We start from the raw sequence: 144,179 nt of genomic DNA on the forward strand, positions 1-144,179 counted from the left end.
TATCAGAGGAACTATTCTGACAGCTCATTTGTGGCACTGGAGAGCTGTGGCCAGTGTGGATTGTGGGGGCAAGTGCTTGAGGGTTCTGCATCTGAGTAAATACCTATTGTAATTTTCACCAAACCCAAGTATAGGAAATATTGTCCAGAGTAGGGGTTGGGTAAGACATTCATGGGGGAAGCCTTTTCATTCCCTTATAAGCCAGCCGGGCTCTCTCTGCTGCCCGTATTCTCTCTGTACCTATAAAATTCAGTTTGGATGGTTTAGTTTTAAGGGATGACGTAAACTTACAATTGTGAAATTGGAAAGATAAATGATTTTACTAACCATCTAGATTTGCTTGAGCTTCCATTTTATCCAGGGAGTTATAAAGAAGAAACAGAGATTAACTCAAGTGAGCAGACCTACCAATAATCCTTTCAGCACTGACAAAACCCCCAGCCCCAGCATGAGGAGAAGAAATGTAACAGTCGAGCTGACACCAGCAAGGCCTGCTGATCTTCACCAGAGAGCCTCGACCTTAATTCAGCATCCTGATGACTGATTATCAAACTGGGCCCCAAGGACACCCTGTTCAAAGAGCCCCATAGCCTTGTAATGGATGGAAAGCATGGAAGGCATGCACAGCACATAGTAAGAGTAAATCGTGTCCCCTTATCTCTCCCCATTCCCCCACACCTTCCCTTTTTCTTGAGCAGCCATGTAAGCTGCTCCCACAACTCAAACTTTTGAGTAGAGAGTTTAATGCTTTTCCGCATTAATACAACTTTAGCTCAGTAACTAACTCTGCACTCCCTGTATAAATCTGTTTCATTTTTAGCACAACATAATCAAGCAAGCTTATATATCATGTCTTATATTGGGCATCAAATAAATTTCTTAAGGGATAATCCCACAAACTGCCTAAAAGTCATGGTCTTTTTTCATGAAGTTACTGCTGAATGAGATGGAACATTGCAATAATGGTTGTGAAAATGGAATGGTAAATGATTTTACTAACTATCTTGATTTGCTGGAGCTTTCATTTTATCCCAGGACATATAAAGAAGAAATGGAGGCTAACTGAGGTAAACTGACATACCAACAATCCTTTGCAGGGGTGATAAAGCCCCTTGGCACAGCCTGAGAGGAGAAACCATGACAAAGGATTCAAGCTGACACCTGAAAGGCCGACTTCACCAGATGGCTACAATCCTACATCCTGCTTCCTGATGAACAAACTGGCCTCAAGGACACCCTGCCCAAACAGCCCCCGTGTCCACGTATCTTACAGAACACAGGTACTAACCACAAATAGTGTCCCCTTTATCTCTTACCGTTCCCCTACAACTCTCCTTTGTCTCAGGCAGCCATATAAACTGCTCCCCCTGCTCAATCCTTTGAGCAGAAACCTCTTTTTTGGTGCTGCCCCTGCATTAATGCAACTTTAGCTCAGTAAACTTCCCCTGCACTCCCTTTTTAAGTCTCTGTGTTTCATTTTACCATAACATGGGAAAAAGATACTCTTGGGAGGAACAACCAAGAGAGAAACATCTTTTCACAAAAATTGGTACATTGTAAGACATTTGTGGCTATTCTGGGCCCCCTCCCCTACACTTCCAAATAAATTTGATTATGGATTTTTTTATTTCTGCAAAAAATGCTGTTGGGATTTTTATTGGGATTGTGTTGAATCTGTAAATCAGTTTGGGTAGAATTGATATCTTAATGATAGTCTTCCAATCCATGAACATGGAATGCCCTGTCATTTATTTACGTCCTCTTCGGTTTCTTTTAGTAATGTTTTGTAGTTTTCTGAGTACATGTCCTTTATATACTTGGTTAAATTTTTTCCTAAATATTTGGATGTTTTAGTTGCTTTTATATATGAAATTTTTTTCCTGATTTTCTCCTCAGATTGCACATTGGTAGTGTATAGAAATGCTCTTGACTCTTGCTTATTAATATTGTATCCCACCACTTTGCTGAACTCATCCAATAATTCTAGTAGTTTTGTTGTGGATTTTTATCCCTCTCTTTGTGCATACAAGGCACACAAAAATATGTGAATATTTATTTATATACAATACAAACACCTATATACATACACCCATAATATAAATATATATGTAATTTCCCTACATAGTTGTTCAGTGCCAGTTCCACTGTAAAATGGGTTTTAAAGTGTAGTTTTCAAGAACAGTCCTGAGCCTTCATACTTTGAGGAGGACCACAGAGTTGGTCACTGGGTCAACCTCACAAGTGGCTCAACTCTGAGAGGAGCAGGGGCATTTTAATGTTAATTCATGTACATTCACAGTATCCTGTACATTATGGTGTAGGCAGCTGCTCCTGTTGTGGAAAACACAAGTATTTTTGGAGTAACATGCCCCCCTTCATCGTTGTCCCATTCTAAGCACTCCTGACATTGGTGGGTCTAGAATCCTAGCTGGCATCCGACTCTCCCTTTCCTCTGACCTAGGGACCTGCAGACACCATGGTTTTCCACCATCTCTCTGGCTTCTTTCTGGGGCCTGCAGGCTCCCAGGGATCAGAATACATTCTCCACACCTCTCAAATCCCCACCTCCTTCCTCAGCCTCATATCTCAAAGTCAGAGTGGAAAGATACAGAGTAAAAGAATACACATGCAGAAAATGCATTTGCAGTAGTACACAGAGTAAAGTGGAGACAAGAGAGAAAAGCAGACACAAAGAAATATAGCGGTAGGACTTCTGGGAATATGGTGGACCAGAAAGACATGGGACTCTCTTCTCTCCCAGAAGGATAGCTAGAGGACTGGCTGAAATAGCCTAGAATAAATCTTCTAGAGTTTAGGACACCAGGCAAAGGCTAGACATCACCCAGAGGAGACAGGGACAAGGAAAAGAATTGGGATGGCAAAACTGAGAGTTAAAACCAGCAGCTGCTCCTGTGGGCACCCTGCCCTCACTAAAGACACTTCAGAATTCTCAGGCCTCAGGGCTGCTCCAGACAAAGGAGGCTCCAGGGGTCCACCTCCCCAGGAAAGGGGAGAGAGAGGGACACAGCCTAAGGCTGACTCAGCTTTTGACCCGCAAATTTGGACTGTTGGGCCCAAAAAACCTTCCAGGCTGAGTGGGGCTGCACCATCCTTTGCCTTGGGAGCCAACTAGGGACTAAAGAGATGTGACACTCTCAGTCTCCCTCTCTGCTAAACGGGTCTGACTGTGGAGGACTCACCACCCCTTAAAGGGCAGAGAGAGGGACACAGCCTAAGATGAACAACCTTTGACCCACAAATCTGGTCTGCTCTGTCCCACAAGCCCTTGCAGGCCAGGTGTGGCTGTGCCATTGTTTGCCTTGAGAGCAAGCTCGGGACAAAAGAGATCCTGGCCTAAGGAGCCCACCCTCCCAATCTCCTCTACTAACTGGGAATGGTTGTTGAGGACACAGAGGGGAGTGGAACTATTTCCTACCCTGGAAAAGTAAGGGAGCTTCCAGCAAAGGCTGGAGAGCTGTCTCTGAGAAAGTTTGAATTACAAGGCTCTTAGCCATCAGGCAGGAACCTCTAAACACAGTGGTCCAAGTGAACAGCAAACACTCTTTGACCTGGCTTTGAACTGCCAGGACTGCAAAGATTGCCATCTCCTGGTAGATAAAGTAAGTGCATGTGAAAATCATTGCCAAAGTCAATATTCCCTCAAATAAAGAGCAGGGCTCCTGAGGGCTCTGGAGACATCCAGACACTGTAGGCAGGGCAGACAGCTCAGGAGTTTGGTGTCCTGCCACTGGGCACTACTTTGGAATTTATGCTCCCCAGTGTGACAGTTGGAATCCATTGTGGTTTCCTATACATGGCTCTTCTGCCCCTTCTATTTGAACCTATAATTAGTACTAGAATTGATAGGTGTGTGTCCAGGTGTTACTGGATTTTATCTAGGTTCTTGGCTATGCTGCAGAAATAAATTTCAAGAGCACGCCAGATGAGTTAGGTCAGTAATTTATTCAGGTAGGGAGGGAAGAAAAATGGAGAAAATAACAGAGCTGTGGTCCCAGGTAGAGCAGAAAGGCGTGAAAAGGGACAAAGGGGGCCGATTTACAAGCTACAATTACCCATTACAGATTATAACCCCCAGGTTTACTTGCATGGCCACATGGCAGAGGAAAAATGGCGAGATCAGCTTGCAGAGGGCAGGAACGTGCCCAGAGGCAAGAGAGCAGGGCACGGAGCTCTCAGGCCTCCTGGTCTGCTTTACGAACTATTAACTAACCCACCCCTTTGCTAATGGCAGGGGAGGGGTTTCAGCTGTTTGCTGTTTGATTGATCACCCCACCCATCAACCCCTTAGTGAGGACCCAATGATAAAGTCCCTAGGGAACATCGAGGGCTTTTCCTTGCATCCAGAAGAAGTCTTTGTTCTGGAGAGCAGAATCCTGGGGGTGGGGGCCTTCCAGCAGCCATGGTGGGGGATATTATGTCCATGTGGACTCTCTGCAAGATTCCAGATCTGTCTATTAATTCCCTATCTTACTAGCCTGCTTCACAAGAAACTTAAAACTCTGGGCTCTCCATTTTCCAGTTGTGCCCTGAAACTCAACAGCATTACAACGCCTACACTCCAGTTCATTGGACTCAACCAGGACAACTAACAAGATGATGACTGACAACAACCATCTCAAGGAACAGAGAAAGTCTGCAACTGCAAGCAAGATAGCCCCATGGGATCTAAGCCCCCTCTCGACTAGAGGCAGAGTGGGCATTACCTTCCCAGAATCGTCGGGATTTTGAAATGAAAGATGGACTAGAGTAGACTTTACTTTTATTCTACTGTAGTCTTATTTTCATCCTAATAATGAAAGAATTCTTGTCATTGACGTGGAGGCAGTGATCACTGGAGGTTCTGAGGGGAGAGAAAGGGAAAAATAGGTGTAATATGGGGGCATTATCAGGCCTGGGGAATTGTCCTGAATGACATTGCAATGACAGTTACAGGCCATGGTATGGCCATTTGGAACAACTTCCAAAACTGTGTGGGAGAGAGGGTGAACTACAATGTAAACTATAATCCATGCTTAACGGCAGTGCTCCAAGATGTGTTCATCAATTGTGGCAAATGTACCATACTAATGAAAAATGTTGATGTGGAAAAATATGGGAGGGCTAGGGAGTGGGGCATATGAGAATCCCCTGTATTTTTTATGTAAAATTTATGTAATCTAAGTTTCTTTTAAAAAAGTAAAAAAGTACAATTTTTAAAAAGTAAATAAATAAGAAAGGCTTTTTCTGACTTTTATATCCTTTCTCACCAAGTCCCTAGGAAGGGAGTCTGCAACCCATTACTGGGTCCAGCGACCAGTTTTGAGCAGTTAACATTAGGGACAATCCTAATGATCCAGGTTGAACTGAGAATCAGAGAGCAGCAGTAACACACAACCTCTCGCCACTAAATCTCTATGAAAGACAAAGAAATTAAGCATCTGTGTAAACTACCATCAAAACCTGAAGTTGTATTAGTCAGGATTCTCTATGAAAATAGAATAAATAAGAGGTATCTGTCAATAGTAAGAGATTTTATCAGTCTCTCACACAACTGTGGGGATGCACAAGTCCAGGTTCCACAGGCAGGCTGCAACCAGGGGCCCCAACAAAAGTCCAATGAAGGTCCTTGATGAGTTCTGGGAGATGCTGTCTGCCCAAAGATGAGCTGGGAAATTCTCTCTCAATGTTGGAATCACTTCACCTTTAGAGGCATTCAACTGATTGGATAAAGCGTCACTCATTGCTGATGGCAGTCTCCCTGATTGATGTAATTGTAATCAGCTATCTATGATTTACCACTGTAGTAAAGTCAGTGGTAACTAAAGTCCATAAGTGCCCTTGTATTACAGTTAGCCCAGTGCTTGCTTGACCAAACAACTGGGCACAATTACCTGGCCCAGTTAACACATTAGTCTAACCATCACAAATGTCTAGACATCAGCAATAAATTATGAGCAATACTAAGAAAATGGAACTCTCATGAAAGAATGAACTTGTATGTCCAAGAAGCACACTGTGCCTCAATCAAAATAAACCTGCATAGACCTGCTCCAAGAAACATACTACTCAGAATGTAAAACATTAAACATAAAAAGAAAATTCTGAGAGCAGCAAGGGAGAAGCAAACCTTCACAGACAAGGGATGCCCAATAAAACTTAACTGTGGATATCTCAGCAGAAACCATGGAGGTGAGAAGACAGTGGTATGATACAATTAGGATATTGAAAGAGAATACCTGCCAGCTGGCAATGCTTTATCCAGCAAAATTGTCTCTAGCAGTTTGATACCGTTTTGAATTCGAAAAACAGATATTGGATTATGTTTGTAAACTGGTCTGTACCTGGGCATGATTACATTATGATTAGGGCTTTGATTGGGCCATATCAGTAGGGTTTTGAGTCCCTGCCCTTGGTAGGTGTAGACCTACAGATAAAAGGCATGGCAAAGGACAGAGTTGGAGCTTTTTGATGCTGGAAGTTTTTGACGTTGAAGTTCTGATGTTGGAGTTTGCTGCTGAAGTCTTAAGCTGGAGCCCAGGGAAGTAAGCACACAGAGGAAAGAGAAGCAAGCCTTAGGAAGAGAGGAACCCTGAGCCCGGAGAGAAGCAAGCTATGAGAAGAGAAGAACCCTATGCCTGGAAAGAAGCAAGACCCAGGAAGAGAGGAACCCAGAAAGCCTGAACCCTCACAGACATCACCAGTCATCTTGCACCAACACGTGAAAATAGACTTTGGTGAGGGAATTAACTTACGCTTTATGACCTGACATCTGTAAGTTCCTACCCCAAATATATACCCCTTAGGAGAGCCAAAAGATTTCTGATATTTTACATCAGCACCCCTTTTGCTGACTAATACATTGTCCTTCAAATATTGACGTGAATATAAAATATTCACAAACAAACAGAAACTAAGAGTGTTGGTATAAAAGAATCCACTTTGCAGCAAATATTTAAGGAAGCCCTAGAGACTGAAAGAAAAAGACAGGAGAGAGGGGCATGGAGGAGACTATAGAAGAAAGAATAGTAGAAAGGATATCCAAAAGATTAAAAAGTTAGATGAAAATATAATGTGACATATGAAAACCAAAGAATAAAATGGTGGAAATAAATAATGCATTTACAGTAATATCATTGAATGTGAATGAATTAAATTCCCCAATCAAAATATACAGGCTGACTGAATAAATAAAAATGCATGAGCCATCCATATTCTGCTTACAAGAGACTCACCTTAGACCCAGGGATACAAACTGGCTGAAAGTAAAAGGTTGGGAGAAGATAGGCCATGCAAACTGTAACCAAAAAAGAGCAGGTGCAGGTACACTAATGTCAGATAAAACAGACTTTAAATGCAAAAATGTTATGAGATACAGAAGTCCAGTATATATTACTAAAAGGGACAATCCATCAGGAAGATAGAGTAGTCACAAATATCTATGCATCAAACCAGGGTGACCAAAAATACATGAGAATCTGGAAAAGAGAAATAGAAATCTTTATAGTAATCTTTGGAGACTTCAACACACCACTCACATCATTAGATAGAAAAACTAGACAGAAGATGAGTAAGGAAACAGAGACCTTGAACAATAAGATAAACATGTTAGACCTAACAGACATATACAGAATGTTGCATCCAAACTCTGTGGGTTTTGCATTCTTCTCAAGGGTCCATGGATCATTTTCCAGGATAGACCACATGTTAGGGCCAATGCAGCTCTCAGTAAGTGTAAAAAGATTGAATTTATACAAAGCAACTTCTCCTATCATAATGGAATGAAACTAGAAATCAGTGATAGGCAGGAAATAGATAAATTCAGAAATGTGTGGAGGTTAAACACCACACCACCAAATAATCAGTGGGTCAAAGAAGAAATGGCAAGTGAAATCAGCAAATATTTTGAGACAAATGAAAACAAGAACACAGATACAAAACTCATGGAATGCAGCAAAGGGAATCTTGAGAGGGAAATTTATAGCACTGACATCTATGGTAAAAAAGAAGAAAGAACTAAACTCAAAGATTTAACTGAATGACCAGATGTGGCTCAAGTGGTTGAGCTCCAGGCTCCCATATGGGAAGTCTTGGATTCAGTTCTCAGTGCCTCCTGAAAAAACAAACAAAACAAAACAACAAGCAAAACCAATAAAAAGCCAACTATAGGAAACTGATATGGCTCAGTGATTGTGCATCAGCTTCCCACATACAAGGTCATGGATTCACTCCCTGGCCGTCTGTACTTCAAAAAGAAAAAAAGATTTAACTGAAAAACTGGGAAGCAAGGAAAAGAACAGCAGACCTATCCCAAAGCAAGCAGAGGGAAAGAAATAATAAAGATTAGAGGAGAAATAAATGAAATTGAGGACAAAAAAAAAAAAGAATAAAATCAAAATCAAAACGTTGGGGGAGCAGATGTGGCTCAAGAAGTTGACTGCCTGCTTTGCACATGGGGGGTCCAAGTCTTGGTTCCCAGTACCTCCTAAAAACAAACAAAATACAACAAGCAAACAAACAAAAAAAAACAACTCAGGGGAGCTGATGTGGCTCAATGGTTTAGCTCCAGCTTCCCACATATGAGGTACTGTGTTCAATCCTCGGTCCCAGTACCTAAAAAAAAAAAACAAAACACAAAACAACAACATAAAAAAAAAAACACCAAAAGGCGGTTCTTAGAGAAAATCAATATAATTGGCAAAACCCCATTTAGAAAAAAGACAGGAGATGCAAATAAATACAATGTGAAATGAAAGGGGAAGGTTATGACTGATCCCACAGACATATAAAGGATCATAAGAGGCTATTATGAGGAACTGTATGCCAACAAACTAGGCAACTTAGATGAAATGGACACATTCCAGGAAATGCACAACCTACACTGATGCTACAAGAAATACAAGAAATTAAACCAATCACATTTGTGTCTATATGTATGTATGTATTTAAATTTATCCCCCTTCCCTGATGTTTCTCTTTGTCTGCTCATTGTTTGCTCACCTTCTCCAGGAGGCACTGGGAACCAAACCAGGGATTTCCCACACGGGAGATGAATGCCCACCCACTTCCCATGGGCTGTGGTATCTGCTGACCTGTGTCATCTGCTGGTTTAGAAGTCTGCTCATTGCAGCAAGGTGCAACATATAGTTCTTGTAGCTGCAGGTGTGGGGTCCAGCTCTCATTGCAGCAGGTGTGGGCATCTAGCTCCTGTTCACTGGGTGCATGCATCTGCTTGTCTTTTTTAAGAGGCACCAGGACTCAAACCCAGGACCTCCCATGTGGTAGGGGGATGCTCAACTGGTTCAGCCACATCTGCTTCCCACCAATCACATTTAAAGAGATTGAATCAGTCATCAATAATATCCCAACAAGGAAAACTGTAGGGCCAGATGGCTTCATAGGTGAATTCTACCAAGTATTTCAAAAAGAATCAACACCAATCCTGTTCAAGGTTTTCCAAAACACTGAAGAGGAGGGAAAATTACCCAACACATCTTATGACACCATCACCCTAATAGCAAAGCCATATAAACACACTATAAGAAAGGAAAATTACAGAACAATCACTCTAATGATCATAGTTGCAAAAATTATCAAGAAAATAGCTGTAAATCAAATCCAACAGTATATCAAAAGACATATAGCACGACCAAGTGGGATTTATTCCTGGAATGAGAGACTGGTTCAACATAAGAAAATCAATCAACATAATACACCATGTTAACGAATGGAAGGAAAACCCCACAAGAACATCTCAATCAATGCAGATGGGGCATTTGACAAAATCTAGTATCCTTTCTTGATAAAAAGACTTCAAAAGATAGGAATAGGAGGAAAATGCCTCAATATGCTAAAAGACATATATGACAACCCACAGCCATCATTGTACTCAATGGGAAAAGTTGGAAAGCTTTCCCTCTAAGATCAGGAACAAGACAAGGATGCCCACTGTTGCCATTGTTATTGAACATTGTATTAGAAGTTCTAGGTAAAGCAAAGAGACAAGAAAAAAATTAAAGGCATCTGTATTATTTTTGGAATTCATAACCATATCAAACTGCTACACTCCACACTCTGAATTCCAAAAACATATTACAATATTCAAATAAACCTTAAATCAATAACAATGCAAGTACTAAATCATATCACAATCAATTTTAAGAAATACAGTTTGTCTTGGGGCAAAGTCCTGTCTGCTATAGACCCCTGAAACTTACAAAAAAATTTCCAATACACAAATGGACAGACAATGGATAAACATTTGCCTTATAAGAAGGAGAAATTGGGGGTGAAACATGCCTCACGGGTCCTCTATAGTTCAGTAAACCTGCAGGGCATCCTCCATTCCATTTCAGCCTGAGAGTCATTCTTAAGATGATGGTCTCTACTCCTTGGTGCCTTATGGGAACGCACCCTTTCCACAGGCTTGCCCAAAGGCCATTTTCTTGATTCCACCCTCATCAAGCATCTGGGTGTCGACCAAGCTCCAGAGCTCTCCCTCCCAGAGTGTTGGGGTAATTGCCACACCTTATCCAATCTTTGGGTTAGAGTCTTAACCCCCCTAGTACAGTGATGCGAAGACAACATTCCCCCTAACATTTGACATACAGGCTCAACCCTCTGAGAGCAATGAGTTGACCACCTCGTCTTCCCTCACCTTTGGGGGACAGGTACACCCCTCATAGATCTATGGGGTGCCGACCTTAACCATCCTAATTCTTGGGGAATGTGCTCCACCCTCTCTGTATCCTGGGGCAGCAAAACTCTCCCAAAATATCAGGCAGAAACATCCACCCTCTTCAATGCTGGGGCAAACTCACCCTCTCTGTATACACGGGTGGGATTCCTCTCTTGGCCCAAGGTGATGTCTTAATTCCAGATCTCAGCTTCCATGGTTTTCCTCTTAAAGGTGTTTCTCCTTCATTCTCTCATTTCTATGTCCCTTTTAGTCCAAACTGACAGTGGTTTTGTTCATACAGTTCTCTCAAAAACCTTGTTGCTTTAGCATGCAAGAAGCAGGGGTCCAAGTCATCAGACAGTAAGACTTTTGAGATAACTGCATCTTCAATCCTGATTTACAAGTTCTAAGTTTAGTTAAGTCCTCCAATGGGGCACTTTCATCTGGGAGCTTGTTTTTCAGAGGATTGGAATTTCCAGAATCACTTTCTGTTTTCTTTGTGCCAAAAGTTTGGTCCTCAGCACATCTCTGTCATCTAGCATTTTGCTATAAGCTGCAAGCAGAAGCCAAGATGCATTCTCTGGGTTTGCTTTGAAAATTTCTTCAGCTAAATGCCCAGGCTCATCATTTTCAAATTCTTCCTTCCATGAAACACAAGGAGTTAATCTTGCTAAGTTCTCTGCAACTTTAAAACATGGATTGCCTTTCCTCCAGTTTCCCGTAATAGTTTCATCATTTACTTTGAAGGCATCATAAAAAGTTTCTTTAGCAGCCACATTCCTATCAACACTCTCTTCAAAGCACTGTAGGCCTTTTCTTCCAAGCCATCTCACAATTCCTCCAAGAAATGCCCCTTACTTATTTATAAAACTGTTCCAGCATTTCAGTAATTACAAAAGCACTTCCTTACTCCTTGGTACAAATTATATTTAGTCAGCCAAAGGGGTGCTAAAGCAAAATACCAGAAATTGGTCGGCTTTCATAAAGGACATTTATTTGGGGTAGGAGCTTACAGGTACCAGGCCATAAGGCATAAGTTACTTCCCTCACCAAAATCTATTTCCATGTGTTGGAGCAAGATGGCTGCTGACGTCTGCAAGGGTTCAGGCTCCCTGGGTTCCTCTGGGCTCAGTTCCCCTGTTTTCTCCACAAGGTCAGCTGTAGCTATCAGGTGAATGGCTCTGTCTCTCTCCCTGGGGTTTCTGCCATGTCTAAGGAGCCATCCCTAGTCCTTTGTGTTCCTCTCCTGGCTCAAGATTCCTCTCTTCCTGGGGCTTACTTCTCTTTCCTGTGTGCTTACTTCTGTGTATTTGACTTCAGCATCAAACCCCAACATCAAAATTCCAACATCAGAAACCCCCAACTCTGTCCTTTGCCATGCCTGCTATCTCTCAGTCCCCACCCACCAAGGGGTGGGGACTAATGCTCTAACGATGTGGCCCAATCAAAGCCCTTATCATAACTTAATCATGCCCAGGTATAGATCAAATTACAAACATAATCTAACATCAATTTTTGGGATTCATAACCATATCAAACTGCTACAGCACCCAAATAGGAAAAGAGCAAGTAAAACTCTCACTCTCTGCAGATTTCACGATCCTATATTTAGAAAATTCTGAAAGGTCTAGGAAAAGCTACTTGAGCAAATAAATGAGTTCAGCAAAGTGGCAGGATACAAGATCGCTGTAAAAATTCTGTAAGGTTTTTGTACTCTAGCATTGAAAAATCTGAGAAGGAAATTAGGGAAAAAATTCCATTTATGAAAGTAACAAAATGACTCAACTATCTAGGAATCAATTTGCCCAAAGAAGTACAGAACCTATTTGGACAAAACTACAAAACAATGCTAAAAGAAATCAATGAAGACCTCAACTAATGGAAAGACATTCTGTGTTCATGGATTGGAGGACTAAATATCTAATGATGTCAACCCTACCCAAACAGATTTATAGATTCAGTGCAATGCCAATCAAAATTCCAACAGCCTACTTTTCTAAAATAGAAAAGGCAATTGCCAAACTCATTTGGAAAGGAAAGTACACCTGGATAGCAAAACCATGCTAAAAAAGAAGAGCAACATGGGAGGAATTTCACCGCCCGACCTTGAAACATATTACAAAGCTACAGTGGTCAAAACAGCACAGTACTGACTACAGACATAAAGATAGACCAGTTGATCAGTAAAATAGAATTGAGTCCCAAAATAAACCTTCACCTCTACAGTCAACTGAATTTTCTTTAAGATTTATTTTATTTCTCTCCCATTCCCCTCCCCTCCCCCATTGTCTGCTCTCTTGTGTCCATTCACTGTGTGTTCTTCTGTGTCCACTTGCATTCTCAGCATCACCGCCAATCTGTGTCTTTTTCTGTTGCCTCATCTTGCTGCGTCAGCTCTCCATGTGTGCGGCAGCACTCCTGGGTGGGCTGCACCTTTTTTGCAAGGGGAGCCCCACACACAAGGAGTGCACGCCACATGGACAGCTGCTCCATGCAAAAAAAGTGTAGTCTACCCAGGAGTGGCATCACACACACAAAGAGCTGACACAGCAAGATGGTGCAACAAAAAGAGACATAGACTCCCAGTGCTGCTGTCAAGAATACAAGCAGACACAGAAGCACACACAGCACATGGATATGAAGAGCAGACAACGGGATGGGGAAGGAGAGAGGAATAAATTTTTTTAAAAAACTTAAATAAATAAATAAATAGGAAAGGCAAGACCATAAAATTTCTAGGAGAAAATATACAAAAACATCTTAAAGACATTGTGGTATGTGGTGGTTTCTTGGACCTTACACTGAAAACATATACAACAACAAGAACAAAAATAAATAAATGAGACCTCCCCATAACTAAACACTTTTGCATCAAATAGGACTTTGTCAAAAGGTTGAAATAGCAGCCAACTCAATGGGAGAAATTATTTTGAAATCACTATCTGAGAAGTGTTTAATATCCATGATATACGAAGAGAAGTTACAACTCAACAAAAAAAAGCCAAACGACCCAATTTAAAAACAGGTAAAAGATTTGAATAGACATTTGTGCAAAGAAGAAATAAAAATGGCAAAAAAAAACATGTAAAAAATATTCAACATAACAAATGATTAGGGAATTGCAAATTAAAACTACAATGAGGGAAGTGGTTTTGGCCCAATGGATAGGGCGTCGACATACCACATGGGAGGTCTAAAGTTCAAACCTAGGGCCTCCTGACCCATGTGATGAGCTGGCACACTAGCAGCACTGATGCACACAAGGAGTGCCGTGCCACGCAGGGGTGTTCCCCACGTAGGGAAGCCCCATGCCCAAGGAGTGCACCCATAAGGAGAGCCGCCCAGTGCATAAAAAGTGCAGCCTGCCCAGGAATGGCACCGCACACACGGAGAGCTGATGCAGCAAGATGATGCAACAAAAAGAGACACAGTTTCTGGGTGCCACTGACAAGAATCTGCACAGACACAGAAGAACTCACAGTGAATGGACACAGAGAGCAGACAATTGGGGGGTGGGGGAGTGGTTGGGGAAGGGAAGAGAAATTATAAAAAAAACTACAATGAGATATCATTTCACACTTATGAGAATTGCCACTATTAAAAAGACAGACAAATATAAGTGTTGGAGAGGATGTGAACAGATGGAAACAGTTATTCACTGTTGGTGGGAACGCAGAACGTACAGCCACTGTGGACTGTTTGGCAATTCCTAAAAGAATTTGCATAAAGATTTGCCACATGACCCTGCAATATCACCACTGAGTATATACCTAGAAGAACTGAAAGTAGCGATGCAAACAAACATCTGCACACCATGTTCAAAGCAGCGTTATTCAGGATTGCAAAAAGATGGAAACGACCCAGGTGTACATCAACCAATGAATGGATAAACAAACTGTGGTGGATGCACATGATGGAATATCACGCAGCTGTAAGAAAAAGAAGTGTGAATATCAAGGACATTATCCTGAGTGAAGCAAGCCAGACACAAAAGGACAAATAGTGTACAATTTCATTACTATGAACTACATATATTGTGGAACATATTTTAAGAATCCTCTTAAGTAGACTAATAGAAAGAAACTCAAAGATGCAATTAGATTAGTGGTTAATTGGGGCTAGGGAAGGCATACTAAGGTGTGTGGAGTTTTTCTCCTTGGAGTAATGAAATAAATCTAAAAATTTTTCTGATGATTTCACAATATTGTGATTCTACTAAAAGTCATTGATTATACACTTTAGATAGATCATATGGTACGTGAATATATCTCAATAAAACTGCTTAATAAAGTAATTGTTGAAGAACAGCCAGAAATTGCAGCTAGGTACAGGAAGAGAAAAAGAGACTGAGAAGTGAAGAATTTTCTTGTTTGCTTTTTTATTATTATTGAAATAATGAAAAAGCTCTAATAATGATTGGAGTGATGAATGCAGAAGAAAAAAATAATATGAAAGGATTTTTACTTCAACATACGGCGACTTACCTGCTGAGACAGGTTTTATGTTGGATATTCCCCAGGAAACTTCTGAGTTCAGAAGGAAGGTAGTAAACCAGGGCAGGCCCCCGCTGGGCTTCTGTGCATCCACATCTCCCTGCACCCGGGGCTGGTGCACCGTTCTGGGCCTGCCAAGCCTCCAGGTGGCAGTGAGCTCCTGGACCAGCAAACTGTGGCCATCTCCTGACTGGAGAGGCCAGGGGCTGGTGCCATGGAGGCAGGAGGACTCTGCTAAGCGGAGTGATGTGGGGAGTCACATGCAGGCTTTGTGCTGCACCGGGAGCTTTCTCCTGTGATCCTCCACGGGGCGGGGATAAAGCCTGGGTCCCAGGAGAGCTGTGGCCCCGGAGTCTGGGCTTGGGCTGGAGGCTCCCGGATCCTGCTCCTTCTGGGCCCTTCCCCCTGAAGCTTCAGGGTCACTGCGCTGAGGAGTCCACGTCACCAGGCTCCGCAGACTGGCCCTGAACGCTCCCAACGCCGTCTTAGAGATGAAGGCGCGGGGCGGGCAGGTGAGGGGCACGTTTCCACCACCCAGCTGGGCCGGCGCTTCCCGCGCTGTGGCCGCCCGCCTGCAGGGGGCGCGCTGCCGCCTTTCCTGAGGAAACCCCGGAAACGCCCCCACGTTCCTGCGGGAGGAACAGCCGCGGCGGAGGTGGAAGGCCTCGTTCCCGCGCGGCCGCGGGGAGCTGCCAGGACGGGGCTGCTCGGGGGTGGGCGTGAGGAGAGAGCCCCTCTTCCCGCGGGGGCGCGGGGCTGCGTGGCGGTGCTTGGAGCGCTTTCTTCCCTAACGTGAGCGGAGGACTCGGGTTCCTGCGCCGCCCCGTTAGTTCATCGTCTCCTCAGGGGACGCGCAGGAGGCGTGTTCGCCCAGAGCCCCCGCTCACTGAGGCCGCCAGCTCGAGCCGGGCGTGCTGTCGGGCGTGTGCGGGTTCAGGACGCTTGCTGGAGACAGTCCTGACGGAGCTTCAGAGAGGAAGGACGTCTGCAGCCTGAAAGGGTAGGAGAGTACTGCGGCTTCCAGGGGAGAGGTCGGGGGCGGGCGTGGCCCAGCCCTGGGCTGAGGGAAGGGGCGCTCCTCGGCGCGGCGCGGCGCCCTCGGCGGTCACAGAGGGGCGGCTGTTCCTGCACCGCTGACAGAGGCGAAAGAAACGTTGACAGACTTACAAGTACGGGCAGTGCGGCTCCCAGCGTTACCTTAAAGCGTTAGTAACCCACATTCCAACATTTATAATAATTTTATATTTCTGACTTTAATTAAAGCAAACTTTTGAGTAAATTTTTTATTTAACGTACCAAGGCCGGGGAGTGAATTCGGGACCTTGTGTGTGGGAAGCTGGCAGTACACCACTGAGCCACTCTGGTTCCCCAATGGTGGTTTTTTGTTTGTTTTGTTTTAAGGAGGCACCGGAACCGAACTGGGACCTCACATGTAGGAAGCGGGCGCTCAACCCCTGGGCCCATATGAGCTCCCTAAGTTCATTAATGTTACTTTTAATTTATCTTGTTTTTAAGGAAAAAACTGCCATGTTGCACAATTTCTCATGAAAAAGTCAGAATTTTCTATTACTTCAAGTTTAGCTTGCTGACATGTCCTTTTTTGCAGTGTGACTGTTACTGTTTAAAAAATACCTAGAGGTGATACCTGCACACCATGAGAATGTAGTAAATGTCCCGGGATTATAGCCTTTAAATTGGTTAGTTGTTTGTTATGAAGATTTTACAAGATACTTCGCCTTCCAGTTGTAGTAAGTTGCACTAAGTAAAATTTATGCATCAACAGAAATCAGTTTTTGAAGTTCAGGACCCAGTTGTGATTTTCAATACCTACTATTGCATACTGCCGAAAAGTACCTAAATTGAAATATGTCCAGGACTTACATTATCACTTTATTTAAGATCTGCGTCAGAAACTGTTGTTTTGTAAGTCATATGTATTCAGCGAAGGTAAATTTCTCCTGTAGAAAATACAAAATCTAACTTTAATTTTGTATATTTCCATGGTAAGGTGAAATCAGTATGCCTACAATCTCATTTTGTACATGCGTATCTTTTCTGGCATGTAACTGTAACAATATCTGTGTTTTTTAAATTGCCAAGCAGTGTATTCATGTGGTAGAACAAGATACAGACAACTAATAGGAATTTGAAAATCTCAATGTACTCCATTTAAGAAATTACTGTTGTTGCTTTGAAAAGGTACTTCACTTTTCTTCTCAAATTTACTTGAAATGCACACAGATAATTACTTCTTGAATAGACAGGTTTCACACCACAGTTTGCAATTAATGTTGAAAAAAATACTTGATAATTTAAATCACAATCAATGAGTGACTTTATTTCATTTATTCAGTCATTCAGTAATATAGGTGACATACAGACCTATGCAAGGAATGATTTTATAATTATTGCTGTGTAATTCTACCCTGTGGTAAAACTGAAGCCAGGAATCTGATATATGACTTATTCAGTTGTGGTACATTCCCACATGATTTGACCAACACTAAAATATTAACACAATGTCAAGATGTTTTCCTCTTTCTTTCTTCCTTTTTTTTTTTTTTTTTAAGAGCAACTCAGTGATTTGGGTGTTGGTTAGTATAATACCAAGAGCCTAAGGAGAAAAGTACAAAATGACCCTTAACACCAATGCCAGTATATGGTTACAACTAAGGCTATTACTAATTCTTGTGCTCCTTAATCACTTTTGTTTAGAACATAAATCAAAGCCATTAACTTGAACTTGAGATATATACGCAATACATATACAACCTTATGAAAAATACTTTTCGTAAGAAACATCACACTTTAAAAATATTGGAAACTGAGTGTGCCGATTTGTATCTTGTGTTAGAACAAGAGAACATGCAATTAGGGAGGTTTTTACTGATAGTAAAGTTCTTCAAGTTAATGGCCTTCCTTTCTCTTTATACTTACCACAGGCTCCCCAGTGTCCTGAGAGGATTCATTGTGAGAAAAGTGTCAGTCACAGTTTTAAGACCTTACTTTGAAAGGAATTAAGGAGAAAACAAATTGGAAGGTAAGATTTCATCTTTGTTTTTGTATTGAAAAAGTTTCAATGAGTTTATTATAAATGTATCTAAGCCATTAACTTTTGCAGCCTTCAAGTAAAGTCTATGAAAAGAGATTGGTAGAGATCATCTAATCTTAAATTTTGACATCATACATTCGGGTCCGTGGCACAATCCCTAGCCAGTAACAGCACAGCATGCTTAGATATGTCATTAGTGACCCTTAATAGAAGTTAGTTTCAAAAACTGGGAGATTTCTCCTTTAGTCATACATTCTTTAACATCTTGTTTATTAGTAAAAATCAGCAAACAAGCTTTTTTTAGGTCCTAATGCACTATGTCTTCTATATTGCTTCCTACACTTCCTCTTGTAGGGGAAGTATGCCCAGTTTCAAGTTTTATTCATAGAAAATTGATAAAGGATGGTAGTTTTCTCTGCATTATCCAGTCAAGCAATGATAATTTTGTGCTCCTGGTCATTGAACAGCCTCCATGTCCTGGTGTAGAGTATTCCCATTCTGGGGCAGTATATTCCCCTCCAGCCACCTGGGTCATCTGGCCTTCCCCAGTCCAAGGTAAGGGAGAGGAGAGTGACGCAGCAGAGCCTCTGCCTCTGCTGCTGCTTCTCCCACACTTGGCAACCAGCTTGATTTCTGAGAACTGCAAGGAGACCTAAACCCAAGCCGACCAGCCTCGCAAACCACCATCCTCTCCCAGTTCCTTACTGGTGGCTGCCGTGGCACCTACCAAGTGGGTGGGGTGTAATAATATTTGCAATCATGATGAGTGTTTTTCAAATTCCTTAATTTTCTCTTTACTTTCAGTTTGAAAGGGACCATCCTTTTTCAGTGGTCGTTGGCCCTGTATTTGGGGGATTGTTGCTGTTCCATTAGAGAATGTGGCGGAAATCCCCAGGATGGGAGTACAGTATTCTTTCGTGTGCATCTCTACCCACTGTGGTAATCCCCCATGAACATTTGAACATATTAATACACCTTATATGTAAGCCCAGGTGAACTTCCTGTCATTTATCTCGCATCACTGAATAACCCACACCAGTGCTCCTCCCTTGCCATAGTTGTAACCCTTCTGTGATCCAAAACTTCTTAAAAAATGAAACCAAGTATATTGCCATTTAGATTAATAGGAAAATGAGGTAGTAATGATAGGTTTAAACATAAATAAAATGTGTAATCATTTAGCAAAACTAAAACTAAATGTAAAAAAATTTGGGGTATTAAAATGAAAAATATTAAAAATAATTTATTTATAATGTTTTCCCTTTCATCACTGTAATAACTGTTGTCCTGTATGTACAGTGGTAATTTCTTACATTTCTTCCTCAGTTCATTATGTCTTCAAAGAAGGTTTAGGTCATGGTCCATATACCCAACATCCTCCCTTAAGAATGTTGCGAAATGGCCAGATGGAAAGAAAAAGGATAACATAAAAATAGGGGTTATTTTAAAACTACAATACATGATTACCTAAAGTATGTTTTAAAACATATGCCCCAAAAGTATTTTTTTCAGAGCAGTGAATTTTTAAGAGCAAATATTACAAAGAAGGTAAGATGCGTTTCTAGGAATGGGTCCATGTTGTCAAAGATATCTGTTCAGGCACAATTGCTTGTAGTGTACTCTTAAAACCCATTTTAGAAATGTCACTACTCTGATTACTCACTTTAGTGAATAGATTGTTCTTTTCTTTTATTCTCAACCCATCTACCTAAAGGATTTTCTTATTTGTTGATCTTTTCGCAGAACTAACTTTTAGTTGTGTTGATTCTATTGTTTTTCTATTGTTTCATTCATCTCCGCTCTAATCTTTATTTCCAGCTTTGGATTTAGTTTGCTCTTCTTTGTGTATTTCCTTAAGATATAAAATTATGTTATTGATTTAAGATGGTTATTCTTTCTAAATAAAGTTGCTTTTTGCTATAAATTTCTCTGTTAATGTTTTCAGTGCATCTTTTAAGATTGATATGTTGTGTATTCATTTCTGTTTCTCTCAGGGTGTTGTCTAATTCTGCTCATGATTTCATTTGTGAACCATAGATTCATGTGTGCAATTGAGTTTCCACATACTTGTGAAACTTTCTAATTTACCTTCTATTTTTGATTTCTAGTTTCATTCTACTTTGGTAAAAGAAGATACATCATGTTTCAGTGTTTTTATATATGTTGTGGGGTAACGTATGGTCTATTCTAGAAATAGTCCATGTGAACTTGAGAAGAATATATTCTATGGGATCTAGTTGGCTTATAGAGTTGTTCGAGTCCTCTCTATCCTTAATGATTGTCTGTCTAGTTTTTCTATCCATTTGTGAAAGTGGAAAATTAAATTCTCCAACTATTATGATAGATCTATTTCTCACTTAAAATACAACATTTTTTCCTCTCTGTATTTAAGTGCTCTGTTGTTCCATGTATGTATGTTTTTAGTTATTGTATATTCTTGATATTGACCCTTTTATGAATATATACTTTGTCTTTTGTAGACATGGTTGCTTTAATTTTGTTTGCTATTACTCAAGTGAGCCTAACTTTCTTTTCGTTATTATCTGCATGCCGTATTTCAGTACTATTGCCAACTTTCTCACTTTCAACCTCTCTGGGCCTTTGATTCTAGAGTGGCTGTGGGGACCAGGTGTACTTCAGTGGTTTTCTACTTTAGTTTTTATAAATTATGTATTTTATTTCTAATATTTAAACCTGTCGTTACTACCTCATTTTTCTGTTATTGAATTTGGCAATATCTTAGGCTTAATGTTTTAAAAAGTTTTGGATCACAACAGGATTCAACTATGGCAGGGGAGGAGCATTGTTGTGGGGTGTCATTGATGGGGGATGCATGGAAGGGAGTTCACCTGGGCATGCGTATAGGGTATATAGATATGTTTGGATGTTCATTGGGTATTGACACAGTGGGTAGAGATTCACACAACTGAGTGAGTGTAGGGTTCCCTTCCTGGGGAGCTCTGTCACATTCCCCAATGGGAAAGCAACCAAGTGTGAGGGCAATGACCAGTGAAGAAGGATGGTCCAATGATGAGCCCTCAATACCGATGACTATCCTTAATGAGCCTATTGTGCTTGTAATTTCAACTTGGCCTGGTTTTGCAGGGTGCCTAAGAGCTACCTCCTGAGAGCCTCCATGTTGCTCAAGTGTGGCCACTCTCTAAGCCAAACTCAGCCAAACTCACGTCCCAGCGTGGGACATGACTCATGGCGATGAGCCTCCCTGGCACTGAGGAATTGCTACCAAGCATGGCTTGTGAATCTACTAGAAAAAGACCTTGAATAAAAGGGGGAAACGATAAAGACAAATGAGTTCATAATCTTAAGAGAATTAAATGTGTTGGGAGGTCATCAGAGGGGTCAAGCTTACGCATGTCTCAGCAGGGTCTCAGAGACAGCCAAAGTAGATACAAACCCAGGTGGTGGTGCTTTGAGGACTACGGAACACCCAGGTCCTATGGTCCTGGCAGATGGCTCTGGAGTTCAGTTCCTTGCCTATGGGCCCATCTTTGGAATTTGTGCTCCTGAGTGTTATGAAGTTCGATTCCGATGCGACTTCTTTACATGTGCCTCTTCTGTCCCTTATATTGAACCTCTGGTTGGTGCTGGGGTTGGTGTATGCCCAGGAGACTTGAATCTTTGGGCTGTCTATGTGCAAGCTGGGTCCTGAGCCTCAGAGGTGTTGCAACAACTCCTCTCCAATTTATTGGATTTACCCAGGTCAGCTGACAGGGAAGTGAGGATGGACAACCACCACACCAGGGAACCAAGAGAATCTACAGCTGTGGGCACAAGAGTCCTATCCAGCAGCCATATGGGATCGAAGCCCCTTCTCAGTTGACAGGTGGAATGGGCATCACCTTCCCAAGGTCCTCAGGATGGAGGAGTAAAATATCATTAGAGTAGACTTACTGTATTTTACTATAAAATTATTGAGACTCTGAAAATGAACTAAATTGTATCATTGATGTGGAGACAATGGCCACTGGAGTTGCTGACGCAGAGCGAGGTTAAAGGAGTTGTGATATGGGGGTATTTTTGGGATTTGGAGTCATCTTGAATGATATTACTGGGACAAAGCGGGACATTATCCTGACATAACCCACTGAATGGACTGGGAGAGAGTGTAAACTACAATGTAAACTATAATCCATGCTGCGTAGCAGTGCTCCAAAATGTATTCATCAAATGAAATGAACGTGCCACACTAATGAAAGAAGTTGTTGATGTGGGAGGAGTGGGGGTTGTGGGGAGTGGGGCATGTAGGAAGCTCCTATATTTTTTAATGTAACATTTTGTGTGACCTACGTATCTTTTAAAAATAAAAGTCTGTTAAAAAAAAATAAAATGAGTCTTGGGGAGTGGGCGTGGCTTAGTGTTTGAGCACCTACTTCCCGTGTATGAAGTCCCAGGTTCAATCCCCAGTACCTCCTAAAAAAAGTCAAGTGGGTCTCTTACAGGCAATAAATGGTTGTATCATTGTTTATATATTCCAAACTTTGCTTCATTGAAGTAATTACAGAAAAAGTATTAACTAAATACAGCAGAGACTGCCACAATATATCAAATTATTTACAGCAAAAGAATTAAAATTGACATTCGTATTTTACATATATTTTTGGTCAGTGTTTTTAATTGAAACTTTGTAGTGGACCATTTAAATTCCCTTCTCATTTCTGTTTTTCTCTATTTTAAACATTATCAAAATAATTTCTAACTTATAGGACTATTGCAGAAATAAAGAATACTGACATACATTCCTGCTTCTCATACCTAGATCCACCATTTTTAATATTTTGCCATATTTGCAGTTCCTTTCTTCTTCCTTCCTTCTCCCTCCCTCCCTCCTACGCATTTAAGGGTAGGTAGATACACCTTGCTCCTTGAACACAATATTCCATGTACATTTCCTCAGAACTAGAATCTTCACTAATGTAACTGCCTTATGTACTGCTAAATTTAAAATGTTTAATATTGCTATAAGGCAATATTGCTGTAAGTCTCTATTCCAATTTTTTAATATGTCCCAGTAATGTCTCTAAGTCTTTTTTCCTCCATTATTAGATCTCGTCTAGGATCATATATTGCACTGAATTGTCCATGACTTTAGTTGCTCTTTTCTTAAATTGTGGAAACATATACAATGTATACTTAACTATCTCAGCCAATCCCACGCATCCCATTCAGTGGAATTAATTACACTGACCCTGTGCTAAGGTCACCACCATCCATTACCAGAACTTTCCTATCACCCTAAACAGAAACCCTGTATCCATTCTGTGTTAACTCTTCTTGCCCCTCTGCACTGCACCAGGTAAACTGTAATCTACTTTGTCTCTGAACTTTGCACATTCCATTTGTTTCAAATGAGTGAGCTTATGCAGTATGTCTCTGTGTCTGACATTTTCACTCAGTGTGATGTCTTCTAGTTCATTCATGTTGTAGCATGTTTCAGGACTACATTCTTTTTACAACTGAATAATATTCCATTGTATGTATGTATCACATTTTTTATCCACTTACCTGTGAATGGATACTTGGGTTCCGTCCATCTTTTGGCTATTACGAAAATGCTGCTGTGAGCAGTGGTGTAAAACTATCTGTTCGAGTTCCTGCTCTTCCATTCTTTCGGGTATATGCCAGGTCATGTGACAATTCTGTTTCCTCCAAACTGTTTTCCACGGTGTATGTAGCATCATTTTTCATTCCCTTTAGCAATGTACAGGGCTCTCTGATTTTCTCCATCTTTGCCGTTATTTATTTTTAATATCCATTCTCATGAGTGTAAGCTACTAATATTTCTCTTTTTTTTTTAAACTTGTACTTGTGGTTGCATATATATTACTCATAATTTCCCATTTCAGCACTTTCAAGGGGACAATTCAGTGAGCTGAATTATGTTCATGATGTTGTGCTAACCACCAGTATCCAGTACCCCAAATTGTTCATTACCTCAAACAGAAACTCTGTACCCATTAAACAGTACCACCTCTCTCTCCTCCCCTCCAGCCTTTGATAACATAAAATCTCCCTGCGTCTATGAAATGTCCTTCTTCTCATTATTTCATATAAACAAAGATTAGACAATATTTGTCATTTTGTGTCTGGGTTATTTTCCAAAACATTATGTCTTCAAGGTTCGTGGATGTTATAGTATGCATTGTGACATCCTCCACTTTTATGACTGAATATTATTCCAATGTGTGCATACCACTTTTTGTTTATTGATTCACCTGCTAATGGACACTTGTGTTGCTTCTACCATTTGTCTACTTTGAACAATGCTGCTGTAAATATTGGTGTACCAATAACTATCTGAGTCTCTGCATTCAGTTCTTTTGAGTATACACCAAGAAGTGGGATTGCTGGGTCATCTGTAATTCTGTTTAACTTTTTGTGGAACTGCCAAGCTGGTTTCCACAGTGTCTGCACCATTTTACAATGTCTCTAGTAATATTAGGATTCCTATTTCTGTGTATCTTCACCAACTTTACTTTTTTTTTAGGTAACAAAATCAGTGGATGTTAATTGGTATCTCATTGTGGTTTTGATGTGCATTTCTCGGATAACCAGTGATGATGTGTATCTTTTCATGTGCTGTTGGCTATGTGTATATCTTCTTGAGAAATTCCACTTAAATCATGAGTGAAGCCTTACTGTCTTAGACTTTACTGCATTGGGAAGTGTTTTGTTTTTTTCTCTAAGCAAGTTTATTAAGATAAATTCACATACTATCCAGTCCAACTAAAGTGTACATAAATGACTTTTTGTATAATCCCAGCATTGTGCATTTATCTCTGTAGTCAATTTTAGAGCATTTCCATTACTCAAAAAAAAAACAAACCCTACCCCTTAGCAGTCACCACTCAATTCCTCTGCCTTCCCCACCATATGTAACTATTAATCTAATTCCATCTCTATAAACCTATTTATATTCTTTTTAAAAAAGGTTTATTTTTTATTTATTTATCTCCCCTTCCCCCATCCCAACCCAGTTGTCTGTTCTCTGTGTCCATTTGCTACGTGTTCTTCTTTTGTCTGCTTCTGTTGTTGTCAGGGGCGTGAGAATCTGTGTCTCTTTTTGTTGCATCATTTTGCTGTGTCAGCTCTCTGTGTTTGCAGTGCCATTCCTGGGCAGGCTGAACTTTCTTTTGCACTGGGCGGCTCTTCTTATGGGGGGCACTCCTTGTGCATGGGACTCCCCTATGTGGGGGACACCCCTGTGTGGCAGGGCACCCCTTGCACGCATCAGCACTGCGCATGGGCCAGCTCCACACAGGTCAAGGAGGCCCGGGGTGTGAACCGTGGACTTCCCATGTGGTAGACGGACGCCCTGTGCTTTGAGCCAAGTCTGCTTCCCTGTATTCACATTTTATATGAGTGGAGTCTAATGATATAAAGTACTTTGTGTCTGATTTCTTTCACTTAGCTTAATTTATTTTTAGCCATTGATGGGGAAAATATTAATGTATTACTATTCTCTTCAGTTCAAGTTTGCTTTAGGTGTATTTCCACCCAATTACCACCCTATTTTTTAACATCTTTTGATATTAACATACATTTGTTTTGATTCAGGGAACAATACTCTTATATTTATACTATTGATCACACACATTAACTACACACAGGATTCACTTTGCTTATACAGTCTCATACTTCATCTTCTAGCTTTCATTCTAGTGGTATACACAAACCTAAACTTTCCCTTTCAATCACCGTCACATCGACCCATGTGTTAGGACTGTGACTTATAATCACTATAATGTGCTATCATCACCTCTCCATTTTCAAACATTAACAATCAGCCATATTATAAATCCTGCACATTTAAACCTCAGTTTATCTTCTGGTGACCTATATTCTAGCCATTAACTTCATGAGTTTGCCCATCATATTTAATTCCTATTAGTGAGATTATATAATATTTGTCCTTTTGCATCTGTCTTTGTTTCATTCAACATAATGTCTTCAATGATCATCATGTCACATGGATCGAGAATATCTTACAGCTGAATAATGTGGTAGGCGGACGCCCTAACCATTGGGCCAAGTCCACTTCCCCTACAGTGATTTTCATATGCTCTTCTAATCCTTTTTATTTCTGTAAGTTCAGCAGTAATATTCCCCCTTTTCAATGCAAATGATTTTTTTTTTAAAGATTTATTTATTTATTTAACTCCCCCCCTCCCCTGGTTGTCTGTTCTTGGTATCTATTTGCTGCGTCTTGTTTCTTTGTCCGCTTCTGTTGTCCTCAGCAGCACGGGAAGTGTGGGCGGCGCCATTCCTCGGCAGGCTGCACTTTCTTTTCACGCTGGGCGGCTTTCCTCACGGGCGCACTCCTTACGCGTGGGGCTCCCCCACGTGGGGGACACCCTTGCGTGGCACGGCACTCCTTGCGCGCATCAGCACTGCGCATGGCCAGCTCCACACGGGTCAAGGAGGCCCGGGGTTTGAACCGCAGACCTCCCGTATGGTAGACAGACTCCCTAACCACTGGGCCAAAGTCCGTTTCCCGCAAATGATTTTTATTATTTGCATCCTCTCCTTTTTTGTCAGCTTATCTAATATTTGTCATAAGTTTGGACATTTTGTGTTTTCATTTTCATTCATCTCTAGATATTTCCAGATTTCCTCATGACTTCTTTGACCCATTGGGTCTTGAAGAGTGTATTGCTTAACTCCCCCATATTTGTGAATTTTCTGGTTCTCTAGTTACTGAAGTTTAATGGCATTTCACTGTGGTTAGATACAATATTTTATATGATTTTGATCTTTCAAAGTTTATTGAGACTTGTTTTGTGATATAACATATAACCTAATCTGGGATATAATCCTTGTGCACTTGAGAAGAATTTGTACTCTATTGCTTTCAAACAGATGTGTTACCTATTTCTTGCACATACATCCTCTCTCTTTCTGTTATAAACATCTATATAGGACTGCTAGGGTTAGTTGGTACATACATTCATTCCAGTCCTCCATTTCCTTTTTCACCTTCAGTTTGAAAATGCTAGCCAATATTGAAAGTGGTATATTGAAATCTGCTACTATTAATACAGCCCTACCTATTTCTCACATCAAATCTGTGAATGTTTGCTTCATATATTTTGTGCTTCAAGATTATGTACATATATTTTTATAATTGACTCTTTTTTCAGTATATAGGGTCTTCCATTGTTCCTTCTAAAAGTATTTGACTTTGTTCATTTTGTTTGATGATAATTTAACCATTCTCACTCTGTTTTGCTTAATATATTCATGGAATAGTTTCCATTTTTTCACATTTAACCTCCTCATGTCTGAATTTAAGATGTGTCTCTTGTAAGCAGAATATAGTTGTCATGCTTTTTTATATATTGTTCTGATTTCTGCCTTTTGACTGGGATATTTAAGCCATTTACTTAATTTTTTTAATTTTTTATTTTTTCTGTTTTTTTAAATGTTACATTCAAAAAGTATAAGAGATCCCCATATACCCCCACCCCCCTCATCCTACTCCTCCCACATCAACAACCTCTTTCATCATCGTGGGACATTCATTGCATTTGATGAATACATTTTGAAGCACTGCTGCACCACATGGTAATGGTTTACATTGTAGTTTACACTCTCCCCCAGTCCACCCAGTGGGCCATGGCAGGACATACCATGTCCAGCATCTGTCCCTACAGTATCACCCAGGACAACTCCAAGACCTGAAAATGCCCCCACATCATATCTCTTCTGCCGTCTCCCTGCCCTCAGCAGCTACTGTGGCCACTTTCTCCACATCAGTGCTACAATTTCTTCCATTACTAAACACAATAGTTCCATAGTAGAATATCAGTAAGTCCACTCTAATCCATACTCTATTCCTCCATCCTGTGGACCCTGGGATGGTTATGTCCACTCCACTTCTATATCGAGAGGGGAGCTTAGATTCCACATGGACGATGGATGCAGTTCTCCTGCTTGCAGTTGTAGGCACTCTTGGCTCCTTGGTGTGGTAGTTGACCTTCTTCACCTCCCTGTTAGCTGGTCTGGTTAACTCCAATAAACCAGAGTGTAGGAGTTCCAAGTCTGCTGAGGCTCAGGGCCTGGCTGTCACATGGACAGTCCAGAGATTCAGGTCTCCTGAGTATACACCAACCCCAGCACCAACCACAGGTTCAGTAACAGTGGCAGAAGAGGCATGTGTAGAAACGTCACATCTAAGTCCAACTCCATCACACTCAGGAACACAAACTCCAAAGTAGGGCCAACTGACATGACACTGAATTCTGGAGCCATCTACCATGACCATAGAACCTGTAGGTCTCCGTAGCCCTCAAGAGAACCAGTACCTGGGGTTGTATCTACTTTGTCTGTCTCTGGGACCCTGCTGAGGCATGCCTTAGTGCAACCCTTCTGATGACCTCCTGACTATTTTTTGGAGACTCATAGCCATATAAACTCATTTGTCCTTTCCATTTCACCCCTTTATTCAAGTTCAAAAAGCAGATTTTAACACCTGATATTACATGTAGACTGAGATATTCTGCTGGTCTGAGTTGATCCTTTTATTCAAGTTACATCATCATTTTTATTCTAGTTACATCATCAGTTGGTGCTTGGTAGTAATCCCTCTGTGCCAGGGAGGCTCATCCCTGGGAGTCATGTCCCATGCTGGTGGGAAGTTAATGCATTTACATGCTGAGTTTATAAGCCATTTACTTTAAATAAAACTGCTGGCAATGCAGGATTTCTGCCATTTTGCCATTTGGTTTTTTGGTCATACTTTTTTTGTACTTCAATTTATTTTTCTTTTAATGTATTTTTTTTTATTTTAAAAAATTCTTTAGATACATAAATGTTATATGAAAAAATAAGCGATTTCCCTATGCCCTCCTCCCATCCCCTCCCACTTCCCCACATTAACAACATACTTCATTAGTGTGGTACATTTGTTTCGATTGATGAACATATATTGGAGCATTGCTACTAACCATGGACTACAGTTTACACTTTGTTCCACACAATTTTGTAAGTTTTGACAAAATACACAATGGTCTATATCCATCATTGCAGTGTTAGGCAAGACAAATCCAATATCCCAACAATGTCCCCATATTACACCTAATCTTCCCTCTCCTATCCTTGAGAAACTCTGGTGGCCACTGCCTTTACATTACTGATAGGATTTCTTCCATTGCTAGAAAAATAATAAGTCTATACTATGATGATAGTTATTCTACTTTAGTCCATTGTTGATTCCCCAGGCTTGAGGATTTTGAGATGGTGATGCCCATTCTGCTTATAAGTTAGTGGGGTCTTAGATCCTATGGGGCAGATGGATGAAACTACCTTGCTTGCAGCTGTAGACATTCTCTGTTCCTTGGGATGGACATTGTCCATCATCATCTCCTTATTAGTTGTCCTGGATGAGTCCAATGAACTGGAGAGTAGGCATTGCAATTCTGAGATTCAGGGTTTACCTGGCACATGGATGAACCAAAGATTCAAGTCTCTTGACATACACCTGTGAAGTATAATACTAACTAAAAGAAGGGGCAAAAGAGTCATGTGTAGGGAAACCACAAATGAGTCCAATTCCATGACACTGGGAGCTTAAATTCCAAAGTAATAGCCACTGACAGGGTTCTGAATTCCTGAGCTGTCTTATAGTTTAAGGATGTCTCTAGAGCCTCAGAAGTCCCACTATTTGAAGCATTTGTTTACTCTGGCAGCCAGTGAAATCCTGCTGTGACTCTGGAATGAACTCCGAACTCACTCTGAAATCTCTTAACCCAGAAAATTCATTTGCATGTACTGTTTCCCCTTTTTGGTCACGCTCTTTTTCCATCTGCGTTGCTAGTTGGTGCTTAGTAATAATCCCTCAGTGTGAGGGAACCCATCCTTGGATGTCAAGTCCCACACTGGGGGCAAGTATTGCATTTTGGGGTTAGAGAGAGGCCACATGAGAGTAACAAGAAGACTTTCAGGAGGTAATTCTTAGGCAATCTCTAATATTAGGCTAAGTTTCAATTTCAAAAGAAAAGGTTCATAAGTAGAGTCATCAATATCAAGGACCTGGCATGATGGTCTGTCTTCATTCACCAGGCGCTGCCCTTGTACTTGGAGGATTCTTGCTGATATATTAGAGAATGTAGCGGAACTCTACAGGATGGGAATTCAATATTCTCTCAGTTATTGTGTGTATCTCCACCCACCGAGACAAGGCCACATGAACACTTGAGCATACATGCCTTAGAGGCATGCCACAGTTGAACCCTTCCCATGCATACCCCTCACTCACACCCGACACCAGTGAGCCTCCCCACCACTGTTGAGACCCTTCTGTGAACCAAAACCTACCTCTCCAAGAATGAAGCCAAGAAAACAACCACATAAAATTAATAAGAAAATGAAATAATAATTAGAAGTTTAAAAATAACCAATAAAATACAAAAAAAATTTAAATAATAAAAAAAATTTTAGATATTTTTCTTTCGTCAGTGTAAGATACGTTGTCTTGTGTGTAAAGTGATATTTTCTTCTATATATTCCCGCAGTGTTTAATTTTTTTCATTTTTTTCTTCAAAGAAGCTTTAGGATACTGAAAAGTCACATAGAGAATGCAGGTGATTCCCATATACCCATCACACTTCCCCTTTTCTCCTCTCCCCTATTAATAACCTTTTATATGCAGATGGTACATTTGTTGCAATTGATGTACAAACACTGAAGCATTGCTATTAATTATTGTCAATTGTTTACATTATGGTTTGCATTTTGCATTGTACACTTTTATAGGTTTTGATGAAAGGGAGTAGAGGGTTGTAAATCGATGCCACACAAGCAAAATCTGTGATAAGTTGGAAGGGTGTAGCTGTGCAGTGCGTGATGGTGACAGTGGTCCAGTGATGTGATTGGGTTCAGTGGTGCTTGTCTGAGGAGTAGTGGAGGGGGGGGTTTGGTTGGACTGTCTGTGGAAATGGGACAGACAGGGGAAGGAGCATGTGGATTCTGAGTATTTGCAGGTCTGTGGTTAAAACTGCATTGTTGGCAATGTTCTTTTGGCAAGTATGGCAGGGAAGGGTTACTGGTGTAGGGTGTTGGGTATGAGGGTACATGGGACAGGAGACATCTGGGGCAGGCTTCTATGGAATATGTAAGTGTTCATTTTGTCATAGTGTGTAATAGAAGTGTGTGGAGACCCACAATAATTAAGAAAATGGAAACTCCCATCTGGAGTGTCCTGCTGTGTTCTCACTTAGAGGGACAAGAATTCCTTGAGAACATAGGCAGTGCCTAATACTGTCTGTATGTCAAGCCCTCGATATTATTGCAAGAACTACGAATGTTATTCTTCAAAAATTGAAACTTAGTGGTTACCATAGGTGCTGAGGGGAGTGGGAGGAAAGAATAGAATGGATGGAATGTTGGGCATTTTTAGGACATTAGAATTGTTCAGCATGATCTTCAATAACAGATACAGGCCACTTCACATTTTGTCATTTTATTCTTTACTGCCTCCTTTTGTATTTATTTGCTCTTTGGTTGTAAACCGATTTGAATCACTTCTCATTTCCTTTTTTGCATGGTTTTTTGATATTTTCTTTGTGATTGCCATGGGGGTTAATTTAACTTCTAAATCTGTAACAGTGTCTTTAGATTTGATACCTACCTAAATTGAATATCATCCACCAACTAAGTTCAGGCACTCCTCCATCCTCCCCTCTTTATGACGTCGTTGTCACAGATTACATCCAGATTTGTTTTGAGTTCCAAACCACACATTTATCATTATTAAGGCATTTGCATGGTATATTCTGTATGTCGAGTTACGTACCAAAAAGTAGAATAAAATAGTACTGGCATTTATAATTTCCCAGGTAATTACCTTTACTGGAGATCTTCATTTTTTAATGCTGCTTTGACCTTTTATTCCCATCTGATAAACACCCTTTAGTTTTTCTTGTGGGTCAGGTCAAGGGGTTGAACCAGGCTAGTAAGATAGAAAATCAGTAGCTGGATCTGGAACCTGGTAAGAAGTCCATGTGGACATCAGCAACCCCAATATGCTGCTGGAAGACTCTTCCCAAGATTCTGCCACTCAGAAGAAGACTTCCTCCAGAAGCCAGGAGAAGCCCCGGATATTCCCCAAGGACTTTATCATTTGCCCCTCTTGGGGGATGGATGGAGGAAATAAGGCAATCAAAACAGTCAACAGCTGGAACTCCTTCCTTGCCATTAACAAAGGGGTGGGATAATTAACAGGTCAAAAGGCAGGCAGGCATGGGACCTGAGCATGCTCTAGTGTGCTCTCTTGCCTCTGGACCTGGAATGCAGCTGCCTACCTCCCTGCTTGAATCACAGTACAAGTAAAAGCTGGGCATTTATAACCTAGAATGGGAAATTGTAGCCCATAAATCAGCCCTTTTTATCACTTTTCAGCCCCTTCTCTCTACCTGGGACACTGCTGTTATTTTCTCCCATTTCTCTTCCCTCCCTGCCTGAATAAATTACTGGCCTAATTCACCCAGCCTGCTCTTGAAATGTATTTCTGCAGCATAGCCAAGAACCTAAATAAAATCTGGTACTAGGGTGAGGAACACTCAGCTTTTGTTTATCTGAGAATGCCTTAATCTCCCCCTCAGTTTTGAAATAGAGCTTCTCTGGATATAAAATTTTTTGGTTCTAATGATTTTCTTTCAGTACTCTATAAATATTTCTTCCCACTGCCTTCTTGCCTCTAACATTTCTTATCAGAAACTGGCACTTAATGTTATTGGGGCTCCCTTGTACATGACATGGTACTTCTCTCTTCCAAATTTCAGTGTTCTCGTTATCTTTGGTGTGTGACTCATTCTTTTAAGCAAAATTAGACCTTGTTCCTCTCAATTTCATGAACCCATTGGCGTCTTCACTAGAATTCTGGAATCTTGACTCAGCCCAGTGGTGTCTTCTCCAAAGTTACTTAAGCAATGTCCTTAGAAAGCTGTGCCCCACAGTACCTGGCATATTCCTTTCTGTGGGTTTCTGAGACAGTCCCTTTTGTTTAATGTGATGCACTGTGGCCTGTAGCTGATTGCATGTGTTTTCTGTGAAGCTTCAGAATTGAAATTGTCCATTGATAACAATACACTGAAAACTGCCCAGTTAACTTATTACTGATTTATAAAAGTGAAAGTTCTGGTGAAAGTTCATTACAACAATAATGCAATTGAGAAGATTTGGTTGCTTCTGTGAAATTGTGACCAATAACACTATACTGTTGTCTATGTTAGAGAAAAAATGGCGCTCACTGGGATATGGAGACTGAGGATTGCAGGCAGGCAGTTTATTGGGAAGCTCTCCCAGTGGAGTGGTCTGAAGATGGGGCTTAAGCTCGCTCATGGAAGGATGGAAGGTGCAGATGTGAATTTATACAGTACATCAATAGTCAGGAAAGCATTAGTTCGAGGAGAGAGTGTTAGACTCTGAGTATAGCCTCTCGTTAATAAGGGGCTGTAAAAGTGAATTATTCTCATGCAGGGCTTGGGGGTAGTAGGCTAGGAGGCAGGGTATTCTTGAAATGCAGGGCCCTGGAAGGGATGGGTCCTTATTGGCTGCATTTCCATTGTGCTGTCCTCTGCAGTAAGCACCTTTGCTCAATGAATAGGAGTGGAGTCACAGCCTTATGACCTGTTAATCAGTGCAAACTTGTAGCTCTAACATTCCTCTTAGATTACATGTATATGATGAAGGACCTAAGTAAAGGGAATACTGGGCAGAAAGAAAGGGCGATTGCAGGTAAAGATATATTGGGAAGCTTTCACAACAGAGGGGATCTGAAGAATAAACTTCAGCCCAGCTCTGACAGAGGCAGTCATGAGTGGAGGAAAGGGGGTATCGACTCATTCTGGCTCCTTTCTGCTGTTAGGGGGCGTAAGGGGTTCTCCTCTCATGTAGCTGGTGGGTTTTGCATTGTGAGGTGGTTATTGACTGTTCTTGTAATAGGAAGGTTTCATTTACATATTCTTGGGTGGTTTGAACAACTTGGATGAGTCAGGCGAGAAGCTGTTGAAGATAAGAGCCACACATGAGAAGGAAAAGAATTATTAGTGGGGTATTAGTATAGCATTAAAGATGAAGAAAAATATGAGAGCCATGTAAAAGCAAAAATGTTTTGAGAGTTTCCATCTAGGGAGATTGTGAAAAAGGCATCTTTGAGGTCTATTACTGTGTAATGTGTGGTTTGGGGAGGGATATGTGATAGGCTATAGGGGTTGGGGACTAAGGGGACTATAGGCTGAGTTGCTGGGTTGACAGCTCTCATGTCTTGGACTAGACAATAACTGCCATTAGGTTTTTAAACAACTAGGATAGGTGTATTGAGTGGAGAGTTGGTGGGCATAACAGCACTGTGGCACAGTTTGTCAGTGGTGGGTTTAAGTCCACATTTGGCACTGCAGGAGAGAGGATATTGGGGAATGTTGATGAAAGGAGGACTGTCTTTTAGGGTGATTCTTACAGGGGAGAGGTGTGAGGCTATTGAGGGAGAGTCAGTGTTCCAGACTGGGGGGTTTACTTTCTGTTGTAAGATAAAAAGGGATGTCAGTAGGAGGGGAAGTAGGGTTTAAGGCTGGGGCTGGGGACAAAATGAGAAGGAAGCTAGCTTGGGGGGAAGGTAGTGAAAAGGAGCTAGAGGAGTGCAGTTTGGATAGAATGTCTCCTCCTAAGAGTGGGGGAGGGGCATGATGGTATAACTAGGAATTGGTGTGAGAATGTGAGATTTTCTGTAGTGCAAGGGAGGGGGTGTGTAATCAAGTGAGAGGAAAGAATACCCTCAACTCCCACAGTAGAAGTTGAGGAAGATGTTAAATATCCTGAATGTTCTGAAACGACCAAGTACGTGGCCCCTGTGTCAGTTAAAAAGGAGCTCAGCTTACCTCCAACCTTGATGATAACCCTCGGTTCCCACTTACTGATGGAGATGAGGGGCCTCTCCAAACCCAGACCTGTCAGTCTTCTGCTGTTATTCTGAGTAGGTCAGGAAGGGAAGATGATCCAGGCCAGTAAGGCGTGTTGAAAGGGCTTTCCCAGAAACTGGGTTTTTGGGACAATCCGACTTCCAGTGGTCTCTAAGTCAGCACACTGGACAAGCCCCGGCAGGGTCCTAGATTGGGGTGTGCACGAGCCCAGTGTCCTTCCCTCCCATACCTAACGCAGGGTCCAGGTGGTGGCCACAGGGAAGAAGAGGGATGGGGTTTTTGGAAATCGACTCTGAGGGCAGCAGCAAGGAGGGATCTCATTTATGTTTTTCTCATTTGGCTTCCTCCTCTCTATTGTTCAAGACCTTGAAGGCTGCTTTAATTAGGTCTTTCTGAGGGGTTTGAGGGGCCTCCTGTAATTTCTGCCTTTTTTTTTTTTTTCTGATATCTGGGTATGTCTTAGTGATAAAGTGGCTATGTGAGTGTAGTCATCTGGATTCAGAATCCGGGTCAACAGCAATACCACTGCTGGGTATATACCCAGCAGAACTGAAAACAAGGACACAAACCAATACATGTACACCAATGTTCATAGCAGCATTGTTCACTATCGCCAAAGTTGGAATCAATCCAAATGCCCATCAACAGACGAGTGGATCAATAAAATGTGGTATATACACACAATGGAATACTACTCGGCTGTTAGAGCAAATACACTAAAAACACACGTGATAACATGGATGAATCTTGAGAACCTTATGTTGAGTGAAGCAACCCAGGCATTGAAGGACAAATACTACATGACCTCAATGATATGAAATAAGCAACCTGCCTCAGAGAGCTAGAGACTGGAAAAGAGGCTTACAGGAAATCGGGGGGTGGAGGAAGGATGTGAGCCGACGTCTGCAGGGGTGGAATCTATGATGAGCTGGCGGTAAGTATGAGCAGAAAGAAGGGACGAAATGGGGGCAAGGGGTTGCCTTTGGGTGGGGCATTGCGGGTTTGAGGGGGGCTGGGGTTGGGCGGAGGGGTAATATTGTCCAAAAATTGAGGGGAGGGAGGGGCAACATACGAACATAGGAGAGTGTCAGGGGTTCGTTGAGAGTAAAATGTTGAAAAAATCGTATCAAAATATAATTAGGATGGTTACCGTTTAGGATGCTCAGGGGGGATGGTGTGATGCGGGACGGACTCCGGGGGAATAGCTGAAGGCTCATTTTACCAGGGTGGGTTGTACCATTGGGTAGAGACCCAAGAAGTGAGAGTTGGGGTGTACCCACATCCTGGGGAGGACTAATGCCATCAAATAGAGAGAACTGTATCTCTCGTGAGAAAGGGTGGCTCCCAGGGCATTAGGGCAGTTGAGAAAGTCAGGCCCTGAACACTGCTGCAAGTATCTCTGGACGTGGCTTCTCGGGAAATGGAGATTGGCTGGCGCTCTGGGCCCCAAGGGGAGGGGAAAATGGATGTGGAATAGATGGAACCAAGGTAAATGTGGGGGCAAGAGAGGAGTTTCATGAGAGTACACGAGGATGAATATAAAACATGTAATATTACACCAAAAACATATAGGGGACAACAGACTAATAATGTAAACCATAATGCAAAACATAGGATAACTAAAAAATTTAGAAAACTGTACATCCTAAAGTATGGACCACATTGTAAGCACAGATGTCACCTTGTTTGAAAGCTATTGTTTCGGAATCTATTTCGGAAAGCTATTGTATATCAGTTTCAGGAAATATGATATGAATAAGTTAAAAGATTATCGCTGTGGAAGGGAAAAGGTTTTATGGTGTGTTGTCTGGTGCGAGGGCTCAGCCTCGCTTATGCCCAAGAGTCAGGGGGGGCTCGCTCCTGCCTAACCACTGGCGGGAGGTACTCCTGAAAGGAGCACCAGTTCTTCCAGGCGTGGGGGACACGCGGTTAAGAAGGAACCACGGAGACCGCCTGAGCGCAGGAACAGGTCTGTTTTATTGCGGAAGTATACTTGGTTATATAGGGTTGGGTAGAGGGAGGGGTTGGAGCTAGGGCGGGTTAGCTCGGGGGCGGCAGTGGATAGGTGGAAGTGGGCGGGTGGCTATGAGATAAGCAGTCACTAGGGAAGGAGGCAGATTATATGTTGGCAATGTGGGCGGGACTGGCAGGAAAGACAGCAATGGCTGGAAGGGGAAGATAGCAACGGCTGGGAGGAGGGGTGGAGGGAGGCAGTAACAATGGTGGATCTGTGAGAGTACTGTATATTGTATATATGAATTACTGTGATCTTAAGACTCTTGTGAAGAGAAGCTCAATAATTAGAAAAAAAAAAAGAAAAGGAAAAGATAGGATGTAGAAATTTATCCAAATCGATATGTACTCTAGATCTAACCTTTAAACTCATCGCTATATTCCATTTTACTAGTAAGGGAAACTGACATTATGTTGGGATTCACTTTACAGGAAGTTTTGGATCACAGAGTGGTTCAACAATGGCGGCGGAGGAATACTGATATGGGATGTTATTGACAGGCTATATATGGTTGACAGGGAGTTATACAGGGCATATGTCCAGGGTACATGGTAATGTTTAGATATACTCATAGTGGAAACAATTAAAAACAACAGCTGGGGGTTTACTGGGTTCCTGGCCGGGGGGTCTCTGTCGTGGTCCCTGGGGGAGCAGTGGCAGTCCCCCAGGTGCAACGGTAAGAACCAGGAAGGAATGAGGGCCCAACAGTGGGCACCTGATACTAATGGCTATGCTTGTGAGCCTATACACCTGCAATAAGAACAAGGCCTAGAGTACCATTGTGCCTGGGAGTTTCCTCCTGACAGCCTTCATGTTACTCAAATGTGGCCACTCTCAAAGCCAAACTCAGCATGTAGATGCAGTTCATTCCCCCCAGCGTGGGACATGACACCTGGGGATGAGCCTCCCTGGCACCAAGGGATCACTACCATATACCAGCTGAAGATGCAACTAGAAAATGACATTGAATTAAAGGTTCAATGCAGAGCAGCAGAATATCCATGTCTACATATAATAACATGACTTCAAAATGCTGTTTGACCTAATGTAAGGGGAAAATGGAAAGGAGAAATGAGTTTATAAGGCTACGAGTCTCTAAAAAAGAGTCTGGAGGTTGTCAGAAGGAATGCCCTTATGCACAACTGAGCAGAGTCTAAGAGACAGATAAAGTAGATACAACCCCAGGTATTGGTTCTTTTGAGGGATAAAGAGACCCACGGGCTCTATGGTCATGGCAGATGGGGTTCACTGCCATGTCAAATGGCCCTTCTTTGGAGCTGGTGTTTCTGCATGATGGAACTGGACTCAGAGGGGATCTCTTTTCACAAGACTTGCATGTTACTTTATTGGAATTGTAGTTGGTGCTGGGGTTTAAGATATATTTAGGGGATTTGAATCTCTGGACTGACAATATGATACCCAGGCCCAGAGCCTCAACAGACTTCAGCTCCTACACTCTGATTTATTGGACTTACCCCACTCAGCTAATATGGAGTTGAAGAAGGTCAGCCACCACACCATGGAGCCTAGAGTGTCTACAACTGAAAGCAGGAGGAGTGCATCCAGTATCCATGTGGAATCTAAGCCCCCACTTGACATAGAAGTGCAATGGACACAATCCAATGTCCACAGAGAAAATGTGGCATTGGTGTGGGAAGGGTGGCCATGGTGGCTGCTGGGTGCAGGGAATGGGAGGAAGAGATGAGATGGGGAGGCGTTTTCGGGACGTGGAATTGCCCTGGGTGGTGCTTCAGGGGCAATTACCGGACATTGTAGATCCCCCCCAGGGCCCACTGGATGGAACGTGGGAGAGTGTGTGCTATGATATGGACCATTGACTATGGGGTGCAGTGGTGCTCAGAGATGTACTTACCAGGTGCAATGGATGTGTCATAATGATGGGAGAGACTGTTGCTGTGAGGGGAGTAGGGGGTGGGGGTGGTGGGGTTGAATGGGACCTCATATTTTTTGAATGTAATATTTAAAAAAAAATTAAATTAATGAAAAAAAAAAGAAAAAAGAAAAAGAATCTGGGTCAGAATTAGTATATTTGAGGAGTGATTCATTTAATCTATTCATAGAGGCAGCGGGTTTTCATCTGATTTGGGAGAATTTTCTTTGATTTTGTCATAATTTACTGCTTTGAGGGCTGCCTTTTTCATGCCTTCTATTATGCAGGTTAGGAAGTGAGCCTCACTATCTAAATCTCTGGAGGCTGCCTGATATTCCCACGGAGGGAGGCTGTGGGAACTGCATCAGCGCCAGGGGCGCATCAAGGGGGGCCCTGTGTGTGTAGGGAATCAGCAAAGGCAGTGGCTGCAGCCCAAATGCAGCTTTTTTCCATGGGGCTGGTAGAAGAAGTTGTTATGACATAATATATGTAGAGCGAGAAGGGAATGTGTATTTTAACTTTGTTTTTCTGAGAGGAGTGTTGGTATTTGTGTGGAATTAAGAGGTGGAGGGGGTTAACCTTTGTGCTTACAGAGGTGGAGGTGGATAGTAGGGAGCAGGGAGGATGTAGTCCTCATGAACTAGTATGAGGAGGGGAGAATGGAGGGGCAGAAGAGGGCGCAGCAGAGGGCTGAGGGACGGAAGGTGGTGGCAAGGACGAGGATGGAGGCAAAGTTGGAGGTGCACAAGGAGGGGTGCAGGAGGAACTTGGCTTGTCGGATCTACGTTGAGATTTTCAGGAGATTTAGAAGGTGGGTGAAAGGGAGATGGAAGTTTCTGATGGAGCAATAGGATTTGGTAAGAGGAACACGATGGACAGAGAGAAAGACGGTTTCAGAGAAATAGGGAGACCTGAACGTAAGGACCTCTAAGCACTGGGCATTGCGCTGGATGAAGTTTTCCAGATCTCTGAGGATCTGTGTGTCAAAGGTACCGTGTTCCAGCCACTGACTTTCATGTTCTAATTTGTCCTGAGGCCAGATTGTAGTGGAGTAATAGAGAGGAGCTGAAGGAGTTTTCCCATTTTTGGAAGCTGGGATGAGGTCAGGGACTCTCCAGGGTTGACTGAGCACCTCAGGCGTCCCCAAGGTAGTCAGAGAACCTTAGCAGCAGGAAGCCCACACCCAGGACCAGATATCTCTGACTCCTGAGGGGTTTCTGGGGATGCAGGTCGGGCATCTGCCATGGTCCCCAGAAACCAAGAGGATCACTGACCGAGGCCAGGATCTGTGGAGTTGTCTAGACAATAGGAGAAAGAGCAGGATCCTCCAGAGGAGAATTCCCTTAACTCACCCAGCTGGTGATGGGAGTCCAGTGTTGGATGAAGCTACAGCAGCAGCAAGGGTAGTTCTCACCAATCAGCTGGTCTCAACACAATCCCAAGTGTCTCTGGGGCTTGCTCTGTCTCTGAGGTTCACTCTGAGGAGTTCCAGGAGAGGGTGAAAAGGAGGATAGCACTCAGAGTTGCATGATCAGAATAAGGAGTAACCCCGGGTGAGCTGCCGCTGCCCACTGCTTCCCAGGTTGCAAGGTGTGGTGGCGGGGGTCTCCTCTTCCCGGATCCTGGGTTTCTGGCAACATATGTTAGATGTTGGGGTGAGACAGTTGGGATGCAGAGACCAGCGATTGCAGGCAAGGATTTGTTGGGAAACTCTCCCAATGGAGGGGGTCTGAAGAATAAACTTCAGCCCGCCCCTGGCAGAGGCGGTCATGAATTTATCCAGTACATCTATAGGCGGGAGCGTGCTTAGACAGTGGGAGTGGGTTTGGGCTTAGGTAAGACCTGAGGGCGTATAGGTTGGCTAGGGGTGGTGGGCGAGGGGCAGTGAATTCTAGGGGTATGGGAGTGGTTGGTGGGGTCACGTGGCTTCTCTGCATTCTTGTGAGGAAATGAACTGTATCAGGACACGTCGGCTCAGGATGGGGGTCTGTTCTATTTCATGAGACATGGCTCCTTCTGAGGAAACTTCCCACTTCCACGGTAGGGCAGGTTAATAATAAACTTGGAGCTTCTGCAAGTCGTAGCTGTTATGGTGGCTAGGGATGGGGCCTAGTGCTGTCATAGGAGACTTTAGATTACTAACTGTGGTTTCAAAAGCGTTTTTGAGTGATTTTTTTATTGTTCATGGATTTAAGATTCCCAGCCAGCAGAGCTGCATAGACCAGGACAGTGATCAAAATGACCACATTTTCCCAGTTTAGAGAGTTTGAAGCATAGGCAAAAACAATGTATTATTACTTGCCCTTTTGGGCTTGGGGCAGCTGGCACTTTAACTTATAATTTAGACTTAGTCCTTTGCTGTTAGGATCCGGGTACAAAGTTACAAGAGTCCGGTTGCAGTGTCTGCAGCACTGACAGCATACCTTGCTCCTTCTGAGAGAGGGAGGGGCCGATGTAATCCACTTGCCATCGTGCTCCTGGTGTCTCTGCTCAGCCAGTGTGTCTCATCCAGTGAGGTAATGGTCAGTCATTGGGTGAGCATGATGGGCACTTGAGGGTGATGTTCCTGAGCTGCTGGTGAGTGACAGGCAGTTGGAACTGCTGGCCTAGGCACCACCAGGTCTGGTATCCATGGTGTTTGCTTTTTTGGTGGAGCTTTTTTGGTGGATGGCTCTGGATCTTCTTGAGGGCATCTGCCTCAACAGTCCCAAGAGAGATGTTAGAGGAGGGGGCAGGGACATGACAGACTGTTACCTCTCACTGCTGGCAGTTGTTCCAGATGTTCCTCCACAGACTTCTCTTCCCTACAGGGGGCAGCCCACAGCAGTGCATTGTCCCTGTCTCACGCTTTGGTGTCTGCTAGGAATTGTGACTAAAACTCAAGTGGTATTTGCTTAGAAAGTTGCCTCTTCCACACACCCCACCCAAAGCCAATATTGGTCCTGGCTACATCCAATACACAGGGCAAGTTAAACCTACCCCCTTTACCGCTTGAGCCTGTGTTATTGTTTTAAAAGCAGCCTGCTGGGGGCTGTGGGGGAGGGGGTTCTCATTTCCCAGCACAACCTTTTCTGATTAACACATAAGATAGCCTTTAATATCTGAGCTAAGTGAGGGATGAAGGGTTTTCAGGATCCCAAAACTATTATAAACCTTAACAATATAAGAAAATTTACTTTTTCAGTTACAACAGAGGGTGCAGTTTTTTGTTTTAGTTAAGTAAACATCATTTAAGATAAAATTGCCTTTGATGTTTCTTTTAATTCTGAAAAAAAACAAGATTACTGGTTGGCATAATGTCATTGAAGGTTACAGCCACTGGTTTTGGGTGTTTTTTTCACACAGCCAGAATTTTGCCACCAGGACAAATGATTTGGCTATGCACATAGCCTTGGGGAAGCACTATAAAATCACAGCTGGCCTTCTCACATGCAGGTGAATGCAGGCTGGATTGATTTGCCTAAGGAGATACTAAAGGAAGCTTTAACAAGTCTTAAACAAAGTGATGGTGACATAACGATATTAATTTTTGTAACACACTTGGAATACTTAGGACTGCTACAGACAGCAGTGGCGTTACTTTAATTCATGATAATCTACTGTTCTGCACCAACCTTGACAGCCCTCAAAGGTCACTCTTTTTCTTCTTTATCTGCAGCTTCTTTAGTGCTGCTTCTTTAGTGGAGGTGGGGCAAATCAGTTGAACACGCGCTAAAGCATGTCTCTTGATTTCTAGATGGAGAGGTTGTTTCTGTGACACAACCAATTTAAAAAATAATTAGGGAAGCGGACTTGGCTCAATGGATAGAGCATCCACCTACCACATGTGAGGTCCATGGTTCAAACCCAGGGTCTCCTTGATCCATGTGGAGCTGCCCCATGTGCAGTGCTGATGCACACAAGAGTGCAGTGCCATGCAGGGGTGTCCACCATGTAGGGGAGCCCCATGCACAAGGAGTGGGCCCCATAAGGGGAGCCACCCAGTGTCAAAGAAAGTTCAGCCTGCCTAGGAGTGGCACCGCACACATGGAGAGCTGATGTAGCAAGATGACGCAACAAAAACAGACACAGATTCCTGGTGCTACTGAAAAGAATAGAAGCAGACAGGGAACACACAGTGAAGGACAGAGAGCAGACAACTGGGGTGGGGGGGGGAAAGGGAGAGAAATAAAACATAAATCTTCAAAAATATAATAATAATTAAAGCCATGATTAACAACATTATACTTTAATATTATGCTGAAACATCTTTTAGATTTTCAGGAATTTTATGCACTCTTTTGAAGTGAACATTTTACTGATACTACATTGATTAACAGAGGTTTAAAGAATTCCTTTTAATTTGATAACACTTTTGTTTTTATTTTTAGATTTATTTATTTCTCTCCCTTCCCCCCTCCCTGCCCCAGTTGTCTGTTCTCTGTGTCCATTCGCTGTGTGTTCTTCTGTGTCCGCTTCTATTGTTGAATTGTCAGCGGCACCAGGAATCTGTCTATTCTTGTTGCGTCATCTTACTGTGTCAGCTCTCTGTGTGTGCGGCACCACTCCTGGGCAGGCTGAACTTTCTTTCACACTGAATGGCTCTCCTTACTGGGAGCAGTCCTTGTGTGTGCGGCTCCCTTACATGGGGGACACCCTTTTGTGGCACGGCACTCCTTGCATGCATCAGCACTGCACATGGGCCAGCTCTACACGGGTCAAGGAGGCCCTGGGTTTGAACCATGGACCTCCCATGTGGTAGACGGGTGCCCTATCCTTTGGCCAAGTCCGCTTCCTCATAACACTTTTAAACAGTTTCCATTCAACTTATATCAATTGAACTCAAGTATTCTATTATTTTACTTTTGCCCAAGGTGAAAGATATTTTTCAGGACTTGACTCTGGGAAGACAGGTTTGAACATTATGTTCTTTTAAAAGTGATAAGATTTATTATTATTATTTTGTAACAGCCAAGGGAATGATAGGATTAAACTATATGAAGCTATTTTGATAAAAAGAGATTTTTCTTTTATATACTGATTAGTCAGGAGAAAAACTTTTTGCAAACTTTTAGCTAAAACAGACCACTGGTATACTCTTTCATATTACAGCTTTTATAACTTCATAGATAGACATAATAAATTTTGCTCAGCTTTAACTACAAAAATTTCTTTTCATGAATCTTCTGCACTTTATTCATTCAGGTTTTGTTTTATATTTTAACTTTTCTTGATAACCAGTTCTTTTATCTTAGGACAAAATGACTGTTTTTTTCCTTAACAATATGGTGTAACACATTCTATACACTCTACAAACATAAGTCACTAAAATTATTTTGGGAACTGCCTCAAAACAAATTTCTTACAGCATGCAATGATCATGATTACATTAATTAAGAGGTATTTTATTTTAGCAGTGCAGGATAACTACTTTTCCCATTATTTTATGAAAACTTATGATTCACAATGGAATCAAACTTATCTTTTTTTTCTATCACAACTTTAATATGCAGATTGAGATGACTTGACAGGTTTTTCTGTTATGAGGTTAATCATGAATTCAGTTTCTGTTTAATAATGACTTTCTAGAACTCCTATATCTCGAAAATAAAAAGACAACCCATTTAAAAAATGGGCAAGAGATTTGAACAAACACTTCTCCAAAGAAGAAATAGAAATATCTAAAATCACATGAAAAAATGCTCCAAATTACTAGCTATTAGGGAAATGCAAATCAAAACTACAATGAGATACCGTCTTACTCCCATGAGACTGGTGGCTTTCAAAAAAACCCAGAAAACTACAAATGCAAGAGACGAATGTGAGCACTCATCCACGGCTGGTGGGAATGGAGAAGGATCCAGCCATTCTGGAGGACAGTTTGGCAGTTTCTCAAAAAACTAGCTCTAGATTTGCCATATGACCCAGCAGTTCTACTGCTGGGAATATACACAGAACTGAAAACAAGGACACAAACTGATATATGCACATCAGTGTTCATAGCATCATTATTCACTATTGCCAAAAGTTGGAATGAGCCCAAATGCCCATCAACAGGTGAATGTATAAATAAAATGTGGTATATACATACAATGGAATATTACTCAGCTATAAGAAGGAATAGAAACACATGGGATAACATGGATGAATCTTGAGGACCTTATGTTGAATGAAGCAAGCCAGGCATTGAAGAACAAATACTACCTGACCTCTCTGGTATGAAATAAGTAAACCAAGCTGTCTCAGAGAGCTAGAGACTGGATGATAGGCTTACAAGAAGTTGGTGGGAGGGGTGGGAACTGATGCCTACCTACATGGGTGAAATCTATGATAAGCTGGAGGTAAGTATTTGTACAGGGAAGGGATAAGACGGGGGCATAGGGATACCTTTGGGTGGGGTTTTGTGGGCTTGAGGGGGACTAGGGTTGGGAGGAAGGTCAGATGGCCCAAGGAACTAGGGGGAATGCTTGGGGGAACATTTGAACATGGAAGATTGTCAAGTATGTGGTTGAAACTATAATGTTGGGAAAACTCTTTAGAAAATATAATGAAGGATTGCCTGTTTAAGATTCTTAAGGGGGAGTGTCTGGCACAGGGACAGGCTTCTATGGAGTGTGTGAATGTTCATGGTCTCATAGTGTATTATATTATTGGGTGGAGACCCATACAATGAGTGTGAAGGTATACCCTCATCCTGGGAAGAACTAATGTTCTCAAACAGAGGGAATTGTGTCTCTCGAGAGAATTGATGGCTCCCAGGGGGTTAGGGCAGTATAAAATGTCAAGCCCTCAGTATTGTTGCAAGTATCTGTGAACCTGGTCCTTCAAGTAATGAAGGTTGACTGTCACTGTGGGCTCTGAGGGAAGGAGGAGAGAGGTTTAGAATAGATGGAATCAGGGTAACGGGGGTGGGGGGGTGGGGGGGAATGGAAGTGTTCCACAAGATCATGCAATGATGGATATAGGACAAGTTAAATTATACCAAAAATGTATAAAAGTGTATAGGCTAAAATGTAAACCATAATGTAAAACTTAAGGTAACTGAAAATTAGAAAATTATGTAGTCTAAAATATAAATCCTAATGTAAACCAAAATGGAACCATGTTTGAAAGCTATGTTTCAATATCTGTTCATCAGCTGCAGCAAATATAACATGAACATTTAAAAAGATCATTGCTGGGGAAGGGGGAAAAGGGTTTGATGTTGTATATATAGGATTCCCCTATATTGGATATGTGAATTACTGTGATCTAAAGCTTTTGTGAAGACAAAATTAAAAATTAGAAAAAAAAGGATGTAGACACTGAAGAACAAATGAAAGAAAGTGCCTTGCCACTGTACATACAGGGCAACACCTATTGCAGTGATGAAAGGCAAAACATCAAAAACAAAGCTTTATAATATTTTTCATTTTTTAATACCCCAATTTACTTTACTTTATTTTAGTTTTCCTAATTAGTATGTATTCTACTTCTAATATTTAAACCCATCACTATATTTCATTTTCCTGTTAATTGAACTTGGCAATGTATTAGGCTTCATTTTTGAAGAAGTTTTGGACTGCAGAGAGGTACAACTATGGCAGGGGAGGAACACTGGTGTGGGGTGTTATTGATGGGGGCACATGGTTGGAATGGAGTTCTCCAGGACTTGTATATAGGGTACATAAAAATGTTTGGATAAATGTTGGGTATTTTCATAGTAGTTACAGTTACAAAGGACAACTGAGGGAGTGCTGAGTTCCTAGCCAGGGGAGTTCTATCACATTCCCTGATGGAACAGCAACAATCCCCCAAGTGCACTGGCAAAGACCAACAAAGAAGGATGGTCCAACAATGAGCCCTTGATATTGATGACTATGCTTATGAACCTGTGTGCCTGAAATATGAACGAGGGTTAGAGCTGGAGGGTGCCTAACAGTTTAACTCCTGAGAGCCTCCATATTGCTCAAATGTGGCCACTCTCTAAGCCAAACTCAGCACGTAAGTGCATTAACTTGCCCCTCCCCCCCCCCCCCGCCAGCATGTGACAAGACTCTTGGGGATGAGCCTCCCTGGCACAGAGGGATTACTACCAAGCACCAGCTGATGATGTAACTAGAAAAAGACCTTCAATAAAAGGATCAACTCAGACCAGCAGAATAGCTCAGCCTACATGTAATATCAGGTGTTAAAACTGCTTTTTGAACTTGAATAAAAGGGTGAAATGGAAAGGACAAATGAGTTTATATGGCTATGAGTCTCCAAAAGAGTCAGGAGGTCATCAGAGGGTTGCGCTTTCTCACGCCTCAGCAGGGTCCCAGAGAGAGCCAAAGTCAATACATCCCCAGGTACTGGTTCTCCTGAGGCCTATGGAGACCCACAGGTTCCATGGTCATGGCAGATGGCTCTGGAATTCAGTGCTGTGTCAGTTGGCACTACTTTGGAATTTGTGTTCCTGAGTGTGATAGAGTCGGACTCAGATGTGACCTTTCTGCACATGCCTCTTCTGTCACTTTTACTGAACCTGTGGTTGGCGCTAGGGTTAGTGTATATTCTAGAGACTTGAATCTCTTGACTGTCCGCATGCCAGCTAGGCCCTGAGCCTCAGCAGACTTGCAACTCCTACCCTCAGGTTCATTGGACATAACCCAGGCCAGCTAACAAGGTCAACCACCACACCAGGGAGCCAAGAGTGCCTACAACTGCAAGCAGGAGAATTGCATCCATCATCCATGTGGAATCTAAGCCCCCTCTCAATATAGAATTGGAGTGGACATCACCATCACACGGTCCACAGGATGGAGGAATAAAATGTGGATTACAGTGGACTTACTGATATTCTACTACGGAACTATTGTGACTAGTAATGGAAGAAATTGTAGCATTGATGTGGAGAAAGTGGCCACGGTAGTTGCTGAGGGCAGAGAGAGGGAAGAAGAGATGTGATGTGGGCATTTTCAGGTCTTGGAGTTGTCCTAACTGATATTGCAGGGACAGGTGCTAGACATTATATATCCTGCCATGACCCACTGAATGGACTGGGGGAGAGTGTAAACTACATTGTAAACTATTATCCATGTGGTGCAGCAGCGCTCCAAAATGTATTCACCAAATCAATGAATGTGCCACAATGATGAAAGAAGTTGTTGATTGGGGTGAGGGGGGTGGGAGATATATGGAAACCTCTTATATTTTTTGAATGTAACATTAAAAAAAATAGATTATAGTAAAAAATAATGATTTTCTGTAATTAGCCAGTTGAATATTTCAGCTTAAGCAATGTTTCTGCAAACTTCTTATAGCATAACTATTCATAACCATGTAGAGCATCCTTACCTGAAAACAAATTCTGCCTTCACAGAACACATTCCCTTACTTAATGCTACCACAGTACCTTCCACAGCTTGCCATATGCATCCAAGTTTTGTCCTGCTTACTTCCATTCTGATTTTATGAAAACTAGCCATCCCATCCTCGGACAAAACACACTTTTCTTGAACAAACGTATCAAATTTAAGTCAGCACTCCTACAGAAGTTTTACTTCTTCCAATATCCATTTAAGTTTCACATCCTACATTTCATTCTGTGAAGAAAAATAAACTATTCATTTCAGTTTAGGCAAGAACAATCTTTTATTTTTATGAAGAGATTATAATTGCATCAGTCAAGACTTACAGTTTTCATCACTTTAAGATCTTATTAGCATTCATACTTATTAATAGAAATGTTTAGTTTTTGGCCATTTGAATAGAGCTCTTTTAGGAGTTTTCATTTATCAATTTATCTTATCAGCCAGAGGTATTAGGATATACACTGGCACTGAACAAACAGACAAAACCAAAAAGACCTACGATGCACCTGAAGCAGGCTAGTAAGATAGGAAATCAATAGATGGATCTGGGCCTAGAGTGATTACAACTGAAAATGGGAGGATTGCATCCAGCATCCAGGTGGAATCTGAGCCTCCTCTTGACATAAAGGTGCAATGGACACAACCAATCCAGTGTCCACATAGAAGAGGTGGCATTGGATTGGGAAAAGTGGACATAATGGACAAAGGGTATGGGGAAAGGCAGGAAGAGATGAGAGGTGGAGGCGTCTTCGGGACATGGAGCTGCCCTGGATGGTGCTTCAGAGGTAATCACCGGACATTGTAAATCCTCACAGGGCCTACATGATGGAATAGAGGAGAGTATGGGCCATGATGTGAACCAATGTATATGAGGTGCAGAGGTGCCCAAAGATGTACTTACCAAATCCAATGGATGTGTCATGATGATGGGAACGAGTGTTGTTGGGGGGGGGGGAGAGGGGGGGGTGGGGGGGTGGGGTTGAATGGGACCTCACATATATATTTTTAATGTAATATTATTACAAAGTCAATAAAAAATAAAAAATAAAAAATAAAAAATAAAAAATAAAAAAAAAAATAGATGGATCTGGAACCTGGCAAGAAGTCCACGTGGACATCAGTAACCCCAGATGGCTGCTGCAAGACCCTCTCCAAGTTTCTGCCACTCGGATGAAGACTTCCTCTGGAAGATAGGAAGCCCTGGATATTCCCCAAGGACTTTATCTTTGCGTCCTCCTGGGAGATTGATGGGAGAAATAAGCAGTCAATAGAGAAAACAGGGCGGCAGACTTGGCCATGTTTAGGGCATCCATCTACCACATGGGAGGTCCGCGGTTCAAACCCCAGGCCTCCCGGACCTGTGTGGAGCTGGCCCATGGGCAGTGCTGATGCGCGCAAGGAGTGCTGTGCCACGCAGGTGTGTCCCCCATGTAGGGGAGCCCCATGTGCAAGGAGTGCACCCCGTAAGGAGAGCCGCCCAGCGCGAAAGAAAGTGCAGCCTGCCCAGGAATGGCGCCGCACACACGGAGAGCTGACACAACAAGATGACACAACAAAAAGAAACATAGATTCCCGTGCTGCTGACAACAAAAGAAGCCGACAAAGAAGATGCAGCAAATAGACACAGAGAACAGACAACAGGGGTGGCGGGGAGGGGAGAGAAATAAATAAATAAATAAATAAATCTTTTTTTAAAAAAGAGTAAACAGCTGTAACTCCTCCCTGGCCATTACCAAAGGGATGGGCTAATCAACATTTCAAAAAGGCATCTCTCTCCGTGCACTTTCTCACCTTTGGGTGGGTTCCTGCCCTCTGTGCATCACTCTTGCCATTTTTCCTCTGCCGTATGACCATGTAAGTAAACCTGGGATGTGTAAGGTATAATGGGAAATTGTAGCCTGTAAATCAGCCTGCATTGTCACTTTTCAACCTCTTCCTCTCTACCTAGGAACCCTGATCTTTTATTTTCTCCCATGCTTCATGCAGCATTTTATGACCAATAATAATACATGAGATTCTACTCTTTTTAATAGATGCATCTGTAGAATTATATAAGTCTTGAGTGTTGTTACTGAGAATTCTATTATGTCCAAGTTTCATTGTGTCCTATATGTATTTTTTAAATTTTCCTGTTTTATAGTAAAATAGTATCAAACTTCATAATTCTCATAGAGAAGGCATGAGTGCTCAGTCCCTGGACTCAGAGCTTCTGGGCCTGATAACTAAATGACAACATATAATTATTATTATTATTATAAATAATCATACTAATTGAACACTGTTAAGTGTATTTCAGGGAAGCGGATTTGGCTCAACTAATAGAGCACCTGCCTACCACATAGGAGGCCCAGGATTCAAACCCAGGGCCTCCTGACCAGTGTGGTGAGCTGGCCCACATGCAGTGCTAATGTGTGCAAGGAGTGCTGTGCCATATAGGGGCATCCCCGCATAGGGGAGCCCCATGCACAAGCAGTGCGTCCCCACAAGGAGAACTGCCCCATGCGGAAAAAAAGTGCAGCCTGCCCAGGAGTGGCGCCACACACACAGAGAACTGATGCAGCATGATGACGCAACAAAAACAGAGATCCCTGGTGCCGCTGAAGAGAATGCAAGTGGACACAGAGAACAGACAATGGGGGGTGGGGGAGAAAGAATAAATAAAAAATAAAATCTTATAAAAGAAAGTATTTCAGAGCACTCTACACATAAGTTATTTTATCCTTCAGAATAAAAAATAAGGTAAATACTACTCATATTTTACAGATGAGGAAATTAAGACAGAAGGAAGGTAGCCTTCCCTGGGATAAACACATCATATTTAATAGCACTTGAATTTATCCTGGAGCTCTGTAAACATCTGGAGCATTTGGCCATAGGGATCATTCTGTTCAATCCTGGGCTCCAGGCACCTTCAGACTTAAAGTCCCTTTGGTGTCCAGAAAAAGAGTTAGATGTCTTCCACTCTCTGCAAAACCTGCTTATTGTCAAGTCTTCCTAAGTGGGATGTTGAAGGTTTCCAAGCTGTGGCTGTTCATGTTATGACCTACAGAAACTATTTTGACCACAGCTATGGGCCCTTCCAGGTTAAAGTTCCTAGTTTGCTGGAGAGAACACTTTTCCTAAGGTACGTAGTAATTACTTCCCTGAATCAGGCATCTGGGCTATTTGGGGTATTTTTTCAGAAATTCTCAGTAATCCTCTTAGGTCTTGCAGGTCATTTCCATTTCCCATGCTTAATAAATACTATTTTAAACTTTTGCCACGATCTTCTACTCTGCACAGTCTTGTCTTGACACTCATATTCAGTACCTTGCCTGACATTTATTACAAAAATGAAATAGGTACTTTCGGAGGTAGGTAGTTTGGACCATTTTTATTTGAAAGTATTTCTCTACTGGTATCACCCCCATAATAGGTGAGGCATTATCTATTATCCCAGCTGTTTTTTGTTGTTGTTTTTTTTTAATCTCTGTGTCCCATTCCTTCCTGTGGTATCATGAATTTTTATCATTGTAAATTATATACTTAAACTACTCCCTTTCCTGATTTGTCCTCATGTTCTAAAATTGGCCATTCTGAAATTTGAAAAGAAACAAAACAAAGCAAAACATTTTCAACTTTTACTTCCTGCTGCTGACCTCTCATCTCTTCAATGCAAGTTGAAAGCAGAGTCCATTCATCAGCATTTCTCCTCATCCCACCAAATAGGGTAAGAATAGCTACCCTTTGCAATTAGGGTTTTTATTCCTTTTAATTCCTGGACATCAGTCTTGGTGACAATAACATTTTCATCAATCCAATAATTGCAGAAGCTTTAATCAGCCATCACCTTATTTTATCCTCAGCAGAATTTGATTAATTTCTTAACACTCAGAAACTGGCAAGAAGTTCTTCTCTTAAGAGCTATCTAGGTGAAGCATCCCCGTGTCTGTCCAGCCTATCCCTGTGCCACTTGGATCTCTATGTGTTCAGGGAGCACTTCCTCAGGATTCCAGTTGGCTTTGCTTTCTGTAGGAATCTTGCAAGAGGAAGCTTATTGACACTCTAAAGCCACCTCTACTGCAGGGGGACTTGGAGCCACAACTGATTCTCATTATCTCCCACTTTGTCCATTCTAGATTTCCCTCGCCTCCAGAGGCTGGCCTTTAGCCTCAATTTTTCCAATGCCCTTAAGCAACAGCAACGAACCTGTGCGATGGCATGTTCATCCGTTGTTAACTGCTGTTCTACTCCTGCCCAATTCCCCACCCCCGCTAACTGATCCAAGGAAATGGGGATATTATGGGCCTCTGGTGTCATTTCAAGGACCTAAAGAACCTTACTCTGACTTTATTGCTCAGTTACAAGAGGCTATCAAGAAACAGGTCAATAATTTAGAAGCTGCTGATACTATTTTGCAGCTAATGGCTTACAAAAATGCCAATCGGGATTGTCAGAAAGCTATTGGGATTATGAAAGGTAAAGTGGGTTTGGCTGGATATATTAAATTGTGCCAGAATGTAGGCATGGAGGGCCACCATGCTACAGTGATGGCTCAGGCTATGGCAGGGATGAAAATCAATAAGAGGTTCTCTGGAGAATGTTTTAATTGTGGAAAAATTGGTCACATGATAAAAGATTGTCGGAAAAGATCTGAGGGAAAGACAATACTGCTTGGACAGAATATTTCTGCTCTGAAACAACCTGAGCTGTGTCTATGCTGTGGTAAAGGAAATCATTGGTCTGGTCTATGCACCCTCTTGTAGGGAAACTTCCCACCGGCCCACTTCCAGCCCTGCTCACAAAGGGGGCTTTCCTGGTTCAGCAGAGCAATCCCGACATTCCCCGATTCTCCTCAGTGTCCTGGATTTATACCCTACCACAACAGGAAGTGCAGCCGTAGATATTCCTATGGTAGAACCTGTTATTCTGCTTCCAAGAGACACCCCCATCCATGTAAAAATGGGAATAAGGGACCTTTTCCATTTGGCATTGTTGGACTTCTCGAGAGCAGCAGTCTTATATCACAGGGAGTTAAAGTGCATACAGGAGTAATTGACTGTGACTATCAAGGAGAGCTTGTTTTGTTTTCATGCTAATTCTGATGGGGCCTGTTTAGCCAAATTAATAAAATTAGTACAAAATTTTTATCAAGGTGTTAAAAGGAATTTTCAGTTTTGAATCAATAGCTTACTCCTGAACTTCGAGTCTTAGTGTAGTCTTAAAGAGTAGTAATCCAAAAAATATGTTAACTCCATCGCTATATCCCATTTTGCTAGTAAGAGATCCTGACATTATATTGGGGCTGCAATATTCAGGAAGTTCTGGATCCCAGAGTGGTCCAACAATGGCAGCGGAGGAATACTGGTATAGGATACTATTGACAGGGGCTATATGGCTGACAGGGAGCTATACAGGGCATATGTCCAGGGTGCATGGTAATGTTTGGATATACTCATAGTGGCAACAATTAAAAAGTAAAGCTGGGGGGGTACTGGGTCCCTGGCCGGGGGTGCTGTGCCGTGGTCCCTAGGGGAGCAGCAGCAGTCCCCCAAGTGCAGCGGCAAGGACCGAGAAGGAATGAGGGTCCAACAGTGAGCCCCTGATACTAATGACTATGCTTGTGAGCCTATATGCCTGAAATAAGAACAAGGCCTAGAGCAGTACTGTGCCTGGGAATTTCCTCCTGACAGCCTTCATGTTACTCAAATGTGGCCAGTCTCGAAGCCTAACTCAGCATCTAAATGCAATGCCTTCCCCCCAGCGTGGGACATGACACCCAGGAATGAGCCTCCCTGGCACCGAGGGATCACTATCAACTAACAACTGATAATGCAACTGGAAAATGACCTTGAATTGAAGTTTCGATGTGGATCAGTAGAATATCCCTGTGTACATAGAATAATATGACTTTAAAATGTGTTTGATCTAATGTAAGGGGGAAATAGAAAGGAGAAATGAGTTTATATGGCTATGAGTCTCTTAAAAAAAAAGAGTCTGGAGGCTGTCAGAAGGATTGCCCTTACGCACAACTGAGCAGAGTCTAAGAGACAGATAAAGTAGATACAATCCCCAGGTATTGGTTCCTTTGAGGGCTAAAGGGACCCACGGGTTCTATGGTCATGGCAGATAGGGTTCACTGCCATGTCAGTTGGCCCTTCTTTGGAGCTGGTGTTTCTGCGTGATGAAACTGGACCCAGAGGGGATCTCTTTTCATAAGACTATCATGCTACTTTACTGGAATTGTAGTTGGTATTGGGGTTTAAGATATATTTAGGGGATTGAATCTTTTTACTGACAATATGATAACCAGGCCCTGAACCTCAACAGACTCCAGCTCCTACAATCTGATTTATTGGACTCACCTCACTCAGCTAAGATGGAGTTGAAGAAGGACAACCACCACACCATGGAGCCTAGAGTGCCTACAACTGAAAGGAGGATTGCATCCAGTAATCATGTGGAATCTGAGCCTCCTCTTGACATAGAGGTGCAACGGACACAACCAATCCAAGGACCACAGAGAAAAGGTGGCATTGGAGTGGGAAAAGTGGACATGGTGGCTGATGGGTATAGGGAATGGCAGGAAGAGATGAGATGTGGAGGCGCCTTTGGGACTTGGAGTTGCCCTGGATGGTGCTTCAGGGGCAATCACCGGACATTGTAAATCCTCCCAGGGCTCACTGGATGGAATGGGGGAGAGTGTGGGCCATGATGTGGACCAATGACCATGAGGTGCAGAGATACCCAGAGATGTACTTACCAAATGCAATGGATGTGTCATGATGATGGGAGTGAGTGTTGCTGGGGGGGGAGGGGTGCGGTGGGGGTGGTGGGGTTGAATGGGACCTCATATTTTTTTAATGTAATATTTTTATAAAATCAAAAAAAAATATGTTAACTGTTAAATAAGAGCGTAAGTGCATTTATGCTGCTCAGGTTATCCTAACTGGTTGCTGATTAGTAATGTGTTTCCAAGAACAAGCTTGCATGTTACAGGCAACATGATTCCAGAAGAAATCCTAAAAGCAGTAAAATCTAAGATGTGAAATGATGGAGAGCTTTAAAAAAAAAAAGCTATACCAGAAAAGTAAGAATTATGAGTCAAATTGTAAACTTTGTTTCTGTTGGTGTGTTGTAATTGTTTGTGTGTCTGTTCAATGTCAATGTATATTTTAATACCTCCGGATGATATAAATAAATGCTTCTGAAAGAGCTCTTTTCAAATGGCCGAAAAATTAAATAAGTGCTTATAATATAACCCAAGTTTGAAATGTTAATGAGATCTCTATAGTTGTATACAACTATTAGAATAGAATATGTATATAGTTGATTAATAGAATTACTGTGTCTCTTCATAAAAAAAAAGTTCTTGCTTAAATTGAGATGAATAATTTATTTTTCTTCATAGGATAAAATGAAAGATGTAAAAGTTAAGCAAATATTGAAAAAGGTAAAAAGTTCGTGGGAATGCTAACTGAAATTTAATAAGGTGTATTTTGCCCTAAAATAAAATGGTTAGTTTTATAAAATCAGAAAATGGAGATATGCAGCATAGGACTAGTATGCATATAGCAAGTTGTGAAAGTATTGTGGTAGCATTCAGTGAGATAATGTGTTTTGTAAAAGTAAAACAAACTTGAATGAATATAAAAAGTGCAAAAACTATGTGAAAGGTCAACAATGGACTTTTGCAGTTCTTTAAGGCTTTCTGCCCTGGCCTAATGGCAATGAATCCTGCTGCGTAGAAGAAACCTGTGGCAGTGACCCTACTGGGAAACATCAGAGACAGTGGTATTTTAAAAGCCTGGAAGAGGCAAACAATTGAGACAAGCTCTAAGGTCCCTGCTACTCTATCAAATTCTTAAATGTTGTTTGGTTGGGTAAGACAAAACTATACTCTGCTGTAATTGATAAAGTACAATGTTATCTCATGTTAAAAGAATTTGTAATATTGTTGGAATACTAGAAATCTTTTATCCCTCACTGAGATGTGTTAATTGGGAAAGGTCCTTCACGGGAGTAGGAGGACCTCCAGCAGGCTGCTTTTTAAAAAAGAAAAAAAAAAAAAAGAAGATAGCTTGTGAATTGGATGTGGCCAGTACCAGTATTGATTTTGGATGGGGTATGAGGCAAAGGCAAGATTCTAATTGAGTACCCCTTGGGTTTCAGTCACAAATGTGGGAAGGGGCTTATAAGTACAATATAAAAAAGGAATTGTGTGCAGCATAGGCTGAAAGTGAAAGGCTTAACCCGATAGTGTCTGGTTACTCTGAAGACTGCCATCCCTGTCCAGGGGTGGATGGCAAATACTAAAAACAATGGACTGTTGTGAATCACTCTCCATGGGGGAGAGATCTGTGGAAGAACATCTGGGACACCTGCCAGCAGTGACAGGTGACTGTCATGTCCCTGCTCACTCCTCTAACATCCCTCTCAGGACTGTTGAGGCAGATGCCTCATGAAGATCCAGAGCCTTGGAATTGGGACCTGAGAGGAAGCAGAGTGGCTCCACTGGAAAAGTGAATGTCATGAGTACCAGACCTTGGGGTGCCTAGCACAGCAGCTCCTGCTACCTGCTATTCACCAACAGCTTGTGGCCTTAATGCTCACGTCAATGACTGACATCAGTACCCTCCTGCTCCTGGAAGGGGCAAAATATGCTTTCACTGCTACAGACCCTGCATCGGGACTTTTAGAACAAGCCAGCTATTGTTTTCTGCCTCAAAAGTCACGGTGGACTATTTATATTCAGCACTGAGTTGTGGCCTCAGGTCCAGTGAAGATGCTAAGAGCAGGACCAAGGAAGACATTGAAATTATGTGATAAACTTCCAGCTGCCCCACAGCCCAAAATGGGGAAGTAAGAATTTGTCATTGCCTATGCCTCAAACTCTGCAAACTGGGGAAACTGAGGTCATTTTTGATCAAGTACTGGCCTATATAGCCTTGCTGGTAGGAAATCTTAAGCCTATGAGAAATGAAAGTTTAGCCATTAAATGTCTGCTAGTTGGAAGTCTTATTGTTTGTTATTGTATAATCTATGGTAGTTATGAATTATGTATAAAATGCTTGAATACTAATCAGAACCTAAATAATGAAACATAGTATACTTAAGTGATTTGATGAACTGTATAAATGTGTCTTGATGTAAATCTCTTAAGTTTGAACAATCCTGGGACTGAATATACTGGGGAAAAAGGAAAAAAAAGTATTGTTCAAACCTAAAAGTGAAAATATCATGCAGGAAGCTTTGCTGATCAGTGAAACATCATTTGTGTAGACTTCGAAAATACAAAAAGGGGGAAATGTGGGAAACTGGCTTACCTGTTTGTTGTAAATGTTACACCTGTTAACTGTAGCAGTTGTTAGATGTTGCAGTTGTTCCCTGTTATTGTAAATGATGTTGCAGTTCAGATAGCAAACAGCTGCTTGGTGGTTTCCCAATAAATGCGATGGAAAAACTAGGGTTGAGGCTCTCAGTTCCAGAAGCTGAGAGTCCCCTGGTCCCAGGTTTGTATCCCCTCTTGTGTCTCTACCTTTGTTTCTGCGTTGTCTTCCCTTCTAGCCAACCTATTGTGAGCTGAATGCAGCAATACTATTTATACTATTAGAACTATAAAAATTTCTAAAAATATTGCTTTTTTTAATGGATTTGAGGAAAACAGGAAGTGACCTCTTTACCTAATTCAGTAGGAAAGGTAAAGGGCAAAAGAGAAGAAAAATAACCTTTCTCTCCCTTGCTGCTAACCAGTGCATCTGGAGGACAAAGTTTGAATGTACCTTATTTTATAGCAGACACCTCAAGGGGAAACATTTGGACACAGTTGATTGTGAGATGAATTTGTATGCTACAGAGTCAGCAGTCACTTCAAGATTATTTTGGAAATTTTTTGTTAAATATTTGAGTCAAAGAAAATGAAGCTAATGATAAAACAATGCAAAGAAGAAAAATATATAAACAAGAAATTTGTACACTGCTTAACTTAGCAATAAATAATATTGCATGATGATGCAAAAATGAATTATTTTAATTAAAATTGTTATAATTATTTTAGAAGTATTGGGGTTGACAGATATGTTCTGAGGGTGCCAGAAAGAAGTAAATCTATTTCTCATTCTATTAATTGGGAAATATAAAAATGAATGCATTTAATATAAACTTGGACATGTATACAAGAAGAGTTCAAATATTTTGACACTTACATCTGGAAAGTGTGACTGAGAAACAGAATAGACTCCTGTTTGTCATTCCAAGGAAAGCTGTATTCATTATTTTAAATGAAGAGTACTTTATTTTCAGCCTATACCAAAAGCAAGGAAAAACTGGGAAACCAGGGGACTTAGCACTAAGATCAGGGTGACTGAATTATTACAGTATAGGTGAACAAGTTCCTGAGATAAACTTTCTTGACAGATCTTTGTTTGGATGAGAATTGAATGAGGCAGTATTCCTCCCAGGTTTTAAGCATGGTGAAATGGGACATTGGATTGAATTCTGAACCAGTGCTGCTCCTATTTCAGTGTATCCCCTGGGATATGAGTCCTCTAGGATCTTGTTAAAATGCAAATCCTGAATTGGTAGTTTGGGCTGGGGACTTTGAATCTGCTGTTCTGCCACTCTCTCAGACATGCTCATGCTGCAGATTCAGTAACTGTACTCAGTGAGCCCTGACTCCCTGTGCAGAGTCTCAGCTCCTTAGAGAAGTGGTTCTCAACCTTGGTGCCTGTTGAAATCACCTGAGGATTTCTCATGCCAAAGAAAGGAACAATTAAATTTGTATGTTCAGCCCAGATATGAGAATTATTTGATGCTCCCATTTTTTTTGTTTTGTTTTTTTAATTGATTTTGTAAAAATATTACATTAAAAAATATATATGAGGACCACTTCAACCCCCCCCCCCCCCCAGCAACACTCATTCCCATCATCATGACACATCCATTGCATTTGGTAAGTACGTCTCTGGGCACCTCTGCACCTCATTGTCAATGGTCCACATCATGGCCCATACTCTCCCCCATTCCATCCAGTGGGCCCTGTGAGGATTTACAATGTCCGGTGATTGCCCCTGAAGCACCATCCAGGGCAGCTCCAAGTCCCAAAGACGCCTCCACATCTCGTCTCTTCCTGCCATTCCCCATACCCATTAGCCACCATGTCCACTTTTCCCACTCCAATGCCACCTTTTCTGTGTGGACATTGGATTGGTTGTGTCCATTGCACCTCTATGTCAAGAGGAGGCTCAGATTCCTCATGGATACTGGATGCAATCCTCTCGCTTTCAGTTGTAGGCACTCTAGGCTCCATGGTGTGGTGGTTGTCCTTCTTCAACTCCATCTTAGCTGAGTGAGGTGAGTCCAATAAATCAGATTGTAGGTGCTGGAGTCTGTTGAGGTTCAGGGCCTGGCTATCACATTGTCAGTCCAGAGATTCAGATCCCCTAAATATATCTTAAACCCCGACACCAACTACAACTCCAGCACAGTAGCATGAAAGTCTTAAGAAGAGAGATCCCATCTGAGTCCAGATTCATCACGCAAAAACACCAGCTCCAAAGAAGGGCCATCTGACATGGCAGTTAACCCCATCTGCCATGACCATAGCACCCATGTGCCTCTTTAGCCCTCAAAGGAACCAATACCTGGGGGTTGTATCTACTTTATCTGTCTCTTAGACTCTGCTCAGTTGTGCATAAGGGCAATCCTTCTGACAGTCTCCAGACTCTTTTTTAAAGACTCGTAGCCATATAAACTCATTTCTCCTTTCCATTTCCCCCTTAGATTAGGTCAAACAGCATTTTAAAGTCATGTTATTTTATGTAGACAGGGATATTCTGCTGATCTGCATTGAACCTTCCTTTCAAGGTCATTCCCCAGTTGCATCATCAGTTGGTAGTTGATAGTGATCCCTCAGTGCCAGGGAGGCTCATCCCCGGGTGTCATGTCCCATGCTGGGGAGAAGGCATTGCATTTAGATGCTGAGTTAGGCTTCGAGACTGGCCACATTTGAGTAACATGAAGGCTGTCAGGAGGAAATTCCCAGGCACAATGCTGCTCTAGGCTTTGTTCTTATTTCAGGCATATCAGCTCACAAGCATAGTCATTATGAAGCTCCCATTTGAATTCTGTATACAGAGACATGAGATCCACTTCCATAGCATATATGACATGATATGGTTAGTATATGGAAAACTCTTGTATTAATATCTATAAATAATCCCCAGCACAAAAAGTACATGTAGTTTTCATAAAAAGAAAATGATTGTCATATAGATTAGCCTACACTTATATTTCTCAGGATGTTTTCATAGAGCAAATCTTTGTATGGCTGTATTTCTAAGTTTTCCATCTCTAAAAATGAAATAGTGCTAGATTATTTATTCAAGCATCTGTATTAGCCAAAGTGGTGCTGATGCAAAGTACTAGAAATCAGTTGGTTTTTTAAAACATTTTGGGTAAAAGCATACAGATAAAAGGCCCTAAAGAGCCCACCTGAAGGTACCATAAGAGGTACTTTCACACCAAAGATCGCCAATCTTTGGGAGGGTTCAGCCTTCCTCTATCTCAGTTACAGGCTGGCATACGGCTTGTTTCTCTCCAGGCCTTCTCTGCTCCTCTGGTTTCTTCAAAATGTTAGCTGTAAACTATCAGGCAAATGACTCGTCTCTCCTCCTGGGGCCACAGATCAAAGCTGAGAAAGTTCTCTCCTGATATCTACTATATGAGGCACACTCTCTCCCTGTGTGTCTTCTTGAGTGAGTGTCCACTTATAGGAACCCAGCAAGGGGGCTGGGGACTCAGGTTGAATCAAAGCCCTAATCTTCACAGGTAGTTTAATCAAAACATGCCAGTTGAATCTAATGTAAACAAAGGTGATCACACCCAGAGGAGAAGTACAGTTTTAAATCATAATCCTCTTTTGGAATTCATAAATAATATGAAACTGCTACACTCTATCCTCTGAATTTCAGAAGACACATTACAATATTGAAAAGTAGAGCTTCAAGCAGTAACAGTGCTAAGTACAAAATCATATCACAATCAATTATAGAAGTAGTTTGTCTTGGGAGCAAAGTCCCCTCTGGCTGTATAACTGTGACACAAAACAATTTGTCAGCTTCCAGTATACAAAGGGACAGACATAGGATAAACATTTAAATTACCACTAGAAGAATTTGAGAGGGAAACATGCATCACAGGTCCCCAACATATCCGAAACCCTGCGGGGCATACTCCATTAGATTTCAAAGCAAAATTACGGTTTCTTCTATCCTTGGTGTCTCATGGGGCCACGCTTTCCCACAGGCATGCCCAACAGTCATTTTTCTTCCTCCATGTTCATCAAGCATATGGATGGTGACTGAACTCCAGACCGCACCCTCCAAGAATGTTGAGGTGATGGCCACACTTTCCCAGTCTCTAGGGTATAGTCTCCACCCCCTTAGTACAGTGAGGTAGTGGAAACGTTCTCCCTCATCTCTGGTGTACATGCCCAGCCATCTCAGAACAGTGAGTTGGTGACCTGGCCTTCCTTAATCTATGAGAAACTGTCCAAACCCTCAGAGCAACAGGGTGTTGACCTCACTTTCTACAACCCTTGGGGAATGTGCATCACCCTCTCAGTAGCCTGGGGTGGCAAAAATCTCCCTGAACAGCAGGATCGAACATACACCATCTTCAAATGCCAGGGCAAACTTACTCTCACCATACGTATGGGTGGGATTCCTCTCTCAGCCCAAGGAAATATCTTAATTCCAGACTTCAGCTTCCATGGTTTTCCTCTTAAAGCCATTTCCCCTCCATCTCTCCTCTTTGTGTCCCTTTTAGTTCAGGCTGACAGTGGTTTTGTTTATACAGCTCTCTCAGAAAACTTGTTGGTTTAGCATGCAGGAAGCAGGGGTCCAAGCCATCAGACAGTAATAATTTCCACAAGTCTTTCCCTGATAATTGAATGTTCAATCCTGGCTTACAATTTCCAAGTTAATTGATCAAATGTGGCCCTAATTGTCTGTAGGCTTGGAATTTCTGGAATCAGTTTCTGGTTCCTTTGTGCTGAAGAATTTATCAGCTTATCTCTCTCATCCAGCATTTTGCTATAAGTTGCAGGGAGAAAGCAGGCTGCATTTTCCACATTTAGTCTGGAAATCTCATTGGATAAGTGTCCAATTTCATCATTTTAAAATTCTGCTTTCCAAATAATATTAGGACTCAATCTTGCTAAGTTCTGTGTAACTTTAAAACATGGATCGCCTTTCCTCCAGTTTCCAATAATAGTTTCATTAGTTCCTTCTAAGGCCTTATTGGAAATAACTTTAGGCTCCACATTCCTACCAACATTCTATTCAAAGCAATCTAGGCCATCTTTCAAGTATCTGACAGTTCCTCTAAAAAATACCCCTTAGCCATTTATAAACCATTCCAGCATTTTTGGTAATTGCATCAGGAAATACCCCACTCTGCTGTTAGCAAATTTTGCATTAGCACTCCTTTGGCTGACAAATAGAGCCTCCTTGCATTTTTTCCTTTAAATGATCTCTTCTAATGTGGCTCTTAAATTCCTCAATTCCAGCCAATTTTAATTGCTCATATAACTTCATGCACTTGGACAAGCCTAGCTCAGCATTGACCTACAGCATAGACAAAATTCTGACAAAAAGAAATTATCGCTTGCCTCAAGAATGTTGTGTGACTAGGCTGTAATTTCATAGGATTACATCAGAAAACCATGAAAATGATGTTATTGATTACCTAAAAGGCGTAGCATTAAAATTAAACAGAATATACTTTTTAAATTTCAGAACTGTGAATTTAAAAAGAAAATAGAAAATATTCTTTTGGGATCAAGTATCCATACCTAAAATGAAAATACATTGCTTGATTTCACTTTTGAAATAGTTTTTGTTCCATATGTTAAGATATACCTGAAAACTTTCATACTTTTAGTTTTAAAAAATATTGAATACTGATTGTAGGGTTTTGTTTGAGACAATTAGAAAGTTCTGGTAATGAATGTTGGTGAGGAAAGCACAACATTTTGCATGTGATTAATTCTACTCACTTGTGTGCTTTGACATGGTTGAGATTGGAAAGTTTGTTGCATTCATGCTACCACAATTTATAAAGAGTAGAGAGAGTGACAGTTAAATGCAACACATCAGAAGCGTATTTGGCTCAATGGATACATCATCCTCTACCACATGGGAAGTCCAAGGTTCAAACCCGGCGTCTCCTGACCCATGTGGTGGGTGAAGCTGGCCCATGCACAGTGCTGATGCACACTAGGAGGGCTGTGCCATACAGGGGTGTCCCCCGTGTAGGGGAGAGCTACGCACAGGGAGTGCACCCCATAAGGAGAGCCACCCATGCAAAAAAACTGTAGCCTGCCAAGGAGTGGGGCCGCACACACAGAGAGCTGACACAGCAAGATGACACAACCAAAAGAGACACAGATTCCTGGTGCCGCTGACAAGAATACAAGCGGACACAGAAGAACACACAGCGAATGGACATAGCAGACAACTGGGGGGGAGGGGAGAGAAATAAATAAAATTAATTAATGTAACACATTATCCTGGAATGGATCTAATAATAAAGTATTGCACATTCTATTCATGGAAAATCAGTAATGAAACTAGATTAATTTACTCTGGAAATCTCTAGTTTTGAAGTTCATGGGGTTTTACAGTTCTTAGAACAACAAAATTTGACATGAATAGACGTGAGATAGTATTTCCTATGTTTAGTAGTAATATATGCACACTTTTCAAAATGAAAATGTTTTTCTTTGAATGTATATTTTCAACACAAATATTTATATAAACTACATTGATGCCCACATCCTTTGAATGTTGGTTGGTTACAAGTCCTCTTAGAAATGAAGAGTAATAGAGATGTTCTTCCTGTGACTACTCTAGAATCCTTGCCTAGGACAAAATCCACAAAACCCGTGGGGAACGATATGAAGACTGATGTAGAGACTTTGAGGAGGAATTAAAGGGTACAGTCTGTTTTCCTTAATTGCGTCTGAATGATTTCTCTAATTTGAGCATAAAGATTGTGATACAGAAGGCATGACTTGATTAAAAGTATCTTCATTGTCATCTGAATTAATCAGGGTGTGTCTTCTAGGTTACAGGAGTGGTGACACAATCAACTGCATACAACAAGAGTCCTTCATGAAAATGGTCCTTTTTCTACAGTGAGAAGGGAACTCTTAGTACTGGACTAAGGGTGAAAGCCTCATCAGTGTCTTGTTTTCCTTGCATGTTTGATCTGTTTGGATTCTGGTAAGTAAAGAAGAGAATTTTAACCAGAAGGGACAGTCCTTATTTTGTAAATGATTTTGTTATTTGAACTGTAATTGTTGGATTTGATTCTGGGCACTTAGACCCAGGCAGTATGAGGTTCGGTTATGTTATTGTGGACATGCAGTTTTTCTGAATTCATGATTCATTTGTATTTCTTAAAGTGAAATTTCCTTAAAATCTTTCAGAGATTTGTTTTATGCAATTGCACCAGTAAAGGATAGACAAAGAAATAAATGTATACTGACAAATTACATGAGTGAACTGAAGGAAATAAACTGTATTTAGCCCTAGATCAGCATATTACTCCATGTTCTTTGTCCACACGTCATGGACAAGGCATGTAATTGGAGACAGATGTAAATACACTGAAGGGCATGAGAAATGTTCTGAATAGGTGTCTGTTGAAATGAGTAAGTGTCCAATATATTGGACTATGAGCATGAGGTGAGTTAGAGGCTAATGTTTTGATAGTAGAATCAGTTCCTGTATGGTAGGAGAACCTGGACAGGGGTCATAATTGTGTGAATAAACTATACGAAGAAGAAATTTGGGCAATAAGTTGGGAACTCTGATTATCAAAATGAAAGGTGACATTCCAGGTAAATCCTCATTGGAACACTTCAGGAATTTGAATTGTGAGACAGGCGGAAAAAATGGAAATTCTGGCTGTCTTTTTCTAGTCATGTAATTTTAAACATTACTAAAGATTTCTGAACCTCTGTTTCATTTGTTGAATGGGTAATTTAGACTTACTCAGCAGGGTTACTTTGAGGATGACATAACCAAATATGAAAGTGCTCTAATGATGATTGAGAGCATATACTTCTATTTCTTTCTGATGCAGGGAATTCTAAGGGCTAAAATTGCATGATGGGAGCTATTGATGTCTCCAAATGGAACAAGCCTTGAATTGATCAACCTCATAATGAAATACGTTCTTCAGTATCTTGGGTGATGTCCAAGTCCAGTGGGATAAGATTTAGAACTCAGTGTTGGTAAGTGATATCATTAGACACCTGTGTGGAAGAACCAAGATGATTTAGGGCAAGTGTACTCAAGGATAGATGCAAAGTAAAGCAGAAAGGGTGTGAAAGTCCAGGAAACTGGGATGGATGTTTCATAAGCCCAGGAATTCTATATGAGAAATTCTAGTTTGGTTACTCTGACAGTGGAGACCCAACGTTTTAAGACTCAGGGAGGGAATTGGAAATCTCTGAACACCATTGGCTAATGAATATATAAAACTCAATTATTTTCATGCTCTTTTCTGTACAATGAATCTAGGTATTCATACCTTCTTTGTTTTCCAGAGTAGCCAAGGCCTTCTTACTCTTGACTGGTGGAGAGGACGGTCCTCCCCCTATTTCTCTTGGAGCACACTTCATTTTCTTATTGATGGGGATGGGGTTACTTCCAAGTGAAGGGTTGGGATTCATGACAGGTAAGACTGGAAACTGGGGGCAAGACCAGATTTTCATAGCTTCTTTTTCCATTGTCAACTTTGTTTACCTAGGGCTTATTTCATGGAGTGAAAACCCAGAGGAAGTCAGTTATCAATTGAACTATTTACAGTGCAACCACCGGTGAGTAGGATATCCGACTGATATTACCACTGTGTTGTCAGCAGATGGGTTGGTTTCTCCTATTAGCATGGATATTATAAGCTCATTTAGGAGATATTTAATGATCTGAGGTGCAGTTACTTTGCCTAGGTCTCTGTGACAGTGGTGATAGGTTACAGATTCATCAGTAGGTAATTTCATTTCCAACATTACACAGATTTGTTCCAGACTCCATTAAGTCTCTGTATTCACTAGAGAGATTTTTTCTCAGTGAGCCCATTTCTTCATTGGAGTAGTAATGCACTCATTGATCATTTTAATCCCTGCATTTGGCTTTCACATGTATTAGTAGTTGAATATAGCTGATAGAGATGAGTAAGAGCAGAAGTTTGCAGTCAGTAGGATAACTGACATTTCAGCAGGTGAGTTCAAACAGCATATTGCTGCAGGTCCTCAGGTGAAGGGCTGTACATTGTTGAGAAGAGTAAGAGTTAGGGTTAGATAATAGAAGAGGAATAATTCATTTCTCGCAGTTTCTAATTCCTTAATGTATTGCTATTTATTTGCACATTTTGAAAACTTAAATAAAGATCATTAAAATTCTCCTTACCCACTTGTCCGAAAATGCCCAAATTCCACTTTTGTAGATAATCGTTCTTGAAACGTTATTGATTGAAGTAATTATAAGAAGTATTGTCTTGTATTTATTTTTCTTTAATTTTTTATTTTCACTTTTTAAAGATTTATTTTATTTATTTTTGTCCCCTTCCTGCCCATTGTCTGCTCTCTGTGTCCATTCACTGTGTGTTCTTCCGTGTCTGCTTGCATTGTGGCACTGGTAAACTGCATCTCTTTTTTGTTGCTTCATCTTGCTGTGTGAGCTCTCCATGTGTGCAGTGCCACTCCTGGGTGGGCTGTGCTTTTATCACGTGGGACGGTTCTCCTTGTGGGGTGCACACCTTGCGCTTGGGGTACTCCTACACATGTGCTCTCCTGCATGGCACCACACTCCTTGCATGCACTTGCAGCACTGCACATGGGCCAGCTGCAAACGGGTCAGGAGGCCCTCAGGATCAAACCCAGGACCCTCCATATGGTAGACAGACAATCTACCAGTTGAGCCATGTCTGCTTCCCTTGTCTTTTATTTTGGCATGCATTTAGGAGTACTCTAGTATTTAGAGTAAAATTTATGGCCCTTTGGAATTGTTGAATAACTTGAGAGACCATAGTGGATCAAGATACTTCCTGTACTATTGACCATACAGAGTGAGTAAAGATACAAGAGAGACAATGAACAGGGGTATTTGAAGGTCCCAAAGAGAGTGCAGGTCAGAAGGTCTTATTCCCCTGGATTAGTGAATTTGTTCAGTACATCATCTCAGGAGTCCGTGGTGTGTGCTGCTGAACTGTCTGTATGGTGAACACCTGGGTTATGTAGAGTTGGGTGCATCAGCGTCTATTGATCCAGAGTTTTGTATGATTCCTGTTTAGTGCAGCACAATGTTGGACTTTGCTGTAAGGTTCTCTGCCATTATAATGAATAATAGATCTCTGACTTATGTTTAGATTGGAAGCCCTTTACACATTAGCTCATTGGATCTTTTTTTTTAAAGGTTTATGTTTTATTTATTCTCTCCCTGTCATCCCCTCTCCCCCACAGTTGTCTGTTCTCTGTGTCCATTTGCTGTGTATTCTTTTGTGACCGCTTCTATCCTTATCAGGAGCACTGGGAATCTGTTTTTTTGTTGTTGTGTCATCTTGTGTCGGCTCTCCGTGTGTGCAGCACCATTCTTGGGCAGGCTGCACTTTCTTTTGCCATGGGCAGCTCTCCGTATGAGGTGCAGTACTTGTGCATGGGGCTCCTCTGCAAGGGGGACACCCCTGCATGGGAAAGCACTCCTCACGCACATCAGCACTGTGCGTGGGCCAGCCCCACACAGGTCAAGGAGGCCCGGGGTTTGAACCTCAGACCTCCCATGTGGTAGACAGATGCCCCATCCACTGGGCCAAGTCCGCTTCCCAACAACATCCTTAATTAGTGTGGTACATTTGTTACAATTCATGAACACATATTGGAGCATTGCCACTAAGTATGGATTCTACTTTTCAATATAGTTTAAGCTCCCTCCCACACATTTTTGTAATTTATGACAAAATATGTAATGGGCTGTATCCTTCACTGCAGCATCATTTAGGATGATTCCAGTGTCTAGAAAATGCCACCATATTACACCTATTTTTAAAAAATAGATTACATAAACTTTACCTAAATGTGATATTCTTATATAATGGAGTTTTAATTCAATGTGTCTCTGTGTCTCTGGGTGTGAAAAGCAGGTGGCCATTCAGCAATGAGAATGATCTGACTTGAAACTCAAAGTCAGTATGAGATTTCTGAAAAGTCGCCCCTTTGTCATTGTGTCCTCTCAAACATCCTTCTCTGCCCTCTCTGAATCCTTATGTCCATGATGTTTATAGGAGTTAGTGAACTTGAAAGATTTAATTATAGACTTCACTCAAGAAGAATGGGCCTTGCTGGACACATCTCAGAGAAAGCTGTTCAGAGATGTGATGCTGGAGAATATCAGTCATCTGATCTCAATGGGTGAGTCTCTCAAATTAATCTATCTATATCAGTTTCTATTATTTTCTCAAGAAGTGTCTAGAACTACTTGTCCATATTGTTTGTATATTATTTTATATTTTAATTTTAAACTTTATATACATAATATGTTTTACTATTTTATAACATGCACAAATACCTAAAAGAAATTTGTTTCTTATTACATCTAGTTTTTCACACAACTAGATTGTAATCATCTTCAACACAAATATCATGTCTTTCTTCTACTCAGTGTCCAACACGAAGAGCAGTGCTGGGAATTCAGTCATTAGTTTCTTACAGAATATGTGTGTTAAATATATGTATATTAATGTTCTACTCAAGGGATTTAGCATGGATTCAGATTATATTCATAAAAACAATATGCATTTCCTTTTACACATTATTCTAGGGAGCTTATGTTATAGTGTTCTTTTTGAAAATAATGAACCATTGTAGAAACCTAGAATTTCTCCTTGCTTGAAAATATAAAGAGTTCTCCAGGGTGTCTTTGAACTTGGGCATCAATAATCAAAAGTCCTCACTGTATTTGGGTAGTAGGTTAATATTAAGAGTTAATCCTTTAATGGTGAAAATTGTCGGTGTTCTCTATTGCAGGTTCTTTTCCCTTGACTGACCTTCAATGTTTATCTTATTTTTCTTCAGTCACTAAAGTGGTTTAAAGCTGTTCATACCACCAAAAACATGTTCTTAAATTGAATGCATTCCTCTTCATATGAACATTGTACATAAGATCTTCTGATGAGGTTATTTCAGTTAAGGTGTGTCCCAACTTTGTCAAGATGAGTATTAATCGTGAGTTCTTTATAAGAGAATGACATTCAGACAGAGAGAAAGCTGAGGGAAGTAACAGGCTGAAATCAGTAAAACCCAGAGGAGAAGAAGTAGACCAAGAGATGCCATGTGCCTTGCCAAATGACCACCTCAGGACCAGTTGTTGCCAGCAGCCAACCGAGAATGCCACAGTCTTGGGGGAAAAGCCTTGCCTTGATGATGCCTGGATTTGGTCATCTTCCCACCCTCAGAACCATAATGTGATACATTTCCATTTTTTCAGCCAACCCATCTCAGGTTATTTGCTTAAGCAGCCTTGGAAACTAAAACAAAATTTTGAACCACGAGTGTGAGATGCTACTGTTGCAAATGTCAAAAATGTGGAAAGAGCTTTTGAATTAGTTAATAGGTAGAGGCTTGAAGAAGTGCAAGTGCTTTTTTAGAAAAGACCTAGATTGCTTTGAAGAGATCATTGGTAGAAGTATGGATGCTAAAGAGTCTCCCAATGAAGACTTAGAAGGAAGTAATGAATTGGAAGCTTTAGGAAATGAGATATTTGTTTTAAAGGGGCAGAGAAGTTGGCACAATTGAGTTTTGAAGTCAAATGGAAGGCAGACTTTTAAAGTGGTAAAGTTTTACATTTTGCTGAGGCTATTTCCAAACTAAATGTGAAAAGAGTAGCCCGGTTTCTCTTTGTAGCTTATAGGAAAATGTCAGAGGAATAGGATATGGTTTGAAAAATTCCGAGATTCTGGGACTTGAGTCCTCAGAGAAGAGTGCTCTATGTTAGGATTTAACTGAACATGGAATAAAATAAATCATCAATTTCTGTGTAAGTCAGTATTAGAAGAGCAGTCATCTAGGAAAGATCCGTGGAAAGTTTCCTCTAAGAAGGTTTGGATCTCTGTGTACCATATACAAACAGACAGGTTTTTTGCAAGATGTGTATGAATGGAACCACTGTGAGCTGATATTAAAATGGACAGAAAAGGGACCTGTTAAAGGAAAAATCAAGGTCAGAGCCATGGAAGCTACAGTCTGGACTGTAGACATGTTATCAAGGCAAAAGAGCAGGCCCACCCATTTATGTGGAAAGGGTGAGTCTGCCCCATGCTCAGAGTTGGCCAGCTCTCTGCCCTGTTGTTCATGAAGACTGCTGCCACCCTAATGTTCTGGATGGCTGGAACCTGTGCTCGTGGAATTGTGGAGTTTGGCCACTACCCCACTGTTCTGAGAGGGTTGTGCCTTTTCCCTAGGAATTCAGAGTCTGGCCACCATGCCAGTGTTAACAGAGAGTGGGGCCTTCATGCCATGGTTTGGAGAGAACATGGCTGCCGTTGTGTCATTGGTAAGCTTCACAGGTATGAACCCTTGTCTTCCAAATAGATACTTGGGAGTAGAATGAATTAGGAATTCAGTACAGCCTCTTAACTGTAGGTATGTTGATCTTAAGTGTTAACCAAGAATAAGTGGGTGATAGTTTGCAGTTAGGGAAAAATTAACTCAAACACAAATGTATAACCTGGGTTTTTTATAGATATAATTGCATAAACACTCTTCTTATGATTAATATTTAAAACATTATAAAGTCTTCCAAAGTTGATTAGATAGTTCTGCAATTGAGATGCAAAAGAAGAGAAGATCTCTGTGCATGCAGGAGATTAACTTGATATTCCAACTAACATAAGGAAGATTTTATTTGGAGACTGTCACTAAATGATTGGTCTAGGATTCATATGTATATGAATGGATTTTTGTAAAATCTGTGGTCTCTTACCTACTTCCCTGAAGCAGAAATCTCATACTCAATAGAATGGCATTACATGTAATGAATTGCGAGATTTTACTCACAAATCCAGAGTGAATAAACATATGTCTTTTACTCAAAAGGTCAAGAAACTCTACTTCAGCAGTCTATTTGGAAAATCTCTCAGTGACAAGTCATCTTCTAATCTACAAAAGCAAAATCACCAAAGAAGAAAGTCATATGAATGTCATCTATGTGGGAAAGCCTTCCATAGATGTTTTGGCCTGAGGCAGCATAAGAGGGCTCACACTGGAGAGAAACCCTACAAATGCCATGTATGTGGGAAATCCTATGCTTACTCATCTGGTCTGAGACAACATGAGAGGACTCACACTGGAGAGAAACCATATGAATGTCTTATATGTGGAAAAGCCTTCATCATCTCTTCTGAGAAAACATAAGAGGACTCATACTGGTGAGAAACCCTATGAATGTCATATATGTGGAAAAGCCTTCACCTCTTATGTCTTCAGAAGACATGAGAGGACTCACACTAGAGAGAAACCACATAACTGTCTCTCATGTAGGAAAGCCTTCTGTTATCGTTCTGGCCTGAAAGAACACGAGAAGTCATGCTAGAGAGAAACACTATGAATCTCATACCTATGGGAAAGCCTTCAACTCATTTACTTTCCTGAAAAAACATGAGAGGTCACACAGAGAGAAATCCAGTGAGTGTTGTGTATGTGGGAAATCCTTCACCCATTTTTCTGCCCAGAGAAAACATGAGAGGACTCACACTGGAAAGAAACCATATGAATGTCACCTATGTGGGAAAGCTTTCCATCATTGTTTTTCCCTGAAAGAACATGAGAGATCTCACACTGGAGAAAAACCATATGAATGTCTTATATATGGGAAAGCTTTCACTTGGTCTTCTGTCTTGAGAAGACATGAAAGAACTCACACTGGAGAGAAACCCTATGAATGTCTTGTATGTAGGAAAGCCTTTACTCATTCTTCTGCCCTTAGACGACATGAGAAATATCACACTGGAAAAATACTGTAGGAATAGCATCTGTTTGGGGAAACTTTAGGGTAATTTTGTAACCTTAGGTAACATGAGAGAACTGAAACTAGAGAAGAACCCTATGACTGCCATACACCTGAAAGGCTTTGGTCAGTGTTCTAATCTTACCTTACAAGAGAGAACTCATACTTTAGATGTTTTGATTATGGAAGGTAGTTCAGTCTTCAACTTAACCTTTAAACATACTAAAGAACTCAAATATTGAAGAAACTGTGTTTATGATCAATCTTTCAGAGCCTTTAGTCATTCTGCCTACTCCATCAATTTAAGCCAGTTCATCCTGGAGCAAATTGATAGAAATGCCACCTTTGTAGGAAAGCGTGTAGAAGATATTGTGTAGACATACAATACTAGACAACTCATAAATGTAATGAAATTGGAGGAGTCTTCATCCACTGCTCCAACTCGTAGAGAAACATTTTTTACAAGATGAAACCCCTTGATTGAGTGCCAGATAATTTATGGTGAAGATGGTATTCATGAAAAACCACACAAAATCATTTATTCATACATTAACATATGAGGGCAAGTGAGAATTCACACTGTATACAACTCTTACCAGTGCCACAAGTGAAGACATGCCTTCAGTGATCAGTCATTCCTGAGCATTAATATTCTTATGCTGAGGTAACAATCCTGAAGTCATTTAGGAAAGTCTTCAGCTGGATTTCCCATCAGAACATTCAGTGGAAAGTAAAGTGCTTTATATAGGCCATTTAACATACAATTCAGAAAATAGTCAAGGGCTTGAACAAGTCTCAATATTTAAATTAAGTGGGATAGCAATATAGAACTGTGAAATAACAAAGGTATACTGAATGATGGATATAAAGTGAAATTGATTCAAGGGATCAGTATATGCATATATCCAAGCAAGAGATCTTGTTGCTGAAAATATTTTTATGTTAGGTTACATTTTACTTTTGTTTTTCTGCAGTTCTAAACACAAAAGACTTGCATCAAGCTGAAAATCACTTTGAATGTTAAACATTTAGAACACAAATTTATGATTTTTATCTATTACCTTAGTATTCTAAGATGTGCTTTTGGCAAGGTTAAAAACAGTCATGCATAAACACTTTAGAAGTAATGTCTATGGTATATACATACTCCTTTTGAAGTATCATTTACTATTGCCCTCACACTTTAAAAAGGAATTGTAAATGAAACTAAATATAATGAAACATGTCAGTCATGTGAATTGTGGGTTCATTGGTTAGAGAAGTCCCCAGAAAGCAGAATCTGTTAGTGTGTCATTCTATGCATTAGTATTTTATTATAAAAAGGCTTTTCCAACAAGAACATAGAAATAACATCAAGCAAGCACATGAAATTACATTCAAGACATAGGGAGTGTCCCATTTTCAGAATGTACAGTTTTCAGGAGGATGGCATCTGTATAATCTCCAGTTTAAATTAGGTGGCCTGTAAATACCACTTTAGTCCAGATCAGAAACCACCCCTGGGGAGTGCTGTGGGGAGTACATTCCATTCGAGAAGTAGAAAGCAGTTGGATGTATTGCGATTGGGTTTTGTCTTTGTAGCTTCAAGAGAGAACTTCCTAGTTCTCCATTCCCTCAAAGCTGTGCATTCCCCAACATACTTTCCAATGCCTTGTTTTCCTTACACTGTACTGTTCAGTGCCCCAATACCTTTAGATGGGGTCACCACCCAGTTATTCTTCCAGATGGCCTTCATGTTGTTGTTCTTTGAGTTCTCCATTTCATCGTCTTCTCACCCCATTGTTGTGGGGAGTGAATTGTTCCTATTAGGTCATTTTTTGCTATAGTGAGGTACCTAGGTCTGCCTGGAATCCATTCAGATATCTGAACACTTTGCAGAAGTGTCTCTACAATCAACATTATGCATGAGAATTGCTGTGCCATATCCAGATTATCTACAATGGTTTTCTCTATGACAAAACTCATCTCATTTTAGTTTTACAAGTTTCCTCCATGAACCAAGTCATACCATCAGTAGGAATGACTTTTGTCATCCACTATATTGACTTCACTGCAGACACCTGGATTTTTTTTGCCATTTGAGCACCTGTATCTTAAGAGACTGATGAAGGTGTGCACCCCTCCTTTCCCATCCATCCTAATGCCAATAAAGGACTTATGATCCCTAGTGGGATCCTGGAATCCTTAGCTCCATCCCTAAGCGTTCTTTTAAAGGGAGTAAGAGCAGGGTACAAGTGATGCGAGCATCCTTCCTATCTGACTCATTAGAGTCAGAAGTGTCTTCCTCACTGACCTGTACCATGTACAAGGAAGCCTTAGCAAACTGTATTTTCCTCTTTTCTGGGGTGCATCAAGGGCTCATTGGGCAACTCTGCAGAATTCTATGCTTTTCCAGTTCTGAGAGTACTGAGATCAGATCAGTGATAGGTTGGCTCAAAGGGAAGGTGGTGTAAAACTGAAAGAAATAAAAGACGGAGAAAGACACAAGATAGGAGATAAAGATGAACCAGGGGACTCACAGCTTCTGGAACTGAGAACCTTGACCCTAGTTTCCACATCGTATTGTTTGGAAACTACCGAGCAGCTGTTTGCTATCAGAACTGCAACATCATCTACAATAGGGAATAACAGGAACATCTGCAATAAGGCAACATCTACAATAGAACAGGTGAAACTTTTCCCACATTTCCCCCTTTTTGTTTTTGCTAAGTTCTATGCAAATGATGTTTTACTGATGAACAGAGCTTCCTGTATGATATTTTCACTTTTACATTTGAACAATACTCATTAAATTTTTTCTCAATACATTCAACAAGGTACATTTATATATCACTTACAGTTCATCAAATCACCTAAGTACAAAATGTTTCATTATTAAATTTCTGATTACTATTCAAGCGTTTTATACATAATCCATAACTGCAACAATGAACAATAAGACTTCAACCTAGAAGACATTTAATGACTAGACTTTCATTACTCATGGGCTTAATATTCCCCACCAGCAAGGCTATATAGGCCAGTACTTGATCAAAAGCATCTCATCTTCCCCAGTTTGTATAGTGCTGTTAGCATCTTCACTGGACCTGGGGCCACAACCAATTCAGAGGCTAAGTCAATATCTACCTTCTCCCTCTATGTTTTGAAGCAGCCTGCAGAGGTCCTCCTACTCCCCTGAAGGACCTTTCCTAATTAACACATCTTAGGGATAAGAGTTTTTAGTATTCCAACAATATACAAATTCTATTAACATAAGAAAACATTGTACTCTATCAATTATAGCAGAGAGTATACTTTTATCTTACCCAACATTTAAGAATTTGATAGAGTAGCAGGGACCCTATAGCTTGTCCCAATTTTTTTGCCTATTCCAGGCCCTTAAGATACCATTATCTCTGATGTTAGTAGGGTCACTGCCACAGGTTTTTTCTATGCAGCTAGTTTGATTGCCATCAGGCCAGGGCAAAAAGCATTGAAGAACTGCAAAAGTCCATTGCTGACCTTTTCGCACAGTTGTACTTTTTGTATTCATTCAGGCTTGTTTTAGTTTTGCAAAACACATTATCTCACTGAATGCTACCATGATACTTTTACAATTTCCTCTATGCATACTAGTTCTGTCCCACATATCTCCATATTAACAATTTTATTCTAGGAAAAAATACACCTTATAACATTTCAGTTAGCATTCCCACAAACTTTTTACCTTTTGCAATATTCACTTAACTTTTATATTGTTCATTTTATCCTTCTTTTTCTTTTCTCTTTTCCTTTCTTGTTCTTTTTTCCCTTTTCTCTTTTTTTCCTTCCTTTTTCTTTTTCCCTTCCTTTCTCATTTTTCTTTTTTTCTTTTTACCTCTTTTTCTTTTTTGAACAATTACACACACTGAAACATACAACACACACACTGATATTGAACAAACAAAAGCAGTTCCAAATCTATTAATCTAGAATTTCTTCATTGCTTCCTTTTATAATTCAACATTTCTTTTCCAGTTTTCCTCCTCTCAATTTTCTTCTTAATCTCTTTCTGCCCCAAGCTGTACTTGCTTTATGATGCCATGCTTGAACAAGTTCTATAGTTTAAATACTTTGCTGTAGAGCCTTTCTAGTCTTCAGAATGAGACCCAGCCTTGCAGTTTCCAGCATCCGTCTCTCCATCTGCATAACCGAAGGTTCTGGATTCCACAGGAACTTTCGTCGTCTCTTGGCATTCATGGCACGGCTCCATCCGTGTATCTGGCACCCACACAGGATGCTCTCTGTCTCTTGGGGAAATACAAGCAAACCCTTGAGGACTTCAGAGGCTTTACAAATCACTCAGGGCTCTGCGCCATTACACTAACTTGTATTTCACTTGAGGCATTCCTTCTTCCCTTTGGGTCCCTGTTCAGCACCAGTTGCTGTAAGCCTTCTTCCCTTCATGCCCCATGTTGGATGCCAGTTGCTGAGATCAGCTCAATGATTGGTTGGCTTAAAGGGAAGGTGGAATAAAACTTAAATAAAAGAGAAAAACAGGAGAGAAGATAAAGATGGGGCCTGGGGACTCACAGCTTCTGGAACTGAGAGCCTCGACCCTAGTTTCTGCATCATATTGTTTGGAAACTACCAAGCAGCTGTTTGCTGTCAGAACTGCAACATCATCTACAATACGGAGTAACTGCAACATCTGCAGTACGGCAACATCTACAATAGAACAGGTGAAACTTTTTCCCACATGAGAGCCCTCTTTCTCTTTTTTGGCTTTTAGTAGGGCATTACTCTCAATTAAAGGGACCACCTTCTGCCCCTAACAGCAGTTTTTCTTTAGGGATCACATCTTCTGATTTGTCTCCACACTGCTTTGCTTTGATAAAGCCACATTGCTCTCCTTAATGGGCCAGCCCTGCCCCCTCAGTTTTCTTCTCTTGGTAGTTCTTTGTGTTCCCTCTTTGGCCCTTCTGGCACAGTTTCCCATTCCCTCCTTCTGGGCCACTTCATTGAAAATGGCAGATGCTGGGCTTCTGATTCCAGGCCAAAACAGAACAGTGTTGTGGATATTTTCTACCATTTTGCCCATTATTCTCACTGAAATTTAGATACAGGGCTATGTCCCAGGGCAGGCCTTGTTTCATTAATGCCTCCAATGCCCTCCCCACCGCATCCATATCCTGACCATAAGTGGGATGGTGTAGCCAGTTGTTTTTCCTTTACCTATAGTGAATTTATTGCCTCATGAACAGTCTTTTAGGGGATTTTTCTTTTTTGGACATTTGCTACAGTTACAATTATCATTTTCATGCTCTCAGCCTCTGACGCTGAGTAGATGCATTTGTCTTCATCTCTTTTTTTTTTTTTTTTTTTTTTGGTTGTCCTGCTATAAGCATTTCTCTCTTCCATTTCAACTGTTCTGTTTGCTGTGTCACTTATTCTATCATTTCAAGACTACTGTTGTATGCCTCTAATGTGGCTTTGATATCACTTTCCCATGAGCTCTGTTACTTTTCAGCTTTTCACATTCTTTGTTCTTGCTTTCTTCTTGATGCTTTTTACCTCTTTAGTCATATTGGCTTTCATCTTATTACTTTGATTTTGGAAATTTGTGTGCATTTCATTGGCTGGTTGTCCGAATTCCTGCATCTCCTCTGGGCTTTTGATATATTCCTTTTCTTGGGCCATTTTTTTCCATTTTCTTAGTATGCCTTGTAATTTTTTCCTGGTGTCTAGACATCTGATTAGGATGATGAGTGTACTTGTGTGCTCAATTTCTCTTTTGTAGAGATCAGAAGGAGACTTGCATCTTGCCATTCTTTGATTCTTGGTTCAACAAATAGATAAATAGGACTTTCTCAAAATTAAACACTTGCATGTCAAGGAACTTTGTCAAAAGGCTGAAAAGTCAGCTGACTACATTCCATGAAAACATTTGATAATCACATATCCAGTAAGGGTTTAATATCCATGATATGTAAAGAGCTCATACAACTCAACAATAAAAAGACAAACTACCCAATTAAAAAATGTGTTCAACATTTGAAAAGGCAACTGTCCATAGATGTTCAAGTTGTGAAAAAACACATGAAAAAGTTTTCAGCCTCACAAGCAATTATGAAAATTCAAATGAAAAAGTACAATGTAATATCATTTCACTTATTAGTTTGGCCACTCTTTTAAAAATTGGAAAACTGTGAATGTTGGAGAGGATGTGGAGAGATAGGAATGCTTATTCACTGTTGGTGGGATTGTAGAATGGTATAGCCACTGTGGAGGAATGGCATGTCCTAATAAATTTGGATATAGACTTGGCCATGTTACCCAACAGTGTCATTACTACATATATACCCACAAGAACTGAAAACAGTGACATGAACAGACATCAGCACACCACTGTTCATAACGGCATTATTAATGATTGCCAAAGTTTGGAAACAACCCAGATGTCCATCAGCTATGCTATATACACATGGTGGAATATTATGTAACTGTAAAAAGCAAAGTCAAAGCATATAACAACATGGATGAACTTGGAGTACATTATGTTAGTGATGCAAGCCAGATACAAAAGGCCAAATACTACATGAATGTACTATGATGAACAATATATCAGGTAATCTTGTGGATTTAGTAACTTGAATATGGGTTACCAGAAAATAGAAGGAGTTAGAGAATGAAAAGCTGAGGATTAACTTGTACAGAATTGTTAAGAAGGATGTATGTTAATTGGAGATGAATAGAAAAGTTCAAAGCCCAATATAATGTTTGTAACTAGCAGTACTATTATGTGCAGTATGAAAGTGGTTTAAAGGGAACATTTAAGGTCATATGTATTACTAAAAGGAAAGCTAAAAACTATAGAACATGGGACTGTATAGCATAGGAAAACCACATGTGAAATAGGATGTGGGTAAAATTACATATATGGGGCCATACTTCTCTGAAACTGAACAAATGTATGTTATTTTTGTTTCTTTTTACTTCTTTCTTTTACAAATGTAAATACTGCAAGATGTTACTAGCAGGGGGAAAAATGTATGCTAAGTGAAAGAAAACTGACACAAAGTATTACATGTTGTATGGTTCTATTTCTATAAAGCATAAATGTAAATCAATTTGTAGGGCTGAAATTAGATTAGCATTTTCACAGGCCTGGGGAAGAACTGCTAAAGGGGAGGGGGTTTTCTTCCTGGAGTAATGAAATTGTTCTAAAATTTTTTTTGGTGATGAATGCATAAAATTTTGTATACTAAAATCCATTTGGATAGATCATATGTTATTTAAATATGTCAAGAAAACTGCATAATAAATAATTGCACAGGAAAAACCATAAGTAGCAGCTATGTACAGCTGGTGAAACAGATTGAGAGGTAAAGTAATTTCTTTTTTCTCTTTTTTTGTTTATTATAATTGAACTAAAGAAAATGCTCTGATAATGATTGAAGTGATGAATGTACACCTGTGTGATTGTATCAAATACCATTGATTGTGTACTTTGGATAAACTGTAAGCTTTATTAATACGTATCAATGAAACTGACTTGTTTAAAAGATAGTTTGCAGCCAGGAGCTCAGTGGTTAGCCTCCACAGGAGACAACTGAATCTATAATGCCCCCCTCTTTGAGTAGATATAATAACCAAGCCATGTGAAGCTCCCCTGTCTTTTGCCCATATCTTGTCTTTTAATTAATGTATTTCACTTTCAGGAAAATACCTCATTTTGAAAGTTCCATTTTAACCAATGACAGGGTGATTCTATGTTAAACCTAACTTTTGACCTGAAAACAGCCTGGACTTGGTGCAGTTCCCACAAAGGATCTGAAACTCCCCTTGGCAGTCATTTCAAACCCTTGAGACATGGTGGAGCAGGTGGCTTGGGTGTGTACAGGTGGCCAGCAGCCAGGGTAGTTTCCTTAATCTTCCTAGGATCCACCTCCTCATCTCTGCCCATCTCCCACAGCATTTTCTCATTGTTGACATAGAGATTGCTTGCATCTCAGTTGTACTCATGCATCTAGAGGGAGGCCAGCATCTTAGTCCATTACACCCTAGAGAGTTGGCAACACCCAGGGATGACTACTGCCATGCTGTGGAGTGCCTCTACCATGCTGTGGAGTGCTTTGTTGGCACACAGAGTGTTGGGGCAAGATATCTATTACCATGTGTAGCAGTCTGATAGAGTTATGAATTCCAAAAATAGATATTGGATTATGCTTATAATCTGATCTGTACCTGAGCATGATTGAGTTATGATTAGGGCATTCAGTCCCCACCCCTTGGTGGGTGGGGCTCATAGATAAAAGGCATGGCAAAGGACAGAGTTGAGGGTTTTTGAGGTTGGAGTTTGATGCTGAAGTCTTAAGCTGGAGCCCCAGGAAGTAAGCTCACAGAGGCAAGAGAAGCAAGCCCCAAGAAGAAAGAAACCTTGAACCCAGAGAAAAGCAAGACCCAGGAATGTAGGAACCCAGGAAGCCTGAACCCTTGCAGATGTCAGCAGCCATCTTGTTCCAAATAGATTTTGGTGAGGGAAGTAAATATGCTTTATGGCCTGGTATCTGTAAGCTCCTACCCCAAATAAATACCTTTTATAAAAATCACCCAGTTTCTGGTATTTTGCATCAGCACCCCTTTGACAAATACACCACCTATATGGAAGGAGACTCACCACATGGAAGATAACAAGAGTCCATGCAGTTATTGGGGTGGGGTCACCAAGAAAACCCATGACTTACTCAGGCATTGGATGGACCACCAGTTTCTCCCAATGTGAAGAAACAGCAGGTTCAGCTTAGTGGGAATTGCTCCCCTATAGCCAGTGAGTCCCAATCCAAAGCTGATGCAGGGAAATGGTCTATGGACACCCCTCTTGTGTATAGTGCATAGTCGGCAATGGACCTGGCTATCTCCCCACCAGAACAGATGTAACCCCAAGGGTACAGCAGGTGTTATAAAGTAATGCATATACTCAGCCAAGCAGTCTCCAGTGAATGTTGACAGAATGCTCTATGCAAATAGGGAATGAAAGTGTCATCAGGCCACCATTTGCTAGGGAATCTCTTTTATCTCTAGGAACTCCTGACAAGTCCATACTTACAACCCAATCCCATGAGCCAGGCTACTACATCTCCTAAGCACAGGGTTTATTGGTGGGTCTCAGGGAAAGGTGACAATCCTCAAACTGTCCCATTTCACATTATATACATATATACATATATATATGTATATATATATATATATGTATATTTTTCCCCCCCAAAGCAGAAAGTGTTTCTTGGATAGACTGTCAGTGGGATGTGGCCATCAGCCAGCAAACCCATCAAAATATATAATATACTTCAAAAATGTGGACTTTAGCATAGTTGTAATAAATCCTTTCTATTTGATCCACAACTTCTGATCAAATATAAAGAGGTAAAACCCAGAACTGGAAAAAAAAAAAAGCACCAAGTATTGTTTAGTTAGGATTTGTATCCTAGAAGTCAAATTCCTGATGTGGGATGTGTATAGAAAAGGATAAAAATGGAATAAGAAACTTGAGGTAGTTACAAACACCCCAAGGTTAAAGCTTAGCTTCACATAACATGGTGTAATTGAAGCATTACTAGACTGGTGCCAATAACCTAGACTCCATTTCTGTCTGCTGTAACTGGTTATGTGACCTTGGGCTACCAATGCCCTAGGTTTTTATTTCTACAAGAACCTTACAAAACTAGGTTGTGTAACCTTACATAACAAATAGTGTCAAGTGAAACCTTACAACACACAAAAACAACAAATAAAACCCTAGAGTAGAAAGAAAAGCTAACCAATCAAACCCGTCCAGATAAACAGATACCTAGATGCAAAAAATTACAAGCTATACTAAGAAACAGGAAGACATGACCCAGTCTAATGAACAAACAAAAACAAACTAGACATGGCCCAGTCTAATGAACAAACTAAGGAGATGCAGAACATGGAACAACTAATAAAAGATGTCCAAACAAATATCATGAATCAACCTAAGTGAAGGAAGAGATTATGGATATTAAGAAGAAATTGGGAAAAAATACTGAAGAAATATAAATACATTAAAAGATATGATAGCGATGAGTGACACAATCCAAGAAATAGAAGATACACTGGAAATGCATAACAGATTTGAACAGGCAGAGAAATCAGCAATGTGGAAGTCAGTACAGCTAAAATCAGATACATGGAACAGACAGATAAAAAGATAGAAAAAGTCCAGCAGGGACTTAGGAATTTGAATGACAACAGAAAATGCATATGCATTTTAGGCATCCCAGAGAGAGGAGAGAAGGGGAAGGGGACAAAAGGAGTGTTGGAAGAAATAATGGCTGAAAATTTCCCAACTCTATTGAGGAACATGGACGTATATGTCGAGGAAGTGCATTGCACCACAAACCATAAAAATCCTAACATACCTACCCCAAGACTTATACTTGTCAAATTGTCCAATGCTCAAGACAGAGAATGGAGAAAACAGAAAGAGAAAAAAGATCTATCACATTCAAAGGAAGCTTGATAAGATTAAGTGCTGATTTCTCATCTGGCATTCAAAAATGAAGGAAAGTTTAAAATACAGATAAATTAGGAGAGTTTGTCAATAAGAAACCCACTCTTCACAAAATAATAAAAGGCATTCTGCAGGTTGAAAGGAAAAAAATAGGAGAGACTGTTGGAGGAGAGTGTAAGAAAAACTAAAAATGTAAATATAGAAATAAATGACATACATAAATTTAAAGAAAATATGCCTAATGTAAGTAATTTCTTGACAGTAATAACACTGAATGTTGATGGCTTAAACTCTCCAATCAAGAGAAACTGTTTGGCAGAATGGATAATGATATATGACTGATCTTTATGCTGACTACCAAAAAACCTTAAATCCAGGAACACAATGAGGCTATAACTGAATGGTTGGAAAGAAAATTTACATGCAAACAATAACCAAAAAAGGGCAGGAGTAGCCATACTTATGTTGGACAAAATAGACTTTGAATGTGAAACTATTTTAAGAGATAAAGAAGGGCACTAGATATTTAAAAAGAATACTATCAAGAAGAAATAACAGTCATAACCATTTATGCACCTAATCAGGGTGCCTCAAAAGACACAAGGCAAAGTTGGAAAAACTAGAAAACGAGATGCCTCTACATTATTGTGGTGGATTTTAATACACCATTCTCACCATTAGAACATCTTGACAGGAATCAATTACCTTGAGTAATCATTAGAGGAGCTGGGCCTAATATATATACAGAGGGAAACAAATTTGGCTCAACTGATATAGCATCCACCTACCACATGGGAGATCCAGGATTCAAACCCAGGGCCTCCTGACTTGTGTGGTGAGCTGGCCCACATGCAGTGCTGATGCAAGCAAGGAGCGTCATGCCACACAGGGGTGTCCCCCATGTAGGGAAGCCCCAAGAACAAGGAGTGCACCTTGTAAGGAGAGATGCTGCACGTGAAAAAGTGCAGCCTGCCGAGGAGTGGTGCCACACACATGGATAACTGATGCAGCAAGATGACACAACAAAAAGAGACACAGATTCCTGGTGCCACAGACAAGAATACAAGCAGATACAGAAGAACACACAGTGAATGGACACAGCAGACAACTGGGGGGCGGGGGGAGAAAGGGGAGAGAAATAATACATACATACATATATATTTATATATATACACACACACACACACAGCATTACAACCAAATACAGCAGAATATACATTCTTCTCGAGTGCACATGAATCATTCTCCAGGATAGACAACATACCAGTACACAGAGCATCTCTCAATGAATTCAAAAAGATTGAAATTATGCAAAGTAATTCCTCTGATCACAATGGAAGAAGCTGGAAATAGTAAGGGGCAGAAAATCAGATTAGGCAAAAAGCTATGGAACTGAAATAGCACACGCTTAGACAATCAGTAGGTCAAGGAGGAAATTGCAGAAGAAATCAGTTACTACCTTGAAATGAATGAAAATGACAACACAAAGACTCAAAACCTAGAGGGTGCACTGAAAGCTTTACTGAGAGGGAAATTCATAGCCACAAATATTTATATTTAAAAAGAAGAGCTAAAATTAAAGACCTATGTGAACACCTGGAGGAACTAGAAAAAGAAAAAACTAACCCCAAAGAAAATAGAAGGAAATAACAAAGATTAGAGCAGAACCAAATGAAAAGAAAAAGAAGAAAGCACTAGAAAAAAATAAAACCAAAAGCTGGTTCTTTGACAAGATTAATAAAATTAAACTCTTTGCTAGACTAACAAAGAAAAAGAGAAGAAACAAATACATAAAATAAGAAAGGAGGAAGGGGATATCACTGTTGACCTCACAGAAATAAAGAGTATCATAATAGGATACTCTGAAACATTGTATGCCAACCAGATGTATAATCTAGAGGAAATAGACAAATTCTGAGAAACACACAAGCACCCTAATTGTCAAAAGAAGAAATTGATTAAGTCAAAGACTATCTCAATTATGATCTTGAATTTATCAAAAACCTCTCAACTAAGAGGCCAGGATCAGATGGCTTCACAGGTGAATTCTAACAAACATTCTGGAAACAACTAACACCAATCCTACTTAAACTCTTGCAAAAAATAGAAGTTGAGGGAACATTGCCTAACAGATTCTGTGATGCCAACATCACCTTAATACCAAAACCAATAAAGCCAATGATGCCATGAGAAAAGAAAACAATAGACCAATGTCTCTAATGAACCTCAATGTAAAATCAACAAAATCATCAAAAGAATTACATACCATGACCAGGTGAGCTTCATCCCTAGTAGGCAAGGATGGTTCAGCATAAGAACATCAGTCAATGTAATACACCACATAAACAGATCACAAGTAAAGGTCACACAATAAATCTGTATAGTTGCAGAAAAAGCACTTGACAAAATACAGCACCCTTTCCTGATAAAAACACTTCAAATAATAGGAATAGAAGGAAACTTCCTCAACATGAAAAACCCACAGCTATCATCATATTCATTGTTGAAGTCCTAGAAGTTTTCCCAATAAGATCTGGAACACGATAAGGATGTGCACTCTCACCATTCTTATTTAACTTTGTGTTAGAAGTACTTGCTTTAGCATTTGGGGGGGGAGGGGAGGAAGCATCCAAATTGGAAAGGAAGAAATAAAAATTTCACTATTTGCAGATAACATGTTCCTATACCTCAAAAGCCCTGAGAATCTAAGCTTCTAGAGTATATATAAAGGGTTCCATAAAGTGGCAGGTTATAAGATAAATGTGAAAAAAAATGTGCAAATATCAGTAACATTTCTGTACACCAACAATGAGCAATCTGAGGAGGAAATCAAGAAAAAAATCCCATTTACAATAGCAACTAAAAGAATAAAGTACCTGGAATAAACTTATCTGAATATGGAAATGACAGAAACACAGAAAACTACACAACACTGTTAAAGAAAATCAAAGAACACCTAAGCAAATGGAAGAATATTTCCTGTCCATGGATAGGAAGACTAAACTTCATTCACATGTTTATCCAACACAAACTGATTTACAGATTTAATGCAATCCCAGTAAAAATTACCAGAGAATTTTTTTTACTGAATTGGAAAAGCTAACTATGAAATTTATTTGGAAGGACAATATAGGCAAAGCTATATTGAAAAAGAAAAACCAAATCAGAGGAATCACACTACCTGACTTTAAAATATACTACAAAGCTACAGTGCTCAAAACTGTATACTGGCCCAAGGATATGCATACTGACCAATGGAACTGAACTGAGAGTTCTGATATAGATCCTTACATATAAAATTGACTGATATTTGGCAATGTCACCAAGACAATTCAACACAGTGAGAATGGCTTCTTCAAAAAATAGGGATTGCAGAACTGGATATCCATATCCCAAAGAATGAGAGAGGAACACCATCTCACAACTTATACAAAAGTTAACTCAAGAAGGATGGAAGATCTAAATATAAGAGCCAAGACCATAAAGATCTTAAAAGATAATGTACAGAAGTATTTTAACAGGGTTTTGTATTAGGAAATGGTTTCATGAACTTTACACCCAAAGCATGAGCAATGAAAGAAAAAATAGATAAATGGAGCCTCCTCAAAATTAAAAACCTTTGCACCTCAAAGGAGTTCATTGAGAAATAAAAAAGGCAGCATTCTCAATGAGAGAAAATATTTAGTAAACACATATCTGATGGGCATAATATTCAGCATATGTAAAGAAATCCTACCCCTTAAACATAAAAAGCCAACCCATTTAAATAATGGGCAACAGATTTAAATAGACACTTCTCCAAAGAAGAAATACAAATATCTAAAAGCACATGAAGGGAAGCAGATTTGACCTGACTGGTAGGACATCTGCCTACCACATGGAAAGTCCAAGGTTCAAACCCAGGGCCTCCTGACCCATGTGATGAGCTGGCCCATGCACAGTGCTGATGCAAGCAAGGAGTGCCAGGCCATGCAGGAGTGTCTACCACGTAGGGGAGCCTCAAGTGCAAGGAGTGTGCCCCATAAAGAGAGCCACCCAGCACAAGAAAAAGTGCAGCCTGTCGAGGAATGGCACTGCACACACGGAGAGCTGATGCAGCAAGATGATGCAACAAAATGAGACACAGATTCTGGGTGCCACTGACCAGAATACAAGCAGACGCAGAAGAACACACAGCGAATGGACACAGAGAAGACAACTGGGGGGGTGGGGAAGGGGAGAGAAATAAATAATTTTAAAAATGAAAAAAGCACATGAAAAGATGATCGACATCACTAGCAACTTGGGAAATGAAAATCAAAACTACAATGAGATAACATCTTAAACCATTAGACTGGCTGCTATTAAAAATACAGAGAATAAAAATGTTGGAGAGGATACATGGGGAAATGGGAACCTTTGTCCACTGCTGGTGGGAAGGCAGAATGCTGGAGCCATTGTGGAGGACAGTTTGGTAGTTCCTCAGAAAGTTAATTGTAGAACTGCCATATGGTCCAGCAATCCCACTGCTGGTATATACAAGAAGAATTGACATAGAGGTGAAGAAGGTCAACCACCTCACCAAGGAGCCAAGAGTGCCTACAAGTGAAAGCAGGAGAATTGCATCCAGCATCTATGTGGAATCTAAGCCCCCTCTTGATATAGATGTGGAGTGGACACAACCATTCTAAGGTCCACAGGATGGAGTAATAGAGTATGGATTAGAGTCGACTTACTGATATTCTATTCATGAACTATTGTGATTAGTATTTGAAGAAAATGTGGCATTGGTGTGGAGAAAGTGGCCATGGTGGCTGCTGGGGGTAGGGAGAGGGAGGAAGAGATGTGATGTGGGGGCGTTTTTGGGACTTGGAGTTGTCCTGGGTGGTGCTGCAGGGACAGTTACTGGACACTGTATGTCCTCCCAAGGCCCCCTGGGGGGACTGTGGGAGAGTGTGGGCTATGATGTGGACCATTGACCATGAGGTGCAGCGGTGCTCAGAGATGTATTCACCAAATGCAATGAATGTCTCATGATGATAGTGGATGTTGTTATGGAGGGAGAAGTGGGGTGAGGGAGGTGGGGGGTATTTGAGGACCTCATTTTTTTTAATGTAACATTAAAAAATAAAGACAAAAAATAAGAATTGAAAGCAGGGACATGAACAGATATATGCACACCAATGTTCATAGCGGCATTATTTAGTATTGCTCAAAGTTGGAAAGAACCCAAATGTCTAACAACAGATACGTGGATAAACAAATGGTGGTATATACATAGAATGGAACATTACTCAGCTGTAAGAAAGAAAGCATCGTTAATACATGGGATGACATGGATGAATCTTGAAGACCTTATGTTGAATGAAGCAAGCCTGGCACTAAAGGACAAATATTACATTACCTCAGTGATATGAATTAAGCAAATTTAGACTTACAGAGCTAGATTCTGGAAGGTAGATTTTACAGGAGACAGAAATGAGAAGACTGTGAGCCAATGCCCATATGAGCAAAATCTCTCATAAGGTGGAAATATGTAGTTGTGCAGTGGATGGGCATGACAGTGGTGCATGATGCTACTGGATTGGGCAGTGCTGGCTTGTTGGGGAGGATGGTGGCGAGGGTGGGTTGGACTGTCCATGGAAGTGGGGGAGGGACCAGTGAACACTGAGGATTTGCAGTATGTGGTTGAAACTACAATGTTGGGAATGTTTTTTGGGAGTGTGGAAGGGGAGCAATACTGGTTTAGTGTTATGTTTCTGGGGCATTCAGGACAGGGCACACCTGGGGCAGGCTTCTAGGGAGTGTGTGTGTTCATCTTGTCATAGTGTGTTTTATCAGTGGTTGGAGGTCCACATAATAAGTGGGCAGGTGTAGGGCTCCCATCCTGGGTGGCCCTGCTGTGTTCTCAAATTGAGGGGCAAGAGTCTCTCAAGAGCATAGGCAGTACCTAATACGGGAGGACAGGCCTGTATATTAAGCCCTCAAAGTTCTTGCAAGTAACTATGAATCTTGTTCTTCAAGAGTGAAGCGTCGTTGTTGCCCAGTTCCCAAGGGGAGGGGGAGGGAGGAGCAGAATAGATGGAACATTGGGCATTTGGGGAGTGATGGAAGTGTTCTACATGATCTTACAGTGATGGACACAGGCCATGTTAAATTTCATCAAAATTTACAAAGGGAATGGCCCAAAATGTAAACCACAATGTAAATAGTTGACCATGGTTAGTAGCAATACTTCCATATTTATATATCTTTTGAAACAAATGTACCATACACTTATAAAATATTATTAATTAGGGAAAGGGGAAAAGGTGAAGGATGTTGGATATATCGGAATCCCCTATATTCTGTACATGACTTTACTGTAAACTAAAACTTCTTTGAAGACAAAATGAAAAAAAAAGACACTGAGTAATAAACAGAAGAAAATGTCACTGTATATATAAGATAACAGATCTTACAGTGATGAAAGACATAATGTCATCAATTTTTTTTACAATGGAAAAAACTAAATCATTGATGTGGAGACAATGGCCACTGGAGGTGCTGAAGTCAGGGAGGAGGACAAAGAAGTGTAATATGGGGGCATTTTCAGGACTTGGAATTGTCCTGAGTGATATTACAATGACAGGTATGGGCCAATATATATGGCCATAACCTACAGAATTGAGTGAGATGGAGAGTATACTACAATGTAAACTGCAATTCATGCTTAGTGGCAATGCTCCAAAATGTGTTTATCAATTGCAATGAATGTACAACACTAATGAAAGAAGTTGTTATTGTGGGGAAGCATGGGAGGTGTGGGGAGTTGTGCATAGGGGAATCCCTTATATTTTTTTATGTAACATTTTATATAATCTAAGTATCTTTTAGAAATAAATAAAAAGTAGATATTAAAAAAATTTTAAATGTGGGGAATAAAATGCACCCCCCAAAAAATCACAGTAAGTTCATAAATTTTTTTTCTAATTTTATGTTTTTAATTATTTTTTATTATTCCAAATTTTTTGTAAATTTTTTTAAGGTTTTTTATTTCTATTTCTCTCCCTTTCCACCTCCCCCCCCCCCACCCCTGGTTGCCTGCTCTCTGTGTCCATTTGCTGTGTGTTCTTCTGTGACCACTTCTATCCTTATCAGTGCCACTGGGAATCTCTGTTTCTTTTTGTTGCATCATCTTGTTGTGTCACCTCTCTGTGTGGCACCATTCTTGAATGGGCTGCACTTTCTTTCATGCTGGACGGCTCTTCTTATGGTGTGCACTTCTTGCACATGGGGCTCCCCTATGTGGGGGACACCCCTGAGTAGCATGGCACTCCTTGCATGCATCATCACTGCACATGGTCCAGCTCCACATGGGTCAAGGAGGCCCGGGGTTTGAACCATGGACTTCCCATGTGGTAGGTGGACACCCTATCCACTGGGCCAAGTCTACTTCCCAACTTTTTGTATTTTGTTTTTTTTCAGACCATCATTTCATCTTCTTAGCAATTGTATTTGCTTATTTTCTTAGTTTCATTTCTGAAGAAGTTTTGGATCACAGAAGGGTTAGAAAGGTGGCAGGGAGGATCACTGGTGTGGGGAGTTGGTGATGGGGGATGTATGGAAGGTGGTTCACCTGGGGCAAACCTTCATAAAAGGCACATAAATTTGTTCAAGTGTTAATGGGGCATTGTCATGGTGGGTGGAGATTCACACAGTAACTGAAAGAATATCAAATTCCCATCCTGGGAAACTCTGCCACATTCTCTAATGTGTTTTTTTTTAAGATTTATTTATTTTTCTCCCCTTCCCCCCCCCCCACCAACTCGGCTGTCTGTTCTCTGTGTGTATTTGCTGTGTCTTCTTTGTCCGCTTCTGCTGTTGTCAGCGGCACGGGAATTTGGGTTTCTTTTTGTTGTGTCATCTTGTTGTGTCAGTTCTCCATGTGCCTGGCACCATTCCTGGGCAGGCTGCACCTTCCTTCACACTGGGCAGCTCTCCTTATGAGGCGCACTTCTTGCACGTGGAGCTCCGCTCCGCAGGGGACACCCCTGCATGGCACGGCATGGCACAGCACTCCTTGCATGCATCAGCACTGCACATGGGCCAGCCCCACACGGGTCAAGGAGGCCTGGAGTTTGAACCGTGGACCTCCCATGTGGTAGAAGGATGCCCTAATCACTGGGCCAAGTCCACTGTCCCCACATTCTCTAATGTGATAGCAAGAATCCCCCTAATACAGGGGCAGCGATAGTGAAGGAGGAAGGAATATTGATGGGCCCTTCATATTGATGGATAACTTATGAACCTCTTGTTGCCGCCTTTCTCCACCCCTCCTCCCCTTCCAGCCCCCGCCGTCCTTCCCGCCAGTCCCGCCCATATTGCCAACCCACAATCTGCCCTCTTCCCCAGTAACTGCTTACCTCAGGTCTATCCATCAGCTTCAGCCTGTCCACAGCCGCCCCTTAGCCAACCCTCCCTTCATCACGCCCCTCCCTCTACCCAACCCTATATAGCTAAGTGTACTTCCATAATAAAGCAGACCTGTTCTTGCGCTCAAGCGGTCTCCGTGGTTTTTCCTTAACCGCACGTCCCCCACGCCTGGAGAACCGGTACTCCCTTTTGGAGCACCCCCCGCCGGCTGCCTGGCAGGAGCAAGCCCCCCCGACTCTTGGGCCTGAGCAAGGTCGAAACCCTCACGCTCAGCTACACCTCTAATTTTGAAATTGAAACAGTGTTGTATTATAGGGTGCCTAAGGGTTACCTCCTGAGAGCCTCCTTGTTGCTTAAATGTGGCCTCTCTCCAAGTGGAACTCAGCATATAAATGTTTTTCCCACAGCATGGGACATGGCTCCTGGAGATGAGCCTCCCTGGCACTGAGGGATTACTACCAGGCACCAACTAGCAATGCAACTGGAAAAAGACATTGACTGAAAGGGCAAAAGGGTAAAGACAAATGAGTTTATATGGCTAAGAGAATTCAAAGTGAGGCAGGGTGTCATTCCAGAGGTTATGCTTATGCACACCTCAGCAGGATCTCATTGACTGCCAAATTAGATATTGCCTCAAAGAGTGGAGACAGACACTACAGGTAGGACAGACAGCTCAGGAGTTTGGTGCACTGCCAGTGGGCCCTACCTGGGAAATTATGCACCCGAGTGTGACAGAGTTGGACTCAGTTTTGGTTTCCTTACACATGGCTCTTCTACTCCTTCTATTTGAGCCTATATTTAGTGCTAGAGTTGATGGTGTATGTCCAAGAGACTTAAATCTTTGGTCTGTCCATGTTCTGGCTCAGCCCTGAATCTCAACAGAGTTGCAACCCCTACTCTCTAGTTCATTAGGGTCCCCCAGGACAACTAAAAAGGAGATGATGATGGACAAGCATTCCAAAGAACATAGTCTGCAACTGCAAGTAAGATAGTCCTATCCGTCTGCACCATAGGATCCAAGCCCCCTCTCAAATAGAGGTGGAGTAGGCATCACCATGCCAGATTCCTTAGGACTGGGGAGTGAATGATGGACTAGAGTAGACTTCTTGGTATTCTAGTATAGACTTATTGTGATTCTAACAATGGAAGTACTTTTATCATTCATGAGGAGGCAGTGGCCACTGGAGGTTCTGAGGGGAGGGAGAGGGAAAACCAGGTGTAATATGGGGACATTTTCAGACCTTGGGAATTGTCCTGAATGACACTGCAATGACAGATACAAGCCATTATATATCTTGTCAAACTTACAAAATTGTGCAGGAGAGAGTGTACGCTACAATGTTAACTATAATCATTCTTAGTGACAGTGCTCCAAAATGTGTTGGCAACAGCCATGGCAAAGGAGTAAGAATAATGAGTCAAATTAGTGAGCTTTATGTTTCTGTTGGTGTGTTTTAAATCTTTTTGCATTTCTCTGTTTGCTCACTGTATATTTTGATACCTCCTGATGGCAATATTCAATTAACAAATGAATTCTTAAAAGACCTCTATTCAAATGATGGAAAAATTACTAAGTGCTTATATTGATAACTAAGTATGGATACTAATAAGATAAATTAACATTAATGTGTTAAATTTTTGAAATGATGAAAATTGTAAGTTTTGACTAATAAAATTATTACAACCCTCTTTTTAAAAAATTGTTTTTGCCTAAATTGAAATGAATATGTTTGCTTCACAGAACAGAATGAGGGATATGACCTAAATGGATATAGAAAGAAGTAAAGGTCTGTGGAAGTGCCAACTAAAATTTGATAAGTTTACTTAAAGGAGTGTGTTTGGTCCTAACATAAGATGGCTGGTTTTCATAAAATCAGGATGGAAGTATGTAAGACAAATTTTGAATGCATATGGCAAGTTGTAGAAGACAATATAGGAGGTAGGATTAAGGGAATGTTTTCTGTGAAGGTGAAATTTGTCTTGAGATGAAGTAACCAGTCTATGTGGTTATGGATTGTTATAAGATATTTATAAAAGCATTGTTTAAATGGAAATATCCAGGAAGCCATTATTAAATAGAAAGTGAATTGGTATTGATAAAAAAAGTAACTTCGTAACAGGAAAACCTGTCAGAGGCCATTTCAATCTGCATAAGAAAGTGGTAGTAGGAAGAAGATAATCTTGATTCCACTGGGAATTTTAGGTTTTCATAAAATAATGAAGAAAGTAGTTTTTCCTGTACTGCTAAAATAAAATACCAGTTAATTAATGTAATCATGGTAAAGGTGTAAAAGCAAAAAGTAAAGTAATAAAAGAGTTAAGACCATTTGACATGTTACAAGTTGAATGAAAATTGTTTAGAAATTATTACAAAATTAAAGGGCTTTTATAACATTCTGTTAACCAAAGTTGTTTGGTAAAATGTTCATATGAATATTTAAAGATTGTATAGAATTCCCCCAAGCTAAACAATGCATTCTGCAAAGTATTAAATAAAAGCATAATGTTGTTAATCATGATTTTAATTATTTTAAAAAATGGTTTGTGTCACAAAATCCACCTCTCCACCTTGTCATCAAAGGCAGATGCTTGGGTCTGTATTCATCTGATTTGCCCCAATCCACTGAAGAAGCAGTTCTCTGGCTATAGAGAGTGGCCACTGGGGGTTGCCAGGAGTGACACATAACACTTGGTTATGATAAATTAAAGTAACATCAATGCTGTATACAAAAGTTCCAAATACTGTTGCTTTGCTGAAAATATCAGTTATGTCACTATCCCCTTGCTTTAGATCTAAGGCTTTCTTAACTACCTCCTTAGGCAAGTCAAGCCAGCATCCATTCACCTTCATGTGGGGGACCAGCAGTGGATCTTGCAGTACATCCTAAGGCCATGTGCAGAGCCCACACCATCTGTCCTGGCCTGGTGGCAAAGGATCCAGCTGTGCAGAAGAAAGCAGTGGCTGTAACCCTATTTCATTACACTGATGGTATTATTTTAACTAGTAATTCTTTTTCAGAATTAAAAGAAGCCTCAGAAACAATGGTATCTTATCTTAAGGGCCTGAAATGGGGAAACAGTTGCGACAAACTTGCAATGTCCTTGCTGCAAGTAAACTCTTAAGTGTTGTTAAAGTACGATGTTTTCCCACACCACAAACCAAAACAATTATGGCCTTTTCTTGGTTGTTGAGGTACAGGAAACCCTTCATTCCTCATTTAGCTCAGATATTAAGAACCAATGTATGTGCTAATCATGAAGGGTTGTACATGGAAATGAGAAAATCTCCCAAGTGGGCTGCTTTTTAAGAAGTAAAGAGGGCAATAATACAGTCTCAAGCAGTAAAGGGGGTGGGCCTTGACTTACCCCATGAATTGTATGTGGCTAGCACCAATACTGACTTTGGGTGAGATTTGTGGCAAAGGTACCTTTTTAAACAAATATCCCTTTGGGTTTTTTGAAATAGTTTTAAATTTTTAAAAAAGATACATGGATTACATAAATGTTACATATAAAATATAAAGGATTCCCATATGCCCTTCTCCCAACCCCTCCCACATTTGTCCACATTAACATCCTTCATTAGTGTGGTACATTTGATACAACTGATAGACACATTTTGGAGCATTGTCACTAAGAATGAATTATACTTTACCTTGTAGCTTACACTCCTGCACAATTTTGTAAGTTTGACAAGATATATAATGGCTTATATCTGTCATTGCAGTGTCATTAAGGACAATTCCCAAGGTTTTTAAATGTCCCCATATTACACCTGGTTTTCCCTCTCCCTCCCCTCAGAACCTCCGGTGGCCACTGCCTCCACATCAATGATGAAAGTACTTCCATTGTTAGAATCACAATAAGTCTATACTAGAATACCAAGAAGTCTACTCTAGTCCATCATTCATTCCCCAGCCTTAAGGAATCTGGCATGGTGATGCCTACTCCACCTCTATTTGAGAGGGGGCTTGGATCCTATGATGCAGATGGAAAGGACTATCTTACTTGTAGTTGCAGACTATGTTCTTTGGGATGCTTGTTGTCCATCATCATCTCGCACTCTTGCAACCTAAGGAATGCGGTGATTAAGAGTTCCTGGCAAATGGGATGAAGCTGTTCAAGGTGGAAAGAAAAGATGAACACATACCTTTTGTAGTGAATAGAACACTTTAGACTTTGTACCTTGAGATAAGATATTTTAAAAATTCCTTAGACTATGGGTAATGCTGATAGCTAATACATGTTGCTGCTTGATGTCATGTACGCTATGTGTTTATGCTTATTGGTGCATAGGTTAGTATATCTGCTTCTTGGCACATACAGTGGGGTATATATAGAGCCCCTTGTAAACAATAAAGTTGTCTGAGGAGTTATTACTCACAGACCCCCTGATCCCAGCTCTCTTGTTCTTTTTCTCTCAGTCTTTCTCTTTGTTTCCTTCTCCCTTTTCTCTTTCTTTAATTCCCGATACCCTTCAGGTCCAAATCTCCAACACAGTATCACTGTAGTTAAGCACTAATTTAGCAGTTTAGATTGACAGACATTTAACACATATATTCTGGGTTACTCTTCAGTAGTACAGTTTTGAAAGATTTGTAATTCAGGAGTAAGATATTGATTTAAAACTGAAAGCTCTTTTTCACACCTTGATAAAAATGTGACTAAAAATGTGACTAAAATTAAAATATTGTTAACATTTTAATTTTCTTTTAGTTTGTAATATATTTTAATTGCAAGCTTACCAAAGCTGCTAACATTTTTTATTTATCTATTTATTTAGGGTTTTCCAGTTTAAAAGTTACTGAACTTTGAAGGGACTCATTTTATCAGCTTGGCTCTCCTGGCCCAATTAGAATTATCATGGAAACAAAACAGAGAACATTAATGTTGCTATGTTTTTTCTACTTTTTGAGCAGTTTGATTCTGTCAGCCCTCACTAGCCCACAGATACAACATTCAGGTGGCAGGGGGTTTGCAGAGTTGCTGCAGGAATGTTTTCCTTATGTTAGTTAACTCGTTAGCAGAATGTTTTCTTACAAGCATGTTTCAGTGAAAAGTGCTTTCTTTTGCGCTTCTACTTGTACGGGATTTTGTATCTGTGATTTAGCCTTCCCTTGCACAAGTGGTTTGGCATGATTTAAAGGTTCTTCTATAGTTTCTACATCTGAATCAGTACCTCCTTCTTATCTAGTTGCTCAGAGAGACCTGTCACTAAGGCAGAGGTGGAAGTCTGCAAATTCCTTTCTAGTTGTAATTCTTCTTTCCTCTAGCCTGAGCATAGACAGACCATTGTTTGCACCTGTTCATGTGATTCCTCTGATTTCTTATATTCTCCTTTTGATTTACTTATCAGTTGGAGATTCTGTTCCAACTTTTAAGTCCTCCTCCATCACCTGGCCTTTGCTTCAGCTGCTAACTGCTTGTTAGTAGTATCACACCAGGCAAGGAAGAAGGGCCATGCAATGGCTGCAGCCACTGCACATTGCTCATTTTTCTTAATAAAAGTTCCCTCTACTCTTTTCTCTAACTGAACTAATCCAGCAGGAGTGTGTGGGGCATCCCCCAGCTCCCTCATGGGCCCCTAAGTATTTATTGGCTGGGAGAGCTCATACCACATAGACATGCATGGCTGCCCCAGGATTACACACACACCCACACAGATTCCCTGTGTACTGCAGGGTCTACTCTACAGTATCTGGAATGGCTGGCATATTTTCACCCACCTTGTCCCCGATGGGATTCTCTGGAATATCCTGCCAACTATGCCAATTTTAATGCAGGGAGGTTGAGCCCAGGAAGGCCCATAGAATACTTTGATATTCCAAAGAAACCACATAGGGAGGCCAGCAGCACTCACACCATTTATTTACTCACATGTCCCAATGATGGTGATCAGGCAGCAACCATGCTGTACAGTAGGGAAACAAAGATTATATAGGGCTAGACAGCACAAAGAGGGGCTCTAGCTAATGCACAGAGTAGCTCAAGGGTGTAGGTAGTTTAGTAAGTAACAGTGAGTGTATACATATAAGGGTAATTGTGTGGGTCCCCAGAACAGTGAGGGTCAGCACATATGGAGGTTAATGATTACTATGCCTAGGATCCTGTATGTACTGTAGCAGGAACTTCCAGGATGGATTGCCGGTCCATTCCACCCCCACACTTTACAGCAACCTACACAAATAACTAGTGGGAGGAAGAGGTGGGCATTTCACATCCCTACATGGAGATTAGTGCATAGCCATATTTGAGGGTTGTTATTTCTGTCTACTACCCACCAAACTAAAAGCTCATGCACATGTTCTATTATTTTTTAAAATGGAATATTCTTTGAACTCCAGACATATGGAAGTGAAAATGGATATATTGGTCTGAATCATTCTGAAAGGAACACTTAATGCCTCAAATGAGCTTACATGACCTATTTATAGTTTTTATAATAACTTATGTCTGTTTTCTAAATTTTGGCTAAATTTTTTATAATCTTTTAAAACTAACTGCTAGAGTTGGTCATATATTGCTTCATATGCAATCTTAATGACAAATAGCTTACAAAATTTTCAAAGATTTATTCATTTATCCCCTTCCCCTCCTCCTGCCCTTCTGTTTTTGCTGCCTGTGTTGTCTTCTCTTCTCATTTTCTGTCCTCTAGGATTCACTGATATTCGATCCTGGAGACTGCTGATGGGGAGAGAGTTTCCCTGTCAATTGCACCACCTCAGTTCCTGGTCCCTGCTGCACTTCACCTTGAGTCTCTCCTTTGTCTCTCTTCTGATGCATCATCATCTTGCTGTGTGACTCACTTGCATGGGAACTGGCTTACCTAGTGGGCACTCATGGTCATAGGCTTACCACACAGGCATACTTTCTCTTCTTTTTCACCAGGAGGCTCCAGAGATCCTCCCATATGGTAGGTGGATGTTCTATTACTTTAGCCACATCCACTTCCCAAATTTTAATGCATTTTTGGGAAGCATAATGACATTTTATGAAATATTTTTATGGCAAAATAAGGCTCAATGAAGGCTGTGACAATACTTATGTGCAGATTTATTAAAAATGAATGTCAACTCTTATCCAATGAGAAGATGCATATTAAAGAATATAAGTGGAAACACCATTTGACTGTATGCTATATGAGCAAATATTTCTTCATCAATACAAAGAGAATTATTTCCCATAATTTCTAAATGTTCCATTTATATTTGTTTGGTTTCTCATCTCTGTCCTGGACTCAGCTCCCCTATCTTGTCCTCTTCCTATCATGAGCCTTGCCTCGGTTCTTGTGCACTGTGTGCCCCAGTCAGTCATGGCCGCTCACAGCTCCCACCATGCTGGCCCTGTCAACTCTCCTTGCACCTTCCCCAAAACTTACGTCTGTTCACTCCGGGCAGCTTGCTTTGCCCCATTGGTCACCAGGTTCTCTCATTTTCCACTCCTTCCCAGGCAGATTTACCCCAGTACCTCTCCTTATGAAATCCCTCTTTCCCGCCTCTCACCTTAGACCTCAGACCCATCCCACAAGGACCCCTCAGCCTGGCCTGCATCCCTTAGTTTCTGTCCTTTATTCAGCACCCACTTCCCTTCCCTGATCCTGCCCAGGACCCTGCTCCTGCCCTGCCTCGGTTTACCCTCTGCAGGCTCCCCCCTCTGTAGATTGACCCCACCCATTCACTACTCTTCATTCAGCTCCCCACAGCCCTTTTAATTGCCCCATCCTCCTAGGCCCTCTCACCTTTCTGATCCTGCCTCATGCAGTTCATCTGCCCCTCAGCCACTGACCTCTCCCAGCTCCACCTTTGAACCCTCCCCACCACAAACATGCAGAGAGGTCTCATATCCTCACCGGGGTTCTCTTCTCCTTCTCTCTTGCCCCTCTCCCCAAATTGGCCCCTTGTCCCCTGCTTCAGGTCACCACAGCTCTCCCCTCTCACGGGTCATGCCATTTTCTATGAAAACCTTTAGACCTCTCACCTTCCTGAAATGCTGTGACCTGGCTCCCAGCTCCATGCCTCCATGTTCCATACACTGCTGTCCCCCTCATTTTACCTTGAACTCTGTATTCTTCCCCTCAGCTGTGTCAGTTTACACCATGGTCTACATGGGTCTCATCACATGCCTGATGCCTCATCTCTCAGGAGATGCCTCTGCCCTTTCCCACCCTTCAGTTCTCCATCCTTGTCCCAGTGCTCCCTTCCTAGCTATGTGCCTTCTAGTCACTACCTGTCCCCAGTCCCCAGGAAAGCCACTCCCAGGCCCTCTTCTCACGATCTCCCCTGCCTTCTCTCCTGGCTCCTTTCAGTTCCTAGGCACTCAAGCCCCTGCCCTCTGTTCACCGCTGCTTCCCCCTCCTTTCTCCTCCATCATCTTGGATCAGTTTCCCTCTGCTAGCTACCCTAGTGGATCTGCTTGGTCTAGTTATCCTTATCTCATCCATCCCCTTCTACCTGCCTGCCTTCCCTTTCCTCAAGGGCCCTAGACCCCATTATGGAGATACTGAGTCTCAGGGCTCCCTGCCCCTTCTCCACATTCTGCCTCTAAGATGGGTATACAGAGGGCACAAGATCACCCTGCATCCTCCACACACCCTATTTTATGGTGATGAATGCACAACATTGTGATTATACTAGAAGCCACTGATTAAACACTTTGGATAGATTGTATTATATGTGAATATATCTCAATAAAACTGCTTAATGCATAAATAATTGTGCTAGAACAGCCAGAAGCAGAAGTGATTTCCAGCAGGGGAAACAGACACAAGGTGAAGAATTGTCTTATTTATTCATTTTTCTTATTACTGAAATAATGAAAACTTTCAAATGATAACTGAGGTAATGTATGCACATCTATGTGCTTATAGCAAATACCATGCATTGCATACTTTAAATGAATTGTATGCTTTATTAATATGTATCAATAAAACTGATTTGTTAAAAACATTTTTAAAAAAGCAACAAAACACACCCTATTCTAAGCTGGTCATGAAAGATGCTCCAAACAAGTTCCTTGCAGAGGCCCACATGTTAGGTCCCAAAGCTGGGCCTTTGGGGATAACCAGAGATGTAGAGGGAAAAAAAACTTGACCAAGAGAGTTAGGGAGAACTTACATTTGTTATGACTGCAAACAGGAGCCAAGGTCAATAAAGCAACTCAGACCTGACTCCCCCTGTGGTAGTTTTAATCTTCTTTACATACCTAAGTTACTACTTAACATTTGCTTTGATTATACATTAGCTTTTATGCATATGGATGAACATACATAGCTAGTTATATAATTGTATGATTAATATGTTCAGGAAATCATGCTTGCATGATCAAAAATGGGGCAGATAACTCCACCCCTGGGTGGGAATTTTATTATGTTATTTAAGCAAGCTGGAGTGAGGACAGCCAGGGGTTTCTTCTGTGCAGGTCTAACCAACTGGTTGAAGCTGGTTTTCATACTGCATTTGCTTCAACACGATATTCTCGACCACAAGAAATGGAATTTGGGGTCAAGAGAGGGTTGCATCTCATTACCTTCTAATTTACATATAATTCTTTCCTTTGTATCTTAGCAACAGTGAGAGAAACAAGTTACTTTCAGATATTTGGTCATCCTACATCCATCAACATCAGACCACTGTCCTCATTATCATAATCAGGCCTCTACCAGAATGTCATAAGACCCTCAGAATCTCTTCAGTTTAAGCAAAGTCTTTGAATCTCCTGCTTCCTGCCCCAGCTGTTCTGTAATAAAGCTATTTCTTTCTTTGAAACCTGGTGTCACAGGATACATTTTTTGTGTGCATCAGGCAGTGAGCCCATTTTGGCAACAGCAATAGGACAAAGAGCTCACAGGTAATCCCAATCCTGTGGACAGGGAAAAAACAAATCCTGGGCACTGTGCCTGAGAACTGCTGAGCCTACTGTTCCCAAAGCACAAAGAAGCCATGGCCCCACCTACCTGCTTATAGTAGGATCATTTTCCCTCCAAAGCAAATAAGTGGCAATGTCTCTTTCTGACCTGAATGGTCGTTTTGCTCTGAGGATCAGGGTGGCACACCGGCCAATAACACATTTCATATTATGTGAAAAAATCTGCATTCTTTCAAAAGATTAAAGGTATAAATAGTATAATATGGCATGCATAGTTAAGTAGTATAATTTTTTTAAGATTTATTGTTTATTTATTTCCCTCCCCTTCCCCACCACCCCAAATGTCTGCTCTCTGTGTCCATTCACTGTGTGTTCTGCTGTGTCTGCTTGTATTTTTGTCAGTGGCACTGTAAGTCTGTGTCTGTGTCTTTTGGTTGCATTATCTTTCTGTGTCAGCTCTCTGGGTGTGTTGTGCCACTGCTGGGCAGGCTGCACTTTTTTTATGCAGGGCAGCTCTCCTTACAGGGTGCACTCTTTGCACATGTGGCTTCCCTACACGGGGGAAACACCTGCGTGACATGACACTCCTTGCGTGCATTTGCACTGTGTGTGGGCCAGCTCACCACATGGGCCAGGAGGCCCTAGGTTTGAACCATGGACCTCCCATGTGGTAGGCAGATGCTATATCCATTGAGCCAAATCCACTTCCAAAAATAACATAATCTTGATTGAAATTATTTTCAAAATCAACAGAAAACCTCATTACGGTTGACCTCATACGTCACCTACATTTTATTTAAGAGAAATGGGCACTAGGATATGCCCAGAAAGATACAATTTCTGACTTCCATTCATCCCCTAAATTCGAATCTCAGAGTTTGACTCTCCCATACTACTGAGCATTTATTTCTCAACATTGCAGTGTTTTGTTCCTTACTACAAATTTCTATCAGCTTCACATAAGACATGATGACTAAAAGACAACAAAGAGGATGGAAAAACATTGGGAGACCTGTATTTTTATTTGCTTCTGGGATACATGTAACAATGATAAGAAATGCTCAAGTAGAAATAAATGTTGGAAATCTTGATTTTTATATGCTTCATAGGGACATACACGTACTTTAAACTCTTATTAAGCAATTTCTCTCTTTTAGCAACTAGACAGATGAGGTAATATAGACATTATTCTTAGATTCTTATTCTTAGATTCTCTATACTTAATTTATAGAGAAGTGGACAAAACAGACTTCATCTCTGCTATTATAAAGCTTAAAATTTAGTGTAAGAGAATTATATCAAATATGTAGACTGAAAAATTGAGATATGTGATATTAAGGAAAATCATTGTGTGGAAGTGTTGTTTTTTTTTTTTTTGAAGTTTTAATATTTATGATTAGCCTTAAAGAATGAGAACCAGATAGCAGTCAGAAGAAGGGAGATGAAAAATGTTCTGGTCAAAGTTGATTAAACATGGGAAAGCCTCTTCCCATGAGTCCTTGGGAACATGGCTGATGGATTAGGCAGATAAGGTTCACCTCTCACTAAAACAAAGGAGAAAGAGCCAGAGGCTAACTTGGGGACCTGCTTTGGGGTATAGACTAGGAAATTGCTTCACAACTGCCAGGAGAGTGAGGGAGAGAGATGAAGAAGCTCAAACAACAAGCTGTGAGTTATTAAACCTCCTGGCTGCTGGAAAGGGCTCTCCTACCCAACCCCAGAGATATTAAGTGAGGGTAAAACTCCTAGAGAACTTTGTATAACTGAGCAGAGAGCCGAAATGTTCCACCCTGCCAGCTCCCTTGGCTGTATAGAGAACGGGAAGGTGCTCTGAGTCATCTAGGAGGGAACTGGACAGGAAGGGAAGCCAGGGGGAGATGGTGGTTGCTTGCCCCAGTGGCTGGAAGCAGCACATGTATCCTGCCCTCAGGGAGGATAGCCTAGGTGGAGCTGTGGGCTCCCTACTCCAAATGGAGTGTATGGCAGATTCCCTGGAAGGGAGAGGAATCTAGGAGGGTGGAGAATGATTTTTTTGTGGTAAATGTAGCCAGCTGGGCCACTCTTGAACATCGGGAGGGACCATGACTCACCAGGGAGAGGGGAGGATCTCCTCAGGCAGGTTTTCAGGACCAGCTGCTCAGGAAAAGAGAGGAATAACTTCAGAGAGGAGGCAGAGACAGGCAGCCAATCAGCAGGGGGATTGCAGGGAATCTAACCTGCCCAAGGGAAAAGGGGTAGACAGCCTTCTGAAAGGCTAACTAACCTTAGGATACAGATTACCTCGGTGGAAGAATTCCTGCCTAGCATATATGAGGTCCCTGGTTTGAGTCCGAGTCTTTAAGAAGTGATCCACTAGGTTATCATGCATCCAGCTGCAACTTTTTGACAGGGAATATATAGACATTCTCTTTTTACCAGCGTTCTTGGATCTCTCTCTTTTTTAAAGGTTCCTTTTAAAATTCTTTCCTTATTTTACTCAGTAAAAGTCTGTTCAAAACCTGCAGAGGGCAAGCTGCAGGGTGATTGAAAATCAGCAGCGTGAGAATATCCCTAAGGGCCTAAGGCAGAAGGCTGCTTTTCCATGCTTATTTTTGTTTTTCTCTTTTTTCCTTCATCCCCCTCTTTTTAAAAACAAGTTACTTCTCTCTTTTTTCTTGTTTGTTGTGTTTCCTTTCCTTCATCTCTGTTTTTTCTTTCATTTACCATTTTTTCTCTACCTACCCTATTTCCTTTCTCTCCATCTTTATTCCACCTTTTTTCTTTGGTCTTTAATTTTTCTTGTTTATATTTCTATCTCCTTTTCTGCTTTTTTCTTTTTTACATTTTCTTCCTTTTCTTTTTTCTTTCACCCTCTTCTCACCATTGCAGCCTTTTAATTCATTCTATATGTTTTCTCTATTCTGTTTCTTGTTTCATTGCTTCTATTCTACTATCTCATATTATTCCTCTGTACTTCTTACTCAAGTTAATCTTTCCATTTCCTAAGTCTGGTAGAGTTCCTCTCCTACATTTCACTATTATTATTACTATTGTTCATTTTCTCTTCCTATCTCTTTCCTTTTCTCTGGTCCAATTTTTTTTCAAGGGAACACAGACAAAAGTAAGGAAGTAGAATAAAAAGAATGTAGTGTCAAAGTGAAATCTTACCATGAACAGAAAAGCAATAATAAAATAAAACCATAGAATAGAGAAGCTAATCAACCTAATAAACCCATCAAGACAAACAGATGCCTAGACACCAACAAAAAATTACAAGCCATACTAAGAAACATGAAGACATGGCTCAGTTCAATGAAGAAACTAAAAACTAGGAGGAGATGCAAAACATGGAACAACTAATCAGAGATGTCCAAACACCTAACATGAATCAACTTAATGAACTGAAGGAAGAGATTAAGGGTATTAAGAAGACACTGGGAGAACATACTGAAGAAATTGAAAACATACATAAGAAGATAACAGATATGATGGTGATGAATGACACAATCCAAGAAATAAAAAATACATGGGAAGCATACAACAGCAGATTTGAACAGGCAGAGGAATCAGTGATGTGGAAGCCAGTACATATCAAATCAATCAGATAGTAGGACAGATCGATAAAAAGGATAGAAAAAAATCCAGCAGGGCTTTAGAAATTTGAATGACAATATGGAATGCACAAACATACACATAATAGTCATTCCAGAGGGAAAAGAGAAGGGAACGGGGGCAGAAAGAGTGTTGGAGGTAATAATGGCTGAAAACTTCCCTACCCTACTGAGGGAGTACCTGTCCAGGAATTGCAGCACACCTCAAAAAGAATACATCCTAACAGAATAACTCAAAGACAAGTATGTCAAATTGTCCAATGCTCAAGACAAAAAAAAAAGAATACTGAAAGCAGCAGGAGAAAGAGAACCATCACATAAAAGGGAAGCTCGATAGGATTAAGGGATGACTTCACATCTGAAAACGTGGAGGCAAGAGGCAGTGGTATGACATTGTTAAGGTGCTAAAAGACAAAAAACTTGCAGCCAGGAATTCTCTATCCAGCAAAGCTGGCACTCAAAAATGAGGAAAACTCAAAATTTTTGCAAGTATCTGTGAATCTGGTCCTTCAAGCAGTGAAGCTTTGTTGTCACTGTGGGCTCTGAGGGGAGGAGGAGAGAGGAATAGTATAGATAGAAACAGGGTAACTGGGGCAATGTAAGTGTTCCACAAGATCGTGCAATAATGGATATGGGATATGTTAAATTTCACCAAAAATGTATAAAAACCTATAGGCTAAATTGTACACCATAATGTAAACCATAAGGTAACTAAAAATTTAGAAAATTGTGTAGTCTAAAATACAAACCAAAATGGAACTATGATAGATATGTTTCAATATCTGTACATCAGCTGCAGCAAATATAGCATGAACATGTATAAAGATCATTGCTGGGGAAGGGGGAAAGTGTTTGATGATGGATATATGGGAGTCACAAATATTGTATATGTGACATTCCTGTGATCTAAAACTTTTTTGAAGACATTTTAAAAATTAGAAAAAAGAAAGTATAAGACACTGAGGAAGAAATGAAAGAAATTGCCTTGCCACTGTACATTTAGGGCAGCACCTATTACAGTGATGAAGGGCAAAATGTCAAAAAAATTTTTTATGATATTCTTCATTTTATATTACCCCAATTTATTTTTACTTTATTTCCATTTTTCTAAATTAGTCTGTATTTTATTTCTAATCTTTAAGCCTATCATTACTATTTCATTTTCCTATTATTTGAATGTAGCAATATAATAGGCTTCGTGTTTGAAGATGTTTTGGACTACAATTGGGCCCAACTATAGCAGGGGAGGAATGCTGGCATGGGGTGTTATTGATGGGGGACACATGGTTTGGAGGGAGTTCTCCAGAGCATGTATATAGGGTATATAAAAATATTCAGATATTCATTGGGTATTATCATAGTAGCTACAGTTACAAATGACAACTGATGGAGTGCTGAGTTCCTAGGCAGGGGAGCTCTGTCAAATTGCCTAATGAAACAGCAATTGTTGGAAACTGAGGCACAGTGGCCTCTAAAGGAGAGTCATGCTGTCTCCATGCTAGTGCTGTCTCCATGACTACGCTTGCAACCTAAGGAATGTGGTGATTGGGAGTTCCCAGCAAATGGGTTAAAGTTGTTAAAGGTGAAAGAAAAGATGAGCACATACCTTTTGTTATGTATAGAACACTTAGACTTTGTACCTTGAGATAAGATTATTTTAAATTCCTTAGACTATAGGTAATGCTGATACTTAATATGTGTTGCTCCTTAATGGCACATAGGCTAGTATTTGTGTGTAGTGGCACGTAGGCTACAGTGGTCCTGCTTGTAGGCACGTACACTGGGGTATATAAAGAGCCCCTTGTAATCAATAAAGTTGTCTGATGAGCTTGAGGCTTTAGTGCTCTCAGATCCCCTGATCCCAATCTCTCTTTGTCTTTCATTCCTGATACGCTTTGGGTCTGTGACTCTGACAACTGGTGCCCAACATGGGGCCTGAAGTAGTTACTGTAGCAGAGATTCTTCCATGGAACATGGAAACTGGAAACCTTCCTGAAAGGTTGAGACATCCAACGTAGAGTGACCCAGGCCAGAAAATAGAGGTAAGAATTTTAATCGATTTTGTTTCCACTAGCCTCAGGGAATGGGAAATCAACTGGGACGTCTGGAAGAATATTCACAGGTATTGAAAACTCTTTTAAAACCTGTCAGAGTCTCAGTGAAAACTGCATATTTACTTAAACTTTTTGCTCTAGTACAAAAATACTGTTACTGGTTTCAGCCAGAAGGAAAGAATATTTTAAATCTTAAATAGTGGAAACAGGTAATGAGGGCGCTATGTAAAGCATATCAAAAGGTAGAAACTATACCACTATCTGTGTGGGCTTTGTGCCAGCAAATTGCTGCTGCCTTAGATCCTTTACAGACACTTTACCCTATATTAATAATTGTTCCTAACTCCATTCCTCAAACACCTTTAATGCCCTTTTATTAAACAGATCTCAACAAGGGGTTCCCAGGCCATGCAATTATTTTCAGCTTTTCTGGGTATATTATGACCAACTCCATCAGATGCTAATAATCCTCAGGGAGGTGTTGAGTTCCATCTTGAACTAATACCTTTTAAACTATTGAAAGATTTAAAACAGGCAAAAAAACTAAATAAAGTCCTTGTTAGTGAAATCAGGCTTGTAAGAAAACTCTCTGTTCAAGTGTTAATTAAGATAAGGAAACTATTCTGGCAGCAACTCTACAAACCCCCTGCTGTCTACATGACAATGTAGCTGTGGGCTAGTGGGGGTTAATAGAGTTAAGCCACTGAAAAAAGAGAAAAACATGGCAACATTGGTGCTCTGTTTTGTTTCCATGCTAATTCTGATTGGGCTTATTTAACCAAGACAATAAAATTAGTACAAAAGTTTTATCAAGGTCTAAAAGGATTTTCAGTTTTAAATCTACAGTTTACTCCAGAACTTCAAGTCTCAGTATAGTCTTACAGAGTAGTAATCCAAAAATGTGTGTTAACAGTCTGTCTAAACTGCTAAATAAGAACTTAGCTACATTTATGCTGCTCAGGTTATCTTAACTGATTGCTGATAACTAATAAAATATTTCCAAGCACAAGCTTGCATGTTACAGGCAACATTGATTCCAGAAGAAATCTTAAAAAGTACAATCTAAGATGTGATATAACAGAGAATTTAATAGCAGCTGTACCAACAAAGTAAGAATTATGAGTTAATTGTAAACTGTATGTTTCTGTTAATGTGTTGTAATTTTTTTGTGTTTGTCTGTCAGTTCAATGTCAGTGTATATTTTGATACCTCCGGATGGTAATATAAATTAAAAATAAAAATTTTTTTAAAGAGCTCTTAAAATGGTCAAAAATTAAATAAGCACTTATATTAATACATAAGTTTAAATGTTAATAAGATATCTACAATGATAAAAATTATAAGTCTTGATTAACAAAATTACTATAAGTCTTCATAAAAAGTTGTTCTTGCCTAGATTGAAATGAATAGTTTATTTTTCTTCACAGGATAAAATGAAGGATATAAAACTTAAATGAATATTTAAAAAGGTTAAAAGTTTGTGGGAATGCTGACTGAAATTTAATAAGTTTTTTCTAAAAGGTGTGTTTTGTCCTAAAGTAGGATGGCTAATTTTTCATAAACTCTTGGAACTTTAAATGCATGTGGCAAGTTATAGAAGGTATTGGGGTAACTTGAAATAAGGGAATGTGTTCTGTGAAGGTAAAATTTGTCTTAAAATCATATAATTATAGTCTATATGGTTATAAATAATTATAAGAAGTTTAATGAAGCATTGTTTAAATTAAGGTATTTTAATGGAAATTCCGAACAGTCATTATTAAACAAAATCTGAATTGATAATACTACTTACAAAAGGTAATTTTATAACAGGAAAACTTGTTGGCAGCCAGTCTTCCCTGCAAATTGGCTTCTAGAGGACTGTTTCTAGTATTACATGCTACTGAGTATTTAAAGTGAAGAAAAGTTCATTATTTTAACAAGCTTGTTTAGTGTTGATGGCAATTTTATGTTGTAAGAAGTTTGCCTGGTAACTTAGTATGTAGGATATATGGAATATGTTTTTATTGTTAAGGAAACAGGAGATGATTTTGTCCTAAGATAAAAGGATTGATTATTGAGAAAGAGTAAAATGTAGGACAAAACCTGAATGAATACTGAAAGTGTAGAAGGTTTGTGGAAAAGAAATTTTTATGATTTAAGTGGAGTAAGATTTGATGGGTCTATCTATAAAGTTTTAAAAGGTTTAGTATGAAATAGTATACTAATGCAAAGTTTAAAATTTTGTCCTTTTTCAAAGTCTCTTAAATCATCAGTTTGTTCTGGTGAAAGTTTATGAAAAGTTTCTATCCTGAATAATCAATATACAAAGAAAGTCTGTTTTATCAAAATAGCTTCTTGTGCTTTAACCTCATCATTTCCTGTGTTTGAAGAAGAAAGGGTCTCATCTCTTTTAAAGGAAAATAATGTTTAAACCTGATTTCTTTTTTTTTCTTTTTTTTATTGACTTTGTAATAATATTACATTTTTAAAAAAAAAATATATATATATAGGAGGTCCCATTCAACCCCACCACCCTCACCCCACCTCTCCCCCCCCCCCCCCCCAGCAACACTCATTCCCATCATCATGACACATCCATTGCATTTGGTAAGTATGTCTCTGGGCACCTCTGCACCTCATGGTCAATGGTCCACATCATGGCCCATACTCTCCCCCATTCCATCCAGTGGGCCCTGTGAGGATTTACAATGTCCGGTGATTGCCCCTGAAGCACCATCCAGGGCAGCTCCAAGTCCCAAAGATGCCTCCACCTCTCATCTCTTCCTGCCTTTCCCCATACCCATCAGCCACCATGTCCACTTTTCCCAATCCAATGCCACCTTTTCTATGTGGACATTGGATTGGTTGTGTCCATTGCACCTCTATGTCAAGAGGAGGCTCAGATTCCACATGGATACTGGATGCAATCCTCCCACTTTCAGTTGTAATCACTCTAGGCTCCATGGTGTGGTGGTTGTCCTTCTTCAACTCCATCTTAGCTGAGTGTGGTGAGTCCAATGAATCAGATTGTATAAACCTGATTTCTTTTTATTCCAAACTAATTACAAGAGATTTGTTCTTTTACCTTGAAAGAAAAATTTAAATAGTTGAGCTCATCTAATATAAGTAGAAGGTGTTTAAAAGTGTTACAAAATTAACAAGATTTTTTAACCCCCTGTTAATTAAAGTTGTATGAGTAAAAAGTTTCAGATGAATACTTAAAAGCATATAAATTTACCAATATTTCAGCATAATATTAAACAGAAGTACAATGTGGTTAATTATGGTTTTAATTATTATAAAAAGGTATGTGTCACAGAAACAACCTCTTATCATAAATTAAAATAATAACATTGTAGTATGCAGCAGTCACAAATATTGCTAGTTGGCTGCAAAAAGTTAATATCCAACTGTGTTGCTATCACTTTGTTTTAAAACGTGGTAAGACTTTCTTTAGTATTTCCCTTAGGCAAGTCAAGCCAGCCTGCATTCTCCTATGGGTAGAAAAGTCAACAATGGACTTTTGCAGTGCTTCCCCAAGGCTGTGTGCATACCCCAGCCATCTGTCCTGGCATGGTGATAATAATCTACCTGCATAGAAAAATCTGTGGCTGAAACTCTACCGATGACATTATGTTAACCAGTAATCCTTTTATCAGAATGAAAAGAAACATCAGAGACAACACTATCTTATCTTAAGAGCCTGAACTAAGCAAACAACTGGGACAGGCTGCAGGGTTCCTGCTGCTCTATCAAATTCTTCAATGATGTTTAATTTGGTAAAACAAAACTATAACCTGCTGTAATTGATAAAGTGCAATGGCAATGTCTTCTCATGTTAATGTAGTTTGTAATATTGTTGGAATACTGAAAATCTTTCATCTCTCACTTAGTCTCAAATATTAAAACCATTATATGTATTAATTGGGAAAGGTCCTTCATGGAAGTAGGAAAACCTCCAGCAAGCTGCTTTAAATAATAATAAAAAAGTAAATTGTGAACATTAAGTTAGCCTGTGAATTGGATGTAGCAAGCAACCATATTGGCTTTGGGTGGAGTTTGTGGCAAAAGCAAAATTATAAACAAATACCCCTTGGGATTTAATTACAATTTTGGAAGGAGGTCAAAATACAATATAAAAAGGCAATTGTGTGCAACATGGGAGACCCTGCTAAAAGTGAAAGACTTAACCCAATAGTGTCTGGTCACTCTAAAGACAGCCATCCCTATCCAGCGGTAGATTGCAAATACTAAAAACAGGACAGAAATGATGAACTATTGTAAATCACCCTCAAATTATGAAAAAACACCAAGGATACCTTCTAGTAACAGGTGCCTGTCTGTCATGTTCCTGCCACTCCTCTAACATCTGTTTTAAGACTGTTAATGCAGATGCCTTTGTGAAGATCCAGGGCCTACCACTGAAACCTGAGAAAAGGCAGAGTGACTCCACCAGAAAGATGAACATCATGAGTACCAAACTTTGTGGTGCCTAGCCCAGCAGTTCCAGCTGCTTGTTACTCACCAACAGCTCATAGACATCCCCCATAAGTTCCTTCATGCTTACACCAATGACTGCACTATTCAAACCCACTGAAGACTTTACAAAAACAAAAAGGGGGAAAAGTGGAAATATGGCCAGAGATTAAAATACTTCACTGAGACCTGTGGCAATTGCTGCCATGCATCACATTAACTTTACAAATTCTGGAACTGTGAACTTGCAGCTTGTGTCTGCCTATGGACTTTGGGCCTGTGTGCCCTCTCCTTATGCTATTGTGGCAGGAAATGTTAACATTACAAAGGAAAATGGATACTGGCCCCTTGGACTAATGGCACTCATAGTCATAACCTGCAAAAGAATTGGTGGACAGGACAGTATTTGACCCTTAAACACATCATCTTAAAGCCTGTGTTAGCGATCCATTTGTTTTCATAACTGGTAAGATAACTACTAAGAATGATTCACTGTTTTATGAAAATGGTGCCTTGTATACATATCAGGAAGTGAGTCGCAGGATGGAGAAACAATAGCCATGGGCAGAAGAAGAAAATGCATCTGGATACCGGTGAGAATGATGTAGATTTGGCAGTCATCTTCTGAAAGTCAATTATTGCTGCATAAGAATTCTTGAAATGGACTAAATGCTTTATTGGACTGCTTATTATAAGCATTTTGGGACTGATTGGAATCATTACAGCTTCTGCTACTGCTATGGTAGCTTTACGTGAAAGTACAGACTCAACAATATGTGCAAAATTGGCATAAAAATGCTGGTGATTTGTGGCATAGCCAAGAGCATATTGATGAACAGTTAAATAATTGGGTTAATGATTTAGAATCGGCTGTATTGAATATTGAAGATCATAGTATAGTTTAAACTTAAGGGGATTGAAATGTGATTGGAATGAAAGTAATTTCTGTATAACTCCACTTGCATATAATTCATCCAATATAGAATGGGAAAAAATTAAGAATCATTTATTAAGCCATAAAAATAATATCTCTAGAAATAATGGAATTACAAAGAAAAATATTAGAAATGTCTCAAGATCAAATTCATGTAGAACAATGATCAGGATATTTTTTCAGATAAAATTTCACATATTACAAAATTTAACCCAGTTAATTGATGGAAATCACAGCATTTCCTGTCAGCTTTAAGAACAGGATTAATCATATTTGTTCTGTTGCTCATGATTCTCGCCTGTGCCGGACAGTGCTTTTGAAGAAAATTGCAAAGCGTAACAGCCACAGGACATGTGAATAATCTGGTGCTAACAAAGTGCTAGCACTTCAATAATTTCCCCAAGTCAAAGAGCTTGGCCAGTAGTTAATGATGGGTAAGTCTCTCAGAGGAGGGCAACCTAAGACAGGCACAGTCACCTCAACAAAAACAAAAAGGGGGATATGTTGGAAACTGAGGCACAGTGACCTCTCAAGGAGAGACATGCTGTCTCCATGCTAGTGCTGTCTCCATGACTGTGCTTGCAACCTAAGGAATGTGGTGATTGGGAGTTCCCAGCAAATGGGTTAAAGTTGTTAAAGGTGAAAGAAAAGATGAGCACATACCTTTTGTTATGCATAGAACACTTAGACTTTGTACCTTGAGATAAGATTATTTTAAATTCCTTAGACTATAGGTAATGCTGATACTTAATACGTGTTGCTCCTTAATGGCATGTAGGCTAGTATTTGTGTGTAGTGGCACGTAGGCTACAGTGGTCCTGCTTGTAGGCACGTACACTGGGGTTTATAAAGATCCCCTTGTAATCAATAAAGTTGTCTGATGAGCTTGAGGCTTCAGTGCTCTCAGATCCCCTGATCCCAATCTCTCTTTGTCTTTCATTCCCGATACTCTTCGGGTCTGTGACTCCAACAAGCAATGATCCCCCAAGTGCAATGGCAAAGACCAGGGAAGAAGGATGGCCCAAAAATGAGCCTTTGATACTGATGACATTACTTATGAGCCTGTGCACTTGAAAATTCAACTTGACCTAGAGCTGCAGTGTGCCTAAGAGTTACCACCTAAGAGCCTCCATGTTACTCAAATGTGGCCACTCTCTAAGCCAAACTCAGCATGTAAATGTATTACCATCCTCGCAGCTTGGGACATGACTCCCACGGATGAGCCTCCCTGGTACTGAGGGATTACTACCAAGTACCAGGTGGTGATGCAACTAGAAAAAGACCTTGGATAAAAGGGGGAAATGGTAATCAGAAATGAGTTTATACGGCTAAGAGACTTGAAAATGAGCCAGGAGGTCATCAGAGGGGTCGTGCTTATGCACATTTCAGCAGGATCTCAGACACAACCAAAGTAGATACCCAAGATATGGTGCTCCTGAGGGCTATGGAGATGAGACACCCAGTTCCTATAGTCATAACAGATGGCTATGGAGTTCAGTGTGTTGCCAGTGGGACAGACTTTAGAATTTGTGATGGAGTTGGACTCAGATGGGACCTCTACAGATGCCTCTTCTGTCACTTTTATTGAAGCTGTGGTTGGCACTGGGGTTGGTGTATACTCGAGACTTGAATCTCTAGACTATGTGCCAACTGTGCCCTGAGGCTCAGCAGAGATGCAACACCTACTCTCTGGTTACTTGGGCTTACCCAGGTCAGCTAACAGGGAGGTGAGGATGGTCAACAACCACACCAAGAAACCAAAAGTCTACAAATGCAAGCAGGAGAGTTCCATCCATCAGCCATGTGGGATCTAAACCCCCTCTTGATTTAGAGGTAGAGTGGACATCACTAATCCAGGGTCCTCAGGATGGAGAAATAGAATATGGATTAGAATGGACTTATTGTATTCTATTATTGAATTATTGTGACTCCAGCAATGGAATAAATTATAACATTAGTGTTGAGACAGTGGCAATGGGAGTTGCTGGAGGCAGGGAGAGGGAAAAGGAGGTGTGACATGGCATTTTCAAGTCTTGGAATCACCTTGAATGATATTGCAGGGACAGATGCAGTACATTATATAACCTGCCATAACCCACCGAATGGACCAGGAGAGAGTGTAAACTACAATGTAAACTATAATCCATGCTGTGTAGCAGTGCTCCAAAATGTATTCATCAAATGCAATGAATGTACCACACTAATGAAAGAAGTTTTTGCTTTGTGGAAAGTGGGGGATGTGGAGAGCAGGATATATGGGAACCTCCTAGATTTTTTAATGTAATGTTTTGTGTGATCTATGTATCTTTAAAAAATAAAAATATATTTTAAAAATACATTAGAGGCATATAGCAGTGGACTCAAAATGATAGAAGAATAAGTGATACAGAAGACACAACTGAAATTGAAGACAGAAGTGCTGTGTATTTTTACATGTACGGAGCAGGACAACCAACAGAAGGATGGAGACAAACTGAAGTCACTCACTCTGGTAGGCTGGAAAATGGAAGTGATGTTCCCAATGGTGATGGACTTCCCAAAAAAGTAAAATCCCCTGCAAGACTGTGCATAGGGTCACAAATGCCCTTTAGGTAAAGGAAAGACAACTGGTTACATCATCCCACTCTTTGACAGGATGTGGAGGACATGGTCTTGCCTTGGACAGCATAAGAGGCATTAATGAAACAAGGGCTTGCCAAGGGGAAGACTCCCATATCCTTTCTGATGACCTTGGTAATAGTAGTGGGTGAAGTGGTAAAAAGGTTCAACAATGTTCTGCTTTGGGTTGGAATCAGAAGTACAGAATCAGCCATTTTCACTGAGGTGGCCCAGAAGGAGAAAAGTCCAGCAAAGGGAGGCCATGCCAATAGGGACATAAAGGAAGCAGAAAGAACTACCAAAGGAAAAAAAGAGGAGGAGGCAGGGCTGGCCCACCAAGGAAGGCAAGGCTGCTTTACTTACCAAAGCAGGGGAGAGACAATGCAGAAATGGATGTGATTCCTACAGAAAAACTGCTAAGGTTATGGGGCAGAAGATGGTCCCTTTAAATAAGATCTTAAGGCCATATTACAAACCATAAAAGAACAGGAAGAAGTGGGCTCTCAGAACTGAAAAGGCTTAAAATTCTGCAGAGCTGCCCAATAGACCCCAGATGTGCCCCAGAAAAGAGGAACATACAGGTTCCTAAGGTTTCCTTGTCCACAGACCAGGGCAGTGAGGAAGACATTTCTGACTGTGATTGATTCAGAGAGGAAGGATGCTCCCATCATCTGTATTCTGATCTTACGTCCTTTAAAAATAATGCTTGTTGGAGAGCAGATGCAGCTCAAGTGTTTGAGTGCCTCCTTCCCATTTTTGAAGTCCCAGGTTCTATCCCTAGCACCTCCCAAAAACAATATAGCAACAGACAGGTGAAAAAAAAAACAAATCAGGAGAGCCAGTGTAGCTCAGCAGGTGAACACCACATATGTTTTCCTGGGTTCTATCTCTGGCGTAGTAGCTCAAAAACACACAAAAAAGAATGCCCAGGGATAGAGCTAAGCATTCCAGGTCCACACTACAGGTGATATGCCCTGTATCTCCATTAGGGTTGATGGGGAATGAGAGGGGTGCACACTTTCAACAGTCTTTTAGATACAGGTGCCAAAGAGGCAAAAAATATCCACACCTCTGAAGAGTAGTCAATATAGTGAATGACAAAATCATTACTAATGATGGTATGGCTAGGCTTATGGAGGAAACTACAAAACTAAAAGGAGATGAGTTTTATCATAGGAAAAAAACCAGGGTAGACTTATACTCTGGATATGGCACAGCAATTCTCATGCAAAATGTGACTGTGGAGAAACACTTTTGCAAAGTGCTCAGATACCTGAATGGACTTCAGGCAGATGTAGTTACCTCATGACAAAACAAATGCCCTACCAATAAGCACATTCCCAAACACCAGCAATGGGGTGAGAAGACACTGGAATGGAGAACTCAACTGCATAAAGACTATCTGGAAGAACTAACTGGGTGGTGACTCCATCTAAATGTATTTAGGAACTGAACACTGCAGGGTAAAGAAAACAAGGCAGTGGAATATATGTTGGGGAACAATCAGCTTTGAGGGAGTGGAGGACCAGCATGTATCCTATTTAGGCTACCAATGCAAAATCCCAGCCTCAGTATGCTCAACTGCTTTCTATTTCCCCACTGGAGTGCACTCTACAAGGCACTTCCCAGCGACGGTTTGTGGTCTGGACTGCAGTGGTTTTAACATAAAGGACCCATAATCCCAAATTGGAGATGAAGAGGGTTCCTTCCTTCTGAAAATTGGACATTCTGAAAATTGGACACTGCCTATGCTTCAATGTACTTTAATGTCCTTGCTTGATGTTATCGTTATGTCCTTCATTGCAAAAATCTTCTTGTAATAATATTAATGTATGGCATGGCACACTGACAGATTCTGGATTCTGGGGAATCCTTTAACCAATGAACCCACAAATGTCCATGACTGATGTGCTTTATTCAAGTACTGATCTTTTTTTTGAAAAATTTTTTGTTTCCCTCCCCTTCCCCCTACCCCCATTGTCTGCTCTCTGTGTCCATTCACTGTGTGTTCCTCTGTGTCTGCTTGAATTATCCAGTGGCACTAGGGAACATTTCTTTTTTGTTCCTTCATCTTGCTGTGTCAGCTCTCCATGTCTGCAGTGCCGCTCCTGGATGGGCTGTGCTTTTTTCACATGGGGTGATCTCCTTGCAGGATGTACTCCTTGGGTGTGTGGGGCATCCCCACGCAAGGATACCCCTGCATGACACACCACTCCTTGAATACTGCAGCACTGTGCATGGGCCAGCTTACCACATGGGTCAGGTGGCCCTGGCGATTGAACCCTGTACCCTCCATATGGTAGATGGATGCTCTATCAGTTGAGCTATGTCTGCTTCCTGATCTCTTAAGTTAACTTCACTTCATATTAGTTCTTAGTAAATCCAATATTTAGTATACCAGTGTCAGTTCACAATTCTATATTGTTATCCCACATAGTTTCAAAATTAAGACTTGTTCACAGGCCAAATGGTCCATAAAAAGAGCTTTCTTTTCCATTAAATTTTCTAAAGTGAAATCCAGCTGAAGATTTTCCTAAATAGACTTTATGATTGTTTCCACAGCATAAGAATATCAATGCTGAGGAATGAGAGACCACTGAACACATGCTTTCATTCACAACACCAATAAGCAATATATACAGTGTGAAATCTCAGTTGTCCTACAAATGCTGGTGTTTATATTCTTTCATATAATATATGGTCAGAATATTAACCAAAGCCTTTTACACATATCAGGGTTCTTAACCAGGGGTTGATGGACCCCTTGATTTCATGGGATCTGTGAGTTTGAATTGAAAAAAAATCAATGTTATCTTTATTTTCTCTGACCTCTAACTGAAATCTAGAATTTCACTCCCTTCTGAAGGTAGGCAATAAATGTAGTGTTCATCTCTCCTGACTGGTAAAGGAGTCCATAGAATAAAAAATATTAAATCCAGACATATATGGCATTCATAGTGCTTCCCTCCAGTATCAATTTTCTCATGTTGTCTAAGATTGCAAAAACAAACTAAGGATTTCCCAGAGATGCTAGTCATACATTATCTCTCCAGTGTGAGATTTCTCATGTTGTCTCAGAACAGATCAGAGAAGGCTTTGTCACCTAGATGACATTCCTAGGGTTCCTCTCCAGTGAGTCCTCTCATGTTATCTAAGGCTATGATAGATAATGGGTGAAGGCTTTCCCATAGAGATGACATTCATATGGTTTCTCTCCAGTGGGAATTCTGTCATGCAAATTAAGGCTAGAGATGCTATTAAAGGCTTTGCCACATTGATGACATTCAAAGGGTTTTTCTCCAGTGTGAGTTTTCTCATGTTTTCTCAGGGAAGAACACCAAATGAAAGGTTTTCCACATAGATAACATTCATAGGGCTTCTCTCCAGTGTGAGTCCTCTCATGTGCAGAATATTGAGTGAAGGCTTTCCCAACCAGATGACATTCATAAGGTTTCTCTCCAGTGTGAGTTCTGTCATGATTTCTGAGGGTAGAACAGTGAGTGAAGGCTTTCCCACACAGTTGACATTTATAAGGATCCTCTCTAGTATGAGTTCTCACAGGCTTTCTCAGGGCAGAAGAATGAGTGAAGGCTTTCCTACATATATGGCATTCATAGGGTTTCTCTCCAGTGTGACTTCTCTCAAGTAGACTAAGGCTATAGATTCTACTGAAGGCTTTCCCAGTAGATGACATGCATGTGGTTTCTCTCCAGTGTGAGTTCTCTCATGTTGTCTCAGGGCAGAATAGTGAGTGAAGGCTTTCCAACATTGAAAAGTCTTCATATGCTTTCTCTTCTGTATGAGTTACATTGTAATCTGAAAGGCCAGAGTTTTGAATAACCAATTTACCAATCAGATGACACTCATATGATTTACTTCCATGGTGAATTTGTTTTTGATGATTAAAAGATGACTGGTCTCTGAGAGCTTTTCCAAATAGATTGCTGAAGTAGGGTTTCTTTCCCATTTAAGTTAACATATGTTCAGTTATTCTGGATATGTAGGCAAAATCTTCTGGCAGTTCACTATATTTCATGCCATTCTTTTCAGGACAAGAGTTCTCCTGGGAAGTAGAGGAGAAACCATTCACTTAATAAAAAATCCACTCATATACAAATGAACTCTACACTAATCATTCAGTGACAGCCTCCAAGTAAAATCTTTACCATACGATGTTATTCTTCTTCATGTACAGAGACCTTTTCTTTTGTACTATCTCAACTGCAGAGTGTTCTAATCAATTCTGGAAGACTTCATACACTTTCAAATATTGGGCATATGAGCCATGTTTATGGAATTATATTTTTATAAAAACTCAGGTTTTTTGTTTGTGTTCAAGTTAATTTTTCCCTAAATTCAAACTATCACTGACTTGTTCTGGATTAGCACTTAAAAACCAATTTACTTACACTTCAGTGCTTATACTGAATTCCTAATTCATTGCACTTCCAAGTATCTATTTTGAAGACAAGGGTTCACACCTATGATGGCTACCAATGACAAGAACGTAGATGTGTCTTTCTGCAGATATGTTGTATGGACAGCATCTGTTTTCTAAGATCACATTCCCTTCCTGAAATAATTGAAGAAAAAGAAACAATTGGTAGACTAGCATTAGGGAAATTAAAATGTTGAAAAGTATCATGTGGCCCTCTATTTGTTTCAAATATGATGCTTATCTGGGAAAGAGTATCAAATTAAGGAATACTTTAGGAAGTAGAAAATATTATATAGTACTGACAATTCGAAAATACTTTGAAAATTAAAATAGGAGACAAATTATAAAAAGCTAGTATGTTGGGGAAGTAAAGAGAGGAAAAACCATCCAAGAGGAAGACAAGGAAAAGATCCATTAAATAAATGTTAAATCAAATAGTATACTAATATACATTTCTCCAAAGTCTCAGACACTTGAATAGATAATAATGTGGTAAATGGAATAATGACCACATCCAATTGAATTTTCCCAGTATTGACAACTACATTAGAAAATATAACCCACATAAGGAAATCTGCAATAGATATTTTTAGGAATCTACTTAACCAATGACCAGGACCCTCCTATCATGAAGCAGTTTCCTAGAGCTTACCTGAATTCTGCCTTTGGAAAATTCCAAGTCCTTCTCCCCAAAGTTCCTCTCCTTGCTTCAACTGGGAAAGTACATCTGATTTATAAACTTAATGCCCTGGTGGTGGTATGCGGTCGGTACGTCCTGTTGTGGTCAGTACGTCCTGTCCGGTGGATGATGGGGCAGGAGAGGCCTAGGCTCCTGCGGGGGCTCGCAGGCATGGAGGGTGCACGGCAGAGAAACCACCACGGAGACGAGGTGAGCACGCAGGTCTAATTTATTAAGGGAAGTACATGTGTTTATATAGGGTTATGGGGGAGTGAGCAGGGGACTGATTGGCTGTGGCCAAATGGGGATTGGATTGGCAGTGGCGAGCAGTTGGTGGGGGGAAGAGGCAGATTCTAGGTTGGTGAAGGGGCGGCACCGGTGGGAAAGGGGAACGGGGCTGGGAGTGATTGGTAGGGACTAGTTCCTTGCCTTTTATGGTGAAGCTTGTGCTGCGGCTTGACAGTGCGGGAGGGGGGATGTGAGCGTAGGCAGCTTCTGCTGGCTATCAGCAAGCTGGTGTCGGTTGCCTGGGCGGGGCCGAGGGCAGTGCGCCCGTTCCATGGCTGAGAGCAGTTCACCCGTTCCAGCCACCCTACACCCGAGTGGTGGGCTGCGCATATCCCCCACTGGGCGCGGCTATGCTTGCCAGCCAGACTTCAGCCTGCCTCACCTCAGTGGTAAAAACAACAACAGCAACAACAACAGAAATTTTGAGATCTCTGCAGTTAGAAGATTGCCATCAAATCTAGGGAAGGTGATTATTTTATTTTCCCAGTCTTCTTAGACACATACCATGAATGGGTTGTCTTAAACAAAGGCAACCTACAGTTCTGAGGCCAGGAAAATGTCCAAAATCAAGCCACCATCAAAACAATGCTTTCTCCCCAAGACTGAGATTTTGGGAATAGCTGCTGGTGACTTTTCATCCATAATTTCTCATATGGCAATGCACATGGCAGCATCTCCTGGCCACTTTATTCTCTTCTGGTTTCACTGATTTCAACTTAATATTTCTGTTGCCTTTGGTTTTTCTTTTGTTTTTTTGGGAGACGCTGGGGATCAAACCGAGAACATCATATATGGAAAGCAGGTGCTCTTTCACTTTAGCTACATCCACTCCTCTGTGTTGGCTTTTTGTCTGAAATTAATTATTTGATGAAGGACTCTAGTATTCAGATCTGATCCCCTCCTGAATTAGGTGTGACACACTTTAACTGAAGTTACCTCAACAAAAGGCCCTACTAACAACTGGTATATACCTACAGGGATGGATTATATTTAAGTATGTTTTTCTGGGGTACATAAAACTTCAAACCACCATATATATCACCCTCAAAACCTAAAAAATACATGTTCTTTCTATATGTAAAATACTTTCCATCACAATATCCCAAAGGCTTCATCTCCATCAGAAAAAATGTGAAGTAGAAAGTCTAATCAAAATCAATTATGGGTGTCATCTGTCCTGGGGCACAATTCATATCTGTGAATCTGTTCAGTCTATAGAACAGGTTATGTGCTTCTAGTTTACAATGGAGGGACAGGCAAAAGATATACATTTTGATTCCCACAGGGAGAAATTGAAAAGAAAACAGGAGTCATGGGTCCCAAACAATTCAGAAACCATGCAAGGCATGCTCCATTAGATTTCAAGGCCTGCGATTCAGCTGTGGAACAATGTTTTCATCTCAGGGATTGTTGAAGCAGCAGCCTCATGCCTTCCAATAGCCTGTGCAGCAAGGTTGGTCTCTTCAAACCCTGGGGTCAAGGCCCCAACCTCTGATAACACTGGGCTGGTGGCCAGACTCACTAAATCATGAGGGAATAGGCTCAACCCTCTAACAAGAGTGGGGTGGTAGCCCAACTCCATAATCCTAAGGGTACAGCTTCCAGCCATTCAGAACAGAGGGATAGTAGCTCTCATACTGAACAATTGTGCAGAAAGATGTCCTACTTTGAGCACTGTGGGAGATTCACCCTTTTCACATAAATGGGTAGGCCTACCCTCTTGGCCTGATAATCTGTCTTCAATCCAAATCTCAGCTTCCACAGTTCTCATCTTGAAGTGATTTTTCCTTCAGTCAGTCACTTTTCTGTCCATTTAAATTTTAGCTCACTTGCCAGAAGCTCCAAGTTTTCCAAACCATCAATTTCTGCTTTTGTTATACCCAGAATTTCAGGGCTCAGTTTATTCCATTCCTCTTGCATTTTATTATAAGTTGCCAGAAGAAACTAGTTTGCTCTTTCCACCCTCAGTTTGGAAACTACCTTAGCAAAATGTCCAATTTCACAACTCTCAAAAGTTTACCTTCCATTTCACATCAGAACTCGTTTGCCAAGCTCTCTGCTACTGTTAAACAAAGATCCATATCCTAAAGCTTCCAATAATACCTTCATCATTTCCATCTAAGGACTTATTGGAAGTACCTTTAGAATCCATATTCCTACCAAAATTCTCCTCAAACCCTTTTCTATCAAGACACTTACAATCCTTCCAGCATCTACCTACTTCTAAAAACATTTTCACATTTTTGTTATTTGCAAAGGCAGAAACCCCTCTCCTGGTTCCAAAATCTGTTTTAGTTTCCTTGGCTGCTTAAGCAAATACCATGAAATCAGGTGGCTGAAACAATGGAAGTTTATCAGTTTATGCTTTTGAGTCTTGAAAAATGGTCAAATCCAGGTGTCATCAAGGCAAAGCTTTTTCCCCAAGACTGTGGTGTTCTGGGGCTGGCTGCTGGCAAACCTTGGTCCTTAGCTTGTCATACGGCAAGGCACATGGTCTCGTCTCCTAGTCTCTTTCTTCTCCTCTGGGTTTTGTTGATTCCAACTTGTTACTTCCTATGGCTTTCTCACTCTCTGCCTGAATTTCATTCTATTCTAAAGAACTCAGGATTAAGTCATCTTGATGGAGGTGGGGAACACCTTAACTGAAATAACAATGGTTTCACATGCACAGGAATCCATTTAATTTAAGAACATGTTTTCTGTGGTACAAACAGCTTCAAACCACTTTAATGCTCAAAGAAGAATAAGGTAATCCTTGAAGATCAGCCAAGGGAAAAGTACCTGCAATACAGAATATTGATAAGTCTTCACCATTAAAAGATTATCTCTTAATATTGTACCCAGATACAGTGAGGACCTCTGGCTATTGATGCCCAAGTGCAAAGAGAGCCTGCAAAACCCACTATATTTTCAAGTGAGAAGAAATTCTAGGTTTCCACGGTGTTTCACTACTATTTTCAAAAAGAAACCAATAGTATAAGCTCCCTAGAATAGTTCATGTGTAAAAGGATATCCTTTTGTTTTTAGGACTATAGTTTGAATCCACACCAAATACCTAGAGAAAATAGTTACTAAGAACATTTTAAACTCACATTTTCTTTAAGAAAATATTCATTGAGTTTGAAGCACTGTTCTGATTGTTGCACACTGAGTAGAAGAAAACATGAAATTTGTGTTCGAGAATATTACAATCTACTGGGGTGAAAAACTATATGCAAAAATTAAAGAAACAATCATTTTTAGGTAGTCATACATGTTACAAAATAACAAAATATATTAAGTATATAAAGTTTAAAATAAAATATAAAAATATAAAACAATGTGAACAAGTTATTCTTCATGAGAAAATAAGAGAAATTTATATAGATATGGAAATTTCAGAGACTCACCCAATGAGACCAGATGATTCACATTCTCCAGCATCACATCTCTCAAAAGCTTTCTCTGGGATGTGTCCAACAAGGCCCATTCTTTCTGAGTGACGTCTATAAGTATATCTTCCAAGTTTACTAACTCCTAAAAACATCATGGACATTGGGGTTCAGAGAGGACCATCTCTATCAATGTCCAGAGTGGATGTTCAAGGCGATAGACAGCACTGAGAAAGCAGTGGCTTTACAAAAGCTCAAACTGGGTTTGAGCTTCTAGTCAGAACATTCTCAGTGCTGAATGGCCATCTGCTCTTCACAATCAGACAGACATAAACACACTGAATGTTTAAAACCCCATTATAAAAGAATATCAGAAGACATGTGGTATGGTATGAACTGGAAATTTTCTAATAGACTGGTCATTATAACTTCCAGGTGGCACTATACAATTTTCACTTCAGCATTCATAACTAAAACAACCTTTCCCACCAATTTCAAATAAATCTACAAACTCATCATAAGGCAAGCAATACCCATGGTTTGCCACTTTCATATCACAACTATGATTAGATTATTCCCTCAGATGACCTCAGTTTCTTCTCAACTATGAAATAATTTTGAAATTTATAAGAAGTTTTAAAAGATGCAATGAGCTAATGTGTAAAGGGCTTCCAATATAAATATTATTCATTAAAATGGCAGAGAACCTTACAATAAGTCCAACATTCTGCTGAATTAAGCAGTCACACAAAACTTTGGCCCAATAGATGTTGCCTCACTTAACTCTACATAACTGAGGTGTTCACCAGCATACAGGAAAGGTTTTTCCCAGTCTGATTTTTCTGATGAGAAATCCACCAAGTGTTTCCACTTCAATATTAGGATTGGTTCTTCTCAACGTGAGTACTTTTATGTTGACTAAGGAATGAATGACTACCGAAAATTTTCCTTCAGTTACAGAGTGAATCCTCATATATTCTAGAAGAGTTGCTCTTTGAGCAAAGGAATTCCTCATATGTATTTCACTGAGTGGCTTGTCCAGGTTGAATTATCTGGAACTCCTCAAGAGGCATCAAACTTCTGGTAAAGATATCCTGTCTTATTTCCCATTTGGGGATTATTCCTATTGGGAGTTTCCTTGTGTACACAAAAGCAGGAGGCTACTGATTGCTTATGTCAAGTGATTCCAGACCTGGAGTTTCTCTCCAGTGCAGCTCAGTCATCTTATTTAAGGATATTTTATAAACAAAAGTATTTCCATATGGATTACATTGATATAGAATTTCTCCCCTTCTCTGACTGTTTTAAAATTTACTGCTGTGGTAGTAAATTCTTCTGTACTCGATACTTTAATATGTATGAATTCTCAAAAATGTCACATTAGGACACAGGCCTTTCCACACTGATTAAGGACATAGGGTCTCTCTCCTATGTGAGTTCTTTTATAGAAATACAAATTAGCAGTCTGGCCAAGTGTTTCCCATGCTCACAAGATTTATACCATCTGCCACTAATGTGAACATTGGCATCTATAAAGATCAATGCTCTCCTATTCTTTCCCATATTCATTATATTCATAGGATTTCTCTCCAGTATGAATTTTCTCATGTTGTCTAAGTTTAGAGGAATAATGAAAGGCTTCCCACCAGGATAAATGTCTTATCAAATTGTAACACCAATATGTAAATGTACATTCTTTTTATGAGGCCAAGGTATTTGCAGACTAACATAAGAATAAGAATATAAGGCATAAGAACAGAATAAGAACATAAGAATAAGAATATAAGACATAAGAACAGAATAAGAACATAAGACATAAGAACAGAGATTGATAAAGCAAAATGCAATGACATTTTTAGAATGTTCTCCCATTGTCCTTGGTGTCATTTCAGAAAATATCTTTCACTTTAAAAAGTCCAAGGTTGACACTACCAAGTTCCTGTACTCCCACTTTCCATGCTCCTCCTTATATTGAAGCACAGGTTCCTCAAGCTCAAGTGGACTTTTGCCTTGGAGAAAGCCTCTACCTTCCACACACAGATCTTACTCCAATGATGAAATCGCATGTGATTTGCAGACAGATAACTTATACACAGATTGTGCATTCAGAGGTGTCTGATTATTTAAACTGGCAAAAAACATTGAACCAAAATTGAGCATTCTTTGAAATGAAAAGATTTTCTAGAGAACTTGATGTTTTAGTTTTCTAGGCTGTTCCTGTAAATATCATGAACCTGAGTTGGCTTAAACAAAGGGAGTTTATTGGCTTACACTTTTGAGGCCATGGAAATGTCTACCAAACCAAAGTAAATCAACCAATCAAGGTATCATCAAGGTGATGCCATGTTTTCTTCCCAAAGGCTGGCCACCATCCATCCTTAGTTCCTGTGCCATGTGGAAAGGCACATGGTGGCATTTGCCATCTTTCCTTTCTATTCCAGGTTTTGCTGATTTCAGCTTCTTGCTTTCCTGGTTTTCTCTCTATATCTGAATTTCATTCTCCTATAAATGACTCTAGTAAGAGGATAAGACCCATTCAGATTGTGGTGGGTCACACCTTAACTGTAGAAGCCTCAACAAAATATCCTACTTACAGTGGGTCCACAACCACAGGAATGGATTAAATTTAAGAACATGTTTTTCTGGAGTATATATAGCTTCCAAACACCATACTTGGGGCCAGCAGGTGCTGCCTCTCACACCTCTACATATCTGAGATGTTCGTTTTATGGTGAAAGAGCAGAGAGTCTAGAAGTGCAAGTCAGGGGCTCTCCAGACTGTTATATTGAAAGACAGTGATAGTTTGCTATGGAAAGATGTCTGCCTTTCTCAATTTTCTTGGGGCATGAAAGGATCCATTACCACTTTTTTTTGGGGGGGGTATTTTCCTCCCTCTTCTGTGATTAAGAGTAATATAAGATTCTTGATTGCTTCTCACTTTCACTCCTCTATTTACTTTCAAAATCTTTTAATGTCACTTGGTTAAGAGGGATATAAATATTGTTTCACAGTGACACATGATTCTATTTTTAAAGTATTCAATCCTGACAACTTATTGACATTTTGCCTTCACAAAATGTAATCCTAAATGACATCTTACTGATCTCAAAGGAATTGTTCTTTCACCTTGAAAAGGAGAGGTACTAGATAGGGGCTTATTTCATATGTTATGAGTTCCAGGGAAATTGTTGCTAAATTTAAAAGATTTTCAAACTTTGTTCTGTTTATATTTTTATGGGTAAAATGTTATTAATGTACACATTTCAGAAATTATATAAAGTTACTAGAGATTAGTCAATGTCTTCACTATCCATGACATGTCCTACTACTGAGCTGCCTGATTTAGACAAAGGTACTGTATAGTCTTGTTAGTCATAATTTCACAGAAGCAACCAAATTTCCTTCTCAATTGCATTACATTTTAATGAACTTTCCCCAGACCTTTCACTTAAATTTGCAAGAGAGAAGCAATGTGACATGTACAAAGGAGCCCCAATAACATTAAGTGCCAATTTCTCATAAAAAATGTTGGAGGTAAGAAGGCAGTGGGAAGAAATATTTATACAGTGCTGAAAGAAAATAATTAGAATCAAGAATTTTATATCCAGAGAAGTTCTCTTTCAAAACTGAGGAGATTAAGACATTCTCAGATAAACAAAAGCTGCATATTCATTACCACTTGACCTGCCCTACAAGCCAAACTAATGGAAGTTCTTCAGACTGAGAGGAAAGGGCACTAGGCAGATGATCAAAGCAGTATGAAAAAAATAAAGATCTCCAGTACAGGTACTTACCTGGGTAATTATAAATGCCAGTACTACTTTATTGAATGAGAAGGGTTTCTAATTGGTTATCTGCAAAACATCAACTAAATACAAAAGGAGCCAGTAAAGAATGACTTGAGGTACAAAAAACGTCTAAGAAGGGCTTACAAAAACCAAATAGCAAAATGACAGAAATTCTGCATTACCAATAGTTAATTGTAAATTAAATGACATAAATATCCCATACAAAAGGCAGAAATTAGACAAATGTATAAAGATGCATAACTCAAATACATTCTGCTTACAAGAGCCACATCTTAAATCCAAAGACACAAACTGATCAGAAGTGAAAGTATGAAAAATATGCCACAAATATAGTAACCAGAACAGAGTAAGGATGGCTAAATTATCATCAGACAAAATAGACAAAGTCAAATACTCTTAGAAGGAACAAAGAAAGAAACAACATATTGATAAAAGCGTCAATTTAAAAAATATATGTACATAATTCTGAAGCTGAAAATATATGAAGCAAACATTTGCAGATTTGATGGGTGAAATAGGTGTGTCTATATAAATAGAAGATTTCAATAAACCACTTTCAGTATTGGCTAGCACTTTCTAACTGAAGGCCAAAAAGGAAATATAAGACCAGAATAATACTGTGTACCAACTAGACCTAGCAGACCTATATAGATGTATATAATATAGAGAGAGTGTGTGCAAAATATGTAACAAAAATCTGTTTGAAAACCATAAAGTACATATTCTTCTCAAGTACAGAGGATCATATCCTAGGATAGACTATATGTTATATCACAAAACAAGTCTCAATAAATTTTAAAAGACTAGAATCATATAAAGTATTTTATCTGACCAAAGTGAAATGCCACTAAAAATCAATAACAGAATAGGAAAATTCACAAAATATGTGGAACTTAAGCAATACACTCTTAAGGAACCAATGGAACAAAGAAATCACAGGAAATTTGGAAATATCAATAGATGAATGAAAATGAAAACATAAAATACCCAAACTTATGACAAACAGATTGCTCAAAAAAGGAAAGGATGTAAATAATAAAAATCATTGGCATTGAAAGGGGGTATATTACTGCTGAAGTTACAGAAATAAAAAGGATTATAAGAGGATATTAAGATTCACTGTATGCTAACAAATGAAATAACTTACATGAAATGGACAAATTCCCAGAAACACACAAATTGAGTAAACTGACTCAAGAAGAAAGAGACAGTCTCAAAAGACCAAGAACAGGTACTATATGTTATCAAAACCTCCCAATGCAAAGGGTTTAATATGCATGACATAGAAAGAGATCCCACAACTCAATTGTAAAAAGACAAATGATGCAACTAAAAATTGGCAAAAGACTTGAATAGACATTTTTTGAAAGAGGACTTAACAATGGAAAAAACATGAAAAAATGCTCAACATCACTAGCTGTAAGGAAAATGCAAATCAAAACTACAATGAGATACTGTTTCATGTATTTTTGAATGAGCACTATTAAAAAACAAAACTACAAGTTTTGTAGAGGCTGTGGAGAAAGAGGAACACTTATTCACTGCCTGTGGGATTGTGGAAGGGTGCAACTGCTGGGGAAGACTGGTGGTTCCTAAGGAAGTTAAATATAGATCTGCCATATGACCTGTCAATCCCGCCACTAGATATATACTCAGAAGAACTGAAAGCAGGGATTCAAACAGACATTTGCATGCCAATGTTCATATGACCATTATTCACAATTGCCAAAAGATGAAAACAAGCCAGTTATCCATCAGCAGATGAATGGATAAACAAAATGTGGTATATGCATGCAAAGGAATATTATTCAACTGTAAGAAGAAATAAATTCTCAATACATGTGTAAACATGGATGAACCTTGAGGACATTATGTTGAGTGAAACAAGCCAGATACAAAAGGACAAATGATATATGATTTCACTAATATGAATTAAATATAATCAATATACTCATGGGATGGCTAGAATATAGGCCATCAGAAGAGAGACTGAGGCGCAAGAATAGGAAGCTGAAGCTTAACTTGTGAAGGATTTGTAATACGATTGATTGTTATGGCTTGTAAATATGTAGAAGTGATGACAGCACATTACAGTGATTGTAATTCACAGAACTAATATGTGGGTGGGGTTGTGGTTGAAAGGGGAAGTTTTGGTTCATGTATATCACTCAAAGGAAACCTAGAGGATGAAACATAAGACTATATACTATATATGGAGGCATCTTTGGGACATGGAGCTGCCCTGGATGGTGCTTCAGGGGCAATCACCAGACATTGTAAATCCTCACAGGGCCCACTGGATGGAATGGGGGAGAGTATGGGCCATGATGTGGACCATTGACCATGAGGTGCAGAGGTTCCCAAAGATGTACTTACCAAACGCAATGGATGTGTCAATGATGGGAATGAGGATTGCTGGGGGGGGGGGGAGAGGTGGGGTGGGGGTGGTGGGGTTGAATGGGACCTCATATATATATATATTTTTAATGTAATATTATTACAAAGTCAATTAAAAAAAATAGGAACAATCCCCCAGTTGAGGACAGATTCGTCATGGTTCATGCAGTGTACATTGTTTCCTGGACTTTTTTTTTAGTGTCTGCAGGGACAATGGGGACAAAATCCCAAAGCAAAAGTGGCAGAAGAAGAGAGGAAGAGCTCTGTTCCAAGAGGAGCTGTACCAGCCCTGGACTGCCTGACCCAGAACTACTGATTCTGAGTCAATTCTACTTTTATTATCGAAGAAGTGATTGTTTATTTTTCTATACATGAAGACAAATACAATCCTGACCATATATGAAGAAATAATGCATAAATGTGATATGTTACTCATGGTACAAACCGTTTATTTTAAAAAGCATATGTGTAAATGTCATTTTATTATATAGATTGCATGTAGAATTTTAAGAATTAATAATATAATATATATCATATTTTTAAAAAAAGACTATATAGCATAGTGACAATAGTACAAATATTGTAAGATCTGTTGTCTTGTATGTACAGTGACATTATCTTACATTTTTTCACCCTGCTATTTTTTCATTTTGTCTTCAAAGCAGCTTTAGATTACAGAAAAGCAGATGTGGCTCAAGTGATAGGGCCTCCATCTACCATATAAGAGGACCTGGGTTTGATTGCTGGGGCCTCCTGGTGAAAAAGAAGAGAAGTGTGCCTGCATGATGAGCCAGCGCCCACATAGTGAGCCAAGTGCCCATGTAGTGAGCTGTGCATCCCTGCAGTGAGCTGTGCACCCATGCAGTGAGCCAAGTGACTGGGTGTCCATATGGGTGCCTGCACAGTGAGCTGAGTGCCCACATGAGTGTCTGTATGGCAAGCTGAATGTCCACATGGTGAGCCGAGTGCCTGTGCAAGAGCTCATGGGACAAGCCCAGTGCCCATGAAGCAAGCCAAGAGCCCATGCAGTGAGCCAGTGCCTGTGCAAGTCAGTCACACAGTAAGGTGATGATACAACAAAAGAGAGATGAAGGGGAGAGTCAAGGTGATGCACAGCAGAGACCAGGAACTGAGGTGGTGCAACTGACAGGGAACTTCTGTCCACATCAGAAGTCCCCAGGATTGAATCCCTGTGAATCCTAGAGAAGAAAGACAAGAAGAGAAATAGATACAGAAGATCACACTGTGAATGGACACAGACAGCAAAAAACGACAAGAAACAACAGCAGGGTGGGGGAAGGGGAGGGGAAACAAAAAAAGAGAATATAGGTGATTCCCATAGACCCAACATCCTCCCCCATTTCCCCTTTCCCTTATTAATAACATTTTACATGTGAAGGTACATTTGTTACAATTGATATACAAATATCGAAACACTGTTAGTAACCATGGTCAATGATTCACCATATGGTTTACATTTCAGACGTATACTTTTACCGATTTTGATGAAGTTTGACATGGTCTGTATTCATCATTCAAGGATCATGTAGAACCACTCCATCTCTCCAAAAATGTCCCATGTTTCATTTATTCTATTCCTCCTTCCCTCCAATCCCATGGTAACAATCAAGATTAATTCATTGAAGGACAAGATTCATAGTTGCTTGTAAACAACATTGAGGGTTTGACCTTCTGGCTTGTCCTCCCCTATCAGGCACTGCCTATGCTCTGAAAAGACTCCTGCCCTTCTATTTGAGATCATACCAGGATGCCCCAAGGTGGGAATCCAACACATTCTCACTCATTATATAAGTCTCAAGCCACTGATCCAATACACTATGACAAGATGAACACTACATATTTCCTAGAGCCCTGCCCCATGTGTGCCTTGTCCTACATGCCCCCACATCCAACACCTTAAACCAGTAACCTACCCAAGCCATATTTGACAAAGAACATTCCCAATGTTGTACATTAACCACATACCTGCACATCCCCATAGTTCACTGTAGGGAGCCACCCGGTGTGAGACCTATCTACAGCCTCCCACAACATGGTGGGTCTCACAACATGGCGGAGTTCACAAATTTGCCCTGCCATTTCCTTATTATTCTCCTCCCTGCTACTTTGTTCTCCCCCTCCTGCCACTACTCAGGTGACCACAGCAATACGCATGCGCAAGGCGCAAAACTCCGCAGACCCGGTGCGAACTGTTGGCCAATCCCCTCCTTGGACGTCTGCCACCCACAAGACCAGCCTATCACCTATGTACATGTTCCCTTCCCTCTCTATATATCCCCATGTTTTACCCCCAATAAGCGAGACTTGATCAGAATCCTGTCTTGTCTCCATTCTTCTCTCGACTCCTGCCCCACCCTGCTTCTTCCCACAGGTCCCTGGACTCGCCCCTGCCGGACCGGAGCAAGTGGTGCCCAACGTTGTGGATGGGACCCAGGGAAGAAGCAAGCCGACACAAAGGAAAACCTGTGCAGGCAGTTCTTGTGAATAAGGAGGAACTGAGAATTCTTAGGCGGAAGACCTGAGCCTTCAGCTTGGGCGGAAGACCCAGGCCATTGGCCTGGGCGGAAGACCTGAGCTTTGAGCTTGGGCAGAGGAGACCTTCAGGGGACTGCCTATTCCCTGCAAGATGTCTTGGTAAGTGATCGGCTACAATGGGGCAGGGCTCCTCTAGTAATAGTTCCCTTTTCCTATCTGGCCTGCAGGCCGCGCTTAAGACGAGAGGAGTAAAGGTTAATATTAAAGAACTCTCTAAATTCTTTGCCTTCCTCCAAGAAATTTGTCCCTGGTTCCCCCAGGAAGGTACTATTGATGAAGAATGGTGGCGCCGTGTAGGTAACGCCTTACAGGACTTTTACAAAACCTTCGGCCCTAAAAGGGTCCCCGTTACTGCTTTCAATTATTAGTCTGTAATTAATGAGCTCCTAGCTGCATGCCATTCCTGTCCCCAAGCGGCTGAAGTGGTAAAACAGGGTGAAAAGGCTCTTAGTCCACCACTTTCTCTTTCCCCTCCTATACAAGACAATGAAGCCCTCTGCCCTCAGCCCTCACCTCCTTTTCCTCAGGCCACGAAATCCTCTAGCTGCCCAGGTTCAGTCTCTATTGCTATAGAAAGTGATAATGAAAGTTCCCCTTCCGAGGATGAAGAAATTAGATCCAACTCATGCCCAAGACCTAAAACTGAGCCCCCAGGAGGCTATCCCCTCACATCCAAGACTCGGCTCCTGCAGATAATCAAATAACTCATTTTCCCCCGCCCACCACACCAACGCCCGTTCCCCCACCTCTTTATCCTACCCTTCCACCCTCTCTGCTCCCTGGAGACTATCCCCCCAGGCCTCAAGCCCCGCCTCCCCCACCCCCCACTTTTCTACCCCCTCCTACGTTTCAGCCACCACCTCCTGCCTCCTTTCCTGTCTCTGAACCTCCTGATATCAACACTCAATTGCGCGCCGAAGTTTCCACCCTAACTGCTCAGTTACTGGTAAAGAACCGCTTTTTAGAACAGCGTAACTCCCTTCTCCACCAACTTGCCTTGCAGCCCCTCCCTTTGTAAAGCAACTTGCCTTTGAAAATGCAAATGCAGCTTGTCAGGCCACGGTTAGACCTTATAGAAAGAAGGAGAACTTGTCTGGTTACCTCAGGCTTTGTTCTGAAATTGGCCCCACCTATCAACAAGGCCTTGCTACGGCAAAAGCTTTTACAGCCGCAGTAAAAAAGTCACTGTCAGTCCCAAACCAACATGCAGGGTCAACTTCTCCCTCCGCATCAGGGAAACGGGAGGCAGGGCCAGCCACAGGCCCCAAAATCCTTTCACAACTCTTCAGGCTCCCTGCTGTCTACATGACAATGTAGCTCTGGGCTAGTGAAGGCTAATATAGTTAATCCACTGGAAAGAGAGAGAAACATGGCAACATTTGTGTTTTGTTTTGTTTCCATTCTAGTTCTGATTGGGCTTGCTTGACCAAGATAATAAAATTGGTACCAAGTTTTTATCAAGGTCTAAAGAAAGTTTTCAGTTTTAAATCAATAGTTTTCTCCAGAACTTCAAGGCTCAGTTTAATCTTACAGTAATAATCCAAAAATGTGTGTTAATCGTCTGTCTAAACTGCAAAATGAAAACTTAACTACATTTATGCTGCTCAAGTTATTTTAACTGATTGCTGATAACTAATAATGTTTCCAAGCACAAGCTTGCATATTACAGGCAACATGAATTCCAGAAGAAATCTTAAGAGGTACAATCTAAGATGTGCTATATAACAGAGGATTTAAAAGCAGCTATACCAAGAAAGTAAGAATTATGAGTTGATTGTAAATAAATTGTATGTTTCTGTTAATGTGTTGTAATTGTTGTGTGTTTGTCTGTCTGTTCATTCAATGTCAGTGTATATTGTGATACCTCCAGATGGTAAATATAAATTAGTAGAAATTTTTAAAAGAGCTCTATTCAAATGGCCAAAAATTAAATAAGTGCTTATATTAATACTTAAGTTTATTATATTAATACATAAGTTTAAATGTTAATAAGATGTCTACAATAATAAAAATTGTAAGTCTTGATTTAAAAAATTAACTGTAAGTCTTCATAAAAGGTTGTTCTTGCCTAGATTGAAATGAATAACTTATTTATCTTCACAGGATTATATGAAGAATGTAAAACTTAAATGAATATTTGGTTAAAAGTTTGTGACAATGCTAATTGAAATTTAATAAGTTTTGCAAAAAGGTGTATTTTGTCCTAAAGTAGGATGGTTAATTTTTCCTAAACTATTGAAACTTAATTTGCATGTGGCAGTTGTAGGAGGTATTGTGATAACTTTAAGTAAGGAAATGTGTTCTATAAAGATAAAATTTGTCTTAAAATGATATAATTATAGTCTGTATGGTTATAAATAATTATAAAAGGTCTTATGAAGCATTGTTTACATTAAAGTGTTTAAGTGGCTAATTCCAAAAGGTTATTATTAAACAAACCTGAATTAATAATAATAATAATAATAATAATCAAAGGTAATTTTATAACAGGAAAGATTGACAGCAGCCAGCCTCCCTTCACAACTTGCTTCTAGAAAACTGTTTCTGATATTGCATGCTAATAAGTATTTAAAGAAATGTTCATTATTTTAACAAGCTTGTTTAGTGTTCATGGTATTATGTTATAAAAGGTTTGCTTGATAACTTTGTATGTAGGCTATATGGAATGTGTTTTTATTGTTAAGGAAACAGAAGATAATTTTGTCCTAAGATAAAATGATTGATTATTGGAAAGAGTAGAGTGTGGGACAAAACCTGAGTGAATACTGAAAGTGCAGAAGGTTGGTGGAAAAGGAATTTTTATAGTTAAAGTTAAATAAAATTTAATGGGTCTATCTATAAAATTTTAAAGGCTTTAGTATCAAGTACTATGCTAATGCAAAGTTAAAAATTTTGTTCTTTCTCAAGGCCTCTCAAATCAATCTGTTTTAGTACAAGTTTTTATCCTCAATAATCAGTATACAAAGAAAGTCTGCTTTATCAAAATAGCTTCTTGTGCTTCTTGCGCTATCTCTTTTAAAGGAACATAATGTTCAAAACTGCTTTCTCAAAACCTAATCCTGAACAGTAGCCTTTTATTCCAGACTAATTTTAAGAGATTTGTTCTTTTACCTTGAAAGAAAAATTAAAGTAATAATTGAGTTCATTTAATATGTTATAAGTTAAATGAAAGGTGTTTTAAAGTGTTACAAAGTTAACAAGTTTTTCTTTCCCTTAAACCCTCTATCAAGTAAAGTCGTATGAATAAAAGGTTTCTATAAATGCTTAAAGGTGTATAAAATTACCAATATTTCAGAATACTATTAAAGAGAAGTACAGTGTGGTTATTCATGGTTTTAATTATAATAAAAGAGTATATGTCACAAAAACAACCTCTTACCATAGATTAAAGTAACAACACTAATATGCAGCAATCCCAAACACTGCTAGTTTGTTGCAAAAAGTTAAAGTCCAGCTGTATTGCTACCACTTTGTTTTAAAACTTGCTAAGACTTTCTTTAGTGTCTTCTTAGACAAATCAAGCCAGCTGCATTCCTCTATCTGTAAAAAACCCAACAGTAAACTTTTGCAGTGCTTTTCAGGACTATGTGCATAGCCCAACCATCTTGTACAGTATTTACTGATAGTAATAGTAATAAAAAAGCAGCATACATTACTTCTTGAAAAGAACAGGCTTGGCAGACTACATTCACGTCTGCTCAGTGTACTGAACTTGCTGCCATCATTAAGGTGTTAACAATATTTAAGGAACCTTTGAATGTTGTCTCTAATTCTGAATATGTATGCCTTACTGTTAAGCACATTGACACAGCTCATATCTTTGCTACTAATGAGTTATCTCAACTTTTCATTGACTTGCAACATCTCATTAGGTTAAGACCTATTTACATTACTCATACCTCTTTGCCTAGTCCAATGACAGCAAATAATGCTCAAGTTGATTTATTAGTAGGGTGTTTACAAAGTGCTCGTGATTACCATGCTTTAACTCATATTAATGCTAAAGGCCTGTGAAATAAATATCAAAAGTTAACAAGACTACAGGCACAAGAAATTATTCACATTTGTCCTACTTGTGGACCACCAACAGTGGTGCCTTTTCAGGCTGAAACTAATCCCAGAGGTCTAACTCCTAATCAATTATGACAGATGGATGTTACTCATATACCATCCTTTGGTAAATTACAATATGTTCATGTTTGTATTGACACTTATTCTCATTTTTTGTGGGCTACTGCTCAAAGTGGGGAACGGTTTCATCATGTTCACTCACACCTCTGGTCTGCTTTTGCTGTAAGGAGATGCCCTCTGAAAATTAAAACTGATAATGGACCTTCTTACATTAGTAAATCCTTTGAATCTTTGTTTAAAATATGGTATTGAACATGTTACCAGCATTCCTTATAATCCTACAGGTCAAGCCACAGTTGAATGCAGCCATCATACCCTAAAAACTATGATTTTAAACAAAAAGGGGGAGATGATGGTATTATGACACCAAAAGATTAATTAGCAAAAGCTTTATTTACTTTACATTTTCTTAATGTTTATAATTCATTAACACCTGTGGAATGTCACTTAGAAAATGTCAAACATCTACAGTAGACACAGGAAATGAAGATCAACCAATATTGTAGAAGGATATTTTAAGCAATGAATGGGAAAAAGGCAGGATTAAAGTAAGGGGGTGAGGCTATGCTCTTATCATTTCAGAAAATGGAGAACAAATTTAGTTATCTGTGAAAAGGATTAAACCCCAGAATGAAGAGATGGAGTCTTCTACAACTTCTGATGATGGTGATCATAAGTAATAAGGAAGCTGCCCAGTAATTACACTTATTAGGCCTATATACCTAACCCCCCATTACTTAGAGTGTTAACCTGGAAAAATCCATTCTTTCATATATATCTGAATAAAACCCATATATTCACAATACCAATTGATAATCAATTGCCAATTAAACCCTATAGGGAAAAAGAATCGATAATCTCATATTACCATTTGATTATCAACCCTTATGCATTAGTAACCATCCTTCCTGTATGTAAGTTAAAAATCGGGCCATAATTATCTTTAAAAATAATAATACTCAGTTTATTGTGACTTTATTTCCCTCTTCCAATTTATTCATGACCAAAAATTCTACTTATGATTGTTCACAAAAAGACAGTAGGGATAAAGAAGGATGGCAAGAGTGCCATATAGGAAGAGGATCTGTCATTTTTTAATGATTCCTATGGAATAGTGTGGGAAAGTGCCCCTATGGGGAGTCCCATTGAATATAATGACAGATTTATTTGGCATGGTCTAAATAGTAAAGGACAACAAAAAATAATTTTTACTAAAATAATAGTGTTTGGAAACAGAAAGGGAAATGGATCCCTTCTCCATGGTGTAATATTACATCTATACACAAGCAAAAGAATCTGTGGAAAGTTTTTCTAGGAATAGCTCCTACTATAGAATGGATTGGGAATAATAGTAAGAATGGTCAATATCTGCATTTAAATCAAATTCATCTTCAGGCATGTGTAAGAGATCCTTATGTGTTTGTGGTTGGAAAATTAACTATAACCCAAAAATGCTCTATTCTATAAAAATGAGGCCTTGCATCCTAGTAGCCATTACCCCGCAACTAACATACTATGGAGAAGGCAAACTAAAAAATTTTACTAAAAATTTTACTATTCCCATCTGTGCCTTCCTCCCTATATTGGTAAAAAGTTAGCCTCACAGGTTCAGTCGTTGCAGCTGCCACAACACGTGGTGCTCTTTGTCATGGCCTCATCAGCTTGCAATACTTTAAACAACAATGACAAATTAGCCTAGAATCCAGTGCACAGTCTCTTGACTCTCTGCAGTGGCAACTAACATCCCTTGCCCAAGTAGCCTTATAAAACCATAGGGCCTTAAACTTACAGCTGAAAAAGGAGGAACTTACCTTTTCCTTCAGGAGGAATGCTGCTACTACATAAATGAATCTGGTATTGTTGAGCAAAATGTTAAGATTCTACGAGAATTGCGGGATGGGATACTGCCCTCCCAATCTACCTCCTCCTTATCTGCCTGGCTCACTTCCCCTCTCGTGACCTGGCTAGGTCCCCTCCTCAGCCCCCTAATCGCTCTCCTTTTAATCTGTGCATTTGCACCTTGCCTCCTTAAATTTCTCCAAGAAATGATGAAGCAAATCTCTGCCCAAGTGATGTATCTTGCCACTGTTCATCAATACCAGCTTATCCGGACCTAAGAACAAACAACCAATCTTTGAAAATGCAAATTTCTTGTTACCTTATCACCAACCTGTATTCTAATAGTGTTTCCTTTCCTTGCCTGTTTTCCCCGCCCATGAACACCATGGCCCCTATCACGGCTTAGCCTTCTCTGTTTAATTGATATCACTGAACGGCTTCAGTAAGGGATTTAGCAGCTCATAAGGGCAGAGGGCACCCTGGCTTAAACAGACCAGGGCGGGTGTGGCCTCACCCACTAATGTCAGTATGTCATACATGTTATGCGTGGTATAGAGCTCCCTGTTATAGCTTGCTATATTTGCAAGTCATTTGTTACTGAGGTGCTGGTCTGGTTAGCCAATGACAGGCAACTGGGCTGACCCATCAGTCAACCTAAGACAGGGACGTGGCCTTTTGCTGCCATGATTCCCAATGACGGGTCAGCTTGATCGCATGCCGGGTAAGACGAATCACTTACCGGGTGCAGCCCCGACCTAAGACAGGCACAGCCCCCCTTTCAGCACGGAAGCACCTTGCAGCCGCATGCCACTACTGAAAATAAGCCCTGCTCTATCATGAGCCATCACCGGCTATTCCTTTCTTCAATTCATAACTCATTAAACAGAAAAGGGGGACCTGTAGGGAGCCACCCGCTGTGAGACCTATCTACAGCCTCCCACAACATGGTGGGTCTCACAACATGGCGGAGTTCACAAATCTGCCCTGTCATTTCCTTATTCTTCTCCTCTCTGCTTCTTTGTTCTCCCCCTCCTGCCACTGCTCAGGTGACCACAGCAATACGCATGTGCAAGGTGTAAAACTCCGCAGACCCGGTGCGAACTGTTGGCCGATCCCCTCCTTGGACGTCTGCCACCCACAAGACCAGCCTATCACCTATGTACACATTCCCTTCCCTCTCTATATATCCCCATGTTTTACCCCCAATAAACGAGACTTGATCAGAATCCTGTCTTGTCTCCATTCTTCTCTTGACTCCTGCCCCACCCTGATCCTTCCCACAGGTCCTTGGACTCTCCCCCGCTGGACCGGAGCAGTTCACCTGCTTGTTCCCTCAACCTTGCCCCCAGTTATACAGTCAAACCCACCTTCCCCACCCTCCCCCCATCAGAGACCAGTACCACTCAGCCCAGTAGCATCACTGCACTCTATTATACCCACCCACTGGACAACTACAGCCTTCCACCTTATCACAGATTTTGTCACAACCTTCTTCCTGTCTCCTGTAAACCTATCTTTCAGACTTTAACCCTCTAAGTCTGCTCAAAGTACTTAATTTATATCACTGAGGTCATGTTATGTTTGTCCTTCATTGCCTGGCTTGCTTTACTTAACATAAGGTCTTCAAGATTCACCCATGTTATCCTGTGTGTTAATACTGCATTCTTTCTTACACCTAAGTAATACTCCATTGTATGTATATACCACAATTTATCCATTCATCTCTTGATGGACATTTGGGTTGTTTCTAACTTTTGGCAATAGTGAATAATGCCACTATGAACATTGGTGAGCATATATCTGTTTGTGGCCCTGCTTCCCATTCTTCTGTGTATATTTCCAGCTGAAGGATTACTGGATCATATGGCAGTTCTATAGTTAGCTTCCTGAGGAACCATCAAACTGCCCACAATGGCTGCACAATTGTATATTTCCACAAGCAGTGGATAAGGGTTCCCATTTCTCCACATCCTCTCCTAATCTTGTAGTCCTGTTTTTTAAATAGCTGTCAGCCTAATGGGTATAAGATGATACCTCTTGTAGTTTTGATTTGAATTTCCCTAATGGCTAGTGATGTTCAGTATGTTTTCATGTACTTTTCAGGTATTTGTATTTCTTCTTTTTTATTGAGTTTTCTAAAAAGATTTATTTATTTATTTATTTATTTCTGTCCCCTTCCCCCCCAACCTGGTAGTCTGTTCTCTGTGTCTATTTTGCTGTGTCTTCTTTGTCTGCTTCTGTTATTGTCAGTGGTGCATCAGTGGCGCAAGAATCTGTGTTTCTTTTTGTTGCGTCATCTTGTTGTGTCAGCTTTCCGAGTGTGTAGTGCCATTCCTGGGCAGGCTGCACTTTCTTTCATGCTAGGCAGCTCTCCTTATGGAGGACACTCCTTGCATGTGGGGCTCCCCTATGTGGGGGACACCCTTGCATGGTAGGGCACTCCTTGAGTGCATCAGCACTGCATGTGGGCCAGCTGCACATGGGTCAAGGAGGCCTGGGGTTTGAACCACGGACCTCCCATGTGGTAGATGGATGCCTTAACCACTGGGCCATGTCTGCTTCCCTATATTTCTTCTTTAGAGAAGTGTTTATTCAAATCTCTTGCCCATTTTTAAAAAATGGGTTGTATTTTTTTTAATTTTTGAGGTGTAGGATTTCTTTATAAATGCTAGATATTAGGCCCCTACCAGACATATGGTTATCAAATATTTCCTCCCATTGAGTAGGTTGTCTTTTCTCTTTCTTGACAAATGGACGATATAGGCAGGGCAGACAGCTCAGGAGTTTGGCACCCTGCCAGCAGGCCCTACTTAGAATTTATGCTCCATGCAACAGAGTTGGGCTCAGTGGTGGTTTTACCAACATGGCTCTTTTGCCCCTTCCATTTGAACCTGTAGTTAGTACTAGAGACTCAAATTCCTGGGTTGTCCATGTACCAGGAGAGTCCCAGATCTCAACAGATCTGCAACAGCTACTCTCCAGTTCATTGGACTCACCTAGGATGACTAACCAGATGATAATTGACAACTACCATCTCAAGAAACAGAGAGAGTCTGCAACTACACCCAAGATAGTCCCATTCATCGGCACCATGGGATCTAAGCCTCCTCTCAATTAGAGGCAGAGTGTGCATCACCATCCCAGAATCCTCAGGATTGGGGAATGAACGATGGACTAGAGTAGGCTTACTGTTATTCTACTATAGACTTATTGTGATCCTAACAATGGAAGAACTCTTATCGATGTGGAGGCAGTGGCCACTGGAGGTTCTGAGGGGAGGCAGAAGGAAAAATAAGTATAATTTGGGGATATTTTTGGCACTTGGGATTGTCATGAATGACATTGCAATGACAGGTATAGGCCATCATATATCTTGTAATAACTTACAAAAATGTGTGGGAGTGGAAACTACAATGTAAACTACAATCAACACTTAATGGCATGCTCTAAGATGTGTTCATCAATTGTGGCAATGTACCACATTAATTAAGGGTATTGTTGATGTGGGAAAATGAGGGCTAGGGATTGGGACATATGGGAGTCCCCTAAATTTTTTATGTAACATTGATGCAATCTATATTTCTTTTTTAAGAAAATTTAAAAAATAGTACAAATTTAAGCATATTCTTCCCTGAATCAGAACAAATGTATTTTAATATCACATGATATTAAAAAATAGGGTGGTATTTGGGTGAAAATACACCTAAAGCAATCAATGGACTGTAGAGAATAGTAAAATATTAATATTTTCCATCAATGTTAAAAAAATTGAGTGAAATAAACCAGACACAAAGTACTACATATTGTTAGACTTCATGTAAATAAAACGTAAATATAAATAAATCTGTAGCGATGGAATTAGATTAGTGGTTATTAATGGCAGGGGAAGGACGAGGGATTGAGTGTTGACTGCTAATGGGTAAGTTTTTTCTTTTTGGAGTAATGAAAATGCACTAAAATTGAATGCAGAGATGAACGTGCTAGGCATTCATTTTTACAAAAGCCATTTAACGTATACTTTAGTTGGATTGTATAGTATGTGAGTATATCTTAATAAAATTGCTTAAAGAAAAAACAAAAGCCTTCCAATTTAGTGAAGTCAAGGACAATAAGGCTTCACCAGTGATTTAAGTAGAATTTCTCCAAAGAAGATATACAAATAGTCAATGGCACATGAAAAAGATACTCTAAATCATTGGTTATCATAGAAACGTAGATCCAAACCACAATGAGATACCAATTCACATCCACTAGATAGTGATCACTAACAAAACAAAGATTAGTAAATGTTGGTGAAGCTACTAAGAAATAGAAATCCTAATACATTGCTAGCAGCATTGTAAAATGGTGCAGACTCTTCAGAAACCAGCTTGGAAGTGCCACAGAAAGTTAAACAGAATTACCATAAAACCCGCAATCCCACTTCTTGGAATATACTCAAAAGAACTGAAGGCAGGGAACTCAGATAGATATTGGTACAACAATGCTTACCGTAGCATTGGTCAAAGTAGACAAAAGGTGGAAGCAACCTGTGCCCTTTAGCAAATGAATGAATAAGCAAAAAGTGGTATGTGCACAATGGAAGATTATTCAGCCATAAAAGAGAATGATGTTTTTACTAAGTCCTTTGAGGTACAGAAGAGTTTAATTTTGAGGAGGTCCCATTTATGTATTTTTTCTTTTGTTGCTCATGCTTTGGGTTTAAGGTTTAAGAATCTACCACCTGTTACAAGATCTTGAAGATGTTTTCCTACATTTTCTTCGAGGGGTTTTATGGTAGTCACTTTTATATATAGGTCCTTGATCCATTTTTAGTTAATTTTTGAAATCTGATCAGCGGTTATGTAGGGATACAGAACATGTATTAAGGGGTGTGGAGTTTCTCTTTCTGCCGTAATGAAATAGTTCTACATTTTTTGGTGGCAATGAATGCACAGCATTGTGATTGTACTAAGCCACTGATACCACAGTTTAGCTAGATCATATGGCATGTGATGATATCTCAATAAAACTGCTTGATAAAAAAATAATTGTGCATGAAAAGCCAGAAATAGCAGCTATATACAGCAGGAGAAATAGAAAGATTAAGAGGTGAAGAATTTTCTAGGTTTGTGTGTGTGTGTGTGTATTATTATTATTTAAAAGAAAAAGCTCTAGTATTGATTGAAATGATAAGTCAACAACCATGTGATTATACCATATACCACTGAATATACACTTTGGATGAACTGTATGTTTTTATTAATATGTCAAAATAATATTGATTTGTTGAAAGAAAAGCACTGAAGAACATGAAATTATGGTAAGTTATTATTCTTAACACATAGATATAATTTTGTCAAGCAATGAGATTATAAAACAAGGGGTTACTGATAAAATGGTCACAGCAGAAAAATGGATATACCATTAACTATAATGAGATTAAACTATCACTGTGAGAGAAATGAGATGTAATTAGAAAAATGATCATAATGTAAAAAGAGAGCAATATTTTTATACATGGTTCCACAATGCTAAAATCTACTGATAAAAGAGAAAAAAAAGAATATTTGCTAAGGGGCAGAAAATCAGATACCCTTCTACATTTTTGGTGGGAAATAAAAAATGATGCAACCATGTGGAAAATCTTTTGGAGGACACACAGCCCTCATATACCTGGCATTCTCTTTCTAAGTATACAGCCAAAGAATGGAAGAGCAACAACTCGAACAATGGTTTTGTAAACCACTGCTCACAGCAGCCTTTTCATAATAGCCAAAAGATAGAAGCAACCCAAGTATCCATTCACAATTAAGCAAATAAAAAATGTGGTACATATATATACCAGAGAATATTATTCCGTTGTAAAAGGAATGAAATCCTGATTC

General features: G+C 40.3%; 1 long non-coding RNA gene across 4 annotated transcripts; it reads left to right on the plus strand.

Moving 5' to 3' along the window:
* Window positions 1-15,784: 15,784 nt before the first annotated feature.
* Window positions 15,785-80,990, plus strand: LOC131274938 (uncharacterized). 4 transcript variants are annotated; one of them, XR_009182256.1, is made up of 9 exons: window positions 15,785-16,168; window positions 18,111-18,208; window positions 64,481-64,638; window positions 65,504-65,654; window positions 65,970-66,100; window positions 66,173-66,242; window positions 68,702-68,828; window positions 70,877-70,981; window positions 71,511-80,990. It is a non-coding gene; the product is annotated as an uncharacterized lncRNA (long non-coding RNA). The 4 variants fall into 4 exon arrangements; XR_011646731.1 differs by lacking the exon at window positions 65,970-66,100 and adding an exon at window positions 64,267-64,349 and having other exon boundaries at window positions 15,794-16,168; XR_009182257.1 differs by lacking the exon at window positions 65,970-66,100 and having other exon boundaries at window positions 15,790-16,168; window positions 69,444-70,981.
* The last annotated feature ends 63,189 nt before the right edge of the window (window positions 80,991-144,179 follow it).

The sequence above is a fragment of the Dasypus novemcinctus genome, chromosome 21 (assembly GCF_030445035.2).
Source record: "Dasypus novemcinctus isolate mDasNov1 chromosome 21, mDasNov1.1.hap2, whole genome shotgun sequence".
NCBI classification, from domain to species: Eukaryota; Metazoa; Chordata; class Mammalia; order Cingulata; family Dasypodidae; genus Dasypus; species Dasypus novemcinctus.